Source organism: Salvia miltiorrhiza, chromosome 6, assembly GCF_028751815.1.
Source record: "Salvia miltiorrhiza cultivar Shanhuang (shh) chromosome 6, IMPLAD_Smil_shh, whole genome shotgun sequence".
NCBI classification, from domain to species: Eukaryota; Viridiplantae; Streptophyta; class Magnoliopsida; order Lamiales; family Lamiaceae; genus Salvia; species Salvia miltiorrhiza.
The window spans coordinates 8,616,974-8,761,152 of NC_080392.1; the positions used below are offsets into that span (position 1 = coordinate 8,616,974).

At 34.3% G+C, this 144,179-nt stretch overlaps 11 protein-coding genes and 1 long non-coding RNA gene across 31 annotated transcripts; 6 read left to right on the top strand and 6 right to left on the bottom strand.

Annotated features, from left to right (window-relative positions):
* Positions 1-16,773: 16,773 nt before the first annotated feature.
* Positions 16,774-17,586, bottom strand: LOC130990448 (pheromone-processing carboxypeptidase KEX1-like). The gene is made up of 2 exons (XM_057914682.1): positions 17,458-17,586; positions 16,774-17,372 (listed from the first exon to the last, which is right to left on the bottom strand). Exons 1-2 carry the CDS (start codon positions 17,584-17,586, stop codon positions 16,914-16,916), a joined length of 588 nt encoding a protein of 195 aa, XP_057770665.1. The 3' UTR covers positions 16,774-16,913.
* Positions 17,587-17,655: 69 nt separating this feature from the next.
* On the bottom strand, positions 17,656-18,465 carry LOC130990449 (uncharacterized). Its single transcript, XM_057914683.1, has one exon. The coding sequence runs from the start codon at positions 18,463-18,465 to the stop codon at positions 17,656-17,658; it is 810 nt and encodes a 269-aa protein (XP_057770666.1).
* Positions 18,466-47,862: 29,397 nt separating this feature from the next.
* Positions 47,863-50,033, top strand: LOC130988447 (putative GATA transcription factor 22). Its single transcript, XM_057912284.1, has 3 exons — positions 47,863-48,259; positions 48,339-48,704; positions 49,392-50,033. Exons 1-3 carry the CDS (start codon positions 48,068-48,070, stop codon positions 49,734-49,736), a joined length of 903 nt encoding a protein of 300 aa, XP_057768267.1. The 5' UTR covers positions 47,863-48,067; the 3' UTR covers positions 49,737-50,033.
* A 7,606-nt stretch (positions 50,034-57,639) lies between these two features.
* On the top strand, positions 57,640-61,488 carry LOC130988449 (uncharacterized). 19 transcript variants are annotated; one of them, XM_057912288.1, is made up of 12 exons: positions 57,640-58,026; positions 58,098-58,154; positions 58,233-58,284; positions 58,383-58,456; positions 58,531-58,661; positions 58,811-58,934; positions 59,072-59,223; positions 59,332-59,613; positions 59,692-60,447; positions 60,687-60,803; positions 60,920-60,987; positions 61,060-61,488. In XM_057912288.1, the coding sequence occupies exons 1-12, from the start codon at positions 58,002-58,004 to the stop codon at positions 61,163-61,165; spliced, it is 1,944 nt and encodes a 647-aa protein (XP_057768271.1). In that variant the 5' UTR covers positions 57,640-58,001; the 3' UTR covers positions 61,166-61,488. The 19 variants fall into 19 exon arrangements, with proteins under 19 accessions (XP_057768271.1, XP_057768273.1, XP_057768276.1 ...); XM_057912290.1 differs by having other exon boundaries at positions 59,716-60,447; XM_057912293.1 differs by having other exon boundaries at positions 59,099-59,223.
* On the bottom strand, positions 61,415-68,978 carry LOC130988448 (potassium channel AKT1). Of its 2 annotated transcripts, none has more exons than XM_057912285.1 (11): positions 68,659-68,978; positions 67,520-67,885; positions 67,372-67,429; positions 66,965-67,282; positions 66,615-66,860; positions 66,424-66,522; positions 64,526-64,558; positions 64,266-64,451; positions 63,947-64,141; positions 63,773-63,848; positions 61,415-62,449 (listed from the first exon to the last, which is right to left on the bottom strand). In XM_057912285.1, exons 1-11 carry the CDS (start codon positions 68,877-68,879, stop codon positions 61,566-61,568), a joined length of 2,682 nt encoding a protein of 893 aa, XP_057768268.1. In that variant the 5' UTR covers positions 68,880-68,978; the 3' UTR covers positions 61,415-61,565. The 2 variants fall into 2 exon arrangements, with proteins under 2 accessions (XP_057768268.1, XP_057768269.1); XM_057912286.1 differs by having other exon boundaries at positions 67,520-67,904; positions 68,659-68,793.
* A 30,416-nt stretch (positions 68,979-99,394) lies between these two features.
* LOC130988451 (uncharacterized) lies at positions 99,395-102,001 on the top strand. Its single transcript, XM_057912308.1, has 2 exons — positions 99,395-101,292; positions 101,403-102,001. The coding sequence occupies exon 1, from the start codon at positions 99,654-99,656 to the stop codon at positions 101,100-101,102; it is 1,449 nt and encodes a 482-aa protein (XP_057768291.1). The 5' UTR covers positions 99,395-99,653; the 3' UTR covers positions 101,103-101,292; positions 101,403-102,001.
* Positions 102,002-108,194: 6,193 nt separating this feature from the next.
* LOC130988452 (uncharacterized) lies at positions 108,195-109,970 on the top strand. Its single transcript, XM_057912309.1, has 4 exons — positions 108,195-108,599; positions 108,685-108,772; positions 109,328-109,480; positions 109,623-109,970. Exons 1-4 carry the CDS (start codon positions 108,467-108,469, stop codon positions 109,657-109,659), a joined length of 411 nt encoding a protein of 136 aa, XP_057768292.1. The 5' UTR covers positions 108,195-108,466; the 3' UTR covers positions 109,660-109,970.
* An 8,774-nt stretch (positions 109,971-118,744) lies between these two features.
* On the top strand, positions 118,745-122,895 carry LOC130988453 (thioredoxin-like 2, chloroplastic). The gene is made up of 4 exons (XM_057912310.1): positions 118,745-119,312; positions 120,910-121,092; positions 121,958-122,122; positions 122,563-122,895. Exons 1-4 carry the CDS (start codon positions 119,100-119,102, stop codon positions 122,698-122,700), a joined length of 699 nt encoding a protein of 232 aa, XP_057768293.1. The 5' UTR covers positions 118,745-119,099; the 3' UTR covers positions 122,701-122,895.
* Positions 122,896-126,798: 3,903 nt separating this feature from the next.
* LOC130988454 (PRA1 family protein F3-like) lies at positions 126,799-127,668 on the top strand. The gene has a single exon (XM_057912311.1). It carries the CDS (start codon positions 126,981-126,983, stop codon positions 127,536-127,538), a length of 558 nt encoding a protein of 185 aa, XP_057768294.1. The 5' UTR covers positions 126,799-126,980; the 3' UTR covers positions 127,539-127,668.
* A 1,298-nt stretch (positions 127,669-128,966) lies between these two features.
* On the bottom strand, positions 128,967-130,416 carry LOC130988456 (tetraspanin-2-like). The gene is made up of 2 exons (XM_057912312.1): positions 129,755-130,416; positions 128,967-129,368 (listed from the first exon to the last, which is right to left on the bottom strand). The coding sequence occupies exons 1-2, from the start codon at positions 130,253-130,255 to the stop codon at positions 129,057-129,059; spliced, it is 813 nt and encodes a 270-aa protein (XP_057768295.1). The 5' UTR covers positions 130,256-130,416; the 3' UTR covers positions 128,967-129,056.
* Positions 130,417-134,343: 3,927 nt separating this feature from the next.
* Positions 134,344-134,814, bottom strand: LOC130990451 (uncharacterized). The gene has a single exon (XM_057914684.1). It carries the CDS (start codon positions 134,812-134,814, stop codon positions 134,344-134,346), a length of 471 nt encoding a protein of 156 aa, XP_057770667.1.
* A 1,261-nt stretch (positions 134,815-136,075) lies between these two features.
* On the bottom strand, positions 136,076-138,659 carry LOC130988457 (uncharacterized). Its single transcript, XR_009090105.1, has 3 exons — positions 138,422-138,659; positions 136,824-136,886; positions 136,076-136,312 (listed from the first exon to the last, which is right to left on the bottom strand). It is a non-coding gene; the product is annotated as an uncharacterized LOC130988457 (long non-coding RNA).
* Positions 138,660-144,179: the final 5,520 nt, after the last annotated feature.

Sequence of the window (144,179 nt, forward strand, 5' to 3'; positions counted from 1 at the left end):
TTTAAGAGTCGATATTTATTTTGTGAACTGCTATACATGGTCGTGAGCGCTATACATAGTTGAACATTAGTATGAACGTCTGCAACGTTGACCTCAATCTGTATGAACGTTGTATTTTAAAACCTCGATCTTTAAAATGAACGTAAATACGAAACCAAAGCAAGATGAACACATGACGGAACATTGAAAATCATGTATTAAATTTACAGAACCTATGATTTAATGCGAAATCGACTTACATTGGCAAAAGAATTGGTTGGCTGAACATTGCACTGAACTTGCTTTTTTATTCTAATACTTACTGTTAAAGACACTATAGAATTAGATTTAGCGTCTGCCCATGAAGTTCTATTATATATTGATTCATGCGTTCATTGATTATTTGATAAAGTATGTCATCAACTGCAACATATAATCATCAATTCATGCAGAAGACAATGCAACATTTAAAGTTTTATCCTAGCGTTCATTTATAAGTTCTTTTTAAGTTGATTCATATGTTCATTCATTCTTGGTGGAGTCCGTCAACAATTGTGCCCATATAATCATCATATCATAATACCTTGGATTGTGCAACGTGGAACAAGTGTATAGATAATGCTGAAACAAACATATTTTGTATACGCATGTTGAATCAAATTATTGTATAAATATGTGAAACACCTCATTCGCAAGTTCAACAAATATATTGTATAACTATGTTGATCCATATATGATAGATAAAAGAATAGTATTAAATCTCTACCCTAAAAAGAAGCTTGAGATCCATGAAGTTTTTATTATTTTTAAGTAACTTTACCTTGAACATCTATGGCGTCGATTAAAAGCAGAATATTTTGCACGATGATGATAGCTGTAATTGAGTATTAGAATTTAATTATGATAATATTGAGTATAGGCGTTTTACTCGTAAGAAACCTACAGCATAACTGTATTTCCCATAAATGTGGGATTTGATTGAATCTAATTTGGGTAGTAACGGATTCTCTTCAGCCAAAATTACTATGCTAGCCTCCGTTCATACAATGTTCGTAGTTCATGATATCTTAATCAGCGAAATTTTGAACCATCAGATCGACATATATCAAGGGTCCAGATTTGGTCTTCGTTCTTTGATTATTTGATGGTCTCCATAGAACTCTTCCCTATATATATATATATATATATATATATATATGAGAGGTTCAAGAAAGAACCACTAAATAAAATAAGAACGGAGAACCATTTTCAGCCATTCATATATATATAGAGTAAAATTTTGAAGTAGTCAAAATAAAGCATAAAACACAATTTATGGCCACACATTGAAAAAACATAAAATTTGGACATTTTTACCCCTAATGAGACGGACCGGGTAGGATCAAGCACGCGGGTCGCGTGCCGGGTCGGGTTAGACACTTATGGCACTAATAGTGCCATAAGTGTCATACGTGCAACAGAAACAATAGTAATAGAATCAAGAAATCATAAATGGATCACCTAAACTCTAAATGGATAATCTAAACCCTAAATCGAACATATAAACCCTAAATGGAACATCTAAATCCTACGGGGAAGTGTTTAAAATGATGCGTATGGCACTTATGACACTATTAGTGCCATAAGTGTCATACGCGCAGCGGGCGCTGGCTTTTCCCCGTGAGCGCGCAACTCACCCATAAGCTTCCAGCGGCCGCGCAATCATCCAGCGGTCGCGCAATCACCCCAGCGGCCGAGTAAAAAGGGCAAATTAGGCATACCACCTAATTAATGGCCATATTTTGATGTTTTAAGATTAGAGGCCAAAAATTGATTTTCAATCTTCATTATGGTCATTTGACTACATTGTTTCATATATATATATATATATATATATATATATATATATATATATATATATATGGGCGCGCTCCAGTGAGACCCCTTATTTTTCGTGTAACATGAGGACAATAAATAAAACATATATTATACTAATGAACAAGACGTATATCTAACGAACAAGATGTATATACTGATAAAAAATAAAATTTTAAAAATTGGTAATGAATAAGACATATATACTGATGAACAAGGCCGTATATACTGATGAACAATACAGTATATACTGATGAATAACAAAATTTAAAAAATTATGTTCCCTCCAGGATTCGAACGCTGCAAAAAAAATCACCCTTCAGATACAATATCAACTGTAGGATTGATCAAATAAACGCACCAGGCCTTGCCCTAGACTATCACTAAAATTAGGGGGTCTCATTGGAGCGGCCCCCTATATATATAAGACTTGCATCAAATGAAAATATCTATTTTTCATGAGAATTAAGAATAATAAATAAGCTGCTTGCAATGTACGAATAGCCATATTCAGTTAATGTGGTGAAATTTTCGCCCCACCAAGTAAAATAATATCAGTTATAGAATTTGATTCATGTTACCGTTATATATTTTTAATTAGTTTCTTTGACCTTGTAATTATGATCATGATGATCAATAATCAAATTTATAAGCTACATTAAACTCAAAGCTTTTTCGACGATAAAGCACAGTCTGTTGGTAAGACGCTTCTCCTCCAACCAATAGGTCAGGGGTTCGAGTCACCTAGGGGTTAGAGTGTGAGTGAATTTTTTCCTTTATTTGATTGTAACAAATTTAAAAAAAAAAAAAAAAAAAAACTCAAAGCTTGATTTATTTCTTTTTCCCAATAACTTCAAATAAAGGAATAAAATTAACAAATTAGACTTTGATCATGATGTACTCCCATCTCTTCCACGAAATTAATCCTCTGTTTGATTTGAAATATTTCGAAATATAGTCCACTTTCTTAACTTGAATTGTATCAAAACTTTCTTTTACAAAAATAGCCTTATTTAATGTTAGTGAAAAAAACATGGAGCAACAAATAGGAAATAATAGAATAATCGCATATTAATGGACCAAGGGAGTGTTTACTTCGCATGATTGATAAAATAGAGGATTGAGTATTTTTATCGTCAAGAGTATGATTATTTCAATCCCACTCTTTTGATGAGATAAGAATCAAGTAAAACTAACTTAAATGATAAAAATAATCAAGGACTTTAAGATGTCCCAAAGTTTCAATCCAATAAAATAAACAAGGGATTAGCCTTACTATTTTTATCTATCAAGACTAATCGTTCAAAGTAAAAACCCCTAAATGAAAACGTGGACTACACTCCAGTGGTGCTCACGATATATATCCACAAATGGCGTGCAATATATAAGTCCTACATATAATGATATATTGAGATAAATCTTAACGAACATTTTTCTAAAATTCAAACTAAATTCGCAAAAGGTATTTAATACGATTGGGGTGTTTGGTTAAAGTTTATTTTACAACGTTGACAATATGTAATAATTTATAAGATATTTCAATAGTTTATAAGATGTAATTTCTCAAAAACTTATGCATTGTTGAGTGTTTGAATAATTGAACTTATAAGATAGAGAGAATTTTTTTTTTGAGTGTTTAAATAATTGAATTGATAAGCTGAAGAGAAAAAATTGTGGAGAGTTGAACTTTGATGGGTATATGATGGAAATAACTAATTAATCATCATAATTGAATATTTTTTATAAAATGATCATTTTATTAAGATTATGAAAAATAAGTGAGGGATAGAGAAACTTATTTTTTAGAAACTTATAAACTATTGAAGCACATTTTTACAGTTTATAAATTATTTATTTAGAAGTTTATTTTATAATAACTTTAAAATAAATTATAAATGATTTTAAAAATATTATAAGCTTAACCAAACACCCTCAAACCTAACCATTTCTAAACTTTATCAACCAAGCACTTGGTATTAGTACCCCCCTAGTGACAAGGTTGAAGCTTTCAAATAGAGCCCAATAAACCAGGCCCATCAATCGTAGAGGCCCATTTTGCTCTATGTGACAAATATAAGCTGGGCCAGTAATTTGTAGGAAGATTTATTTATTTTTATTCTTTTTTGGGTAATTCTATTATTAATACCCCCTATTTTATACTTATAGCCTCTTATTTAATAAATACTCAGTTCTAATTCTATAAGCCATATTTCCTTAATTTTATAAAAGTACTATTTTACCTTATTAATCCAAATTAAAATAGTAGTCTTATCTTCATAGCCCCAAAAATCTGGGAAAAAATTAAAAGTAAAACACGCTGCATGCATATTCCCATAAATTTCAAGAAGAAATCCCTACAAAACTACAAAAAGTAAAACACGCTGCATGCATATTCCCATAAATTTCGAATTCTCGTCGTATATATCCATCAAATTTTGATTTATTGATTAACCTGATTGAGTTGTCGCCAAATTCTTCCGCATTAGATTTCTTCTTCAGAATATTGGCATTCGATTTCAACAACCAACTTAAGTTTGACAAAATCACGCAAAAATTACAGTCAAGCATCAAATCTTCATAATTTTCAACATTAAGACACAAACACACATTCACAAATAAATAAGGAAGAAAAATGACAACAAATCTTGTGTAATTGAGGTATGAAAAAACTATGTTTGTCAGCTATCAATTGTAAGAAATGAGAATGAATCTGGAACGTCAAATATTTAAATCACATGATCGATATTCATTCAAATTAATCGTATAAAATGAGATTAACGAATAAGTCAATAAAATATACGAACATCTCAATGTAACGTACGAACAACTTCTCACTTGGATTCGAATCATAGAGAGGGCGAAAATTTCACCACATTAATTTAATACGATTGTCCGTACGTTATATTGATTTATTCGTTACAGTGTTTTCTTAAATAAATCTTAAATTTTAGGTGATTAATTAATTAATTAATTTTATGCGATTAAATGGGTATATTAGATAAATTAAAGAGTAAAATTTTGAAGTAGCCAAAATGAAGCATAAAACACAATTTATGGTCACACATTGAAAAAACACAAATTTTGGCCATTTTTATTGATTTGGACGTTCTTGCCCTTAATGAGGCGGACTGGGTAGGATCAGGCACGCGGGTCGCGTGCCGGGTCGGGTTAGGCACTTATGGCACTAATAGTGCCATAAGTGCCATCGGAAATCCAAAATAAAACCAAGTAAAATAGTCATTTTGGCACTTATGACACTATTAGTGCCATAAGTGCCAACGAAATTCAAAATAAAACTAAGTAAAATGGTCATCAGCACAAATACAGAAACAACAACATCATTTAAACCTAAATGGAACATCTAAACCCTAAATGGATAATCTAAACCCTAAATGGAACATCTAAACCCCAAATGAATAATCTAAACCCTAAATGGAATATCTAAACCCTAGGGGGAAGTGTGCACTTATGGCACTATTAGTGCCATACGTGCAGCACAGATCAGATCAGATCAGATCTGTCGATGGCTGAAATCGAAGGAGGTGAAGATCAGATCTGCCGATGGAGGAGGCGGCGCAACGATCAGATCAGATCCACCGCCGTCACCTCATCAGATCAGATCCACCGCCGCCTCATCAGATCATATTTGCCGCCGCCGCCTCATCCTCCGCCACCTGACCGACCTCCTCCACGCCGCCGATTTCAGAGGACCGGATCTCCTCCACCGCCGCCGCCTCATCCTCTACTCCGACGAAGTCTGCCCAAGCCGCGAGAGCTCCGGCGAATTCTCCAAGCTCGGCGCCGCTGGAGAGAGAGGGAGATGAGAAAGAGAGAGGAGAGAGAGAGAAGGGTAGAATAGTCATGACATACAAAAAATGGCCAAAATTTATGTTTTTTCAAATGGTGGACAAAATTTGATTTTCATTCTTTATTATGGCCATTTGGGTGGATTGTTTCTAAATTAAAAAGTTATTTTCTTAAAAATCATAATTTTAGGTGATTAATTTGCAAATACAACGAGACTTCAAACCACTTCAATTACAGCACAACATTTTCCCGATTTTACGACAGCAACAACTCTTTTCCAATGATATTTATATTATGCGACAATTCTATGTTCACAAACATAAGGCGACCGTTGTCCCAAGGGGACACCAAGCGGTGCGACCTCTTGTGTGTGAATAATGAGGTCCCAAGTTCAAACCCCCACAGCTCCCCCTCCCCAACTCCCCCAAGTTTGCAAAAAAAAAAAAAAAAAACATAAGGCGACAGCCTTCAATAGGGCATCTCCAACTGAGAACCCTTAAATTTTTTACGGGCTCTTTGCCAAGTCACCTGTCTATAGGGTCACCCCATAGTAATGCGATTTATAAAATGATTCTATAGATTTTTCATTTAATTTTAAAAAATCGAATATTAAAATTTAAAAAATTCATTAAATCCAAATTTGGGAATTACAATAATTAAAATAAAAAATTACATTAAAAATTGAAAATGACATAAATTGCATCTATTGCTTGATAGGATCGAATCGTGCTCAAATATGCTCGATCAAATCTAACTCAAATTTCAAGTGGACTCGTTTATCGCGCATACTTGTATTTTGAGCCAAATATGCTCAGAATTTGGGTGGAACTCTTTGCGTTGTCGCTTCATGTGTGTTGCGAGACGCTCCATTATTCTCCCTCCTCTGCCTATTCCGTAGCATCTCCCCCTTCATCATTGATTATCATATTGTGCAAAATAATGCACGCAAACATGAGATCGTTAAGTTGGTCTTTATGCCAGAGCCGAGCAGGGCCTTTGATAAATAGCTCAGTGTGATTGAAGAATGTCAAAAACTCGTTCTATGTCCTTCCTTACAATTTATTGCCTCACTTTAAACCTCTTCGTCAATCGGGAATGGAGGTAAATGGTTAGGTTAAGATCTTATAAGACAATTAATTCTAAATTAGAATATACTACTATCTATTTTTATCAAAATAAAGTATTACTGTAGTTAATTTTATTATTAAAGGTGAATTGTAAGTACCTTAGCTAATAGAATAGCTAAGTATGCAATAGCTAATCCTTGTAGCTCTTTCTTTTCTGGTCCTATTCGTGATGTACTTAATTAAGTTCCTGATTTCCCTAAAAAAAAAAAAGTTCGAAACACACTCGTATTGTGGCTCTCAACTTGAGTTAAAAAGCTACTCGAAGAGCTCCGTCTCGGACTCGCTTATGAGATTTCTCGAATCAATATTGATGGTTCAGAGAGTTGTCTCAACTTACTTACATCCACAATGTATCATTTATTAGGGAACTATATAATCCAACTCAACACATAATATACGCAATGGTGAAAGATATTTATTGATTTTTATTTGTCATTTTCTAATCATATATATATACTTCCTTCGTCCAACTGTATCTGAGACTCTTTCTATTTAAGGCGTCCCACTGTAAGTGAGACTCTTTCTCTTTTTTAGTAAAGATTTTACTCTTTAAACATATTTTCATTTTTTCACTTACAAAATAAAATACACTTTTCTTAATTTTCGTGTCCAAGAAAAAGGTCTTACATATGCTGGGACGGAAGGAGGGAGTAGTATGGAGTATTAGAATTTGAATCAGTCACATTTAATTAAATCTCGCATTTTTGCTCACATGTTTTGAGGCAAAATGCATAGTAGCCAATTCGTTATAATGAATGAAAGAAAACGACAAATCGTATAAGCCAAAATTTACATACTGGCGAAGTTAACTTTTGAGCTACTGATTTATTTGTTATGCCACATGCTAATGATGTGACATTTAATAAATGTTTTGCCATGCACTTTGAAATTTGAAAACAAATTATTAAAAGTACAATTAATTCAACTAATATAGAAGAAAATAAGGATTAAATGCTTATTTAATTTAACCATCATCTAAAGCCAACCACACAAATATTAATTAAGGACAAATAGCTTGTACTTTAATTTTGCCATGCTAAAACTAATTTTTACAAATGATATAGCCGCACAAATATTGACAAATCGGAATTATTTACTACCAATTTGAAAGACATCTTAACTAGATCTTTTAACACAAAATACAATTTTGTTGTTGTTTATTTGACCAAAACAACCCTTTATCCATAAGTATTGGAAAATTGTTTCTTAATTATGCAACAAAAAATACTCACTTCATCCCAATTGAATTGATCAACTTCTTGGGCGTCCCACTGTAAGTGAGACTCTTTCCTTATTGGATAATTTTTTTCTCTTTAAACACATTTTCACCTACACACAAAATACACATTTTTTAATTCCCGTGCCCAAAAAAAGGTCTCATTTACAATGGGACGGAGGGAATAGTGTTTTAAATATGTTTGATAATTATGTGAATAAGTGATTAAATGTTTTCTTGTTTATGTTTATATCATATAAGAAAATAGATCAATTTAATTGGGACGATTCAAAACAAAAAAAATTTGATCAAGTTAGTTGAGACAGAGAGATAGTAGATTAATATTTATCCCAATCTATAATTTAAATAACCTGATATTACTGAATCCTAATAATAATTGAATTGAAGACATATTCCAAAAAAAAATGAGTAATTGAATTGAAGATAGTTTGTAGAAAAAAGATGTTGTTTCAATGTATATTCCAATCATGTGATCCATCACACCATGTCAAGTGTCTCCTGGCGCTGTTTGTCTCACTGCCGTAACATTAATTTATCCACGTACAATATTGCTATCCATTTAGTTTAGACATAATCTCATTTATTTCATGCACGGATTTAGCGCTGAAAATAAATTAAACAATTTTGATTCGATTTGATATTTAATTCTAATTTTTTATGTTAAATACAAAATTTTATAATTTAAATATAAATACAATACTTTTTTTAATTCGATTAATATATAATCCAATACGATTCGAAAATCACGATATTCAATTCGGTATTCGAAAATATTAGATATATATTAAAAGTAAAGAATCAAATAAATATTAAGTAATAACAAAAAAGAATATTTCTTTAAAAATGAATAACAATAACAATAATCAAAGCTTAATTAAAAAGACAGTTGATTCCAAATATTTGGAACAGTAAAATATATTTTTAGCATGTATTATTGAGTTTTTTTAAGTAAATGTAATGTGTGTTCTCTCCATATTATTTGAAATATTATTTTAAATTTTTTCTTTATTAAAATCGCGAATTGAATATAATTAATTCAAATCAAACAGTAGAAAGTCAAATCAAATAGTTGAAATTTCCAAATCGAATATTGATTTATATTGTTTAAAATATATTAGTAAGAAAATAGAACGAATATTCGATTAAGTTCGAGTATTCGCGAATCAGTGTACGAATCGAATACGAATAGTAAATAATATTCAAAAGATATTCGAATACCAATTCGAATATGCAATTATTTTTACGAATATGAATCAAATCTAATGATATTCGATTCGATTCGTTTACATCCCCACTTTGAATGACAGATGTATATTGTTCATTCGAATATATTTCGTATTTATTTTAATTAAATTTTAATCATATTTTATAAGTTTTAAATTTATTTAATACTCATGCGCGAAACATCTTTCTAATTTTTCATTTTCGTTTGTCCACAAAAACATCTTCCTCTCGATCTTTTGGACGTAATCTTACTAATTATATATATTGTCAACAAGGACCCACATAAACCCAATAACTATGATCGCTATTTTTTTTAGCTAGTCGTGTAATTCATCAAAATTCGACGGTAATCGTTTTACATCATGATTTAAATTACTTTATATTATTTTTATGTAATGAAATTATCTGTATGTAAACTATTTTTTAATTAAATAATTTGATGTGATAGAATTACTTTCATCAATTAAATATTAATTTTTGGTTAATTAATAGAAGTATCCTTTTATAACAATTTCATTTGATAAAGTTTTATAAAAGGTCGATGTGGGATGAAGATTTTAGAAAAAAAAATTAAAAAGAAAAAATATATATGTAAATTTGATGGAGGGATTGATGCACCGCATTTGTTATTAATCGTACATAGATAATATTTTATTAATTTAGATTATTGACGCCTAATACACGAAATTTGGGCTCATTTTGATTTTTCCCACGAACTTTGGAAGTTGTCAAAAAATATATGAACTTTGACTCATTATATATGGTTTTTCCAACGAACTTTGAGAATTATAAAAAAATACATAAACTTTGGCTCATTTTATTTTTTCCCACGAAATATATTGTTATAATAAAATGATCCAAATAATTCTTTTATAATTAACAATAAATACCGCTTCACTTGAGATTAGGCATTGGAAAGTTTCTCAATCACATGATCATGTGATGAATATTTCACGTCGTTAATTGAATCGGGAAATGCAAATTAGAATTATACAAGAATTATCTGGATAATTTTGTATAACATATTCCATGGGGAAAAAATAAAATAACTAAAATATAGAATTTTCTCAATATTTTCCCCATTTTTGATGATGCCAAAACCTAAATCTTTTTCTAACTCTGTTTCTGACCTAAATCTATCTTGAGCAGCCAATTGCTTTTGAATAAGAAAACAAAAGGGTTAGTGTAGTAGAGACTAGACAAGGAGTTATTATCATCATAATGTATTGAGCAAAAGAAAGATTTTAATTTATCATTAATCTTTGCGGTGACTGATCTCCTCTAGGCATATCATTTTCTTTGAGAAAATGGCCTTCCCATTTCCCTCTTTTTGGCATTATCAAAATGGAGGGGTTCATATTTCAGACCTGAGGGGAGAGGAGACCGTGGCTGCTTTCACATATTGATCTATGATTCAATTTCTTAGTCTTGAAATTAGCCATGGACGATCAACATGGTTGGTGACCCCTTATGTTTATATCATCCAACGATCAACATGACTGATGATGCTGATATAAACTTGTTGGATAGATAAAGTCAATGTTGGGATGAATAGTTGTCATGCTAGAGTTTCGAAAAATGCTGGAAATATGTCAGACTCGAATAGGGTAGTCTTTTCAAGTGCAATCCACAATCCAAGCGATCATCAATCTCCACCCAAAGGCTGACTCGCCAAACGAAGCAAGAGGGGAGGTATTGTTTCAGCGTTCTTCTTGGTACGGGACATCCGGACCCATCGCCTTAGAGAGATGCATGCGAGAGTGTGGAGCTAATGCCTGTTCCACATTTGCTCGCTTCGGTGCGGTGCATCTCTTCGCCCATGCTGCATGGCGAATTTCTCACCTTCTGAGTATATACTCTGAGTCTAAGGAGAGGAATATTACATCTGAAAATAACCTTAAGGGTGCGTTCTCTTTGGTTGTAAAATTATCATGAGAAAATGATGAAAATGAAAAGGTGGGAAAATTTTATCATTTCACTCTTGTTATCTCATGTTCTCTTTGATGGATCTTTTTTTTTAATCCTATACACATGTTCTCTTTGTGGAAAAATGATGGATAAATTGTTAAATGACAATATTACCCTTATTATTGACTTACTTATTTTATAGCATACTTCCAATTTTATTTTATGACATACTTCATTTTTTTTTTTATAATTTTTCTCGCCACCTCCACCTCCACCCCAACCCCACTACCCCACGCCCCCACCCACCCTCTCCCCACCACCCCCCCCCCCACCCCAAAAAAAAAATTAAAAAAAAATTCTCGCCACCTCCACCCACCCCCTCCCAACCACCCTACCCGCCCCAAACCCCAATTTTTTTTTTTTAAATTTTTCTCGCCAACTTCACCCACCCTCCCCTACCCCAACGCCCCCACCCACCCCCTCCCCCCCAAAAAAAATCTTTATTTTTTCTCGCCACCTCCACCCCACCCCTTACCCCACGCCCCCACCCACCCTCCCCCCTAGCCAAGTTTTTTTTTTCACGCCACCCCCTACCCCGACGCCCCCCCCCCCCGTCCACCCTCCCAACCCCAATTTTTTTTTTAATTTTTATCGCCACTCCCGCCCCATCCAACTTTGGGGGGGGGGGGTGTGGGGAGGGTGGGTGGGGGCGTGGGGGTAGGGGAGGGTGGTGGAGGTGACGAGAAAAATTTTTAATTTTTTTTTGGGGTGGGGGGTGGTGGTGGGGAGGGGGTGGGTGGGGGGCGTGGGTTAGGGGAGGGTGGGTGAAGGTGGCGAGAAAAATTAAAAAAAAAAAAAATTGGGGGATGGGAGGTTGTGGGGAGGGGGTGGGTGGGTGAAGGTGGCGAGAAAAAAAAAATTTGGGGGGTGGGGGGGCGTTGGGGAGGGGGTGGGTGGGGGCGTGGGGTAGGGGAGGGTGGGTGAAGGTGGCGAGAAAAATTAAAAAAAAAAAATTGGGGTGGCTGGGTGGGGGCGTGGGGTAGGGGAGGGTGGGTGAAGTTGGCGAGAAAAATTAATTTTTTTTTGGGGTGTGGGGGGAGGGTGGGTGGAGGTGGCGAGAAATTTTTTTAAAAAAAAAAAAATTGGGGTGGGGGGAGGGGTGTGGTGGGGAGAGGGTGGGTGGGGCCGTGGGGTAGTGGGGTGGGTGGGGAGGTGGCGAGAAATTTTTTTTTAAAAAAAAAATTGGGTGGGGGGGGGGTGTGGGGGGAGGGTGGGTGGAGGTGTCGAGAAAAATTAAAAAAAAAATTGGGGGAGAGGGGGGGTGTGGGTGGGGGCATGGGGTAGGGGAGGGTGGGTGAAGGTGGCGAGAAAAATTAAAAAAAAAAAATTGGGGGTGGAGGGGAGGGTGGGGTTGGGGCGTGGGTAGGGGAGGGTGGGTGGAGGTGGCGAGAAAAATTAAAAAAAAAATTTGGGGTTGGGGGGGGGGGGGGGGGGGGGGGGGGGAGGGGTGGGTGGGGGCGTGGGGTAGGGAGTGGGATGGGGTGGGGAGTAAAATTAAAGAAAAAAAAAGTTAATGGTTTCGATCCGAATAAGACTGGACTCACTGACATTCTTAGTGTTAAGGGCAAAATTGGAAGATCATAAAAATATACATCATGGGAAAATTTTATCACACCTGCAGGTCATGATAATATTATCATGATTTGGGATGAAAATATGGGAAAAGGGGTTGCCCGGGAAAATTTTCCCTTCTACTCGGAGAAAATTTGCTAACAAAGAGAACACATGAAAAAGATGGAAAATGAGGAAAACTATTTGTTTTCCATCGTTTTCCCACAAAGATAACGCAGCCTAAACATTCTCACGTCGCCTAGGGTTGCCACCGGTTCACGAACCGCTGGTTCCGGGCCCGAACCGGCGGTTCAGGTTCGAAAATTTCATGAACCTGAACCGGCCCGCCTAAAATTTGAAGGGCCGGTTTTCGGACCCTGAACCGGTGGTTCCGGGCCGGGCCAAAAACCGGTGGTTCCCGGGCCAAAAACCGGCGGTTCCCGGGCCAAAAACCGGCGGTTCACGGGCTTTTCCTTTTTTTTTGTATTCTTTTTTATGAAATTAAATGATTTGTGATGAAATTTCAAAAAATTTTACTTTACAAGTGTTGAAATTTTTTGAAATTACTCAACTTAAATAATATTTTAATTTTAATCAAATGTAACTTCTCTATTTATAGTGTACTACACATTGTAGAGAATCCTACATTTTTCAATGTGGGATAATTTCAACTTAATGTAGCTTCACTATTTATAGTGTACTACACATTGTAAAGAATCCTACATTTTTCAATGTGGGATAATTGCAACTTATTGTAACTTGACTAGCTTCACTATTTATAGTGTACTATACATGGTACAGAATGTTACATTTTTTAATGTGGGATAATTTCAACTTAATGTAGCTTCACTATTTATAGTGTACTACACATTTCAAAGAATCCTATATTTTTCAATGTGTGATTACTCAACTTAAATAATATAATAACTTATAAATATATGTTGCGTTTTTCAACACTTGTAAGTTATTAAAATTTTAACACTTGTAGGTTATTATATTATTTAAGATTTTTAAGTTGAGTAATTTCAAAATTATTAAAGTTAAGTATATATATACGCAAAATTTAAAAAATACAACATATATTTATAAATTATTATATACGTTATATATTTATACGTTTTTTTTTTTTTGACATTTGGGAGAGGGGGAGCAATGGGGTTTGATCCCTAGACCTTATAAGTTATAAGTTATATATTTATAAATTATAAGTTATAAGTTATATGTTTATAAGTTATATATTACATGAATATAAGTTATATTTTTATAAGTTCAGTTGAATCCCACATTGAAAAATGTAGGATATGAATTTGATTTTAAAAAAAAATAAAAATTCGGCTGGAACCGGCGGTTCAGGGTCGAACCACCGGTTCGGACCGCCGGTTCAGGGTCGAAATATATGTGAACCTAAACCGGCCCTTAACGTTTGGCGGTTCGGCCCTGAACCGGCCCGGTGGTCAACGGTTCGGGCCAGAACCGTTGACCACCGGGCCGGTTCAGGGTCGAACCGCCGGTTCTGGTTGGCCCTTGGCACCACTAACGTCGCCTATTATGGTTGTTGGGATGCTGGTTGTCAGCTAGGCTATATTTTCTTTGTGAGGCCACGACATTGGTAGCCTGTCCATCCTCGTATGCAATTTATCGGGAGGAAAAATATGAGACAATAATTTCTACTTTACAGTAATGGTGCAACCTCTCTGTGAGTTTGCTCGCATCTGAGCTGAGCATCTACATCTCCAAGTTCTCTATCGGGTAATCAACAAACACCACTAGTTGTGGAAAGGTTTACTCTTATGCTTATATATAGAAGTTTCATTACGAGTTTAGGGATTCTCTTTCATTTTCTCTTAGCTCATAATGTAAAGTGTAAAAACTCTCAATCATAGTGAAAACCCTACCCATGGATGTAGATCTTCACGATCGAACCCCGTAAATCTTCGTCTCATTTACTGTTTTAGTTTAGGTGTTCATAACTGCCTAATCAGGGCCTATGTTTCCGTGTTTAGATCTTGCATTTAAAATAATTAGGCTCACAGTTGATGGGATTTGACTCTGCCAAGGCTGATATGATTCTTCTATGATAGTGTCTAATTGTGAATTCCAAGAAAATATTTAGTTTTTATTCATATATATTTAATGTGAAATATCAATATACAAATCTTGTATTTTTAACACGTAAACCATATAAACATATTTAATGCAAGATAATAGAGATATATGATTAACATGCTTATATATCTGAATTAAATGCAACTTACTTATCTACTAATACAATATTCAACATATACTATTTAATCGTTAGTTGTTGGACTTATCACCTGATGATACAATTAGCATATAGAGGTGGCTTATCAGCATGTGTTCCCCCTTGCTTCAGTACTCCTTGTAGTCTGACTAAAAATTAATCAGTCTTATTGATGGGAAAACTTATCAATTTTTCTAAATCGTCTTGAATCTTTCTTCATCTCTATAGCTTGATGTTTGGATCAACATGGTGACTGATGGAGTGAATTTTCTCAACAATCTTGTCATGCTTTTAGACATGGTTTTCTGATGAAGTGATAAATATCCTTTGTTTCGTGTTGAGTAATGCTAATTTTGAACCTTTCTTTCAATTTTTCAGCAGATTTAGCTTGAGCAAATAGTGATTGAGTCAACTTTGGAGCTGATGGCATTCCCCCTTGCTCTAAGGCATAAATTTCAAGAGAATTTGATGGGAATTCTCATCTCATTAGCAAGATCTAGTGGAGCTAGTTCTTCAGTTTCAACTTTTTCATCATTCGTGCTCCATACAAGGATTTCTTGACCACCAGTCTTCTCTTTGCGTTCTTCAAGGATTGTCAATAATAGGATGAGTGATCTTCATAGCTACTTGTCAATATGATGGTTGGCTAGTTGACATTGAATATCAAAGGCTGATTGTTGAAGATATTAATTGTTGATACTGATTGTTGTTGATGACTGTTGATCCTTGCTCCAATAGCAGAGATAATGAGGTGACAAATGGATCAGCCAGGGTATCAGCTGATATTTCAAAACGAGTATTTGAAATTTCAGTTGATGTTCCCCATTGGTTTATGATACTAATTGTTGGTACAATACCAATTGTCAGTATGATTTCTTTAGGGGAACTCTCAGTTAAATTGTGATCTTCAATCATTTCTCTAAGCCTCTTCAGCATCATTTTCTGACTCTTCAGCTCTTCCAGGCTAGATCTTCATTTGCTCCTTGAATTAAAGTTGATCTGGTTGATGAGTTGATCAAGGATTTGTGGTTGTGCGCTCTGATTCTTGTTGTGCTTGAGTGAGCTTGCATTAACTGATAGTTCCATCATTCGAAGGATTCTTTATCATGTATTGTTTCGACTAGCTTGCTGGTTGTGGTAACTGGAACTTTAGTCAAGTGACGTTTCTGGATTGATATCTTTCGGATACTCTAAGAGATAGCATTTGATTTTCTGTTGTGAACACTGATCGTCTGATATCCTGAATCTCGAGACCTTTCTCAGCTATCTTTCCTATCATCTTATACACTCCATTGAGGCTACCTGCAAAAATTATGCCCGTTGGTACCCATTTGAGATTGGGTCCTAACATTTTACTCGTTCCCTTTGGAATCCAAATCTTCTTGAGCAATCTGATTGAAGAATCAACGCAGATTTATCTTCCATATAAATCAATATAAACCATCCTGGACCGATTGGTCTTGGGTTGGAAAGCTGACATATGAGTAGTAGGTTACTTTGTGCATATATGAGGGTTGTGCATGCTTGTGCTTTTGTGAAGGTGTAAATTAAGCTTTGCAATTATAAGTTAGTCTATAAAGGAAGGGAACTTTTTTCACTATATTCCTAGCTTGAGATTCTTTGTGCACTAGCTTCCTGGGTTTTAAAAAGCCCGAGGCGCACAAGGCGCAAACTTTCCCCGGAGCCTAGGCGCAGGGCTTTAAGCTCAGGCGCGGGCTTTTCGTAGGCGAGGCGCACTAAAGCCTAAAAAATTCTAATATATTTACCTACAATATATTTTATACCAAAAACACAAATATTTAACACCACAAATACTTAAACACATAAATACTTAATTTAAAAACACATAAAAATTCAAGACACACAAATACTTAAGTTTTAAACTACGCAAGTCTAAAAGTACGATCAAATATCGAATAACTAATCAATAATCATCATCATTAAGTGCATCATCCCCATCTCCTTCATCATCTTTGTCTTCACCAATGTCCTCTTCCATCTCCTCCGCTTCCTCATCCCCATCCTCATCTTCATTCTCATCTAAGAGTCTTCTCGTCCTCGAACCCGAAGCAACTACACCCTTTCCTTTATCTACTCTAGATGCATGTCTAGTGCTATAAATAGGGTCATTAGCTCCCGAAGCCTTGCTAACGGCACTCCATGTCAAATTATCATCCTCAAACACAAGATCACTATCTTCATTAGAAGAGTCCCCATCCATATGTCCAAGCAACCATTCATTGCTATCATCAATCTCTTCTAATAAAATAGGATCTATCGTGTCTTTCCTCTTGTATCGCCTTTCCAAAGTGCGATTGTACTTCACATAAACCAAGTGATTGAGCTGATCTTGTGCCAATCGGTTTCTCTTCTTGGTATGAAGCTATAAAAATATAAAAGACAATAAGTTAAAATTATAGTTTATGTATTCTAGACTCTAGTGAAAGTAAAATAAAATAATGACTTACATGTTCAAAGACACTCCAATTTCTCTCGCACCCGGTAGCACTACAAGTGAGGCTAAGAACTTTTATTGCAAATGATTTGAGGTTGGGACTTGAAGATCCATAACAAGACCACCAATCCGCTATAGACATTTAAAAAATGAATTGTTGTTAGAATATGAAATGTTAATTATTTGAACACTTAATTAGAAATTTCAAATATTAAATCTTACCCGGTGATTTCATCTTTCTATGTCTAATCGCCAGTGCATTGCCAAATAGACCCGTTGCATTTTTGTAGGCATCTAGCTCAACCATGATCTTGTCTTGTGTTGAATTATCTCGAACTAGCCTTTGAATGCTTTCATACAAGCCATGCTCAATTTCTTGACAACTCACTCCCTCCGGATTATCATAATAGATTTCCGGATTTAGAAAGTATCCGGCCGCATGTAAAGGGCGATGAAGTTGGCAATCCCATCTTTTATCAATTATCCCAAAAGCTTCTTTGTAATGCTCCTCCTTGTGACCAAAACTCTTAGCAATAGCCTCCTTTGCTCTATCCATAGCTTCATAAATGTATCCCATAGCCGGTTTTTTATCCCCATCAACCATTCGAAGTACTTTCACAAGAGGACCTACCAACTTAAGAGCATACAACACATTCCTCCAAAATGTGTCTTGCAAAATAAAAGATGTCATCTTCTTCCCCCCCGCATCTTTTTGCCACTTTGAAGCAATCCACTCTTCCGAAATGACCATCTTCCTCAAATTATTTTTTTGCTTGTGATATTGTGCAAGAGTGATGAAGGAAGTTGCAAACCTTGTGACCGCCGGTCGATGCAAATTCCTTTGATTGGTGAATCTCCTCATCATGTTCACAACGCCGACATGGTTATATATATAACCATTCATGAAGATCGCCTTCTTAAGGGCATTCTTGATCTTTGGAAGCTTTCCAATATCCTCCAACATCAAGTCCACACAATGTGCGGCACATGGAGTCCAATAAAGATGTGGTCTTTTGGCCATAAGCAATTTCCCTATAAAAAAAGGATTAAGCTTTAATCATTAAGTAAAAACAACTTGGAAGTTGGAACTGAAAATTATAAAATTAAAGATGAATAGATGACTTAAACTTCTTACCCGCCTTAACATAGTTAGATGCATTGTCCGTCACCACTTGCACAACATTCATCTCTCCAACTTCCTCGACAATAGAATCAAGCATCACAAACAAAGTGGTTGAATCTTTCACAACTTCGGAAACTTCCACCGATTTGATGAACACGGACCCTTTTGGAGAGTTGACAAGAAAGTTCACAATATCCTTTTGCACCACCGAATCACGCCATCCATCGGATAAAATAGAACATCCCTTTATGGCCCATTCTTTCTTGAACTCCATCACTTTGGTGTTCGTGGCTTCCACTTCCTTTTGAAGAAAAAGAACTCTTAGCTCATACATGCTCGGTGGAACCAACCCCGGACCATATTGTCCAATAGCTTCAACCATTCCTTTGAAGCTATCACTAGTAGCCGGATGGAAGGGAATTGCATTGTCATAAAAGAACCTTGCAATAGCTTCACAAGCTTTGTCCCTACATACTTTGTCACTAGGACCAAAAATTCCCTTTCTATCTTTCCTACCCTTCAATACTTCTTGAGATTGAGAACTAGGTTGCTTAGATGCAAATAAAACATCTAAGGGACCTTTCATTCTTTTTGAAGCCGGTGGCACTTTACTCGTGATGGTGCGTGACGAGCTACCTTCAATTTCCACCTCTTTCTCTTCTTCACCATAATCACCAACATCTTGAGACGGATTTCTAGCAAATTGATTAAGCACTTTACTAGTTGCTTTCTTAATCATATAAGCATTCACTTCCGTCCTTACATGCTCGGGAGCCTTAAGACATTTCTTTGTATTCCTAAAACCTCCCACCAAATGTTGCTTCATTCGATAGGATCCTCCATTTGTGGCTTTCCCACAAAAATGACACGTCCATGCAATTTTATTCGAAGGATTAGGAGTCCCATATTTTTTAGTCGGATCATCATGATCATCCTCCGTTGATGATACACGTGACTTATCCGAAGCCAGTGAAAGTTAAAACTGAAATTAAAAAAATGAAATTTGTTAAACTATAATATCAAAACTGAAATTATAAAACTAAAATAAAAAAGAACTTAAAAATTTGAATTATAAACTGAATAGAACTTAAAAAATAAATTAGATAGACACTAAATCGAATAGAAATAAAAAACTGAATTAAAAAAATTACTTAAAGACTAAACTGAAGTATAAAAGAAATTTAAAAAAAGTTAAAAACTGAAAATATAAAAACTAAAAAGGAAAAACTGAATTAAAGATAGTTAAAACCTAAAAACTGAATTAAAAACTAAAAAGGATTTGAAATTTGAAATAAACTACAAAAAAGGAATGGAAGTACTTACCTGACTGGAGCAGACCGCCGACGGCGGCGGCGGCGGATGGCGGATGGCGGCGGCGCAGCGGCGTGCGGTGGGCAGGGGTCGAGCGGCGCAGAGGAGTGGAGTGAGGGAGATGCGTGTTTTGTTTTTAAGTTATAACTCAAAACCTAAAATTGAAATAAATACTCCTAACCCTAAATGCACAAGAGGCGCAGGCTATTGGGCTTTTGCGCCTAGGCGCGCTTTCGGCGCCTACATGCGCCTTGGCCGCGCCTCTCGTAGGTTTGTGCGCCTGGCACTGGAAAAAGCCCAAACCGTGCGCCCATACTAAAGCCCGCGCCTAGGCGCGCCTAGGCGCGCTTTTTAAAACACAGGTAGCTTCCTCGGCTGATGAGGCTTATGCTGATTGATTCTCAACTGAGTCACGTGAGGGAGTCTAATAGGATTAACACGTTTGAAATTTTAATCTCAGACCTTCCAAGTTTCTCAGCAGCCATTGTACATTTGGCATGTTGGAATGGAGAGTTGAGTCTGTCTGCAACTTTCACGAACACAGTCTTGACACCACTTTTTGATACACAGTTCACATTCTGAAATGAGTTGAACCTTATTCCAGATTTTATCATAGGACTTCTTTGGGCACTCTAAACTTAATTGATCTTGTTGGCAGCGATGTGAAAATCTTTGTTCTTCTTCTTTAGAGCTTATTCTCTGGCAAGGGTAGCTTTAGGTTGCACTTTGGTTGTAGCTTCGTGATAGATCATGCCAAATTTTTCTACGAGCTTCTTCTTGGCCTTTTCCTCATCGCTACTTATCTTGTAGCACAACTCGATCTTGTCTTTCAGCTTAGTGTTTTTTTCAATGGGCTCTTTGACAATCTCAGCATGTCTTTTAGCTTCTCGACAGAGCCAGTTGTTGTAGACTTCGTGCACATAAATTTATAGTTTCCTATCTTCACAACTAGGTTTCTCTAGCGGTAAGTACAGGATCGATCCCACAAGGAGTTGGTGTATTCCTCTCTCTTATCATACTGTCACTATCAATCACTTTGGGTTGCACTTTCATCAAAGCGCTGAGAACAAACAAATGAAAAAAATAGAAGAAAAAAAAAAGCAACTTAGCTTGGGCATAATCTCGTAAGGTACAACCATAGTCATCATTCTTATTATTGATTTTGTTCTTTGCCTAAAAAAATCTCTCAAACACCAAATCAGATGATGCTCAGAAGTCAAAGGTGGTATGTCAAACTCCATACAAGATAATACTAAGAAGACAGTTTTGGTCTTTCAATGTACAGATGAGATGATACATGTTTAGCCCTATTTTGTGATGAATTTGTTGGTGTTTACGTCTTATATTGACTTTTATTTTGGTCTATTTCACTCAAGAGTTGATTGATTTGAGCTTTTGTGCTAATTTTGTTGTCTCAGGATTTTATGCTCAAATTGATTGATATGTGGACAAAAATAAAGTCAGAATTTAGTTGATTGGTCTGAAGAAGAATCGAAGTTCATCTCGATACGAGTTCGTAGGCGAAAACGGATCCAAAATCCGACTTGAAACGAGGGAGAACGGGCCAAAACAAAATCTCTGCGCATTGCAGTGGACGGCGGCCGCCGTGCCCATTCTGCGAAGGGAGTCCACGGCGCCGCCGTCCGACGGCGGCCGCCGTCGCGGTACTGTCAGTTACGTTTTTTAGGGTTTAAAACCCATTTTTTGAGGGTTTTGGCCCCCATTCTCGACCCATCCAGCCTCCAACTCCATTTTACTGTATTTTCCTAGTATTTTGATAGGGAGAAACACATTAGAAACTCTCGGATTACGCTAGATCGTCGTTTCCTTTAACCAATTGTAAGTTCTATCTATTGAATTATCGAATTCTACAAGCTTTCTTGGTTGCTATTTTCCTAGATAATTGAATATGTTTTGATAATGATATTTAGCATTGATTTATGCTTGTTAATCTTATTGCCTAGTTAGTATAGTTAGATTGTTGGTTGATTGTTAGAGTAATACTCCGTTGAATTTGTGTCGCTTTTCATTTACATGTTCCTTAGGAAAAATTATGATTTATGTTTGCCATAGATTTGAATGATTGTGGAGGAATTCCTTGCTAACTTGCAGGATGAGGCTGACATTGAGCAGGAATTTCTGGAAAAACTGCAAGAGGAAGATGATAAAGAGCAAGGCCTTCTGTGTGCCTTGCTACTGGAAGAGAAGCTTGATGAGGTTGTGTCATTCGATCTCGTTGGATGTGTGGATAGAAGACCATCTCATGATATGAGCATGGAGCGCTCATTAGGAGGACCCGCAGCAGCAATTCAAGAAGATATGTTTACACAGGCACTTAAGCAGCTGACGCTTCAATCGGATTTTGGTTAAGGGATCCTCTTAGTCCGGCTGGCGACTTAAAAACTAGCGCTGCATGGGAGGCAACCCATGTTTTTCTTGCTTTCCTTTGTTTTCGTTTTTCTTTCGTTTTGTTTGGGTTTTTTCTGTTATTTGGTGCAGGTTGGTGCGTTGGTGATTGTTTGTTCTATGGATGAGAGATAGGCAGACATGAGGCATTTGCAAAAATGTCATTTTCTTATAAACACTTGTAAAAATGCCCTTTTTCACTTATGAAAAAGGGCATTTTTACAAGTGTTTATAAGAAAAGGGCATTTTTGCCTATTAACACGGCAGACATCGTGGGAAACTACGGGCTCGCCACTTGGATCGATATTCAGGGAAGTTTTTCTCTTTCCCCCCTCTTTTTGCGAGCACTGAGGACAGTGCAAGATTTTAAGTGTGGGAGGGGTGTTTGTTGATCCTATGGGTGGCTTTTTGTTGTGTTTTTGGGCTTTCTTGTGTGGGGCAAATGGTCTCCTTTATCTTGATTGTTGCTTGGCTTCAAGTAATAATGCTCACTTTGATGATTTGTTCACAAGTAAATTTCATGCTTTGTGTTGGCTTGGTTGCTATCTTTGTCTCTCAGGCTATGCATATTCCTCACTTGATGTAAGTTGTTTAATGTTTTGGATGCAACATCCTTATGAGCTATTCTTGACGTGATTTGTCCGGTAGATGCTAGAGGGAGTGTTTTCCTTGTGATAGCCTACGATCTTATCCCTTGAGTTTGAATGTTGGTTTATTGTGAAGTTTTCTATAGCTTTGGATCTCTGCTCCTCTGACGGTAGTGTTATGAGCATGGAAAACCACGTGAGAACATTTTGGATTACCTCCAAAAGTGTTGATCTCATGAAAATTGGCCCATCTATTGAAAATGGAATAACATCACCTTGAAAAGAAAGATGTATAAAATTAGATTTGGTTTGATTGTTTATCATCTTCAAGGAAAATGGGATTTGATTATAAAGGCAATCACATTAGGAAATTCACCTCTAGCGGAGAATCGGGTCCGATCGGATTGAATTGTATCATGTGGTTGTTGCTTCTTAAAATCTTAACAATGAACATCTCGTGAGGAATGTAATGGCTAAGAGACTTAGATTGGTTGGAGATGTGAATGGTGAGGAAGTTCTCTTGTGAACTATCATTTGGTGTCGTGACTTCGCTTGAGGACAAGCAAAGGATCAAGTGTGGGGGGTTGTTTAGCCCTATTTTGTGATGAATTTGTTGGTGTTTACGTCTTATATTGACTTTTATTTTGGTCTCTTTCACTCAAGAGTTGATTGATTTGAGCTTTTGTGCTAATTTTGTTGTCTCAGGATTTTATGCTCAAATTGATTGATATGTGGACAAAAATAAAGTCAGAATTTAGTTGATTGGTCTGAAGAAGAATCGAAGTTCGTCTCGATACGAGTTCGTAGGCGAAAACGGATCCAAAATCCGACTTGAAACGAGGGAGAACGGGCCAAAACAAAACCGCTGCGCATTGCAGTGGACGGCGGCCGCCGTGGGACGGCGGCCGCCGTGCCCATTCTGCGAAGGGAGTCCACGGCGCCGCCGTCCGACGGCGGCCGCCGTCGCGGTACTGTCAGTTACGTTTTTTAGGGTTTAAAACCCATTTTTTGAGGGTTTTGGCCACAATTCTCGACCCATCCAGCCTCCAACTCCATTTTACTGTATTTTCCTAGTATTTTGATAGGGAGAAACACATTAGAAACTCTCGGATTACGCTAGATCGTCGTTTCCTTTAATCAATTGTAAGTTCTATCTATTGAATTATCGAATTCTACAAGCTTTCTTGGTTGCTCTTTTCCTAGATAATTGAATATGTTTTGATAATGATATTTAGCATTGATTTATGCTTGTTAATCTTATTGCCTAGTTAGTATAGTTAGATTGTTGGTTGATTGTTAGAGTAATACTCCATTGAATTTGTGTCGCTTTTCATTTACATGTTCCTTAGAAAAAATTATGATTTATGTTTGTCATAGATTTGAATGCTTGTTTATTTTCCTTGCCTAGATAATTGTTGCTTTATGATTTTGGATTTAATTATTGATTTTTAGATTGTTAGATTAGAACCCTAGTTCTTTATGTTGTCTTATTGCTTTCTTCACCTGCTTCCTATCTTTCGCCTAGATAAATTTATATGCTTTATTTTAATTACGTATTAGTTAATCAGAGAGAGAGTGTCAGACCCAACCTTCTGATTAGAGTGTTTAGGTTTATTTCCCGTTTTCTGTGCGTAGCATGATCAGAGCCCTGTTTAGCCTTCCTTGAGAGACGACTTGGGTTAGCTTATTACACTAGGACGACCTCGTACGATTGCGAGTCAATCCCTTAGGTGTTTTGGGTTGAGTCAATACACAAAAGTCAATTATGATTTTTCAAGCTCTTGACGAGATGATACCCAATAGTCAATTCTAATTTTATAAGTTGTAGATGATAGGATTAACAATCATGTGACACACCAGTCCTCCATCATATCTTACGCCAAATTTACATATTTTCTTATTCATATTTTCTAAAATCTATAATCCCCCTCTACCTTTTATAAAGCTTCTTCAAATGAAAATTGATATAATTAACATGGTCTTTCTATTGTCCCAATCAAAAATTAAGATTTAATTAATGAAAATAATTGAGATTTATATAATTGGAAACGTACCACCAATTTAATTTGGTCAAATTAAATTAATTATAGAAATAATTTATATAAGTTGAGAGTTGGAAAAATTTTAGTTATAATAACCCGAAGAATAAAACTCATAGAACAATCAATTATTTGAGAAATGATCTGGATATATAGTGTGAAAAAAGAATTGACTACTGGAGCTATAAGGACAGGTACTTTCTATCTTTATATAGTCACACAGATCAAGTAAGCACCACATTTTTGACAATTGGAATAGATACCTAAATCAGATAATTGGGAATCCTATGTTTTTTCAGATACCACAACCAATAAGAGAATCATCTAGCTACTACCAATTAATTTAATTTTCACCAAAAATATTAGTGTTTGAACCCTTAATTTTCTATTAATTAGTAGGTACTTTTTCAAGTTGAATTTCTTGTATTATGAAAAAATAATCTGAAAAAATTAGAGATGTGGGGCCTAGTTGACATTGCAAAAGGTGTCTTGTAGCATGGAGGCCATGGCCCCAAAGATTTGAGGCAGGAATTCGAAAACAACCTGCATTTGGACGTACCTTAAATTTCTGACAGCGAACGTGATAATATTTTTGCCCCATGCATGTCGCCATCGCTGTCTCCACCCCATAACCATCTCAATTCGATCTCACACATTAATATACATATATCTATACCAGTTGTGTGTAGTGATTCTTAATCGCCATACGTAGCCCATCTCTTCATCGTTCATTTTTAATTATACCACTGCTCATGCTATTATGCTATTATCATCTTCAACATTAGTATTCATCACTTTTAATTCTATCTGCATCTCTTAATTTCTATCTCTTCAATAATTTCAGGATATTTTCGGTTCCATCACACAAATAATTCAATGCTAATTCTTGTGACCCCACCTCTTTCGTTGTAACGGTAAAATAGTGAGAATTGGATGATTAATTTCAAGATATATTAACGTCTTGTTTCTATCAATACTTCATGGTATATAGCTGGATGGGTTTACAACTACATGCAATACTATATTATTTTCTCTGTCCATAAAAATTGAAGTTAATATGGTTCGGATGGCACGGATTAAATGTAGTTAGAAGATATGCATAAAGTGTAGAATGAGTGGAGCAAGGGACTATATATCAAAATTAATGTATTAATGGTTGAATATTTTGTAGTTATTAAAGTAGTAATAATAAGATTATAATTTTTGTGAATGGATGAATTATTAAAAATACATACACACCATCATTAAAATTGTAGCAAAGTGATATTCATACCCTTTAAATGACGAGTGACTAGGACACCAATCGAAATCCCTTGTCCGTCAACAAACGCAAAGAAAAATATTGTAATTAATTTTTAAGAAAATAATAAAAAAAAATGTGTGTGTGCTTGGGGGGGGGGGGGGGGAATTTGGAGAAAATATAAATGAATGAAAGAAGCCAAATATCAGGCCACCAATTTATTTTGTGAATCTAGGAATATTTTGGAAAAATAATGATGGGATATTGACAGTACATGTCTTCGAAAACCTTTTAGTTTTAATTTAATCATGGAAGAGATCGATCTTTGCGGCCTTCTTAATTAAATAAAACAAAATTATAAATGTGATCGTAAATTGCTAGATTTCATAGTAAGATCAGAAATTATGATGTTAACTACTTTTTCTATTCAACAAGCTGTTAAATGACAAAAAGAATATATATAGAACTGATTTTGGGTACAATCGAATTATATTTTGATCCGTATTTTGATTTGCACTCTGATCCGAATACACATCTTGATTCAAACCATGTAAATGACACTATTTGATTATACTAATGAAACTGTCTGTAATTGACACTATTCGATTATACAAATGACACTGCGTATAAATGCCGATATAACATTGTAAATGACACTGTGTATAATTGACACTAATTATACAAATGACACTGTCTATAATTGACATTATTCGATTATACAAATTACACTATAAAATTTTAAAATATCATAGTGTCATTTGTATAATTGAATAGTGATGTTATAGTGTCATTTATATAATCGAATAGTGTCATTTATACGCAGTATCATTTGTATATATAATTGAATAGTATCAATTATAGACAATGTCATTTGTATAACGGAATAATGTCCATTATAAGCAGTGTCATTTGATAACTGAATAGTGTCATTTACATGGGTTGGGTCAAAATGTGAGTTCGGGTCAGGATGCAGGTCAGGGTGCAACCCGATTATACCCAAGTTTGTGTGCGTGTGTGTGTGTATATATATATATATATATATATATATATATATATATATATATGGGGAGGTTCTATAGAGACCACCAAATTTTCAAAGAACGAAGACCAAATCTGGTTCGTCGATTATGGGCAATCTAAGGGCTGGGAATTTCGTTGATCATCAATCTATGATATACGTCCGTTTTATGACTAAAGGACAACTTTGTAATTCTGATCTCATCATATACGTTTAATTCATAAATTAGATACAATCAATTAGTCTATTTGCGGTAGAGTATTACGTGGGATATGGTAGTTACCAAAATATCGGTTATTTCCTAACTTGCCGTGGTTATCTTTCATCACCATGAATTACTGCTCAACACTCCAGAAAGAAACCTCTGTTTCAAACCCACTGTCATGGAATCTCAAGGTAAGTTCTATTCTTCTGTTTGCCTATCTTCATACTCTTAACGTAATATTTGACAGAGAATCAGATTTCCGGCGATTTAATAGTAATGGAGTATTATTGTTTTGCTACGTCTGTCATGTCAATTCGTTGCATGTTTTTTTTTGCGTTGCTGATTATTCGTTAGAGATAACTTATTGTGAAACAGATTCGAAGAACTTAGTTTTCCCTCATTCCGTAAGAGACAATTTCAAAGAACTTAGTGTTTCCAGTTTCCACGAATGAGTTTGGTAAGAGCCGAAGAACATTTGAACGAACATGGAAGAACGAAGGAACATGGAACGTTCATTAAAGAATTGAAATAATTTTAACAGCAACTTTAAAAATGCAGCAATAGGATAAATCTTTGAGAGAATTTTTTAAGGAAAAAATCGACTGTTGGCGAGTTCATTCAGGAGATCAAAGCTAGAACTTGGGGTTGGAATCGAACTTTTGGGATTGTGGATGTTGCTTTGAATTTTGTCGAGTGGAGCTCTAATGAGCTTATTTCTCGACTTGTATGATGTTTTGGCACCGCTGGTGCCGGTTTGAATGAAATTACATTTTGTCTGATAAAAAAAAAAGCAATAGGATAAATCTTAAAAATTTATTGTTCATTAAAAAATTTATAATACCATGGAACGTTCCCGGAGTAAAATCTTTAAACTGAAATAATTATATCAACAACTTAAAATTCTGAACATCAATGAACTAATTGCATAAAAACTATAAAACAATTAAGATGGAAACAATATATGTGGAAGTGCTATAAATTTGTCTATGGAGATTCATGATATGCAGCAGCATGACTAGACTTTGAAACATATTAATTTCTATGTTGTTCTTAATTGTAGATAATTTGCAAACAAGAACAGCAGATGGACAATTGTGTTATCCTCGATGCTCAGATTCTATTAAACCGTATGTTGGCATGATATTTCAAACATTGCCCGAAGCTGTGAAGTTTTATAAGGACTATGCAGAAGCATGTGGTTTTGAGGCTCGCATGAGCACTAATAGGAAAGCAAAAGATGAAACAATAACCAGACAATATGTTGTGTGTAACAGAGAAGGAGTATGGGAAAAGCTTAAAGCACCAGTCTCCCGCATCAATTATTCAACGTCTAAGAAGAGGAAGACAACCTCTTGCAAGGTTGACTGTAAAGCCAAAGTGATATTTAAGCTTGCGATGGGAACATGTTACAAGATTATTGAATTTGTTGAGGGACATACACATTCCATGGTTCCTATACCAGCAAGAGATGTCATGCCAAGTAACAGGAATCTGGATGAATTCCAACAAAGATTCATACTTTCTGGTATAAAGGCTAACATTGGTCCAATGCGTTCGTTCAGAATGTTCAGAGAGATTATGGGCAGTTATGAAGGAATTGGATGCACGGGTACTGACTTCAAGAATTTTGTCAGGGACTTGAAGGTGCACTCCAAAGGATCTGATGCACATATGCTCTTGGAGACATTTACAAATAGGCAAGAACTTGGAAATGGATTTAAGTTCTTCCATGATGTCGATGAAGACAATAAATTGTGTAGAATTATTTGGGCTGATGAGACGTCGGTCAAGAACTTCAGTTTGTTTGGAGATACCGTGTCATTTGATGCTACCTATAATACAAACAGGTGTGTTACAAATTTCATGCAGCGATATATTTTGATTAATATTAAGGAACTGTTAGGTTTGTTGATATATGCATCTATTTTATTCAACAATGCTATTTGTTGTAGCAACTTCTCTTCGAACATGTCAGTGAACCACTTATTTGAAGAGAGCTCAAACTCCTAAATCATGTTATTCCATTTTTCCTCAAAAACATCCGGATCATCGTCGTCAGTCCAGACAATATTATCATATGTTGTTTTGAAAGCGGTATTTTCTCTCAATCTCGGTGGTAATTTCTCAGCAACTTTGATATTTATGTGCCACATACAAAACCTGTGGTGTGTTTCTTTCCAACAGGATGCAACCGCTTTTTTGAGACCTGGGTCTTGGTCCGTTATTAGAATCCTCGGTGCATTTTCCATGATTTGAACGAAACTATCCAACACCCAAGCGTACGACTCCGTGTCTTCATGAGATATTAGCGCAGCTCCAAATGAGACGCATTTCCCATGATTATCTTTGCCAGTGAATGGGGTGAAAATCAACTTGTATCTGCATATGTATTAAAATCAAAAGACCAGTATTACTAAGATCAATGTGGATTCCTGCGTATTTTAGACATGTATCCATGAGCGGCATATTTCGTACCACTTCATCATCTTAAAGCGAGAATAGTTTTTTCAAGAGATTCATCAACAAAACTTCTGATCTGGTATTACTTTATACCAATTATTACAGTGGTGTTGATGCGCAGAGGTATAACTACAAATTGTCAACTCACAACGACGAGACACGTAGCCCTATGATGGTCACTAATCTTCCCATCGAACGTAACGCATCAGTGGTCTACACTAATTATGTCTTTAAAGATGTTCAGGATGAAATAGATCATGCAAGCAAGGCGTGTGGAATGCGTAAGATGTACTCCGAAGGGAACATCACGATCTACGAGGTGGATGACAAGCTTGATGGTGTTTTCTTGGTGCGCCACATGAAGTCCGAGGGCGAAGTGATCTGCAGCTGTAATTTATTTGTTAGGAAAGGTATGCCGTGCAAGCATATGTTTTTCGTATTCCGGAATTTGAATCTTGACAATATTCCTCAAAAGTATCTTGTTGTGCGGTGGTGCAAATTTAGCATTTTATGCCCCAATGATTCATATGATTTACAGTGTAGTAGCTCCAAATAGCCGACATCAGGTTGGGAATTTCGTATTTTTAAGGCTGTTAGTGAGACAATTGCACATGTTAAAGGCAATGAGGAGTTGTCGGAGCAATTATACAACAATCTCATTGAACTTCGAGATAAGTTTGCGGAGAATGGCTCAAAGACTAGTTTGTTTAATGAATTTTATGGTTCAGCACCTACAGATTCACCTACCGTGCTGCCTCCTGACATAGCCAAGACCAAAGGAAGTGGCGTAGGTGGACGCAGAGATCGGAACAAGAGAAGGCCATGATTCTCGCACAGAAACCTAAGCGTCTTTGCAGAAAATGTAAAACTTGGGGACATCATGACTCCAGAAACTGTCCGACAAAAGTCGCAGACTCATGAAATCGTGATTCTAAGGGCTGGAAAGTGAAAGTATTCATTTTATTTAGAGACTCATGATTGATATAAATTTCTATTTCCTTTGCTGGACTATTTCGATTTCTATGTTTTCAGTTTTAATGAAACTTATTGGATGAAGCCAGAAAAGTATGAATTCTATCCAAACATCCATGAAAGAGCTCTAAATACTTCAATACAAATTTTATGGAATGAACTGTCACATGGAGTGTACATTTTCTCACTGCTACTTTTTTAGATGGGTCACATACATACTGATACTTTCCTATGCATATTTCTATCCAGCGTCATGCATATTTGTGTTTACTTTTATGCATATTGGTGTTTAATTATATGCATAATTTTGACGACGGCCGCGGAAAAAAATGAATATTCGGTTAAAAATAATAATAATAATATTTTTTTTTTCAAAATTTTTATTTCTATTTTATCGATGTGAGTATTTTGCCTTGGAAAGCATCCACCATGTGTCACTTTCCTAGCGCGTCACATACATATATAATGTGGTCTTTAGTTAAGATCTATATACTATTATAATTAATTAAGTGGTAAGATCTACATGATCCACTCCCCATGTATATTTATATATGGTGGCAGAGCTGCCATGTATGGAGGTTAGGGTGGGCTTAAATTTACATGTTTTTTATTTTTCAATTAAGAGAATAAAGAGGAAAGTATAACATGTTTAGCCTTGTATATTGAGAATATAATTTTTTAACAATGGACAATTCAAAAATTTTGCAATTCAATCGATGAATATACATAGAAATTAATCATCATTGATTTTTCAAATAGAAATAATTAATTCATTAAATATTTATTCTTAAATTATTTATAATAGGGTTATTAGAACCTAAATACGCCAACTTTGGGGGTCGTTTGATTTTGCACATGAACTTTAAAAGGTGTAAAAAAATACATGAACTTTAATGTTGTAGCAATTTTATCACAAATTCAAATATTAGATATTCAAACTCCATAAAAGTCTTACGATTTACGGGTTTAGAGATGTCTTATATGATATCTTTTAGAGATGTCTCATACGATGTCACAAATTCAATTTTTGCTCAAATTAAAGCTGACGTGGCAAGTCGAAATATCGATGTGTATTCATCGGACTTTAAAAAAAATGATATTATATAGGACATTTCTAAAAGATATCGTATAAGACATCTCTAAACCTATAAGTCGTAAGATTTTTATAGAGTTTGTGATAAAATTGCTACAACATTAAAGTTCATGTATTCTTTTACACCTTTCAAGGTTTATGTGCAAAATCAAACTAATAATATACTAGATCTATTTAATATATGAAAATATTAATTTAATTTTATTACTCATATGTTTTGTTTAATAACTATATAGACTGATAAAAAAAAAATTGATTCACGGATCTTCTCTCAAATCTCTATACAAATTCAATTTTCCCTAATAAAAATTTCTGGCCACACCACGCCACTATATATATTATAACCATATGGGTATATATATAGTATGGTGAAGATTGGTTTCATATACATATGGAAGGGGGGACAGATTAAACAAGAAAGTCCCATATATTAATTATTCTTGTTTTTATATCTGTCACGCTCCAAACAGAGTAACAGAAATCTCATCCACATGAGTTAGAGATTTAATCATTCGCCCTTCTTTTCGATTTCATTTGTACCATTTATTTATATATAGACATAGACTTATTGGTGTACGGGATTTGCTAAGGACGTTGAAGCACGAATTTAAGAAGATGTCACTTCCAAGTGCCACAAAAAATAATAATCTATAATAACATGAAGAAAAAAAAAAAAGAGCCGTTTGCTTGACAGTATGTGATGAGACTTAATTTTGTTTAATTAAAATGTCTTATACTCCTTCCGTCCCATTTCAATTGACATATTGCCTTTTTTGTTTGTCCCATTTCAATTGACACTTTTCAAAAATAGCATGTGGTCCCTATCTTCTCTATACACATTAAACAAATGGTCCCCACCCACTTTATACACCCAATCCTTTATTCTTAATCTTCGTGCCCAAAGTAAAAGTGTCAATTGAAGTGGGGGGGGAGTATTATACATCTTGACACACTTTTTTAAAGTGTCCCACTTATCTTGAGATATTTTCTTATTTGACAAAAATTTTACCCTTTATTTACATTTTTTTTTCACCTATACATAAAATACTATTTTTTTGATTTCTGTGCAAAAAAAAATACTATCAAGATAGTCGGGAGGAGTATTTTTTTTCCTCCCATAACAAATGTCTTGATTCAAGGAAGTGTGTTTAATGTATAAAATGCGTTGGCTCACATGATTTAAGGTATATTACCTATTTTACTTTCCTAATTAACTGCTACTAGTAAATTAATATTTTTTAAACTTACACAATTAATTTTTGAATTGAATTAAGCTAATTAAATTTTTTTTAAACTGCATAATTTGTGGACAACACAAATTACACGGGATTGAAGACCAAAGAGGCAACAACGTTTCATCATGGCGGCGTCGAGCAGTGAAAGAGTAAATGGAGCATCGAACATTTGAATCGACGATTTCGTCGAAGACACTTGTTATGGGCAGAGGATTGAAGTGTTTCATGGAACTGATTGGGATGGCAGACAGTAGACATAGGTAGAGAAGAAGGGAGAGAGTAGAAATGAGAAATTAAGTGTAAAACAGCTGTTAATTAAGCCTGATTTGAAGCCCTAATTATTTCTTTTTTAGGAAATACGACATTTGTTGTATATGGGACTTGAAAAGGAAATGAAGACACTTGTTATGGACCCAGAAAGTATAAGGTATCAATAAAGATTTGATTTATAAATAAATGATGGTTGCATAGTGAAATTTTGGTAGTTTAAATTAATTTATAATAGGAAGGTGAAATTAAGGTAGTTTAAATAGCAATACATCTATGATGATCAACAATTATCTAAATAAAGGTCATGTTATAATTGAAATTAAATTAAAACTTGGTCTATTTTTTGGTCAAATCATAAGGTCGTGTTATAATTACGATTAAATTGAAAATTGATATAATTTCTGGTCAAATTATAAGATTATGTTATAAATCAGAAAATTAAAAAATTACAGGTATTTTTCGGCAATAACCCCCTCTTTAAACAGCTTATAATCTCGTTCAAAGTGTTTGGCAAAATAACTCTTAAATAGCTTATAAGCTGTAAAAATAAGCTCTAAGAGCTTATAAGCTCCTAAAAAAAATAAGTTCATCCACCCCAACCTATTTTCTCATTATCTTATAACCGGCACTCATTTTACAAAAATAACTCAATTATGATTTTTTAAATTCATTATAAGCGGCATTCATATTATCATTTTCATTTCATCTCTCTTCAATTTTCTTTCTCTAACAAAGAAACTAGCTCTCTAATTTATAAAATTTTCTCTCTAACTTATAAGTTCAATTATCCAAACATTTTTACAACTTACTTTGACAACTTATAAGCTCTTAAGAAATTACATCCTATAAGCTCCAAGAGCTTATAAGCTCTTTAAAACAAGCTTAGTCAAACACCCTCTAAATCAGATCGCACAAATCACAGATGATTCTTTAAATGTCGTACGTTTACAAAATTAGACTCTTTTTTTCTCTCTTTTTTTAGTAAGGTTCATTTAATGGGCGACGGAACAAAAACGCTCATGAAAGTTCCAACTAAAATTAAATAAAATTTATTATTATGTTTTTTGCGATTAAATTTAATTTAGTCGACAACCTATCGATGGATTAGAGATCAAAGGATTGTAGAACTAAAACTTCATCGCCGTTCCGGAGCCATAACATATAAGCTCTAAATATATTGAGCGGTGACAAGTAATAATTGAGTTGCATTTCATTGTCATTCCATGATAAGAGTTAAGTTATATAACAATATTTGATTTTCGCTCAAACGTGCAAGAGTTGGCACTTGATCCAATAATAAACATATCTAGCCACCATACTATAAACTACAAAATCTTCTAATGTTCATAAATATGGAGTATATTGACGATGATCAAGCGCGGTCTGTTGGTAAAACGTTTTTCTTTCAATTAATAGATTGTGGGTTCGAATCATCTAAAAAGTTAAAATGTGAGAGTACTGTTTTTTTTTTCTTTGGGTAATAATAAATTTTAAATTTAAATAAATATTGAGTATATAATATTTAAATAATTAGTATCGCAGAAGCACCCCAGAAACAGATGATATATATTCCTAAAATTTGTCTTATATTCGTGACGCATCAACTATTATTGACGAGGTTCTATTTTGAGTGCATGCGGAAAGAGAGAGAGAAGAATAACTAATCACGAATAAAGTAAGGACAAATGTTATGGATTATTAAATATTTGTTCTCTTTTTCTTTGATTTAAAATGAGTCTTAATCAAGACGCAATTAACATGCAGCAACAGGATATATAAAATTTAAATGTACAACTAGATATTTAAATCCAACTCTATATATATGTAAAATAAATATATGTGGAAACAATTTAACCACACAATTTTCTCCATATAGTAACCATTAATTATAAGATTAATATTTGTCGTGATCATGTAGCACCCTGCCTTGCCTTTTCGTGGACCCATACTTCTTTCCACTTGAACTTTCCATAGCTTCACACGATCTTGAACAAAGATTCTAAGAGATTTTACGACTGAAAATTCGAAGACACCAAATTTTACGAGAACAACCTGCATAGGGTATTTCGAAGATCTTCAAGATGATCTTACATTTCAAATGTTATATATATATAAAGTGTGTATTGAAAATGCTCAAGCAGACAATCAATCTAGCAACAAAGAATTGAAATAACAATAATGAAACTAAAATAATAATGTTATCTTCAGGGCCGGTCCTGACAAAACTGAGGTCCTGGGCGAAATTAAAAAATGGGGCCCTAATATAATATCATACTACCACTACAAAAAAACGTATAATTTGCGACCAAAATTATCGGCGGCCCACCGACGATGGAGGGGACGACCGTGTTTTTCAAAATAGCGGCGGAAATACCAGTGGCAAGGATGCCTCCGATGATCACCGACGGCGCCGCCGCCGGTATTGTTAATATTAATTAATTTATATACTTAAATATATTACCGGCGGCAAAGTGCGACTAGCATTTGCATTTTAAATTGAACTTTAAGTTTTAAATGCAACTAGCATTTGCATCTCGTGCAATGCACTGAAAATATTTTTTGTTTTTACTATTTGTATAAAATTAATACTAATTTAATTATTATACTTATAAATATAATAGAAAATTAAATTTAATTAAATATATTTGAATTGAATATTAAAAATAATAAAAAAGAATTAACAATTATAAAATTTGATATTAAAAACAAAAATAAAAAATAAGTTAAAAAAATTAAAAATAAAATACTAATTTAAAAGAATTAAAAATATATTTATTTAAAAAGATGAGAGAGGAGAGAGAAATTTATAAAACTTTAATATTTAAACATGCATAAATTTTACATTTTAAATCAAATATTTTCATAAAATATAGTATCATATTAAAGCTCTTATCATGATCTTCAATTTGATATGCATATTAAATATTTTATAATTAATTGAATTTCACAATTTTGGAAACAAATGTAACAACAAATAAAAAGTTAAAGAAAATGAAAAATGAAAATAAAAAGAAATATATATAGTTTAAACATAAACCTTCAATTTTATTATAACTACAAAATTGTCACTCAATTTTAAAATTAATTTGAAATTGATTTCAAATTGAAAACTCTCTTTTTAATATAGGATAGATATAAATTTGACAATAAATTATGTTGGGCCCAAAATCAATAGATGAACTATTTTGTTAGTATACATAAGATCTATAATTAATAGGATATATTAAAAATTTTGGGCCCTCAAATTTTTGGGGCCCTGGGCCGTCGCTCATGCCCGCCCACCCTCAGGACCGGCCCTGGTTATCTTTATACGAGTCAAGACAAGAGTTGAACTCTTTATCCGTAAGATAATAATGCTCCATTACAGTTGCTTGCGGTCCACAACATTTATCCCCAAGGTAAAACAACTAAAATGAACTCGAGATGTTACACCATATGTCAATGTTCCAACAAATTACTAGATATTCGAGACTGAATATTTCTATATAACTAAAATTATCTGCAAAATATGATAGACGATAGAAATGATATGTTGAACGATGTGTTTTTGACCATTCTAGGGTGCTCTATTTATATGATCTGAACAGGTGTGAGCGGTTGGACCTGAACATATGTGAGCCCTGGCCCTGACTCGGACCGGCACATCCATGTATGCACCACACCACACTGTATTTGACGCGAGAGACACGATCGAACTACCGGACTATCACTAATCCATCTTCACGAGTCACTTTGCTAAAACTAAAGGTTCCTCGCGACAATGCGCACATGCAAAGTGCCCCTCAAAGCGCCAATTGTTGTACACAGATAGAACCATTTGAGTAGAAAATTGGGCTAGCCATAAAACAGGTAACACAAAAGTCCCACTAGAATGTACCATAGTGGTGCACACTTAATTATCTTCTTTTAAAGATATACTATCTTCGTCCTATTACAAATGTCTCATTACTTTTGGGCGCAGAGATTAAGAAATATATAGAATGTAGATAAAGTGAGTTGATGAAAATTATTTAAATATTAGGTATAGAGCGAGAATATGTTGCTAAAAAATGAATGAAACATTTGTAATGAGACATTTCATTATGGAAAGTGTGACATTTGTAATGGAACAAAGGGAGTAATACTTACAAATAACGTTCAAGAACTTTACTGTTCTAATGTGTGATACATTATCTTCCACATTTCTCAAGCATCAACTTTGTGCATTAATTGTTTCTCAAGCATCAAATTTGTGTATTAATTACTTGTTCATAATAATATGAAAATGAACAATTAAATACATTAAATTCATGTAGATTTGGAAAATGAACAATTAAATACATTAAATTCATGTAGATTTCAAATCTACAATAAAATCTCAATGAATTGGCCATAGTTAATTATGGTGTACCACCATTTATAAGTAAATTTTCCAACATCAAACCATACGTAAGGATAGATATCACGTAATGTCATAATGCTTGATCTTCTTATTTAATAATGTCAAGATTTTTTTTTTATATAAATTAGTATATAATGAGTTAACAATTTTAATTATGTCCTAGACCCAAACCAATGTTGCACACTAAATCTGAAGTGGCATGAAATTTTCGGCTCCATCCATCTCAATTCAATAGGCCACAAGACATAGGCACATATATTAAGAAACAAATAGTTTATAATAAAATAGGAGATATAAAATAAATTGTTTTGAAGATATATTTATCTAAAAAGTGGAAAAGAGAAATGAAGATATTATTTTTTAAATAAAATGAGAGATAATTATTTGTGGGCCAAAATGACATTTGGTGTAAATAATGAATTTTTGTAGAAATCTTTGTTATATATTGACTTTCTATTTTAGGAAGTGATCTATTGAAATGAGACATCTAAATAAGAAAACATTGCCTATTGAACTGGGACGGATGGAGTATAATACATCTGTATACATCATCGGCATTTCATGTGGATTTTTTTTTTATGTCGAATTTAAGCCTCGTAACATTATTCAAAAGATGGATGGAGTACAATTTACTAGAAGAAGAAAAAAAAAACAATATTATTTCAAAAAGAAGACAATGGATGATATTTTCCCTTTAGAAAGTATATACATATAACTACTGTAGAAATTATTGGGGTTTTTTTATTTTTGTATTTAACTATGTTTGTTGGCATGTTATATTATTAGTTTTATAAAGTATGTTTTTTGAAATTGTGGTTTACTATATGCATGGACAAATTTTGGAGAGTGGAGTTATATATAAAGGGGGTCCGACTAGGTGATTGGACATCAATGTTTGCTTCCTCGTGATCTTGTTGTAATCATTGAGGTTTCTATTCTAAGGCCTTTGGACAATATTAGTAAACTAATGGGATAATTGCGTGAAAATACACAAACTTTGCCAAAAATTCATATTTGACGCGAAGTTAGGATTTTACATTTTAACACATCAACTTTCGTTGTTGTCCAAATTTGACACGACTTAATTCTTAAAAATTCGAAAAACAACCCATTTTCGTAAATAATTATACAAAGACCCACATATGTTATTATTTGGGACATTTAAACCAAAACAAGATATTTCCTTATGATGTTTTCTTTTAATCTTTGTATAATTATTTACGAAAATGGTTGTTTTTCGAATTTTTAAGAATTAAGTCGTGTCAAATTTGGACAACAACGAAAGTTGGTGTATTAAAATGTAAAATCCTAACTTCGCGTCAAATATGGATTTTTGGCAAAGTTTATGTATTTAGGTGCAATTTTCCCTAAATTAATTATAATATGCTTCACGGTGAAGAAAAGTTATGTATATATTAATTGAAGTCGACAATCTGATCTATCCAAAAATCCAAATTCTTGTAGTGTTTAGATTTGTATTACTTTTTCTTTTTTCTTTTTTAGACGAAAGAACGAAAAGATTTTATTCAAGACAGATCTTCCTCAACAACTTCCCGCAGCCAAATTAATTAAGTGTGACCCTTTTCTTTTCCCTCGTTTTATGTTTCAGGAGGAAAATGTGATCGTTAATGCTTAAGTTAGGTAGAGCATGAAACTGTTAAATTATGATTATTAATATTAATATTATAAAGACTAAATAGCATTACAAGTTACCATTATATACTACTACAATTGGTCAATATTTGAATCTCGAATCTTGTTTATCGAATATTTTTAGTATGGAATTGAATCTCGAATCTTGTTTATCGAATATTTTAAGGTTCATGAACTTAATCCTATACGAACTTTCTAAATTTATATTTATAGTCAAAATATTAATTACTCCCTCCGTCCCCAAAATAAGTTCCTCTTTGGGGACGGCACGGGTTTTAAGGAAAATGGTAAATTGTATTGATAGTGGAGAAAAATATGTTATAATTAGTATTGGGAGTGGTGAAAAGGTGAAAAGGTGAAAAAGTGGTATAATTAGTATTGGGAGTGGTGAAAAAGTGAAAAGTAAGAATAAATAAAGTATTATTAGTGGTGGGGTAGTTGTCCAAAAATAGAAAGAAAGAAAGAGGAACTTATTTGGGGGACGTCCCAAAATGGAAAAAGAGGAACTTATTTCAGGGACGGAGGGAGTATTATTTTTTTTAAATATAATTCATTCAAAATACATACTACAATAATTTACATTTTCAAGTTGAATCATTTTACGAACGTGTTCACAAGCAAACGAGCCGAATACTACTAAGCTCAAGTTTGGTTTGTTTATTTATCGAATTTTTTAAACAAATTTAAACGATTTTTTTTGGAACCGAGCTCTTAATAATTTGCGAGCTGCTTAATTTGTTTACAGCCCTACATGGCGGCATCTTGTGGAATCAACAGTTCCAAATTTTGAAACACATACAATTCTATAAAATTTGAATAAAATAAACTTTAAAAAATTGATTATGGAACACAATTCTTTAAAATTCTATATATATAGGGGAAGACTACGGTATAAACACTTCTTAACATATAAACGAACTAATTAAAATATATGAATTCTATGTAAAACACATATGAATTTGCTGTTTAAATGTATAAATTGTGAAAAATAATTTTTTTCTACCTATAGGTTTCAAACTCGAGACCATGAATTCATTCAACAAGGTGATGAATTAACTGTAGATTTTGATGATCTAAGGACTGAAAATAGTTTCTATATTTTATATGCTAAAAGGTATTTTTACTTTAGCCTACCCCTATATATGGATACATGTCGGATGTAGGTCGCCTATATATATATAATATATATACATACATATATACATATACATACATATATATAGGCTACCTGTATCCGACATGTATCCATACAAAATAATTTTTTGTTGTTGTTCACACTAACCCATTAACTTCGTATGTATTAGTATCGCGCTATCACACCGTGTTAAAAGTTGTGTGCCTTAATTGGCTCAGGCTATTTTTGGTACAATCCAAGTGGATTGTACCTATTTTAGGTTCAAAATTTTTAACCCTAACTCTTCATCTTTAGTGTTTAAGCTAGCCCATCAGGCCAGAAAATTTACGAAAAAAATTTAATATGTAGTATAAATTTTTATGATAACTATATTCTTTTAATAAAAAAATAGGTCATGTTATCGAGATACTTAATATTGTATTATATGCAAAAATGAATATTATATCAACTTTAACTTACATAAATTTTGATAAGCATCTAAAATAACGTCTTATTATGAAATTAAGAAATAAAAAAGTAGTTTAATTGATAATTTTAAGATGAAGTTTTTCTCCGGGCTAGTTCTATCGGGCTCAGACTATTTTTAGTTTGATCTTATCATATTTAATGTTTTTCCGTCTTGAATTTTTTGATCGTAACCCTTATTTTTTTCTCAAATTATTTCGGCCTCCGTCAATTTTGAATTGGACTGGCATCTGTAAATTTCCACCTAATGATTTTCTCGAAGTATTGATTAAACTTACGAATTTCGGTTTGAACTGACATGCATCCCTAAATTTCCACTCCAAATTTCCACATAATACTCTATTCATTATGACACTTTTTGTGGGCATAACTTTTTATAAAATGGTTAATTACTTATAAATATATAAACTACAACCAAATTTTGGTTTAAACCAGATCTATTTTTCTGGTAAAAAAAATATTACTACCTCTGTCCCATAAAAATATGAATAATTTTCCTTTTTCACATGTCTCATAAAAATATGCATAGCCCATTATAGTAATATTAATTCTCTCACTAAATATCACAATTAATGTGAGACTATTTCTCCCCTCACAGTAGACTTTACAAGATTTCTTAAAACTCGTGTCGTCCCATACTATGCATATTTTTATGGAAAGGAAGAACTATAAACTTTAAATTATTTGGAATTTGGCCTGACTTCCAAAGTTTGCTGGTCAATAACTTGATTGTCTGGAATCTGATGGATTATTCGAAGGTACCGTTGAAAACCTTTTGATGATATATAATTCTCTAATGATACTCATATTGTTGGATTTTGATCACCGAAAGTAGTCGAAAAAAAAGAAAAAATATAGAGTTTCACAATATCAACTTTCATGCCATTTTTCGACCTCTTTAAGTGATTAAAATCCAACAATATTATAATTATCATTAGAAAGATAACGTCACGAACTTTCCAACGTTACATTCGAATTGTCCATCAAACTCCCGACAATCAAGTTATTAGCCAACAAACTTTGGGCTCATGTCAAATTTCAAAATTTGGTTAAAAATCAAAATTTGAATATAATTCGTGTATTTATAGGTAATTAACCCTTCATAAAATGAGTGGTGGTTTTTATGTAGTGGAGAAATGGTCTCATGCACCATACGAAATGAGTGGTTGAGATTGAATTAATGATGATTTTTTTAAAAAAAAATAAGGGATATTTGTGAGGATAAAAGATAAAAATATATATATAATCATATTTTAAAAATAAAAGTATCATATTTTTTATGGACAGAGGGAATAATAAGCAATTCTAATTTATTCAAAAAGCAACAGAGTAACTCCAAGTTTCCACATAATAATAAGCCATTGTGATTTATTTAAAAAGCACCAAGAGATATTGAGCAACTTCCACTACAATATTTTTTTTATTAGTGACATGAGGCTTGATAGCCAATTCATGTCATAAAAATTATTGGCGTTTGAAAATGTAACTATTAATTAGTAATTAGCTACATTATCAAATGCCATTAATTTTTATGACACACATATAATAGCTATCAAGTCTCATGTGACTAGTAGATTTTTTTTTTGCTAGTGTCCACAAAATTTGAAAAGCAATAAACAAAAAATAAGCTACGTACACTACAATATTGAACATGAATTGGCTGCTTCCTACCAAACGAGAGGGATATATAAAGATAGAGAGAGAGCCGTTACAGATAACATTGAGAAAAATTAACAACATACGAAAATATCTCATAATATAAATACAACAATCTATTTAAAATGATTAAAGAGTATTACAGTACCATTTGATTAGGATTATAATAAATGAATAATATCAATGTAAAATGACCAATCAATAATTTTCATATATTTCTATGAAAGTAGACAGTTTTAACTAAATTAGTTTTTAGTTAACTCATAAGAGCACCTCCAATGCATGGTGTCTTAGGGGGTGTATTAGATGGTGGTCTCCACTTAAGACACATCCCTCTTCAATGCATTGGTGCTTAGAGGGTGTCTTAGATCTCCATTTCCACAAAATTCATATTTCTACACTTTTATTTTTAAATTCTCAATTTCATTAAAAATAAAATTAAACATTACAATAATTAAAATAAAATTAAAAACATAATTAAAATAAGATAATAAAATAAAAAATAAAAATAATTTCCTAATTTAAATAAGCCCTCGACGCTTGAGCACTTCTTGGACTAGGTGGTTGTACAAAGTCAATTGTGCCTCTGTCATACCCGTCGTGTCCTTGTTCAAGAGCTTCATATTCATCTCCTCCCGTTTCATCTCGGCTTGCATTTTTTTGACCTCGGCGATTTCCCCCGTTTTGAGAGCATGCTCCCTCATGCTTTCGGCCACCTTCTCGAGGGCGTCGGAGAACGTTGAACCTCCTCCCGAAGACCCTTCTCCCTTCTTCGCCTTGCCCTTGTCTTGCTTTGCCGCTTTTTGGCGTTGGGGCCTCGTCGTGACACTCGGCTCCGAAGAAGTGGTGGTTGCTCCACCATCGGAGCCCTTCGACTTCTTTGCGGAGTGGACATCCCCAGCTTGCGACATGAATCTTTCGCATTCGCGAAGCACTTTTCTAGCTTTGATGTAGGAGAATTGCTTCTTGAAATTCGCCTCGAACATTGTCTGGGCTTGTTGGGTGATTTAATCGTCGCTCATACCACTCCCCCAATTCTCCTTGCAAGTGTTGTAGAAGCCCTCGAAGAATTTCGTCTCCTTTTGGACACGGGCGAAGTGGGACTTGAGATGTTCCGGCTTTCGCGGCGGCGCTCCCGACTCATTGAGCGCGTTGAACTTCTCCGCGATTGCTCCCCAATATTGGAGCAACCTTTGGGAGGTCCCCAAAATAGGATTGTGAGTTGCCTCCGCCCACAAGATTGCCACGAGCTCGGACTCCTCGCTAGAATATGAAGCGCGGGTGCCCTTGGCTTTCGGCCTAGCCGCCTCCGGCTCTTCTTGGACGTTGACGTGCGCCGCAGGCGTGGGAAGATTTCCCGTAGCCAAGACATTGGAAGCTTGCGAAAATGGAGCAAACCCCATCATCGGAAGCCTCGAACCACCGCCTTGTTGCTCGAGGTATTCATCGAATTCGCGATCCATTAAAAGACAAATATAGAAGAGAGAATTGTAGTTGAGATGAGAAAATTTTTGAAGAGAAATTTGTAGTTGAGAAAGTGGTGAATTTTATATTGTGAAAGAGTGGTATTTATAGAAGGGAAAAAAAGAAAAAAAAAACAAAACAAAACAAAAATAGTTGTTCAGCAACGGTCGAATTTAAAAAAAATCAAACGGCTAAATTTATTAAAAATCAGATTTTTGATTTTTTTTTTAAATGGGGCGCGTCCCCCTTCGCCCCGGGTTTCCACTTCGACACGCCCTCGCATCAGGTCGGCTCTCCAGCGCGGCCACCCTCCCAGCGCCCCGGATCGAACCCCCCGGTGGAGATGCTCTAAGAACTAGTAATTGGTGAGCAGTCAGGTCTCGCTTGCATCCCATGTGAGGGTTGTGTAGCGGTGGCAGCAGACTTATTAATTTCCCTCTTAATTAATTATCATTCTACAACATGGTGTGTGTGTGCGTGGGCGTGGAATATTTTTTAAATATGTAACAAAGATATTACGCTTAGTTGGAGTGTCAGAATATTGAGACCTCTCTCTCAACAAAAATGCACATGATTATTCTTTTATTTTGTTTTTCGTTTATTAAAATTCTGGAATGAACGAATTGATGTGATTTTACATAGATAACCATGTACGATAAAGACGATGAAGGTATTGAGCAGTAAATAAATAAGGATGGGTATATATGAATATGAATGAGAAAAAGTTTAACAACAAAATGATTGTGGGGAGAGAGGCGTCGCTGTCCTTTGCCTCACCCGGCCGGCTGCATATATAATACTAACACAATTGCAATATACTATATGCTGCCTCCATGCAACTATATATCTCAAGATGCACGTACAAATTCTCTCTCTCTCTCTCATATATATATGTGTGTAGGGCGATTCAAATAAAAATTTTGTGTATTTTAGTAACTAATTAACTAAAAACCAATATGTACCAATACCATTGATCATATGATCGATTGTCATAAAATGAAGTATTATGAGAAAAGTACAATATTTCGTGTGGAAACTAATTGTGAAAATATCCATTTAGGGTGTCTTTTCTTTAGTTGATAAATTTATCGTAAAAGAATGAGGGATAACAAAATTTTCTCCCTTTCAATCCCCTCTCATTTTCCCTCATTTTCTATAAATTAAGAGAATTTCGCTACTTCTCATTCCTTCTTTTCACTCCAAGAAGGAATAATATTATCCCTCCATTTTTAGTGTGATAATATTATCCATCATTCAAGTGAAAAAAAATGAATGCGAAATGAGAAATGCTATTATAAAGAAAATGAGGGAAAATAAATAGGGGATTTAAAGGAAGAATTTTTTGTTATCCCTCATTTTCTCTCATGATAATTTTATCAATCAAAGAGAACACACCTTTAGTCAATATCTAAGAACTTGATTGTTTTTAATATTAAGCAGCCGAAGAACAATAATTAAGCTCATGTTTGGTTGGATCTTTTTGGAGCTTGGAAATAGATTCAATTAATTGAATCTATTACTTAGTATTTGGTTTGGATATAATGAGTTAACTATATATTACTCTTATTTGGGGTTACCCCTCAAAATAGAGGAAAAACAAAATAAAGGTAATTCCTTACTAGTGATTCATTTCTATTGTTAAACCAAACACTTAATAAAAATAACAGTTATTGTTAGCATTCCTCCCCTTTAACAAGTTACGAGACTAAAAACATATTTATCCAGGGTTGAGCGTGAGCGACATCAACTTGTAGATAACAGTATGTATGTATAGATGGTTTATTTGATTATTAATTTGTTTATTGGAGTTTGTTAGATTTTAATCGTACAACTAGATACAACCATAATTTGTACTTGTAATTTTTCAGAAAGAACTAATTAAGAATTTTCATATATATATAATTACGAACCAACAAAAATGCATGAATTTTATGTATAACACGCATGAATAAACTGTATAAAGGTATGAATTGCGAAAAATAATTTTTTGCTACCTTTGGGATTCGAACTCAGGACCATGAATTTATCCAACAAGGTGATGAATCAACCGTAGATCTTGATGATCTAAGGGCTGAAAATGGTTCCTAATTTATATTTTAAGAAGCGTTTTTATTTTAGCCTTCCCATATATATATATATATATATATATATATATATATATACAGAGAGGTTCAAGAAATAACCACTAAATAAAAGAAGAACGGAGAACCATTTTCAGCCATTCGATCATCAAGATCTACGGTGGATGCATCATCTTGTTGGATGAATGCAGATCCTGGGTTCGAATCCTGAATGGAGCAATTTTTTATATTTTTTTGAGTGCATTAATTTTAACAGTGAATGTATTAATTTTTACAGTTGATGCATTAGATTTGATGGTTCTCACGTTCTCACAAATAATGTAGTTCTCTCTAGAACCACACCCTATATATATATATATATATATATATATATATATATAGGGATGGGCTAAAATAAGAGCATTTCTTAAGATATAAAATAAGAATCATTTTCAGCCATTAGATCATTAGGATCTACGGTTGATTTGTTGTCATGTTGGATGGATTTATGGTCCTGAGTTCGAATCCCAAAGGTAGCAAAAATTTATTTTTCACAATTCATACCTTTATACAGCGAATTCATATGTATTCTACATAAAATTCATACATTAAAAATTGCTCTTATTTCTTATTTTAAGATGTGCTCTCACGGTAGCCCACCCATATATATATATATATATATGTATATATATATATATATATATATATATAGGGGAGGACTAAAATAAGTACACTTCTTAAGATATAAAATAAGAATCATTTTCAGCCCTTAGATCATCAAGATCTACGGTTGATTCATCATCCTACTGGATGAATTCATGGTCCTGAGTTCGAATCTCAAAGGTAGCAAAAATTTATTTTTCGCAATTTACCTTTATACAACGAATTCATACGTGTTCTACATAAAATTCATACATTTTTCTTAGTTCTTAATTCTTATTTTAAGAGGCGCTCTCACGGTAGCCCTCCCATATATATATATATATATATATAGTATCCACTCCCCTCATAATATATAGGTCCAAATCTGGACCACACAATGGGGCCACGTGGCTCACTAGGAGTGCACCACGTGGCAACAGCCTCCCAAGACATTTCAAAATTGACACTATAAGATTGTAAATGATACTATAATATTTTAAATGACACTATAAGATTGAAAATGACACTATAACATTATAAATGTTATAATGTCATTTATATAATCGAATAGTGTCAATTATAGACAGTGTCATTTGTATAACCGAAATAGTGTCATATTTACACGATTTAAGTCAGGATGCGATAGTTAGTGATCCCTCACAAACTATAGGGCTCTGATCCAGATATGATAATAATTAAATTAAAGTAAGAATGAAAATTATAAACTAGGATGCAATAGTAAGTGATCCCTCACAAAATTGATGGAAAAGACATGACAAAAGGTGTAAAGGGGCTCTTAACCCTATGTGTGGCCATGAAATGTACTAATTATCGCATATATTTCAGATCATTCTTCACTAATCAATTGCATAATCATTTGATTTATGAGTAGTAAAATAGAATGACAATTTTAAAAGATAGGGTTGTGTGAAATGGTCGTGTGGTAGCATTCGACTCCCTTCCTTTGTCTTTTTACTACACTTGTTTGTTTGGTTGCCATGAAGTCACGTGAATGCCTGCAGCCTCAATTTCCCCCCTTCGCCTTCCCCTTCCCTTTATAACACCCTCTTACCTCACCTCATTAGCCCCTTTTACACACACATCACACACTACTTCCTCAACACCACTTCCATTTTCCTCGAATTGGATCAACAAAGGAAAACATTTGCCCTTTTCTTCACTCATCTTTTTTGTTTTCTTACTCACAAATGAACTTAAACTCTCCCCCTCCTTCACATTTTCCTATGCACCAAATTACTAGTCATGACAATGATCATGAGCACCCCTTCCTCCCAAATCGATCCTCTTCTGTCTCTTGTCATTTTTTCTTCGATCCCACTCGCGATCACGCCGGATTCTACGATCATCCCCAACTCTACCAACCTACTCATCATATCGCGGTACGTACACATATTTCTTCTTTCTTTCTTTTTTTCAAAAAAAAGTGAGAGTAATAATTGTAGTCTGTTTTGATCTTAGGGTGATCAGAACTACGGGTACCACGGCGGATCAGCATACGAGACGAAGAGCGTGGACGAGAGCAGCCTCAAGTTAACCTTATGGAAGAAAGAAGATGATGATGAGCTCCAAATTAGCAGTAATAATAATAGTAACCCTATGAGATGGATGTCTTCGAAGATGAGGGTGATGCAGAAGATGAAGAAGACGGATCATGATCGCGCTGCCGCGGTTAAGACGACGGCACAGCAGCCTTCGTCGTCATCTGCGGAGACCGACTTGAGCAGCAACAGTTCCTCTTACAACAATAACAGTCCAATTAGGGTTTGCTCCGACTGCAACACTACCAAGACCCCTCTCTGGAGAAGTGGTCCCAAAGGCCCTAAGGTAATTATAAAACCTTTTCTTATTTATTTAAGGGATTTTCACAAATAAAATCACAATCTATCTCAAATTTGCAATTTTAACGTAACTTTTGAAATAAGGTGAATTTAATCACCACATATTCAATTTTTGTAATCTCGTCCCCTTATTTTCTTTTTCTTTTTTCTGTCGCCGGAATACTGAGTTGGAGTACATACGTTTGTGTTTGGGTTTCTCACAGTGTCTTTTGGGATGTTCGTGTGTCACAGCAAAAAAAAATGAAAAGTTAAGTACGATGTTTGTGTATATGAATAAAACACGTTTTAATTTTATTCAGCAATTTTATTGCAAATGACGTTGTAAAATTGGGGGAACGGAATTGCAAAACTTGAAAAGGTGATAGATTCAATTCACCACACTTCAAAAATCACGTCAAACTTATAATTTCAAGATAATTTGTGATTTTATTTGCCGAAACCCCTTTATTTAATCAATTATATATCAATCTTTAAAACTTATCAAATTTATCCTAGTCATCATTTCAGTTTTTTTATCGATTTTACCATGAGAGCAAGCTCATATCAAGCTATTGAATCGTGACGTGAACGACTTGTTATGATTAACCCTAAACGGGATTATATGTTACTCAATAAATCGAGGAAAAATTAAAACGAAGATTATTTGTATAATTTTATTTTTATATATTTGCAGTCGCTATGCAATGCGTGTGGTATCAGGCAGAGGAAAGCGAGGCGAGCCATGGCCGCAGCGGCCAATGGCGCGGCTGCTAACGGCGGCGGTCAGCCACCGGCAATGAAAATCAAGCTGCAGCAGAAAGGGAAGAACGGGCAGGCCGCGTCGCAGCTGAAGAAACGGTGCAAGACATCGGCTGTGGCGGCGGCGGCAGCGGGTGGGAACGTGCAGAAACGGATTGGTTTCGAGGATTTCTTGATAAACTTGAGCAAGAATTTGGCGTTTCACAGAGTGTTTCCAGACGACGAGAAGGATGCTGCGATCTTGCTCATGGCTCTATCTTCTGGCCTCGTTAATGGTTGAATTTTTTTTCATTTTTATTTTGGTTTCTTGATCGAGATAATTAAGCAGATTAGGGTTAATGTGAGAAAATGTGTTTTTTGTGATGGATCGATATTAATTAGGAGATCAAGTGAGTGAGATTTTAATTATGTTTCTTTTTTTTTTTCTCCATATTTAATAAGAAATAAGGCATAATAAATTTGTGTGGTGATCTTTGTAAAACCTCTTGGGACAAGTTGATAACCTAATATGGATCTCTTGTTCACATATATATATATCTCAATTTAATTTATATATGTTTTAATCCGATTCAATCAACGTTGATGTGGTATTTTGTAGCCAGCTGCATCATTGTTTGGTCCGTTTGGTTCTTTTTTTCATTCTTTATTTAATATTATTATTTTTTATTTTTTGATCGTGTTAAATTATAACATTATCGTACGGAAACAAGAAGTGATAGAATGAAATTCTATTTGCAACCTTGACCGAGAAAGCTGTGATTGTTGATAAAAAAAAATTCCTTGTCTTGTCGAATATAGTTATATTGAGTTCATTGAGAACTGCAAAAATAATTAAAGCGCCCAAATATTCATAGGAATTAAAAAGAATTGAAAATTTTAATCTAACATTTACGTTTTGTGATATGTATAATGAAAACCAAAGTTAATCATTCGTTGATACTATCTTTTTCTTTCTTCTCTCTTTTGGCGATTTTCAAATTTAACTCACTATGTAAATTAAGAAAAATAATTGTACTAGCTAGCTGTTTCTTAATTTGTTGTATATGTAAGTTTCTGGACAATATTTGTATTGCATTGTGTGTGGACCATGATGATATGTATACTGTAATATATACATTTGTGTGTGTGTTTACTGTTTAGTGGTAACGGAAGAGAGAGAGAGAGAGGTCTGATTGCTGATTGTGATGATACGAAATGAATTTCAACTTTTACGCTTGTGAAAAGTCAGTACTTTTTTTGTTGCCCACCACTCTCAGTTTATCTTTCTCTTTTTGTATTTAGTCAAACATTTACAAATTTCAAATTCTATATTTTCTTTCCTTTTCCTTTTATATTTAGGTGATGGGGGGAAACAATAGATCCGGTCGGATAATATGAAATCAATGTACAACCTTAGCTTCATTATTGCACATTATAAATGCTAATTTATGATAGCAATCAATTATACAAGATCATACTACTTTGAAGCGTGTGAAGCAAATTCAACACCCCTTCACTATATCGTGATTATCATGTTAGTTCAGTTTTTAGTAAGGTCATTTTCCCTAATTGGAGCGTGAACTTGGAATCAAATAAAATTCAAAATTGATTCAGGACTTTTGAAATTTATTGTTTTAATTGTGTTGTCAATTTTATTATTGACGTTTTTGTGTCTGAGTATCATGATTTTGATCACTTGTGATTTAAATAATTAACTATATTTTGTGTCTCACTTTCAATTTTTTTCTTCAATTTCTATTTTATATGCTTTAATTTAATTTTATATATGATTATTAACTTGGGTTTAGTTTCAGTTTTAATTCATTATTAGTGTTGGTAATTAAATTTAAAATCAGCTAGGGTGTAATTCTTTTTTAATTTTAATTTTTTATAAATAAAAATTAAGTATAGTTCATGATATTATAATAAATTTTAATTATTTTTATAAAAAATATGATTAAAATAATAAATATAATAACGGGACACGCTGACATTTACTAAATTCTATAAAATGGTCAATCCAAGTGCTAAAATATTGTTGCAGAAAACAGTCAACAACTAGTGGGGTTCTATAAAATGGTCAGTCGTCCAACTATGATCAAGTCACTGCAGTTGATAAAATCACTATTGTCGTCAATTTTGTCATGGGATGTTACGCAACTAAGTAATTGAATTAGCGATCGAGGTGGACTTAAAGTTTTCTAACTTTTCGACGTGCAATTCCATACATCCAAAAATAAAATTTAAAACACAAATATAAATCTCAACTCCAAACTTGTGTAAAACAATTAGGAAGAACGAATTTACTAATGATATTATTGAAGCATTTTAAGGTTGTGTCTAAATTGCAACGAGGTCGAAAGATTGAGATTTAAATAACAATCAACTTTAAAATAACTAAAATTTCTTAGACCAAATTTTGCAAAGATAGGTATGATCTAAATTTGTTTTTAGAGTTCATTACACTTTTACGCTCATAGTTTGCCCCCATTCGTTTAGAAATATTACATGCTTTCGACTTTAATGTGTCAATATTCGATAAATTAATTTGAATTTCTTATTCAAATCTAGATCAGGTTAATATTTTTCGTATCAAAATAGTCGTGTTGACAATCTAAAGTCGTTTGATCGGAATTTGTACTAAATTTTTAAAAACCAATTATTTTATATCTATAAATTCCACATAGATTTTTGTTAATTGGAAATATTTTATATTTTTATTAGATACTAAAACCCTCTAATAATGATGGCCAATTGATGTTCTTGTAGATTACAATTCATTTATGATGGAGTTTGCTTCTTATGTTTATAGGTTTCAATAAAGAAAAATATGTAACAAAAGATTGAGAGTTGCCCAAAATTTCTAAGTATTCTTTCAGCTTTCAACTCTAGTCTATTGATGGTGCAAGAAGAAAAGTTTATTGATCAACAGACCAGCTCATAAAAGACCAGCAAAGGTTGCCTGAAGTTAGAAAATCAAGTAATTTGAATAATTACGTTAAAGACGAAGTCAGCCTACATGCATCAGTTGATGCTAATTAGATATCCAGGTCTACTGAAGAAATGTAGAGTCAACCTAAGGCCTAACTTGAATTAAAGCGAAATCTGACAACGTATCTGCGAAAAATTCTCACATGCAAAACAAAGTACCGGCTTTCCAGTGTGTCGGTGTATGTTGTAAGCACCAAACGCGATATACCAAGAGTCAAACGAGAAGAATATTTCAAGATAGATAGGATCATATTTGGAATAGGGTTCCTTCCAACGACACTATTCATCTTCTCTCCTACAAATACCTAACAACCCAACATTTCAAAGATTACTGAATTCTTGCGAACAAAATCTCTCAAGCAAATCAAAGCTTAAATCTTTCAACACCTTTAGCAACGAAAGTAACCTGAAGGGAAACTTAACGACTACGAACAATCAAACTTTGATATCAATTATCACTTGAAAATTCAATTGTTGTTTCCCTCTAGGTTGTACACTCAGTATAGGAGTGGGAATCAGGTCCAATTCGAATACCATATTCAAAAAAACCGGGCACTCGAACCCGAAATTGTCCTAAAACCCATATCCGACCTAGAACCGAAATATAAATTGGATACTCTAATACCCGAGTCGAGTATTTGAGTATCCTAAATTACTTGACTTTGTAATTTCGTAAACTTTTTTTTTTACTTCGATCTTAATCGAGTACCTAAAATACCCAATTCGCCGAGTTGGATATTCGGCTATCCGAAATACTTGATTTAATATTTAAATCAACGGTCATAGCGTGGACCATTCATGTAGTGATTTCAAAGCAAGTTAATATAGAACCAGCCTATATATACTCTAGCCTTAGATGAATAAAACTCCGTAAATTCATTTGCCAAAGTAGATTCTTTGTTGTATATTATCCACTAGTATGGTATAAATATATTACTTTACATAGAAAAATCAGTATATGCAAAGCTATGCTTAGTTAAGTTTCATACTCATCATTACATGCTCTTCATATAAAAGTGCACGCGTTCATCGTAAAACTATGTATCCATGTCACTACCAAAAAAATTGCAATTAACGATCGAAAATTTTATCATTGAATTAACATCATTTTTTGTGAAAAGTTTAATTAACGACGGAAATTTTCATCATTTATTCGACATTTTACCTTTTTATTTTTTTATTTGTAATTTTGTTTTATTAATTTCAAATAAAGGGATTTTATTTTTAATTTTTTCACGTATTTTGTACTTAATCGTATAAACTTTGATATGCTTCCCAGTGGGTCACCATTTTAGTAGTGCTCTTGGTCAAGCACGATTAGTCTTGAAATTTCTTTCAAGTAGTCACCAGTATAGACGAGGCAAATTATTATAGCACCTATCAATTCATTTAAAACTTACTTTTAATATACAATTTCATTTATGCTTACCCTTAAAATATGTCGAGATGTATAAATAAAACTTGTTAATTTTTAATAATGATCTATTTTAAAATAAAAATAATAATATTATTGTTAATTTATTTTATCAAAACAAATATTATCGTTAAAAAAAGTTTAAGAAATTATCATCGATTCTAAAATAAGAAAAAATATAAAAATATATAAAAAAAAATTAATTTTATATTAAATATTATTTAATGATGGATTAACAAAAATATAAAAAAGAAGATAAATTTATTTTTAAAATTATATAGAAAAATAAAAAAAATTCAAATAGAAATTTAAAAAATGACGAATTAAATGAAATTTATTTTTAAAATAAATACAATATTATTTCAAAACTAAAAAATACTAAAAAATAGTAATTAACGACGAAAATAATAAAAATATATATTTTTTAAATTAAAAATAAATATAAGAATAATTTTAAAATGAAAAAACTATAAAAAAATATTAATTAACGATGGATTAACGGCGGGAATATAAAAAAATTAATTATAAATTAAAATATTTATTAACGATGAGAATAATAAAAATAAAATTAATTTTCAATTAAAAGATTAGTTAACGACGGAAATATAAAAATAAAATTAATTATTAAATGAAAATATTTATTAATGATGAGAATTAAAAATTAAAATTAATTATATATTAAAATTTTAATTAACTACGGAACAATAAAGTTAATTATAAATTAAAATATTTATTAACGATGGGAATTAAAAAAACAAAATTAATTATAAATTAAAATATTTATTGACGATGGATTAACGACAGAAATAATAAAAATAAAATTAGTTATAAATTAAAATATTTATTAACGACGAATTAACTATGGGAGTAATAAAACTAAAATTACTTTTCATTTGGAATTATTTTCGTTGTTAATCCGTCATTAATTCGCTGTTAACGCCACAATTTTTAACAAAAAGCTAAAAGAACATGTGAAGATATCGAAAATAAGGAAACCTTCGTATTGAATATAGCGTAAAACTTTAAGTGATTGAGAGTATTTGAATAATGATTGTAGATGATTTTACAATAGGGTTTTACACGTATTTATAGACAAAATACTAAGAATTCTAGTAGGAATAGAACTCTATTTAAACTTATAATAGGACTATAATTTTTCATATTCATGATAATCTCTTTCTTTATCGAGTTTTTGATAGTTTTCAAGATAGCTCCAAATCCCGAAAAATCAGGGTTGCTAGGTCGTAAACAGTGTTGTTATCGTTGGATTGACCTTAATCTTCTGGTCTTCAAGGGATGCTTATTTTTGTCCTCATCAATCTACAATTATAAATTTTTTTGTAGTGTGTGTATAACATGGTAAATGAATCCACATCTCAAAGATTTGTATATACATGAAAATATAAATATAATTAAATCCGTCAGCAATCCGTCGTTAATCTATCATTAATTCATCGTTAACGCCGCATTTTTAGCTATGGCTCTATTTTCATCGTTAATTTCCGTCTTCAATTATAATTCAAATATATTCAACACCTGGCTATTTTTCGCCCCTAATACTTGATCCCAACTAGATACCCTAATTCTTTTGGTATTGGGTATCGGGTCGAGTATACACGATTTGAATTCCCACCCCTATCTCTGTATATCCAAGCCGTAGAGTCAAAAAATCTGATCTTTATTCACTTCATTGTAAAAGTTTTCTCTTAGTTGGAACTTACGTTAAACACTTATCCCTTACCAAGTAAGCAGCAAAGTGCTTAATTGTCTGAAAGCAAAGTAAGTTTCGAATCACAACCAATTAACTCGTGGATCAGTTCATGTAACAGAACTGATAATAAAACAAGAAATATAGAAATTAGGTGGATTCACATGTTTATCAAGTTCGTGAAGATAAGAGATTCTCTTAATCACGTTAAACTCTGTTTACTTTGAATTTGGCATTTCAATTATCTTTTATTAAATTTTCATCACTATCAGTACACTACCTCGTCAATTACCTCTCCAATTGATATGATAATCATCAGCATCCAGTTGGTCCATTCATCTAATCTACATTAAACTGATTAATCCACTAGTTGATTAACAAAAGAATAACCACCATTTCTACATAAATATCGATTGTGTGTTTAACTGATAGTTTCTTCAGTTGTCAATAATACTTTAGACAAAACTTCTTATTCAAACAAAATCAGCTCGCTCATAGTGTGTTGATAAGAGCATCTAAAAGCTAACAACTTTGGTTAACTAATCAGTCTTATCACCAATAAGTAACAAACAATACAAAAATTTATAATTGATTTATCCCTCATTACATCAGTATTTACTCGCCTAGGATCAATAGATTTCGTATTTCCAACAAAACTATTCAACATTGAAAATCTCGACTTAGAGGGTGTTTGGCTGAGCTTATAAGCTTCTCAAAACAGCTTATAAGTTATTTAAGAGCTTATAAGCTCTTTCAAAGTGTTTGACAAAATAAGCTCCTAAACAGCTTATAAGCTCCTAAAATAAGCTCTAAGAGCTTATAAGCTCCCCAAAAAATAAGTTCTTCTACCCCAACTTATTTTTTTATAATCTCATATGCAACAACCTTTTTACAAATTCTTTTTAATTATAATTTATTATTTTCATCATATATCATTCAAGTTCATTTTTCTTCGATTTTCTCTCTCTAGCCAAAAAAATTTCTCTTTAACTTATAAGCTCAATTATTCAAACATTTTGACAACTTATAAGCTCTTAAAAATTGCATCTTATAAGCTCTTGAAATATCTTATAAGCTCTAAGAGCTTATAAGATCTTTAAAATAAGCTTAGCCAAACACCCTCTTAATCTAGATTTGTAAACGAAAATAAATATTGATATGTTAAAAGTCGTAAGTATTATTCAAATTTTTAATATTGAGACAAACATTGAGAGCGAAACTCTAATTTCCAACTTAACATAATTGGGCTTATCCTTTGTAAAAGAGATGCCTCGGCCCATAAACTAGAAGTTCTTAAGCCCAATTGATAACACACTGCCAGCTTACATACAATTACAGTTATATTTCCTTTCTCTTTTGGTTGTTTTGTTTTTGATTAATTGGAGGGGTTCGCCTATTGCCTAATTAGAAAATATATTTACATTATAAAAATTAATACTAATATATGTTAAAAGTGTTTTATGAAAGTAACACAGTTTGATACCAACAAGAATACCACTAGATTAGTTATCATGTCATACAGTAATAAGGATCTAACACGAACGCGACAAAATATTATTTTGCATGTATGACAAAAACATGAATATGATGTACATTGATCCATTAATTTTCGTACACATTTTTTTCTATGTCAAAAATTAAAAGTCCTAATATTACTTTCTAAATATAATTAGTGTATTGGGTTCCAATACTTTTTTTGTGAAATACAACTCTTTTTCATTACAAATGAAATCCAAGGGTAAAACCTAAAACAACTTGACTTTATTTTGAACATTTCTATCTGAAGGCTAAAGGGTAGGACCACCTAGTTACTACCACACACTTGAATGCAGATACAGAAATCCTGATGCAGACATTTGTGGGTCTGTCTGTAACTGTATTAATTTTTTTTTCTTCTTCTTATTAGGAATTTATGTATAATACCAATCTATGTAGTTCTCGAATCCAATGGTGCAAAACCGCTGATTTTTTTTTTTCATTTTTTTATTTTTAAAATTGTCTTCTCATTCAAGGATATGCCTGCAGCTTCCCATGTCTTAAATCTTTTTTTTTTTTTTATGTTGATGTCAGGTTTGGACATAAACATGTATTGTTTTTTTGTTACTACTACACAAGTGAGAAATAATTTCCCATAACATTTGTTTTTTAGCAGAAAATAATTTCTCATAACATGCAAGTTCAAGAACTAGATTTTTCCTAGTTTACATTGAGCCTTCAGCCAAATCCAATAATACAATAGCTACAAGATATTTAGAGTTGAATAAATCCCTTTGAAGAGGTGAAGTGAGACAAAAGGAGAGATTTTGGCTCAACCCTTTTGAGGTGGTTAACAAATTTATGGACCCCATCATGTTTAAACCCATCCACCCATACCCTCTCAACCCATCCTATTTCGATTTCATCTCCCAATTTCTTGCTGATTTGGCTCAATTTCTTGAGCTTAATACTCTCCAATGCCAGGAACTATACATGTTACAGGTGTGTTGAACTGCATAATTCTGTGTTTTTGGCACCACCTCTGATTCTACACTGTTTGAATATTGTTGCAGTTGTTGAATTCAAGGGCGTCTCATCTTCACCAAAGCCTTCTGCAAAATCCCTCAAAGGTTATTGAGTAGAATAGTTTTCTTCTTTCTCTAATGCTCTCTTTTATTCATCACATTCGTCTCGAATTTTTTAACCAGTTTCGATGGGGAAGAGGCAGTATCAGACTTGGGACAAAGGGGACTTCTCATTGTAAAATGATTCTGATTTTTTTAACTTCATCTCAACAATCTTGTCAACTGTCAACTTCATGTAACATAGTAAATAGGAAATTGATGATATTTTGACAGCCCCATAACGAGAATCGGTGAAGACATAGTTGTTGCTCTTCTTGATGCTGGGGGGAATGAGATTGCTCATCAAGGTTTGTTCCAACAGCATTCTGCCCTTCGTATTTGTTGTATTTTTCTTTACTATTTTGGTCTACATTTGTGGTAGATATTGGGACAATGCAAGTCATTGAGAAGGGATCTTGGGATGAGGTTTTCTTCATCAATGGAGGTGGCCATGTCCACTTGAAGCTGCACTTCACTCTCAGTGAGGAGGATCGTAGCCGCATTCGTGTTATGGTATTATTATGATGATTTACTGATTTCATAGTTTCATACCTGATTTGGGGTTTAGGGTTTAAGGTTCAAATTAGCAATGTTCTTGCTTGTGAGAATCATGACATCTTTAAGGATTTGAATCTGCATTGAACTCCTGGTATGCTTTGCAGAGAGAATCTGCGATGAAAAAGAAACTCGAAACAAATCCAAACATCAAACTTCGATTTTTGGAATATTTTACCTCGACGGCTGAATCTGCAGAGACATCCATGAAAGATGGGCAGAAAGTCTCAGGTTAGAACTCACTGTTGCTCATAAGAGTAGTTTAAATAGGGAATTTATTGTATAGTTATGGCATTCTAGTTTTAGTGTTAGTCACCTTTCTCATAAGAGAGAACTTTAGTGATGGTATCATTGATGCACGTCTTAAGCTTCCACAAAAGGGTTTGTTGAAATAGATCTAACTAGCCCAGAAGTTGAAGCCTCTCGAGCTGGTTCGTCTCCGGCCTCTGCTGCTTCCTCTGCTGCCTCACTGTCTAGTCACCGGATGGGTGGAGGGGCCGTCGTTGATAGTGGAATCCCAGTTAAGGAGTTATAGTTGTGCACTGCTGATTCCCATTTTGTCATGAAAAATAATCATGCAGAAGATATTTCTTTGTTTGACCTAACAATCATAAGTTACCTGTTTTAGAATGCTACAGATGGAATTCAAGATGCTCCTCCATCTTCTCATGTTGAACATAAAATCGACGTAGAATCTGCTCGAGTAGCGGATGTGGGAATTCAAACTCCACGACTTGCTGGTGTAGGATCGGACAATGGGGATGGGCCCTCGTCGGAGATGAGCAGTCTCGTTGCCTCCACGTTGCAGGATGATCATCTTGTTCGGAAGCCTCAGAAACAAGGCCCTGTGGGGAAAACTCCCAGCAATGTGAGAAAAATGATTAGTGCCTTTGAAACTAGCCAAATTCAGGTAGTTTAATTTAGTTCAGTCAATTTGTGGTTTTCCAAATTGTTTACTTTTCTTTTTTTGTCTGGTTACCATAAAAAGGAATTTTTACCATTGGACTTCAAGCAGGGAGTGAAATCCATGAAGAGAGCAGCATCTGTGCCGTCTCACTTAAACAGATCTAGTAAGGAAGGGTTCTTAGAAGACCGGCCAACAAAGAGTGTCTCCTCCACTGCTGATAAAACTTCGACTGATTTTAAGGATCACCACCTGAAAAACTTGCACACACTGCCAACTGCGGTCAGTGAAAGAGCTAGTAAAGTTTCGAGCGAATGTGAACCACCTCAGGTGAAAAAGGAGTTGCCTTCAACTGTAACACCTACCTTGTCAGAGTCGAGTGATAATCCATATGCAGAGTACATGTCGAGAGCATCTTCAAGCATAGAAGTAGAGGAAGGTGAAAAATCATCACTTGATATAAGGAGGAAAATAGCTTCAGAAACAGCAACTAGTTCTGGAAGAATGAGTGAGGAACGATCTCAACCTGAGATTTCTTCAAGATTGCTGAAATCTTCCGAATCTTCAGCTGCAGAAGCAAGTGGGAGAGGAAGAGGAACCAGCTTGAAGAGCTCAACCGTGATTAACGCTCAAGTGGTTTCAAACCTGAAACAAAGAACACTAGAATACTATAAAGAAGAATACGATTCGGCTCAAGCCTCTGGTATGTGGATATTTCCAGATAACACGAGTCGTTTGTGTATCACAACTGCAGGTGAGCAGGACATGAAAATAGTAGGGCATTACAACAACGAAACCAAAACCCATCAAGCAAACATCATTTCTTCAGAGAATCAAAAGGTATAATTTCTGTAAGATTTTTGACTGAATGAGATGCTTCTGAGAACTGATTAGATAAATAGAATCTGGTATTAATATAATTGATCATTCAATTCAATTTAATAAGACTAAAAACATTAATCATCTAAGTTGCAGTTTTTGGTTACTCAAAACGGTATCTAGACAGTCTCAGCTGATGAGCTATGACAACATTTTTGTGTTTGAAACATAGGATTCGTTTATACATATTTTATCTGCAGAATTCAAGGCATGAAAAAGAACGTAAGATGGGAAAGAAACTGAAAAGACTTGATCACCAGCCAGAATCAGGATCTGCTGGCTCTCCAAATGACTCATCTAATGGACTAATTGGGCAGGTAAATTACAAACCTTGATTTTTGTTAAGCTTTTAAACTCCTAGGCAGCATATTTTCCTTCTGTCGTCATGAAACTTCAGCAGGGTGACATGTCAATCTGTTTGTTTACTTCTCAGGTAATAAAAGTTGCAGTGATTGTAGGCTTCGGAGTACTAGTTCTTCTCACCAGACAAAAGGAACCATGGTATGGGTTTAGTGAACTGCTATATTAGAACATACCCTAAACTAGGTTTGTGTTTAACTACATAATGCTCAGCAGGAACAAACAAAAAGAAGATAAAGATAAAGATAAAGACAATCTCTTCTACATACCAGATTATGTTGATGAAAGAGCACTGAAGCCGTGGACTGGGAAACCATAGAAGATCGACAAACTGGAGTTCTTCCCTCTTAGCTGATGGTTAAGATACGCCCCATTTGCCTTGGTGAGGCGTTCTTCATCTGCATAGGCTCCAAAGACAACATATATATGCAACTAAATCTGTGAGAATCCCCTATCCTTTTTTCTTGTAACGTTGATCTAGTTTGGAAGCATACATGCCTTGAGCATATGAGCATTTTCACTAGAATAGTCCAATGTTGTTTAAAGGGACAATTGTTACACACATGTCTTCATTTCAACTTGTGGACACTGAAAATTTTATTGATGGTATATATATAAGCTGGGGTCTAATTTACATTGCCAGTCAAAAGAAATGGTAGTGGATAACATGAGGGATTTAAGGAAACAAGTGACCACTTTGCAGTCAATGGAAGCAAACATCAATCAGTTTCATAGTTCCTATCATCACTCACAAACACTAATTGATCACCATCTCTGATCAGCTGTATATCATCAATTGTAGCACCATCTTTGCTCAAAATTTTTGCAGGAACGAATCCATACTTCTGTGCCCCAATTTCAAGTAGTTCTTGAAAGCTTTGCGGAAGTAGGACGAGCTTTCCTGCTAGATCCCCTTTCTCGGGGCAGCTCACAGTCACTCTGGCAGCATAAGTTCTTCTAACTGCCGGTGCAGCACCTGTAGCATTGTTGTCTACAGGCACATGTGAGCTGTCATCTCCCAGTTGTGCTGCCGACATTATTCCAAACAGAGAATTGTAGAAATTACTGGTCCTACGCCTAGGACGTGACCTTCCCCACGATGCATCGGGTGCTGGAAATGAGGAGTCCTGGTTAACAGGTGAAATAGTTGGTTCACTTCTAAATTTTTCCAAGAAACGAACTCCGTGGCGCCCCTCGGGGATTGTGACAGCAGGTTCTTCAGTCTTTGCCCCTTTGTAAGAATCAAAGAGCTCCTTAATCTCATCGTGGCCTTGCTGCTCAGCAAGATCCCGTGCTGTCCAGCCATTTTCATCCCCCTTGTATACATCAGCACCTTGGTCAAGGAGGAATCTGACCATTTCGATGTTGCCTTCACAAACTGCAACGTGAAGAGCCGTACACCCATTGCTCTTTGGTCGAGTGATATCCCCTCCACGACGAACAATTTCCTTGAGCAAATCCAGATTATTTTGTTCAGCACCAGTGCAAGCAAACAGACCAACATCGCCGGTGCTTATTGTAGCACCGTTATCCGATAATAGCTTTACAACTTGCTTGTGCATGCCAAGCATGGCCTCCCATAGTGGTATACTTCCCTCTGAATCTGCAAGTTCAGCCAAACAACTACTTTTTTAGGTACAGAAACCAGTAAAAAAGTACAATAAAAACTAAAGAATAATAATTAAAAAGAAAAATATTACTGAACATGCACTATCAGTCTGTCCCAGGGATTCGTGGGGCGAGTCAACTAATACACTTTTGACTTTCTAAAATATATCCAGCAAGAAAATAGTCCATTTAAAGTAAAGTCAGCTGATGATGATATCAATGCACCTAATGAGGCAAGATTACAGATAGTCATGTGGTTCTTTAATCATGAAGTTGACTTCTGAAAGTCAAATTATGTGAGATTAAATGGGGAATAAATAAGTATCTCTGACCATTACCGGCCATAACTGGTTTAGCATTATTCTATTCATATAAAAAGGAATTGTTTATTAAAAATAATAAATGTGCTTTATAAGTAAAGGGACCCAAGAGTGATCCAGATCTCTCAGACAACTATACCTCCATACTGCTGCCAACTATCCGATCGCTACAATTACTAAGAAACAGAAATGTGTCGGGATGTCATACCGTTAACAATTAAACAAAACATGTTTCTTATCAGATAAAGATATGAAAATTACAGTAAACATATAACTAGAAATCTAAGGCTAGACGGACCTAATATATTTCTGTGAATTTAGTTGAATGATGAAAATGATGGCAGTTTTAATTTTAGCAAGATGTTGATATCAATAAATCATTAAGAAAATAAACAAATGAAGATAAGATTTGAAAACAGCAAGTGAATTCATACAAAAGCATTATCATTGACATCATAGAGTCGGTCAATTCTTTTATTTTAAGCCCTATTGGCTATATGACAACTTGTATCACGCAAGAATACATGCCTTGATAAAGTGACATGAATGTCTAAATATAAACAATTTCTAGTGATCTACAGAAGTTGGTTATAGAACACATCATGGAGGATAGGAGAGTGAATCTTGAAGTCAACTCAACCTGATAATAGAATGGACCAGTTAATGCAACCCTAGCTCTTGAAGCAACCAATGGCCATATAGGAGTTATACATATGTCAAATTTTCATTAACCTATCATTATTTATCATTCCACATTAGTCATCAGATAGAAGTTATAGTCCCAGTACCCTAATAACAATGACACACACTAAATCACATCTGTCCGATGACTGTAGCTGAAATAGTCCGTATATGACAGCAAAGAAGAATTATGGGTTTAAATTTGGCCAGCATAAAAAGCTTTCAAGGCTAACCTACCACATGCAAAACAGAATTCTAACTTGAACCAAATTATAATGTAGCTTCGGGAAAAGTATTGTTATTTAAGTATAACGGACCTCTACTGTTGACATCTGCCCCAAAATCCAGCAAAAGAAGCACACAGTTCTCATTTCCTTGTGCTGCTGCTATATGCTGAATAAATATATCAACAAAGACAATTAAATTGAGAAAAAATATGAAGATTGACCTCTTTACTAAAAGTGTATTAGCATTAGCAGAGATGTACTCACCAGAGCTGTTCTCCCGTTATTATCGGATTCATTTGGATCAAGACCCCTCTTCAGCAGATGATGCAATAGCAAGTCGTCTCCCCTAAGTGCTGCAAAACACAGTGTGAGAGGTAGATCCAATCTTCCTCGAGCAAGCATGTTCTCAGTCTCTACAAGAACTCCCTCCATTATCGGGTCCTTCAATTGCTTCAAATGCTGACATCAGGAAAATCAATTTATCAGTGTTCTCCAAAACTTATTTGAGCCTTAATCAGTAATCTGGAAGTTAAAAATACAGTGAAAGAATCATAGGATTATTGTATAGGGCAACGAAATAGACCTGCAGAAGGTTATTCATGATTATTGTCCCATCTCCAACATTTGCCTGAATAATGTTCAGAAATGTGGTGCGGTTAAGACGCAATAGCTGGCATAATCTTTTTGTACGCACTGTGAACAGTTGAGGCCTATAACAAAGGACACCAATCTCTCCACATAGCTCACCATTTTTGGCCTCTCCAACCACCTGAAAAAATTGTTGAACTTTTAGTCCAGTTTTCTGCATAAAACATCTTTATGACCAATTCAAATCAGACTTGCCTGTTCTACTCCATTTTTAAGGACCAATAAATCCTGCAAGAAATTTATGCAATTTGACATCAGTACAAACAGAGGACAGTGATAGAGTAAAGGCGTATGAAGATGAAGAAATAAGAAAGAAAATAAAAATACAATATATAAAACTCCTCCTGCGAGGCCCTCAGAGAAAAATATCTCTGCCCTACAGCTATTGCTGTCCCTAAACAATGATCCCAAGATAATTAACCCTAAATCGTAAAGAACTATAATGACTTGAGGCCCAATTAATTAACTTGGAGCCCATGAGTCTTGACCTAAAAACTTAACCCTAAATAATTGAACTACTGCGAAAAAATAAAAGATAACTATGAACTAACAAAAACTAATATAATAAAGATAATCCTAAATCTGCAGACTGCAGCTGATCTAACGCTATCAATTGCCCGCCTGTCGAAACAGCCTTGTCCTCAAGGCGGTTGCTGATTCATATGGTCCCATGGGACTTCCTCCTTCAGCCCGGTATCCTCATAATTCTCTAGGTCCCTGCCCGGGTCATCTTCCATGTCACCGATTAAAACCTGTAGTGTTTTAGGTGGGCAGCGATGCAATGGCCCATATTTCAGGCCGCAGCGAAAACAAGTGCCAGCTGCACGGTGTTTCATGTACTCCTCATTGGAGATGTTGCGAAAATTGCGGGGAGGGGCAGACGAAGTGAGGGAGGCAGCCGGGGAAGCGGACGACGTGTGGGAGACAACCGACGATGTGTTCGTCGCTGGTGGGGCTGGCGATGTTGCATGGTCTATCTTTCGAGCAGCCTGTAAAGCGGCTGAATAGCTGAAAATTACACTATCTTGAATCTGGGCTCGCAGATGCTTCTTCAACCCACCCAAGAAAAATCCCAAGTAATGCGCATCCGAGAAATCAGGAATTTGTGAAACCCTATTCTCAAAAGCGGCGATATATTCCTCGAGAGAACCTGTTTGCTTGACTGCAAGCAAGGCTTCATAGCCGTTAATTGCGGACTCATCGCCATATCGAATCAGCAACTCCTGACGAAAAGTTACCCAATCGGGATTAGGTATTCTCCTTATCAGCAATTGATACCAAGACATCGATGACCCTGACAAGGCTATCACGGCGAACTCCACCTTCTTCGCCGCAGGTGTCTGGTGCACCAAGAAATACTGCTCTGCACGTGCAAGCCATGCACGAGCATCAGATCCGTCGAAACTGGGCATCTCCATCTTCTGCAACATCGGAGTGGGGGAACATTCTGACTCCGACAGCGAGGGATCGGGGCCCCGATCAAAGTGATCAAAGGATTTCAACTGGGCGAGAATGGCGTCAAGTTTAGAATCTGACGATGCTTGCTTCGCCGCCGCTGCAGACTGGGCAGCGCGAAGTTCCTCCAGTGCCTTCTCTATCTGCTCCATGCGTTGTTGGTCTCTCGTCATCGTCATCTTTCGATCCGGCAGCTCGGACCAATTTGATAGAGTAAAGGCGTATGAAGATGAAGAAATAAGAAAGAAAATAAAAATACAATATATAAAACTCCTCCTGCGAGGCCCTCAGAGAAAAATATCTCTGCCCTACAGCTATTGTTGTCCCTAAACAATGATCCCAAGATAATTAACCCTAAATCGTAAAGAACTATAATGACTTGAGGCCCAATTAATTAACTTGGAGCCCATGAGTCTTGACCTAAAAACTTAACCCTAAATAATTGAACTACTGCGAAAAAATAAAAGATAACTATGAACTAACAAAAACTAATATAATAAAGATAATCCTAAATCTGCAGACTGCAGCTGATCTAACGCTATCAGACAGTTGAGAAATTAGTCCTCATTGTAGCATAATTATACAGCACACAAATACATTAGAGGGGAATAAGTGAAGGTTTTAAGGTCAAACTTTACCACTGCCCCTGTGACAAGGATATAAAAGTCAGTTGGAGCTTCGTTCTGCAGGATCACGTCTTCTTTGGGAGGGAAATACTCGGCCTTCATCTCAGATACCTTTTCATACAAAAGGGTACAATAAATGAGAATGTGGAAAGTTTAGTGTATAGCAACAAGAAGAAAATTGCAATATAGTTGGAGGAAATTACCAGCTGGAAGAGTAAATCATTGGACACTCCACGAAACAAGTATGCCTTTTCTACTAGAGCGTAGAAAAGGAAGTGGGAAATACTTGATCGAATGGCTTTCGGAAGAGAATCAAGAGTCTCTTGCTGCTGAAGCCCCTCAGAGTCAGTTCGGAACTTTAAGCACAAATGTGAAAGCATCTGGTCTTGAAGGCGAGCAGGCAATTGATTCCTTTGTGCAAAACTTGAAGCTGCTTGAATTGTATCTCTCTAATGTTGGACACCACATAACAGATATACAACAAACCAATAAATTTGAGGCATGTCGGACCACACAATAATTTTTCAAACACACAGTATCAGAAGTTACTCACAAATTGTCGGGTTTTACTAGTCCCATGGACCACCAAATTTGTCATATTTCCGATCAAGTATGCCGTTAGCCCCAAGTTGAAAAGCATGTAAAAGATATCGAATATCATCTCCCTTGTGTTTTCAGCATGCAAATCTCCATAGCCAACAGTTGTCAGAGTTGTAATGGACCAATAAATTGAAGTCACGTAGCGCAGCCATATGCTTGTATCATGGAAATTCTCTATGGCTGCTCCAATCCAAGTCTTATCTGGATTAGGGTAATGGGCAGCAAGTAGATAATAGAAGCAACCAGCACAATGAACTGCAAACAGAGTTACCTACACGCAAGAAAAGCAAAATTCAATAGAATGAAAACAATATTTCACCACAGTTTTCGAAAGGCTTGACTGCTTGAGATTTAACTTACACAGACGAGCTTGGCACACCTAACCCAAAAGTAGTTGAAGTTCTTATCTTTCTCCAATCTGCTTTGAAGAAAGACATATGGGTAAAAAGAGCATATTGCTTCACTAAACTTGGGAATACAAACAATGTGCCTTATGAGAGAATGCTACCGTGCAAATAAGGCGCCAACTCTTCTAAGACGCCAGAGACGAAGCATATTGAATACTCCATAAGTTCGTAATGGTTTGGGCAGTATCTTCCGAGCAAGCTCAGATGGGATCGTAGATATGGCATCTAACAGGAACCACGAAAATATATATTTCTTAGCAATCCTCTTCCGGTTATCAACAAGAAGATATGTGCTTCTATCCAGATAAGCTACAAAGAATGTAAGGACAATGTCAATAAAGAAAAATCCGTTGACAATATTGTCCGTGACGGAGAGAGGCTTTGCCGGCGTATCAAGAAACCCGAATTCGAATGGAGACACCCAAGCAGTATAAACAACCAACACAACAAGAAAGTTTTGCCATGCTCTGCAAAATTCAATTCAACCTGAGGTGATTTTAGCAGCACACAAAAAAAAAAAAAAAAAAAGATTGCAGCAGTGACATATATAATTGCATTAACAATATGAACCAAATGAACACAAGAAAGCATAAAGCAAATGAAATTTCCATATTGAAAAGAGGCCATGTTCCCTACCAACCATGTCAAAAAGGGCAGAGGCCCTATTCCTGTCTTTAAAAAGCTATCAGAAAATATTTCGAAGCAAGGTAGTAACAACACCCAAAAAAGGGCATCCAAATTATATAGTTTTCTCATAGTCAATTCGAAAAGTTGAGAATATTTGAACCAACACAGATAGATCTAGTCAGCTTTTTTGACAAGAAATTTGAAAGTATTTTTATGGTTCTCCATAGATTTTTGTATTGCGGTGTAAAAGAGCTCACTGGTAAGGCTAAAAGGTGCCAACAATGCCGAAATGGTTGATCTTTAAGTACATTTTACCACCACCATTAATCAAGAGAGATAGAGAGGGGTGCAGAAAAGGCCAAAATAAAGAATGAACTAATAACTGCTGTATACAAAATTATGGCAATCTGCAAATCTAGCGCTCTTACCATCTTCTCAATTAGACAAACAAAAAAGCACGAACTTAAATTCATTAAAAGACCCTCAGCGCTCGAACAATGACACAGCAACGTGAGAGAGACATGCAAATCAGTACAAAACTCTCAAAAACACAAATTTAAAATTTAAAAAAAAAACAAATAAAACGATATTCCAATAAAAAAAATGAAGAAACCTGTAGCGGCGATCGTAAGGTGAGACGATGTAAGGACGAAGCCTAACTCTGCGATTACTTCTGGCGCCAAGTGAGGGAAGAATCCCAGTGGAGAGGCTGTATTGGCTGCCTTCGCGCGAGAGCTGTTCAATCTCACGTGCTTGAGCGTCGGCGTCGGCGCCGCCGCACATTGAAACCCTCAGCAGGCCACCGCCTCTAGTGTTGCCATATGCATCCGCCATTGTATGTCTGCAAGCAAATTTGGAAGGTTTTTATTTAATTTTTTTGGGGTTGGATGACGTGCCTCTGTGCCTGTGCTGTGCGCTCGTTGAATATTGGCTACTTATATATAGGTGAGGTTTATGCATAAATAAAACACAGGGGTTTTATAATTATTGTTGACAAAATATTTTTTGGGTTTTTGTGATTCGTGTCCCCACACACTTCACTCACAAGAAAGTCTCTCTTCGCTAGGGATGGCAACGGGCCGGATCTGGACCGGGTCTGGCCAATACCAGATCCAGATCCGTTTTCATAGACTAGATCCAGATCCAGATCCAGATCCGTGGATCTGAAAATTTTGGATCCAGATCCAGATCCGTCAGATCCGCGGGTCCACGGGTCCAGATCCATGGATCTACTATTTTTAAATTAAATTAAAAAAATTTCACAAAATCAACAACATTTAATTTTCATCATGAAAAATATAACACAAAATACTTTTATCTAATTACTTTTAGTTTTTATTCTTTTAAATGTAATTTATTTATTATTTTTAATTTAGTTAATATTATTAGTAAACTAAATATAAAATATAAAAAATATATATAAAATAAAACGGATCCACGGGTCGGATCTGGGCCGGATCCGGATCTAAATTTTCAAGATCCAGATCCAGATCCGTTTTCAAAACTGAGATCCAGATCCAGATCCAGATCCGTCGGGTCCAAAAAATTGAGATCCAGATCCGTAAAAACGGATCTGGATCCACGGATCTGGACCGGGTCCAAGATCCACTGCCATCCCTACTCTTCGCTGTTCCAAATTGTAAAAAATAGCAAGCCTCTCTTTGACGCCGCTGCCTCATGACACACACGACACGACCTCATTCCATGAGTTTTTAATAGGATGTATCTATTTTAATAAAAATGATTAATTTATTGTAATTGGAGAAAGGATTTCACTTGAAAAATAACGTTGATAGAAAGTTTATTGTAAATGAAAAAAAAGAGTACTACAACATGTAATAAAAAGTTTTTTTTTAAGATTAATTTTATTGAATGTTTCCTAATAACAAAAGAGGTGGTCTAGAGTACACTCAGGTTGACCCGTACCAAGATCCTGACCTGCATTCTGATTCAAATCTGCATCTTAACTCAAATCGTGTAAATGACACTATTCAATTATACAAATGACACTATCTATAATTAACACTATTTTATTATACAAATGACACTACGTATAAATGACATTATAACATTGTAAATGACACTATGTATAATTGACACTATTCAGAAATATAAATGATGCATAACTTGTAAATGACACTATGTATAATTGACACTATTCAGAAACATAAATGACACTTTATGTAATTGACACTATAAAATTGTAAATAACACTATAAGATTGATAATGACACTATAACATTTTAAAATGTTACGGTGTCATTTATAAATAGTGTCAATTATAAGCAGTGCCATTTGTATAACTGAATAGTGTCATTTACACGATTTGAGTCAGGATGCAGGTTTGGATTAGCATGCGGGTCAGAATATGGGTACGGGTTAATCCGGGTGTACAGGAGATTTTGTGATAACAAAAAATAACTATTTTTTTTGTGGACGGAAGGAGTATAAATATGTGAAACTTAATTTATCATAGATTTTTGCGATATTTATTTAAAAAGGTGATAAATTTATAATATTAATTTTTTCATGATTTAAACTTTAAATGAAATCTACTTTATATTTATAAATAATTTTTCATTTCATCATATAATTATATACTTTTTCCGTCCACAAAAAGAGGTCCCAAGGGAGGTTAGCATGGGTTTTAAGAAAACTTAGTTGTTTATTTAGTTAATGAAGAAAAGACTCCATAAAAAAAAGTTGGAAATATATCAATTTAGTTCGAAACATGTGAATTGATCCTAATAGACTGACAAACCTATAAATTAGGGTTGAATTTTTTTAATCTGAAACAGTTAATATGAGGATCCACGGTATTATGGGAGGCATGGGATCTATATATATATATATATAGGGAGCGGATCATGTAGATCCACCCCCTTATCATAGCATATAGATCCAAAATATGGATCACACAATGTATTTATGCGGCGCGCTAGAAACGTGACACGTGGTAGATGTCTTTCAAAGACTTACAAGGCAAAATACGCACAAGGGTAAAATAGAAATAAAAATTTCTATATATATATATATATATATATATATATATATAATTTTATTTTTATTTTTTTATATCAATTTTTTTTCTACGGCTGCCGTCAAAATTATACATATAATTGAAATGCATAAACATAAACAACAAATATGCACAATATTGGATAGAAATATGCACGTCTACTTAATTTAATTTAATGGTGTTATGGAAGTTCTAAAGTATAATTAAAATAAATGCTCGAAATCTACAATATAATAAATTATATTAGTATAAATTAAAATTTAAAAATTATTAAATATCATTACATTGATAAATATGAAACTATTTTAGGACAAAATCTATCTTCACTATTTTAAAAATTATTTTAGGACACAATACATCTTTAATTATTAAAGAAAGAGAATATATATAGGGGTAAAATTGTGAGATAATAAATCATTGATTAAAAATAATTAAATATATAATTATAACAGATACAAAATTACAAATCTAATTTATTATATATTACTCCCTCCGTCTCACTCCAATAGACTCATTTTCCTTTTTATGATGTCCCACTTCAATATGCTCATTTTTCTTTTTGGGGTTTAGGGTTTAGGGTTTAGGGTTTAGGATTGTACTTAATTGATGTGGACCACACCACTTTACTACCGCTTTTTTATTAAAAAGTAAGTTTTCTTAATTTTTGTGCTCAAAACTCTAATAAATATAATATTATGATTTATGAGGCCCAAGTGAAGATTTTAGTACATGTAATGGATCTATACGGTTGGAGATCTTTAAAATTAATATGTTTAAAAAGATCCTAAGCAGAGATATCTAAAGCCAATATGCAAAATTTGGAAAAGGATATAATTTTGATACCTTATTGAAAAAATATTATAGCCAAATATATTAGACCGTCTATATGGAAAGAGAGAGTAATTAATCCCCAAAATGAAAAAAATGAAAAAAAGGTAAATATCGCTTTAAATCTCAAACTATATTCGCATTATCAATTATATTTTAAACTAATGAAAATAATTTTTTTTTAACTCTGAACTATAATTTTTGTATCTATTGTACCATTTATTCATTTTTTATCGTTTGGATTTTTAATTAATAATGCATATAATAACCTAATTTTATATAATGTAGGTCAAAAAATGAATAATTTTAAATACATTGTGGCATCCGGTGATGAGTCACATCAAATTTTTTAAGCTAAAAAAATGGACGAATGGTACTACAATTGATATAAAATTGACAGTTTAAGTTTAAAAAATTATTTTTGATAATTCATGATATAATTAATAATGCAAAAATAATTTAAAGTTTAAAGTGATATTTACTCAAAAAATAATATGAAAAATAAACCGGGCCGCGGAAGTGGAAAGTTTAACTATGTGCTTTTTTTTATGAAATGACCAGCAAATTTTATAATGAAAATACTGAAGAAAATTAAAATTGCTAGGCATTGCCGCATTGTTACGGTCTTTGAAATCTCTATGCTAAGTTTGTCAACACTCAACAGTAATCTCGTAGTAATTATCTTCGATTCTCTGCTCCATTACATAAGATTATATTTTAAACCTTATAAAATTTATTTGAATTAATGAAGAATACCATCATTAATACTGAAATATTTCTACTTCATTTTTATCGATTTTGTATCTTTAGGTTTTATAATTTGAAGTGTAAAATTTTAAAACTCACAGCACGTAATTTATTAGTATTGATTCAAGGGCAAATAGCACTAAAATCCATATAGTTTCGCGAAATTCGCATTTTTCCCTTGATCTTTAAATTTCTTGTTAAAATCCTTAACCGTTGCTCTCATTCTCGTTTTTCCCTTAGTGATGTTTTCTGGCCAATAATTAGATGACGTGTCACCAACGTGGCACATTTATGCTGAATAGATTAATTAGAAGCTAAACGACGTCGTTTTGCGTCTAACCTAATAACGTCAAAATCCCTGAAGTTTGGCGCGATTCTCATTTTTCCCTTGACCTTAAAATGAAGCTAAACGACGTCGTTTTGCTGAGCTTCTTGTTGAGGGTGTCTGGTTTGGTTGAGGGAACAAGGCGGTCAATTGTTGTGTGTCGTCGTTTGACATAAAGGCAGAATTGAGAGAGATGAGGGAGGCTGGGGTCGACGGCGGCGGTGTCGCTGCTGCCCACTGCCCAGCCAAGGGCGGATGGGAGTGGACAGAGAGGGAGACTCAGAGGGTGCTTCAGTTTGAGGGAGTACAGACGAAGGACGAGGGGGCTCCTCGCCGGAGTTACAGCGGTGGCAGCCTTGTACTTGTGCGTCTGTGGCTGAAGTTCCAGCAGGATGACGAAGACGAAGATATGGATTGGGTGTTTTTTTTTATCTCAAGAACCCTAATTTGAGGTCAAGTGAAAATTGTGAATTCAGCGAAACTTCAAGGATTTTGGCGAAACTATGTAGTTTGCGTCCCCGGAAACTTAATCATACGTGGCTTTCCGACAGCCATGTCAACATTAGTTAAATTGTCGATCAATTTTATGGGAAAAACGAGAATCGAAATTAAGTTTAAAAAATTTAACAAGAAATTTAAAGGTCAAGGAAAAAATGCGAATTTGACGAAACTTTGAGGATTTTGGTGCTATTTGTCCTTGATTCAATACTATTGAATCACCTCATAATATTCTAAATTTTTCATTGAACAATTATTGAATCAACTTTAATAAAACTTTATAACTAAAACTAAAACAAAGATTCAAAAAAATGTTAAAAATAAAAAATAACATGATAAACAGTTGTGCTAAAAATGGCGCAACTTTAGTGAGTTAAATTGATGGTTGAGCGCGAATTTGGAGAAACACTCATGCTCATATTGTGATTAATTAGGAGGAGAGGACAAAAGTGTTACAGTCGGGCACACGATCGAAAATCCTTTTACAACTCAAAAGCAACTTTTACAACTTAAAAACTGGACTAAGAAAATTGAATTAGAGATAACAAGGAAAACAAGAAATGATTACAAGAAATAAAAACAAACGTGTAAAAACATCGAGTCGAGTTGAAACTCTTACCTCAAGAAGATTATCGCCTCGGTAGTGCTCACGGTTTGGTGAATCTTCCCCAAAAGTAAAACGGCGACGTCTCGTTGGATATAGCACCACAATCCGGCGAGCTCCGGCAAACGAAATAGGATCAAGAACTGAGCAAGAGTATGAGTAGTAGAAAGTGATGAGAGAGTGCAGATTTTCTATAGTTAAAACAATGCCATGCACTAGACCTATTTATAGGCATCTCAACACTCATGAGGGAGATTAAATCCTCCATCATGAGGATTAAAAGACTAAGACTATTATGGATGTTACAAATTCAAAAACATTTGAATTTGTAGTTACAGAATTGATTCTACATCAATTGCAGAAATCAAAAGTTTGTGCAGTTTCAAAACCATGCTACTGCTTAGGCGAAATTGTTCTGCTTCACTGCAGACTTGGGCTGATCGGATGGGCTCGGTGGTTGGGCTGAAACTTAGTACCAGTTGGACCGAGAATTATTAATCCAAAAGCCCAAAGTTATTTTGTCCAAAAATATATATAGTTTGGACCCAAACACCAATTGCCAAGATCCAAGTCCTTAGCCGCTGGCCGCGGCCCATACCCGACCCGACCTACCCGTCCAGCGGCGGTGCGCGCAAGGCCAAGACCTTCATCCAAGCCCACAAATTATTAGCTCCATGAGCGTTGCTATTCTTATACAAGAGTATACTTCTCTTGTTTTCCAATGTGGGATAAATAGCACTTCTCAAGTACTGTTATTTCCCATACACAACATCCAAACTTTAACATACAATATCTCACTCACCGGAAATCGGTTTTGAGACATCTAGTATACCATGTGCATCTACTTGAGACGTAGATTAACATCCAATAATCATTTCAATTAAATAATACCAATATTTTCAACAAAAAATGCGCACATTTTAGTCACGATTTAGTTGGTAAGACGTTTTCCCTCCAATCAACAGGTCAGGGTTTCGAGACATCAAGGAAAGAAATGGAAAATCCTTACTTCATGCTCAAAACTCTGAATTTTTTATTATGATAGAAAATTTTATTGGGTAAATAACATACACAAACATGGAGAGAGAGAGAGAGAGGATCTTATAGTTACTATCTCATCATTTGTGTGCGTGTATTGACTTAATGGTAGTAATATGGTTAAAATTTCGAATCTGTTATGAAATTTTTTTTTATTGTAGCATTTGAAAATTGGAGTTATATATGAAATTCTGTATTTAGGTTACTCGATTTACAACTTAAAATAGAAATATATATTTACCTTAGTATTATTATTATTATTGTAAACGATGTCATGGCGGTGTGTGAAAGGTTTCAAGGTTATGACTTTTTCTGGAACTTTATTGTTTCTTTTGGTTTTTCTCTTTTTTATCGCAATGTTATTTTTGGATTTGAAGGAGAATTATCGTTTGCCATTTAGACTACTGACATATTCCAATACTTGTCATTAACCTTATATATTTTTGTGTAATTAGGATACTTTGACAATAGAATTTTCCGTTTGTAACCATCCATATTTCGAGATCAATAATTTTATGTTCTTGCCATCTACTATAACACAACGTTTATGTCGGTAGATATGGGACCAAAATCAAAGATCTTGCTTTTTGGGGGGTTTTAAGTATGTAAGCCTAACAGCAAAAGAATAGAAACGTTTATGTGAAACTGTCGTTTTAGTCAACTTTTACCTATATTAATTTAGCCATTGATTATTAGATTTACAACTTTACTAAATTTGCTAATTTTTATTTTATATATAGGGAAGAGTTCAATTAAAAACCATTTTTACTGTAAGAATTAGAAGTAAATTAATTATTTTTCCATCTTAATGGATATGATTAAATCCTATTTCAAAGGTTGTTTTTTTTGTAGATTTAATAAAATACTTATCTAATTTTACATTTTGTGATCAACTTTGTTGTGATTTTTAAGGGATCTATAGTTTTTTTCAATAGTAATTTTTTTATTCCTAATATACAGTAGATATTAGAGGCAAATTAAAATATATTAAGTATTATTGATCAAAGGTATAGATTAGTTCTACATTCTTATCTTAAGGATGGTTTTTAATACTTTTTATTTTAACTCAATTGAAGTATTATATACGTTGAAACATGAATTGGTCTGCCCATGAGGTCGAAGATAATTTTTTAGGGAATATAAATAGAATTAATAACACCAATAAAGTCATATATATTAAAGTAAATCATGTAGGTTTTAAATTGAAATTGCAAAGTTGGATATCATAAAGTATAATATTACAATAATCAATACAACCTCAAAATTATAAATACTTATGTATTTTCTATAAATAAAATTTTATTGATTAGTGGAATATTAGTACAATGTTTTTTAGATATTCAATAGTTTTTAGATATATAATGAGTTTTAGATATTTAATAGTTTTTGGATATGAAAATTGATTAAAAATTAAAAAAAATAAGAATGAATGAGAATTGAGGAAAATTAGAATGGAGAGATTATACGACGCCACATAGGATAGAATTTATTTTGTTGAAATATTTATATAATGATTTTTTAGATATTTAGTTTTTAAATATATCATGACTTTTAGATTTTTAATGATTTTTAGATATAGAAATTGATTAAAATTAAAAAAAATAAGAATGAATGAGAATTGAGGAAAATTAGAATGGAGTGATTGTACGATGCCAACCATGCCACCTAGGATAAGATTTATTTTGCTTTAATATATATAGATATTTAATATATATAGATAGATAGATTGATTAGAATAATTTATAAATATGAAGGAAGTCAACGTCAATGAGCCTTGTTGCGACTCAATTATTTACTTAATGCATTATTGCTTATTCCTCAACACGTTCAAATTACTCAACTACATCATTTATATCCAAAAACTAATCTTTAATTCCCAATTGGCTTATCCTCCAAATTTAAAATTCTGAAAATGAGTAAAGAGAGGCTACCGCTTGCATCTCTCTTTCAACATTCTTCTCATATTTCTTAATCATGATTCCAATAATGGCAAAAACAGATCCATCACAAATCACTATTAGAAAATATAAATAAATAAAGAGATGCAACATGCTCCAATCTTGCGTATACAAAATTAATAAAGCATTAATAACACTCAATTTCAGATCATGTTTCATTTTTTATTTTCGTGGAGTTGCACCTCTCATGCGGATGTACGATGCGGCTCTATTAATTTTTTTATTTAATTAGTTATTTATTTTCATTCATTTTTAATGAAATATAATTAAATAAAATTACTAAACCATGATTGTGGATTACTAGCTAAAACCTAATAATGGATTATTAAATCCTAAATTAATATGAATTACTAAACCTTAATTATGTATTAGTAAACCCCATTAAGGAAGAATTAAAGAAGATTTAATAAATTCTAATTATAGATAGCTAAATCCTAATTCAAAACAATTAAAGAATTAATACTGAAAAAATAATTGATTTCTATGACCAATGTCAACACATTATTTGACAACTCCGTATATATACTAATAAAACTATTGAATTAAAAGATAGAACATCATTCGCATTTTGTATGATTTGTAAGCTATAACATAATAATGTGTATTTATCCAATGGTGAATACAAAATGTCAACACTATTTAATAATTTTCCCTTATTGTCTTATTCTCTCTTATTGTACGAAATAAGAAAGTTGGTAGCTTTTTTTAACGTGTGAATCACGTGGAATATCACAGTCTATTCCATGTTTTTCAAAATGTTCTTACATAAGAATACGTGTATATCTTGTGAGAGATCAGTTTTGCAACAAATATTGGAGAGAAGTTGCAAGGAGAACTTGGGTTATGCGTTTTATGATTAGTCATTTTGAGAACACATGGTAATGGTGAACTTCTTTTATTGGAACATGCACTTCTTTATTTTTGGCGTTTTATTGCATGCATAATAAAAAAAATTATATTATGAAAAGTAAAAAATAGGTTAAGAAAATAGAAATAAAAATTAAAAGAATTGAAAATTAATTTATTAAAAAAAGATGACAGAGGAGAGACAACTTTTTAAATTTTAATAGTTAATAAATTATAATTTTTACATTTTAAATTAAATATATACATAAAATATATCAAATTAAAGCTCTTATTGTGATCTTAATTTGATATGCATATTAAATATTTTACAATTAATTGAATTTTCACAATTTTAGAGAAAAAAATAAAAAATAAGAAGATAAAGAAAAAAGAAATAAAAAGAAAAATATAGTTTACAAATAAACTTTCAATTTTATTATAACTATAAAATTATCACTCAATTTTAAAATTGATTTTAAATTGAAAGTTGTCTTTTTAATATATTATATATAGACTATTTCACTAGATAAATCATGTTATTGTATAATAACTTGCAAATCATATAGTAAGAAAAATAAATACTCCCTCTGTCCCAATAAAACTGGCCACATTTCTATTTTGATTTGTCCCATTAAAGTGGCCACTTTCTAAAAATAGTAATATTAGTATTTAATTAATCCCTCTTGACCTAAAAAACTCTAACGAGACTCGCCTTTCATTTTTATTTTACCTCCATATCTATATAAAGAAGATAATAGATCTGCATGCATCTGCCTATTTGCAATAAGTTTCACATGCCTTTCAATTAATGATCGCTCTGTCCAGATACGAATTTTAATGCCTTGGAAATATCAAAATCATACCTTCGAAGTGGGAAACATACATGAATCACGTCGTTTGATTTTCAGTAAAGGATTATATAGGATAATTTATAATCAGAATATTTAGCGTAGATAATGATAGATTATTAATACTGAGTTGGTGTTTGCTATCATGGCTAAATACAGAATATCCCGGTTTAAGTTAATCTTAGGGGGAGATGGTATTATTAATCCTAAGAAATCTGAATTAATAATACTGGATCGTGGGATTAAACCGAGTCATCCGCATTATTACCAAATACTCCCTCCGTCCCGCTATTCAAGTCCCATTTTCCTTTTTGGGTTGTCCCACCGATAATGTCCCGTTTCCTTTTTAGGAAAGTTTTAGGAACTAATTAATTTCTAATTAAACACTATCCTAATTAATTCCCCCTCTAAACCCTAATTTATCTCTCTCTCTCTCCACACTCTCTTGCCTCCCCCTCTTCTCTACCCTTCGCCCCCCCCCCCCCCACCTCCGTCCTCTCGCCTTCCCCACCTGTAAATCGGCGTCCCCCTTCCCCCTCTGTTCCGCCGGCACTAGCGCCGGCGCCGCCTCCCCCCTTCCCTCTCTGTTTCGCCTGCGTCGCCTCCCCTCTCCCCCCTCTGTTTCGCCAGCGTCGCCTCCCCCCTTTCCCTCTGTTTCGCCGGCGTCGCCTCCCCTCTGTGTACCGGCGCCTTTGAGCTTGTCCGCCCTCTCACCTCCGCCCTCCCGCCTCCGCCCTCTTCGCCAAGGGCTCTGTTTTCTTTTTTTCTTCAGAAATTAGTGCTCGCCTCTGCCGCCCTCTCACCTCTTCGCCTTCGTCATCCCACCTTCGCCACACAGAGGCGCCGCCCAAGCCTCCCTGTGTTTTTCTCTCCCCTCAGACGGTGGCAACTCACCACCACCGCCCTTCGCCGACACAGAGCCGCCATCCGCCCCCTTTGGACCGCCTCTCTCTCTGGTTTTAGATTTTTGTTTCTTTTCTTTCAATTTTTGTTTCTATTTTCGTTTCTTTCAACTCACCACCACCGCCCTTCGTTTGCTCACCCCTACTGATGAACGACAATTTGTGTAGAAAATTTTGTTTCAAAAATTGGGCAGATCTTGTGTAGAAAATTGTTGTTCATTAAATGGTTTCTGATTCACTGTTCTTGTGTAGAAAATTGTAGAAAATCGTTTCTCTCTCTGGGTTTCAATTTTGGTTTCTGAAAATCACTGTTCCGGTGGCTCTCATAAATTCACTGTTCCGGCGGCTCCGGCGGCCCGCCACTGACGGCAGCAACAAATTGAAGAGGAGACTGTTAACCATTCTTAAACTTAATTAACATATGTGGCCCTACAACTTTTTTTCCTAATACAACTTTTCTTAATACCCGTGCCGAAAAGAAACGGGACAAGAATACCGGGACGGAGGGAGTAATACCAAACACTAAACTGATCTGTACTATACAGTGTATTAGCCAATATCAAACACGCTCTAAATGTACGAGGATCGAAAAGATCCAGATTATTATAATATCGAATTGATCCTAATTAATTGTGACATTTTTATAATGTCAGCAAAAATAAAGTGTACGTTTTGTCTATATGGGTGCGTTCTATTTGGTTGTAAATTTATCATGAAACAAAGAGGGATAAACAAAATTTAATCATTTAAATCATTCCTTTCTTTTTCCATATTTCCTACTTGACCCTTACTCATTCCTCATTTACACTACAAATGAGAGATAATATTATCCCTCCAAAAATTGTGTGATAATATTATCCCTCGTTTGTAGTGTAAATGAGGAATGAGTAAGGGTCAAGTAGGAAATGTGGAAAAAGAAAGAAAGGATTTAAAGGGTTAAATTTTGTTTATCCTTTATTTTCCCATGATAAATTTACAACCAAAGATAACACACCCTATGTGAACATTGTTCATATAATTAGAACAATTAAGGATTGTGTTTCAGACTGTCATACATAAATTTAGTGTCGTTCAGAGCTAACTAAAAACAAATAAATCGATCTGGAATCGGCTCACGAGGTTCAGGTCTTGAACCGTTAATCACATACTAAAATCGAAACCGTAGAGAAGGCGGTCTGGTGAAGGGTCTGATTTTTGGAACCACAAAACAACGGTTAACTGTCGAGTCGAACCAACGGTTCAAAAATAACCGATTAACTATCCAAAATTAACGATTTTCTAATTTTCAATTGATTATTTTTATTTTCTATTTTATATCAAATTCATATTCAATATTGTAATTTGAATTTTGAAGATTATAATTTATTTGTACATGCAAATTGTATTTTTTTTTCTTTGAATTTAATAAAAATGGATTTTTTTTTATTTCGGATATTAATGTGTTATAATTTTATTTCGTTTATAGTGTTTTCAATAATTTCCTTACATATAATGTATTAAATAATATAATTTCATAAGAAAAATATACACAATACATAAAAAAATATATATGAAAAATAATGAGGAAAATCGGCGGTTTTAGTCCTCGAACCAATGGTTTACGACCGGACCCAGAATAACTAATTCAAAGCATGGAACCGGCCCTTCTCCCCATATTTAATATGCATGTCTCATATAAATTAACATTGAAGAAAATTTTAAGACAAAGTTGTTTAGATTATTGAAAGTAGTGAAAAAGTGTTATAATTAGTATTGAGAATGCACTACAAGAAAAATGCTAATAGACAACATGCGAAGTGTGTCATCTATTTGAAAATCGCATGTCATATATGTGGGTGTAGTCTATTGAGGGCGCTAATAGACAACATGCGCATGCGCGTCGTCTATTAGCTAAGACAACATGTGCATGCGCGTTGTCTATCAGCTAATAGACAACATGCGCATGCACGTCGTCTATTACCTAGTAGACGACGTGCATGCGTCCATCATATGATGAAAATGTGAAAAATAAGAATAAATAGAATATTATTAGCGGTGTGGTAGTTTTCCGAAATGGATAGAAAGTTATTTGGGGGATAACCCAAAAAATAAACTTATGAAGTTATTTGAGGAAAGAATGAAATATAATAAATTAAAAGTAAGACATGATGATACACATTAAATTGCGGGACAGAGGATCTCATTTATAACTGTTATTTGATGACTACATAGATGAAGGACTTGGGAGCAAATATGATAAGTGCGAGGAGTTAACTGCAAAGAAAGTAAGAAAGAAAGGAATTATGTTGTAACAGAATTCAGTTCCAATCGAGCCAACTTCAGATATACTTCCCGATCAAGTCTCTTATTAGTTTTCTTTCAAATCTTGTATATATATTCTCTGAAGATTAGAGAATAAGTTTAGTGATTTCTCAGTTGAATAGAGAGTTAGGAAATGTATGTGCAGTAGCTTGAAATTAGCTTGTTAGGCTGCATCTTTTCCTGATCTTGTTGCTGTGTGTGGAGTCTGTAATTCTTTCTTCTTCTTGTTCATAGTGGAAATTCTTGGTTGTGTGTCCGTGGATGTAGATCTATATAGATCGAACCACGTAATTCCTGAGCCTTCTTTACATTCCTGTTTTTTCATAGTTTACAAATCGAGTGAGTTTTGTTCTTGAGAGTTTTGAGAGTTGATTCCACTGTTCCATTGCTGCAATCGGTTTCGTGTGTTTTGGAAGCTTTTGCGCAAAAGGTGGCGCCGTCTGTGGGAACCGTTCTTCACGACGAAGAGGAGCGGCTAAAATCAATCTCAGAATTCAGATCAAGGAGCTCGAAGCAGTCTTGAAATTAGTCTGTGAAATTTACCATAAATGGCGATGGCAAAATTTGAAACTGAAAAGTTTATTGGGAAAAAACGATTTTACTTTGTGGCGGCTCAAGATGAAGGCCATTCTGACTCAGCAGGGGTTGCTTGGGGCTTTAAAGCCAAGTAAAACTCCCAAGAATGAAGGTGAAGAAAGTGAAAAACACCAAGATCAGAAAGCTCACAGTGCAATTATACTTTGTCTTGGAGACAAGGTATTGAGAGAGGTTGCAAGGAAAGATACTGCAGAAGGAGTTTGGGAAAGATTGGAGAGTTTGTACATGACAAAATCTCTTGCAAATCGGCTGTACATGAAAAGGAGACTCTACTCCTACGAGATTAGAGGATAAAGGGATTCTTGACCAGCTAGATGAGTTTAATAAAACTCTTGATGATTTAGCTGATATAGATGTGAAGTTAGAAGACGAAGACAAGGCAATCTTACTATTGAATGCCTTACCTAAGTCCTAGACAATATGAAAGATGCTATGTTGTATGGCAGAGAAGCTTCAATCACTCTGGATGAGGTGATCAATGCTTTGAAGTCTAAAGAACTTCAAAGAGCTGCAGATTCAAAGTCAGAAGCACCAGATGAAAGCCTGAATGTTAAAGGCAAATCTCAGAAAGGAAAAACCAAGAAACCATGGAAAGAGAAAGCAAAGTCAGGCCCTCAATCAAAGTCCAAAGATGAAGATGGAAAAGAGACCAGAAAATGTCACTACTGTCAAAAGCCAGGCCATATTAGAAAAGATTGCTTCAGTTGGAAGAAGAAGCAAGCTCATAAATCATCCACTCCAGACACATCTAATGTTGCTGAGCAATATCAAGAAACGGAAGCTTTGAATATAATTTCAAATTCAAATGAAACTGAGTGGATACTTTATTCTAGCTGTTCATTTCATATGTGTCCAACTAAATTTACATGATTATTTAATTATAATTATTTTAAATTTAAATATTTTTATATTACAGTAGTTTTAATGGCGTTAAGGAGAAGGGAATTTGTATTAATTTTAATATGAATTTGTAAATAAAAAGTTAGTTATGTATCTTAATATTAGAATTAAAATATTATACTCCCTCCGTCCCTGAAATAAGTTCCTCTTTTTCCTTTTTGGGACGTCCCCCAAATAAGTTCCTATTTCTTTCTTTCCATTTTTGGACAACTACCCCACCACTAATAATACTTTATGTATTCTTACTTTTCACTTTTTCACAACTCTCAATACTAATTATAATATTTTTTCACCTTTTCACAACTCTCAATACTAATTATAACATATTTTCTCCACTATCAATACACTTTAATATTTTTCCTTAAAACCCGTGCCGTCCCCAAAGAGGAACTTATTTTGGGGACGGAGGGAGTATAGATTTATTTAATTATGTGTACAAATTATTTATTTATTTATTTATATAAACATATATGTTGTTATATTTTATTTTTTATATTATTCGCATTTTCCCTAAATTTTTAATTAATTTTGGGCTATTTAATAATAATAATAATAATAATAATAATAATAATAATAATAATAATAATAATAATAATAATAATAATAATACACTTTAGACTTTTAAGAGCCCAAAATTGTTATATTAAATTGTGGCGATTAATTTTGTTATATTAATGGTTTAGTGTTATTTGTTTAATCAATGAGATTGACTTAAATTATTTGCTTTGCAATCCATAAATTTAATAATTATTATACGTATTCAATTAGTATAAAATACCCACCCACTGAATTTAATATTATACTCATTAAATTGATAACATTGTTATTAATATTTATACTAACATAATTTTTGTTGTTACCAATTAATCTAACTAATAAATAATGAAAATTTAATACTATTACAAAATTTAAAATTTTAAAAATAAGTAAATATATTGTGGCCCGTGCATCGCGCGAAAGGGTGTACTAATTACCAATTACTATTATTTAGTATTTTTTTTTAAATCTGTACCGTCTACAGTATGAGAACGATATCGCGTACGAGAGAAGTATGAATTTTAATTATACAATAACTTTCATGACCAAATGGTCCAATTCAAATCATAAGGAGATTGTCTTTTTGAAATCTCAAATTTAAAATTTTAAAAGTGTAACCTCATTAGTAAGTTTTTCTACGTCCGTTCCTACTCATCAACCACCACATAATATGCCGACCCTGTATGCATCTTTCAGCATAAGGTAGACCATGCGCAACTTTGCACCCCACTCCACTATTTATTCATCAATGTATATATTAAGCTCTAGGGTTAATTGTCTGTAAATTCATAGCATTTACACGAAATTGATTTTTGCTTCTATTTTAAAAAATTCGCTTCTAAATACATAATCTTTCGTTTTTGTCCGATGACCGGAATTTTCTTACGTCGGTGCCGAAAATTACACGGTGGCAGCCGAAAATTGACACCCAAATAAATTTAGGACATGTGGAAAAAAAAATAATAAAAATAAAAAAAATATATCCATATCATCATCTTCTACAATCCCCCTCCCCCAAAACCCTAACTTCCCCTCCCCCACCCGTCGGCGCCGCTTGCCGCCACCAGACGCCGGCGCCGGCCGCACCTTCCCCCTCCCCAGATCCCGTCAGCCCCTCCCCCTCCCCAGATCCCGTCTGTCCCTCCCCCTCCCCCAAAATCCCGTCGACCTTCCCCCTTCCCCAAAATCCCGTCGGCCCCTCCACCATCCCCAGATCCCAGCTCCCCCCTGAAAAATCTGCACAAATTCGCCCATGGATCCCTCCTGAAAAATCCCGTCGGATGTATGTTTGCATTTTTCTTCCCCATGGATTCTTTTCTAAAAATTCGCCCATTTGGTAGTGGACGCCGAGATCTGGGGATTGGGGGGCGCCGAGATCTGTCTGCACAAATTCGCCCATAGATCCCTCCTGAAAAATCCCGTCGGATGAGTGTTTGTATTTTTCTTCCCCCATGGATTCTTCTCCACAAATTCGCCCATTTGGTGGTGGGCGCCGAGATTTGGGGAAAGGAGGGGCGCTAGGATTTGGGGATGGGGGAGGGGAAGGGGCAGACGGGATTCGGGTAGGGGGAGGGTGCGGCCGGCGTCGGCGTGTGGTGGCAGCAGGCGGCGCCGGCGGGTGGGGAGGGGAAGTTAGGATTTGGGAGGGGGGAGATTGAAGAAGATGATGATATGGATGTTATTTTTATTAATTTTATTATTTTTTTTCCACATGTCTTAAATTTGTCTAGGTGTCAATTTTCGGCTGCCACCGCATCGATTCCGGCTGCCACCTTGTAATTTTCGGCGCCGGTGTAAGAAAAATCCGGTCACCGGACAAAAACGAGACAAAAATGAAAGATTATGTATTATGAGGCGGATTTTTTAAAATATGAGCAAAAACCAATTTCGTGTAAACGTTATGGATTTATAGGCAATTAACCCTAAGCTTTATTGATGATTTATCCAAATAGACATTCAAACGCTGCGAATTTTTATTTGTAAACAAAATTTAAGGTTTAAACTTCACTGTTCCCCTCTCCTTCTACCCCCAAGTAAAAAAACCTCATTAGTTAGTTTTGATCTTTTCCATCTTAAAATCTGTGTTGCTTCGGACTCAATTTTAAATCAAAGAGCTTTAACTCATCACCAAATTATATGATAAATTCAAATGTTCTGTATTTTATCCAATTTAAAGTACTTCATTCGTTCCATTACAAATTTCGTTCCATTACAAATGTTTCATTACTTTTGGGCACATAAATTAAGAAATGTGTAGAAAGTAGATAAAGCGAATTGGTGAAAATTGTTTAAATATTATGTATAGAGAGAAAATATATTATCAAAAAAGGAATGAGACATTTGTAATTGGACATCTCATTATGAAAAGTGAAACATTTGTAATGAAACTGATGAAGTATAAAACTTACACTCCATTCGTCCCTAAAAATTATGGACCAAAAAAGATGGCACGAGTTTTAAACAAAATTGTGGTAATTGTATTTAAGTGAAAATTGGATTTTACGCTTTTTTATAAACAACGAAATAAAAAGTTTATAGGATTATTTTTAAATAAGATAAGATCATAATTTTAAAAAACGTCTCGATATAATAATAAAGTCACAAGGGACGGTGGGAGTACAATCAAATAAATATACATAGCCCCTACGAATAGAGGGGGTTCGTTAAACCTCCACATGGACCACATTTGAAGTCCAACTAAAATTGTTGATCATTGAAAGTTGTTTACTAACTAAGCAACATTTTTGATCCAGAATCAAATATCTTTTCAAAGTGTTATGTCACTGATGTCTAATATATCTAAATAAACTAGTACATAAAAAACAAGGAAATTAGAAATAAAACAATTTGATCGAGCGAAACAAAAAGACTTACTAATCATAAGCAGTTCCCAAGAAAAGGGAATAATTAAAGTGATTTTGATTGGTCTCCTCCATTTTAAAATGCTACTGAGAACTTTAAGTAAAGCAATCCCCAAAATTGAAACGCTCGCAGCCGAACACATAACCAAATGCTCTCAAAAACAAAGAAAAAAGAAAAGAAAAGAAGAGCAAGCAATGCCATCCACACTTTCAAGTCAACAATCAATTAAGAGATCTTATAAAAGAGAAAGACCAAAAAGAAAATAGAAAACAAGGAAATACGATAAATTTTGAGGATTCTTGGTATCATAAATGGTTTTACAAAAATCAGCTAACGAAGAAAAAATTTCAATTACAAGTTGGTTGCGTTCTACTTAAATAGAATACAACGGTTTTTGTTATTTTCATGCATGATTATGATTATGCTTTGTAGGAGTTAAATATCAAATACGCTCATAACATAAACTAGTGTATCTCCCGCGCTATGCGCGGTGATTATGATCCTAAAATAAGATGATATAAATTTTAATAAAAATAGTTAGTGTATTGTGAATTAATAAGGATCACACTTAGAAAGTAGTGTAATAATGATAATTAATTATATTGTGAGTGAAGAAAAAGATCCATCGGATCCATCATGTGATGCAAATTTTCCAAAACTATGATAAGACTAATATTTGTGAACGTCCTTAAATGGCAAAAATAGAACGTTTTTGTGGGCGTAGAGAGTAATTATTAGTATAACCTAAAAAAATTAATTTTAATATCAAATTTATTATTTGCAAATTGATTTAATATTTTAATATAACCAATGTCACTTATGCAAATATATAACAGTTGTTTATATATAGATATAGTATGACTTATATAATAAGTTGCTAATGATATAAACCGGATTAACAACTACTTTCAGATTCAAAATTATAGTCAAATCAAGTAATATATATATATATATAAGAAAAAAAATAAAAAATAAAAAGTTATTTCATTCAAATAATATGTTGAAACTTTAAATTATCATAACGAATTCAATTCATAAATATCATATATCTAATTAAATCTATTTTCATAAACTGTTACTATTATTTTATTTTTTTGAGCGTCATAAGTTGTTACTATTTAATATACATTTTGACATTCCATTCAAAACACATTTACATGCAAAAAAGAAAATAATCTCTGCCCAAAAAAAAAATCATAATTTATCACATCCTAACTGTTGATTTGATAAGTGAATTCATTTGTTCTTTTTCAATTTTGAAATAAACATGAATTTAGTTTGAGCATTGGATACTTAGAGTATTTATATTACGTGTTTGATGATATAAAATCGTTGATAATTTATATTTGATTAATTTAATTATAAACTTTCAATTATATTCTTCTAATTGAATTTATTTACGCAATCTTTGATTTTTATATCTATTAGTATACCACTCGTGTGATGCACGCAGATTATATATTTAAAATAATAATAATAAATAAAATAAGAACCATATATAGATACATAATTATAAAAAATTAAACTATATTTTGTAATTTGTTCTATTAGTAAATTTCATACATTAAATAAATCTAAATGCATAATATAATAATCAAAATATCATAATATAATCTATTTATTTATTTATTTTAGAGTCAGTACATATTAAATTAAATGATTTTCCACAATTTTTCATTTAAGATGCATATGTAATTCAAGATGAAACCACGCTATATATATATATATATATATATATATATATATATATATATACTCCATGTATATATATATATATACATGTAAATTGTATATATATACACTCCATGTATATATATATATAAATTGTATATATATATATATACACTCCATGTATATATATGTAAATTTTTCTTTTTCAAAAAAAAATTGATTCTAATTTGAATTTTTTATACTTTAAATTGTAACTTATGCTTAATATTCTCTATTCGACTATTAATTTCATTAAACTTCAACATATTTAGAACATTTTACGACATAATAACTAATCATTGTTTTTCTCTATTTTAGTTAGTTAATTAACTCCTCATAATTTATTTGTAGCTAGATTTTAATTTATAATTATGTTAATATTATTTAACTAAAATAAATTATCAATGAATTCAAAAAGATATATAGCTACATCATCATCATCATCATCCTTTAGTCTTTCATAGAATAAATTATAATAATTTGATGTATTTTGATAGTAATATTATTTTATTCTATCAATAATTTATTTTTTTGCAGAAATAAAAGAGTCAATTAAATTTTTATACATAAATAAAAGTTCAATTATTTAACATTATTTTTTTAAAAGAGTCAGTTATATTAAAATTGTTAATATCAAATTTGTTGAGTATGTTTAGAGATATAATAATCAATTTTGTAATTAAAACATTAAAAAAATGGCGGCCTTGAAGACAAAATTTGATTAAAAAAACTTATATATTTTAATTAAGTTATGTCATTAAGAACAATAATAAAGAAAAACAATAAGTTATACCATTAAGAAAGAAATAATAAAATAGTGATGCGAAATTTTTGGAAAGCTGAATCAAGTCACGTTGCTTTATAATTTCCTAAAAAAACGGTTGTATATAATTTTTCACTTCAATTCCAATTATGTCCTTCAAATTGAATGAAATTACATTTACTTTGCTTTTTTATATATACTAGTGTAACTCCCGTGCGATGCGCGTTGATTATGATTTTAGACTCGCATGAGCTATGCACATGCTTTACAATTATTAATTTAAACTAATAAAAATAAAATTTGATACAGCTAATGTAATTTATACAATAATATAAAATAAATTGACTATGAATTCGATATGTAACATTATAAATTGATTGTGAAAAATGATGAATTACAAAAAAGTAATAGTAAATTTTTGCAGCCTATGACCTTTGAATCCTCGACCAATAATTAGTTCAATAAAGCCATGAATTTACCTTATTTATCCCAGAACATATCTCAACACATATTTTGAAATTTTAATAAACACATAATAATATTGAACTTACTTTAATATTTTAATAGTATCTATCAAAGATAATTGTATGGATAAAAACACATTAATAGAAAATAAAAGAGTTGTCATTTTTAAAAATCAACAACAATTTTGAACAAAATCAATTATGAATTATTTTCTTTATCTCTTCTAACTTTTTATTCAATAAAAATTGGATTGTTTAATATTGAATTGAATTTTCATTCATGTAATGATGAAATAAATATTTAAAATTAAAATTAAAATTAAAATTAATAAAATAATAATATCTAATAACATATTTTTTACATATTAATTAGAGGTCATTTCACGAGCTTTCATTCAAGATGTACATTAAATATTTTATCTAACACATACTTACTTGAAAATGATAAAATGGATTCTATCTATAAATAAGAAAAGAAAGAAATAAAAGATTTAAATAATATATTCCACAAAAAATTAATTTGGTGGGTTTGTGTTCATAGTTAGTTATCGGCAGTTTTTATTTTTATTTGTAAGTGTAGTTAATATATTGAGATTGTTTTAGTTGTCGGCAGTTTTTCATTTTTATTTGTAAGCGTAATTAATATATTGAATTTGTTTTGTAACTGCTCATTTTTTCCAATTCCAATTATATCCTTGCAATTGAACTTATTTACATTTACTTTGCTTTATATACATATAAAGATGTTCTTATCACGTCTAGCACATCCTATGGTCGAGGTTGATTCAACTAAATCCCCAAAGTTTTTAATTTCATGCAATTAGTCCCTCCGACTTAACAACCATTTAACATCGTTAACTATTTAATTTTTTGTAATTGGTGGTGGAACCCACGCCTTCTTCTTCACCAAGCTTGTCGGAAACTCGTCGGAAACACGTCTCCACAACCGTCGCCGCCGCAGCATTGATGTCAGCAACATCGAGCTCTGACTCGTGCACCTCCTGACACTTCTCATGGCTTATGAAATCCTACTTCCCCAACCCCCAGTAGCCTCACCACCCTTCCGCCCTCTCCACCACCATTATCGGTGGCGCCGACACCATCATTTCGAGCCTCCCTGATGACCTTGTCCTAGAATGCCTATCTAAAGTCCCTCACTCCACCCTCCCTTCTCTCCCTTCTGTTTGCTTCCGCTGGGCCTACCTTCTCAACTCCCCCGCCTTCCACCTTCGCCACCACACCCTCTTCGACATCGTCCCTGTTTTTCTCTCTCTTCTTGCATTTTTGATTGGTCTCAATTGGCCGGGAAATATACATCATCGATCAGATGGCGATGTTGCGGTGCGACACGTGGACAGGGACGCTGGTGCCCAAGGTCGGGATGACCTTTTCGAGGAAGAAGTTCGTTGTTGTCGCGGTTGACGGGATGATACTCGTATCACGTATAGCACCCTATACTCGACTTGGGTTCAACTAAACCCCGAAGTTCTTAATTTGGTGCAATTAAACCCTCTGCCCTAACAGTGTTAAACGGCCGTAAAGTCGGAGGGGCTAATTGCACGAAAATAAGGACTTCGGGGGTTTAGTTGAACCGACCTTGACCATAGGGTGCTAGACGTGATAAGGGCATCTATGTTATGGACATGATTTATACTTAACCCTAGTTTGTAGGGATGTCAATTCAGCTTGAAACTCGTGGGCTGACCCGATTAATTCGTCAATCCAAGAGGACTAAGGCAGAAAATTTTCAACCAGATAAATATTACAATTCGAATAGCCAAACACTTGATAGGGTCAGCCCGAAATTAATCCAAAACTCTATATGGTTTACTTGAAATGTGTTCGCCTTGATTATATAAATATTTTCTCGTTATTTGATTTTCGACTCCATTACTTTACTTATGAAAATTAGTATAACAAGATATTTTTTCCAAAAGTTTGTGAAATGTATTTTAATTTAATATTAGAAAGTTATACTCATCATTTCACTTCTTTGTACTTTTTAACCAATACTTAATATAAAATATTTAGATGTAAAAATTTAAAATTGATACTTATTTAATAAAAGTGATGCATCTTTATATCTCTAAGACTTGCATATTAGTTATTATGTAAGTAGATATTGAAATATTACTTATTTATGCGTGTATTTATTTATTTATTTATTACAAATATAATATTATCAAGAAAATCATATTACAAATGGATTAAAAGTGACACGAGTTTTAATAAAAGTTGGTTGTGTATTTGAAGTGTAGAGAATGGATCCCACAAAAAGTGAAGATTGTAAGGGTAAAAAACAGTGGAATTATTTCCAAATTTTTTTTTTTGATCAGGAAAGCATGATATATTGCCGACAAGTCTTGGCACCAGAAGTGCCAAAAATCCAAACCAAAAGTACAGTCCAAAGGGGGAAGAATTCTCCCACCCTACGCAGACTGAAGAAGAAAGAAATTGAAACCAAAAAGAAACAACCAAAAATCAGTTCCTTCAATACAACAAGAGAGAACCCTGCTCCTAAAAACTCAAATTTGCATCCCAGAACCATCTGCGAAAATCTGTGCAGCTAATCTCCAGATTGAAAACGTCTTTCCATCCCCAAACTCTTGTCTTGATTTCTGCCACCATCTTCTCCACGTTCCAAACACCCTTATTGAATTTACATTCATTCCTTCCTTTCCACAAGCACCAAACAGCGCACAACCAAATGCAAGAAAGAAAAGCACGACCTTTTTTCCTTCCCATATTTGAAAACGCAAGCAGATGATCTTTTGCTTTAGATTGAAGTGCTGTCGAAAAACCAATCCAGGAAAGAAGAGCGTACCAGACTTCTACCGATCCGCTGCAGGAGAAAAGGAGATGTTCCGAGGTTTCCATTTCATTCTTGCACACAAGGCAATTCGCCTCCGAAGTTTGGTTAATGATATGTCTTCGAAGTAGATTGTCACAGGTCGGCAATCTCCCTTTGATGATTCTCCAGCCCGTGGTTTTGATTTTGAAGGGTACCGGTGCTTTCCAGATTGAACTAAACTCCTCCATTGCTTCACTTTGATTCCTGCTAACGTTTACTCCGTGACTCAAGCTTTTATATGCCGATTTTACTGAAAAAGCTCCTGATGCCTCAGCCTTCCAGCTCCATCCGTCTTTTGCACCTGCATTAAAAACAGTGTTCTGTAACACAGAGAGAAGATTATGAAAAGAGTCCACTTCTCTTCCCCTCAAGTCTCGCACCCACCCTAGCTTCCACTCCCAAACTCCTTCTTCCCAACCTCCCATGTTCTTGATAAGGCCTTCTTGATTGTCACTTAATCTAAACAGTCTAGGGAATCTGACTTTGAGACTACCACCCCCCTCCCAGCAGTGATGCCAAAACAAGAATCTATCCCCCTCGCCAATTTTGATGGCCAAATTTTCTCTAAGCCATCCCCCCATTTCTCCCCGGCTCAAATCCACGACTCTCTTCCACCACCCCGAGAAAGCTGCTCTTTTTCTCTTAACTTTAAAACCACTTTCATCCCATTCAAGATCCCCTCCGCACTTCCTAACCACTCGAACCCACAAGGAATCCGGCTCATTAAGAAATCGCCAAATCCATTTGCCCATCAGAGCCTTGTTGAACCACTCCAAATCCTTAATGCCAAGTCCACCTTGATCATGATCTCTACATAAATCCGTCCATTTAACCCAATGAATTTTCTGCTCCCCCCCCGCCCCACAGAAAGTTACTCATGATCGACCGAATCTTAGCAAGTACACATTTATTCATCACGGCAAAGGAAAGTTGATAAATCGGAGTCGAAGTAAGGACCGAGCGCAGGAGAGTCACCCTTCCGGCGAAGGAAAATTTGCGGTTTCTCCATTTTGCAATTTTCCCCTTGACTTTATCCACCAGAAAATCCCAATCTGCCGAGCGAGATGTGTGAGTCCCAATCTTCATTCCAAGATAAGAGATTGGGAAATTCCCGATTTTACAACCCAGGGTTGAGGCCATCTCCTCAGATCTCGATTCTTCCATTCCAATCCCAACCAACAAACTTTTATCAAAATTGACTTTCAAACCGGACAAAAGCTCAAAAAATTTCAGAATACACTTGAAAGCCCACGCATTCTCCCGTTTCTCTGAGGCCACAAATGTCGTGTCGTCTGCATATTGCAGATGAGAGATTTTCAGATTTCCACCCCCCACCGAAGCCGGTTCCAGGAGCCCCACTCCCACCGATTTATCCACTAACAGGTGCAACCCCTCTGCTACAATCAAAAACAGAAAAGGTGAAAGTGGATCACCTTGTCTAAGCCCCCGTTTCAACTGAAATTCTCCCGAAGGACTTCCATTAACGAGCACATTACAAGACGCCGAACTCAAGCATCCAGAAATCCATCTTCTGCATCTCACTCCAAAATTCATCTTCCGAAGCATAATATCAAGAAACTCCCAATCAACTGAGTCATAAGCCTTTGCAAAATCTATTTTGAACAATGAAAGACCTTTCTTTCTTCTTTTGTGTTCAGCGATGATTTCATTCAAAACAATCACTCCATCGAGAATGAAACGGCCTTCCACAAAGGCACTTTGGTTTTCCGAAATGACACAATCCATCACTTGCTTAAGTCTGGATGCTAGCACTTTTGCAATTACTTTGTAGAGGCAGGTAATAAGTGAGATTGGCCTAAAATCTTTCAATTCCGAAGCGCCTTCTTTTTTTGGAATTAAAGCTATGAAAGATGGATTACATCCTCGTGCAAGTTTGCCGTGAAAAAAGAAGTCCCTCATAACTGCCATAAGATCTTCTTTGATGACTCCCCAACTCCTCTTCATAAAGGTAAAATTAAAGCCGTCAGGACCGGGACTTTTCTCCCCATCACAGCTCCAAACTGCGTTCTTAACCTCTTCCTCATTAAAAGGAGTTTCCAACCACTCTCTCATCGAGTCCGAGACTTTATTTTGCACAAAATCTTCCGGCAATCGAATCTTGAGCCGAGGTCTTCCTTTAAACTGAATTTCAAAGTGCGCTTTAACAGTTTTTTTGACCTCGACAGGATCTTCAGTCCAGGTGCCATTCACCCACAAGCCTGCAATTTCGTTCTTAAGCCTCCTTCCCTTGATCACCTTGTGAAAGAATCCACTGTTAACATCCCCTTCTTTAAGCCAACGAATCCTTGCCTTTTGAGAGAGAAGACTGTCCCTGTTTTTCATGAGGGTGATTAGTTTTGCTCCGGCTTCGTTTCTCTTACAAACTTCATCGGCCTCCAAACCCATTGTGTCATCTAAAGCATCCCACAATTGTATTTCCTCTTTCGTTTCTCTAATATTGGTCTCAATCCTACCAAAAGTCGAGGCATTCCACGTCTTGAGATCTCTTTTGAGTCTCTTCATTTTCTCTTTAAACACAAAGCCATTCCACCCTGTGATACCACTTCTTTTCCATGATTCCTCCACCACCTTCTCAAAATCCTGGTGACTTGTCCACGCATTATTTCCAAAAATAGATTAGAAAGATGTTTTGGGACGGACCAAAATGGAAAAAGAGGAAGATGTTTGAGGAACAGATGAAGTAATTAATTTTTTTAAAATAAATTTTTGAGTCCAACTAGCTCGATGTGCTAGTTCGAAACCCGAACATTTGGGGTTAGGGTTGAAAAATAATATTTACCGATGGACTTTTTTCCGTTGATAATAATTTTAAAAATAATTTAAAATAAAATAAATAATAAAAAAATAATATTTATTGACGAAATCATTACCGACGGAAAGTTTCGTCGGTAAATTAAAAAAAAAAATCGCCTCGGAGTTTCGCTGTTGTTCCACTGACGAATTACTTTCCGTCGATTTTCGATAATTTTTTTTGTAGTGAAAGTCATAGATGCTTATGCAGCTTGATAAACATATATGTTGTATAGATTCTTTAGTAGCAACTCATAATTAATAGTCATACGTGCTTTTGAAGCACATAAAATAATGTATATACTCATAAACATTACTGTAGCAGATTAAAATGTTGAAAGCCATTGATGCTTCTGTAACAACTCTAAAATCTATTCAGTATGGATTCCACTAAATAAATGGCAAGGTTTGTTTCACTAAATACATGCTTTTACATGATTGGCATGATTCAATGGATTCAAAATTTTCTTTATGATTCAAGTAGGGCTAAGCAGCGGGTCGGGCTCAGATCGACTCGGATTGACCCGTCGAATTTGATGGATCAAATTTTTTAAAATATTGGACCGATCCGAACCGAATTCTAAGTATGGATCGATTCGGGACTGGACCGAACCTGAACAACCGGTCTGATTTGGTCCGGGTCCGACCCGTCAATAATGTAATTTTTTTTCTTCAATTTTTCACTTAATTTTATTACTATTATTATAAATATTAAGTATATAAATTTAATACATTACCGGTAGGGATGAAATTTCTAGGGAATAATAAGGATTAAGGTATTAAAATTTATTAATATTATTATAAATATTAAATATATAATTTAAATAATTATATTTTATAAATGTATGGGTTGGTCCGGGTTCGACGAGTTCGAGCGGGTCCAGACCCGGACCGACTCGAAATATTTCCGGTCCTATAAATTGGACCCGGACCGGACCGGACTGCCTAGGTATGCTGGGCCGGTTCGATCCGGACCGAACCCGTCGATTCGGATGAGTTCGGCGGGTTCGGTTTGGGTTTGCTCACCCCTAGATTCAAGGATTCAAAAATTTCTCACTTAAATACATGACATCTAGAATCGACGGCGAAGGAGATGACGGGGGAGGGAGGAATCAGAAAGAGAAGATGGCACCTTTGAGGGGGGGGGAAGGAGATGGTGGTGGGTTGAATGAGGGGGGAATGAGAGGAAGAAGAAGCGCTTTTTTGGGAGAAAGAAACTATTTTTCAGCTGAAATACGTGAATTTTTATAAGTTTTTTTTTCTTTTTTTATTTTAAATTTTGCGTGTACTATTCACATGGCACTTGGTCGGAACACGTCATATACTAGTTGTCGGATTTTTTTGTGGGCCATAAATAAGAAAAAAAACAAAACGATGGGTATTATTTTATAATTATGCTTTATGGTGAAATATTTTTAAAAAAATATCTAAACAATGGGTCAAAAATTGATATTTATCCAAAAGGGTTCTCCAAATTATGAAAACTATCTTTATTACAAGAGAGTAAATCACACAATTTCTTTTTCTTTTACCTTAAAAAAATATAAATAAAAGAATTACCTCTTGTTGCTAGTTATAAAGCTTAGTAATGTGGTCGTCTAGCTAATGTATGCATTGGTTGGATGGTGAATATAAATGGGTCGAGCTACTTTTATCGACTCATTGTAAACTAGTACAAATTGTTCGGCAAAACTTATATTTTCTGCCCCATTTTTAAAGGCACAATAAAACAAAAATAGACAATGAAATTAAAAATATAATGCATAGAGATCATATACTATTTTTAAAAAATGGCATTATGAATAAGATAAACTAAAGGGTTAATTGCACCAAAATACACAAACTTTAGTCACTTTTTTATTCTGCACGTGAACTTTGAAATCTACATATTTAATATAGAACTTTGCAAGTATTTCAATTTTTCCTTAAGATTGAACTTCTCCCAATTTGATGCTGATGTGGATTCTATGTGACAGCCGAAAGTGTGCCACTTATTTAATCGTCCGGTACATGAAACGACGACGTTATTTTTAGCTATAAATGACGTTGTTTAGTTTTAAATCACATGAAACGACGACGTTGTTTTTAGCTGTAAATGACGTTGTTTAATTTTAAATCAAGAAATTAAATTTTAATTTTCCAAATTTCACGAAACTCACGCCCACTTCTGAAATATTAACTTAGGCCCAAATTTTCCTTCAATTCCATAATAGCAAATGCAGCCTCTCCTCTCTCTCTTACCAGATACAGACTATGCGCACCCATTTAGCGGTGAATATTCGGCCCAATGCCAGAATGCAATTGATTTTTTCGGTTAAATCAAACAGAGTCGGATCCATCATCCATGCTTCAAATTCAACTGCAAGCAAATCGATTTTTTTTTCAATATATAATAGTTGAACTTAGAATTTGTAATTGTTTAGTCAACTTTACTTGTATATAAATATTGACATAGTATTAATTATTAATATATTATAAACAGTAAGAATATGATTGTATAATATTTAATTGAAAGTTTATTGGATAACTAGTACGACAATCCGTGCGATGCACGATGAAATCGAAATTAAATGATATGTTTAAATAAATAAATATAAATAATAAACAGAAACAAAATATAACAAATGTAAAATATGGTTTAAAAATAAAATACTAATTACTCAATAAAATTTCGAATTTAAAAACGGAATTTTCAATTATGTATAAAGTGTAATGATAATTATAGTTATTAAATTATTTTAAATTATTTGATAATGAAAATATTTTAAAATTTTAATAACCGAATCATTTTAAATTAATTTTTGATAATTTTTATACCATATTAAAGATCTTCTGACGAACTTAAACTTAAGATGCACATTGAATGTTTTTTTATAAATTAAATTTGACAATGTTTAGAAAAGAATTAAAATTATATAAAAAAAGAGAAAAACATAATAAAAAATTGATGGGAGAAGAGAGATAAAAAATGGAGAGAAAAAAAATGAAGGGAGAAAACTCCTCTTTTATATATTATATAGATTATAATGGGATATTTATTGGACAATTGTGAATGTCTTTTGGAGGGAAAATAACATTATTGAAAATTTGTCAATATTTAGCTTTTTCGTTTTTTTCACACTGAGTGCACATTAATATTTCAAAACCAAAAAATAAATTCAGGATACAATTTTGTAAGATACATAACTGTTAATTTAATATTAAAAACATATTTTCAATAATCTCAAATATAATTGATAGTGCTACTAACTAAGATTTGAAATTACATGTATCCTATAATCTATATTTCTATATATAATAATATAAAGAGGTTTCTCCCTCCATTTTTTCTCTATCTTCTTCAGTCATTTTTTTTCATTATTTTTTTCTCTCTCTCTTTTGTTATAATTTTAATTCTTTTCTCAAATTTGATTTATGAAGAAATATTCAATATGCATCTTAAGTTTAAGTTAATAACAAGATCTTTAATATGGTATAAAAATCATCAAAAATGCATTTCAAGACGAATATGTTGCTATTAAAATTTTAAAATATTTTATTTTCTTTCTCTTTGTTAAAATTTTACAACTTTTTTATTTATGCTTGTGTATGAAAATATATATTTATTTATTATAATGTGGAATACTCTATAATAATAATGTGTATATTAATTTTCATTATCAAATAATTTAAAATGATTTTATTTATTTTTTTTAGGGAAAGAGAGATAGTATTAATAATTTAAAATTATTTAATAACTGTAATTATCATAACATTTTATACATAGTTGAAAATTACGTTTTTAAGTTTGGAATTTTATTGAGTAATTGATATTTTATTTATTAAATCATATTTTGTATTTATTTATTTGAAATATGTATTTAGTTTTTCAATTTGAATGTGCATGGCCCCGATGGACGTAGTATTTAAGCATAAACTTCCATTAGAAATTGAATTTTGAGAGTAAGTAAGTGAAGAGGATGTATCAAACCCAAGTAACTGTGAAAAGATGGCCTTCTCGTCTCCAACAAACTTCCTTGGTTTGGACGTCAAGTTACCTCTCCACCTTCTTCTGTGACACCTTCATCTCAACCACCTTCATCTCATATCTCTCATCCTCCCCTCATTTCTGATTCACCATTTTTCTCCACTTTTCCATATCCTCAAATCCCAAATTTCGATCTCCAAAAAGCTTCCATTTCTGCAAATATCAATCCGAAATGGTACCGATACTCACTCCAAAACCCAACGATTCAGTGCCCATTCCCGCAAATGAAGAAGACGATCATCCCAGCGCCGCCACCGCCGCTCTTCTACCACCCTTCTTCTCAGACTCTTGCCCCTCAAATTCAAACCCTAAACCGGCTGCCATCACCCTCATCTTCATCTCCCTCCTCCTCTCCACCTGCATTGCCCTCGCCGCCGCAGCCGCCTTCGCCTTCCTCTTCTTCCGCTCCGCCTCTAATCCGCCGCGGGAGGTGGCGAGGCCGCTCGCGAAGCTCAAGAGCCCCGTCGTCTTACTGATTTCAATGGATGGATTCAGATTCGGATACCAATTCAAGACCGACACTCCCCACATCCGTAGATTGATCGAGAATGGGACTGAAGCTGACCTAGGTTTGATTCCCGTGTTTCCAACTCTTACTTTCCCCAATCATTACTCCATTGTCACAGGCTTGTACCCTGCTTATCACGGAATTGTGAACAATTTCTTCACCGATCCCGCCACCGGCGACTTCTTCACAATGGCTAGCCACGAGCCCAAGTGGTGGCTCGGTGAGCCGCTGTGGGAGACGCTGGCGAATCGCGGCTTGAAAGCCTCTACTTATTTCTGGCCTGGCTCTGAGGTAGTGAAGGGCTCTTGGAACTGCTCTACTGAATACTGCATGGTTTATAATAGCTCTGTGCCTTATGAAGAGAGAGTTGATACTGTTTTGAGATACTTTGATTTGAACAGTAATGAGATTCCTTCGTTTATGACATTGTATTTCGAGGATCCCGATCATCGAGGCCATAAGGTTGGCTCCGATGATCCAAAGATAACGGAGGCGATTGCGAGGGTTGATAGCATGATTGGGAGGTTGATTAGTGGTTTAGAAAAGAGGGGTGTTTTTGAGGATGTGAGTATCATTTTGGTTGGTGATCATGGGATGGTTGGGACTTGTGATAAGAAGCTGATATATCTAGATGATCTTGGGATACCCAAGGACTGGATTCAGTCGTATAGCCCGCTGCTTGCCATCCGCCCACCATCTGGCTATTCGCCTAAGGAAGTTGTGGCGAAGATGAATGAGGCTCTCAAGTCGGGGAGTGTAGTGAATGGTGAGTATTTGAGGGTTTATGTCAAGGAGGATCTGCCTAGGAGGCTGCATTATGCGGATAGTGATCGTATCCCTCCGGTTATAGGCTTGGTGGATGAGGGGTTTAAGGTGGAGCAGACGAGGTTAAAGAGGCAAGAATGTGGAGGATCACATGGATATGACAATGCAATCTTCTCCATGAGGAGTGTTTTCATTGCTCATGGACCTCGATTTGGTAGGGGGAGGAAGGTCCCTTCATTTGAGAATGTTCAGATATACAACTTGGTTACGAGCATTTTGAACATTGATGGAGCTCGAAATAATGGAACAGAGTCTTTTCCCTTGAAAGTTCTTCTACCTAGCCATTGAGATCATTAGTTGTTTCTCGTGCTCAATGAAGTGGTTAGGTTGTAATCCGGTGCCAGAGTGGCGAATTATGCCATGTACGCTGATGAGTAGTATTCTTGATGGGACATGGCTGGTGATTCAGATGATACAATGGAGTTTTGCCAAGAGAGAGATATGTGGCTTAGGTTATGCTTTAAGCTTATGAAATAAGGTGAATATTGTGCATAATGTGCTCTGCCTATATAGAAGATAATTCAAATTTTTTGGTGTCATCGTATCAATAATTCTCGAGTCTAACTTGATTATGTTCTTCAATCTAAGATGCTCGATTCATACGCTTGATGGCCCTCAGCCATGGCAACATTTTTCAAGTATAGTTTCTCATGCTGGGACAGTTTTATACTTGCTGAAGTGAATATATAGCAATCCGAAATGACACGAAGCTCTCTGCAGAAACCGGCATCCGTTGTGATGGTTGTGCTTTGCTTCGGTGGATGAGGAATGTGAAAGTGTTAACTAATTGAAGTGCATCTGCAAGTTAGAACTTTGAATCAAAGCATCTTGGTTTTACTGAATTTTCAACTGATCAGGGATTTTCTGGTTGAATCCTTAGGTTTGATATTAAACCTTACAAGTGATGATGCTTTTTGCAGTTACATTCATCTACTTGATCACTTGTTTCTAAATTGAATTGAATGTTGAGATCCTAGTAAAATGTATGAAAAACTTAAGTGAGTTTGCTATGTATATATGCAGTTGCTGCGAATCGTGCAGAAAGGTCTTCCAGCCTTTGGTTGTAGCCTCTCTATAACTCTAGAATATATCCATATATACATGTATCCATACATTATTGCAAGTCGGTATTAAAACTTTTTCAGAATATTAATGGATTTTGGATGCACTTATTGATTTAAGGTGAAGTGAGAGTTGATGCTGCCGTTATGATGAGATGTTTTTGTTTATGTTTTTCTTTTATTGTTTGTTTGCTTTTTTGTTTGTTTCTTTGTTTTTAGTAGAAATTGATACTTGTTTTTAGAAAATGATTGAAAGGATGATCTTTGCGGTATTAAATCAAGTATGAAAATTGAGATGGAGAACCAAGCCGCACACTCATACATAAACATTTATGAAAAAAAAAAAAGGGAACTTTTGCTCTCAGATATTACATTCATCCATTAAAATAATCAATTATTCATAAATCTTTATTATCAAATGGCTAAAAATAATTTTTTATTTTTATTTTAAATAAAAATTGTCATATAATATATATATATATATATATATATATATATATATATATATATATATATATATAGGGGTGGCTGGGATAATGTAGTATCCACTCCTCCCATAGTAAATAGGTCCAATTTTGGACCACACAATGGGGCCTCCCAAGGGCTTCCAAAGCCTTCCAAGGCCTAAAACACAGAGGGGTAAAATGGTTATTTCAATTTAATTTTTTTTTAATTTTGATTTTTTTTAAATCGAAAATCCATTTTTTTTTTCGCGGCCGTTGTCAAAATTATTGCATAAAGATAAACCCAGATATGCATGACGTTTGATAGAAATATGCATGAGAAAGTATCAGTATGCAAACCATCTGGTGTCTCTCGTTGTCTAAAAATGCTATACATATTTGTGTGTAATGTTATGCATATTTATGTTTTTCTTTATGCATATTCGTGTTGAACTATATGCATAATACTATGCGACACCGTCAGGTAGCTCTCACTGTTGGTTACTTGACGGGACACACACTGATACTTTCCATGCATATTTCTATCCAGCGTCATGCATATTTGTGTTTACAGTTATGTATATTGGTGTTCAATTATATGCATAATTTTGACAACGGCCCAGGGAAAAAAATGAATTTTCAGTATATAAATATATAATATATATTTAAAAAAAATAAATCGAAATGACCATTTTACCCATCCGCGTTGTTGGCCTGGAAGGCTGCTGCCACGTGAGCGCGCTACATGGCAGCAATATGTGGAAGACCGCTATATACTATATACTAGGATAAGGGGGTGGATCTACATGATCCACTCCCTATATATATGGTTATACTGACGATGAAGCGCAGTCTGTTGGTAAGACGCTTTTCCTCCAACAAATAGGCTGAGGGTTCGAGTCACTTAGAAGGCTAGAGTGTGAGTGCGTTTTTTCTTTCTTTAGGTGTAACAATTTTTTTTTTTAAATAGGGGTTGGTTATACCGAATACCGTAATTTAAATGAAAAATGAGAAAATTATATTGGCATGTAAAGTTACTGTATTAACTGTGCAATTAACTCCACTAAATAAATAAATAAAAAATCCGTTCCGTTTAAAATTCGAATCCAAATAATGCATTCATCCATCAAAATGATGCATCAACCGTAAATCTTCAAGATCCAATGATTACGAAACGATGATTATGTTAAATATTGTATTATCAATTAACATCTTGGTGAGAGAAATTATCAATCACATATAATGATGACTATTATCAATTAACATTTTGTGCATCAAAATAGATTTTTTTTTGAAAAATATGAAAATTACAAAAAATCAAATTATCTCTATTTTGTGCACAACAGACAAAGAGCATCTGCATCGGGGTACGGACGCTCGACTCAAACCGCCCCGCATTGCATCTCGCACCGCTATCGCACTCGGGGACACGAAGCCCGACCCTTTCATTCGCACTCGGCTTGAAGGCGAAGATGTATGGCACATTTTATGCACGGGCCTTAATTAAAAAAAAAATCAATTTCAAATGACACTTTTGGTAAAGAAATCATTTTTTTTTAAATAATGTGACTGTTGACGAGGAGTAATCCCAGCATCAGCGTTGAATACGTAATCTTGAATTAATTATTATTATTATTTCTCCGCTTCATTAGATGATATTATTGCTAAGACGACTAATCCAGTTTTGGAAACACCTAGAGCGTAGCATTATTACAGGTACTCTATGGAGAAAAACAGGAAGAGAATAAAATCACCAACACTGAACACTATCTCCCAGCACCGTCAAGGGAGAAGTAAGTGAAATCAACATCAATCATGTGGTAAAGCGGAACCGGCATTGTTAAAAGAAACAAGCATGTCCTAAATCGAAGGCAATCGAGGAGAACATTGTCAAACAACATTCCAAGCTAAAGATAAGATGGGAAGATTCAGCGCCGTACAAAGTGATTTAGAGGCCAGCACTGGAAAGCCAAATGATAGAACGCTCGACAAAAGCTACAAGTTAGTTACGGAAGAGAATATCCGATGATGGATTGGTGACTAAAACAGTCGTTCTTGCATGAGAAGTATATGTGAATTAGAATGAAATACCTCTTTTAGCCTTATTGTGTATCTCTTATAAATAGCGACTACTCGTCGTTTGTAAAGGGTAAGCTATCATCAATACACTTTTTCTTCCGGCAATTGTTCTCTGAATTGTTCTTCAAGTTTTCCTCAAGTGATTCCTGAGATCAGGAAATAAACCAGGAATATCGAATTCTTCATGATATAAATATCAGATTTCTGGGTTTTTCTAAATGAGTCGGTATTGTTTGGTATATTTGAGCACATCAATCTGTAATTTCTCTTATTAATTATTATTATTTTGAGGATTGCTGGGAAATTCTTGCCCCCACATATTTATAGGTTATTCTACTTATTTCCAGATATATAATTATTAGTTCTTTCTTGATGAGGCCAAGGTTGGAGCTAAGACAGTAATGATTTTTTAGTCCAATGAATGGATGAGGACAATGTTAATGGGGCAATCCTAGTTGACGCAGCAAAAATTAACCCTTTTTACCCAAAACATGATACATGAAGTATCCACAAAATTTCACTTATAAGTTTTCCATGTAAATGTCTGTTTGGTTCCGTTGTTCTTTAACACACACATATGTGCCATGTTTTGGATAAATATTGAAATACCAACCTGTCCGAATGTGCATATAAAACTCTCAGCTACCCAAGATGATACCAAGCGTGATACTGAAACACAACAGATAGCAGATACAACAATAAACGCGGACATACGAAATTGGTAACTTAGTTCGGTTAAACAACCTACGTCTGGGGGGCCTCGCCCAGGGAAAACGATTCACTATGAGAGATTAAATTACAGCAGGACCTACACAAGACTCAATCTTTCTATGCCTCTATAATTTTCCAAAATCTCAATACTAGTAAAACGTCAAAAGCTAGATAACACTAACCTTCTAAGTGTGAACCCCGACGAACACACTTACTCCCTTACAACTCGAAATTCAACTCTCAAATGAGATAAACAAAAATAATACTTTTGCACTCAACAAACGTAAAAGCAAAGAGCTAAATACCAGAACATTTGATCATAGCAATAATGTTCTCACGCTCAAAACCTCGCTGCACACCCCAACTGCTTGAATAAATGCTCAAACACGCCAACCCTAGCTGCTGGAGGAGATCAGCCTTACATAGAGGAGAAACCCTAATTTTCCTTCTTGAATAAGGACTCATACTTGATAGCTTGCAAGTCAATCCAATAGATATACAAAGATCTCTTCGAAGATCACTCAAAATAGGAAATAAAGATTCTCAAGATATAATCTTATTTGCAAGAGAATCTCTAAGTAAAAATCATCTGCATCGCGATATCACCTCTGGTATCTCGATTGGTATCAATGATCAAAACTATACAAATGACAACCAAATAATAGAGTATCATACTCTAACAAATATATTTGGTTTAGTTTTTATTGGTAGATGACATGCCTTTCACAGCTTCTTTGGGGATCCATAATGAATTGATTTTCATATCATTACAACTCTACAACATGATATTTTATGCCCCCCAATGAGGTTCAGAGGGTTGTGTATGCCTATACCAGGTTTCTAATATTGTAGTTGCTAAGTACTATGATTTGTGTTCAGCCATGTGTTTTATACATTCTTATTGGAAATTGTCCCAGGAACCAAAGACTCACAACTATACGTTTCTTATATCTTGTTTTTTATGCTTTGCTAGATTTTATCTGCTGCTGCTATGCATCTTTTCTTCGTTCCTTCATTTTTTCTCTTTGCTGAAATGCAAAATTGAAATGAAAGATAAAAAAAGCAAGACCAGAAGAAATGGAAGTATATTAATAATTTTTTCATAAGAAGTTTGAATAGGACTCCCCTGTATGGCAAATTGTACGATATTTTAGAACAGAGTCCCATAGGAGCAACCACAATTTATTATATAAATAATATAAGTGATATAATACAAATGAGCAAATATATCAATTTAGGCTTGTTTATTTCAAGTTTTGTAAAATGGTGGATCGATTGTTTTTATTGATAAGATGTTAGATACTTGGATATGACAAAATTATTGTGATAAACTTGAAGAAGAAGGAGATGAATAAATCGTATCCCAACTTTTTTCCACGGGTACGAAATACACTCAAATATAAGCAAGTTTACTGCTTTTGACTTAGATTTTTTGATATCTAAGCGTGAGAGATAATAAAAATGACATAATAAAGCCCATAAATCTATGAATTGAAAATTCCTCACACTTAAGTATCAAAAAATTTAAGTCAAAAGCTCTAAAATCAGCTTCCGTTTAGGTTATTTCATATCCGTGGGAAAAATCAGAAAATTTGAAAGATGGTATTTTTTTTTTCAAATTTCAAAGGTAATGAGAAAAACCAAAATTTGTTAAAAGTTGTGTATTTTACGGCAAATATCCCTATTAAAAATTAACCTTACAAAATATATTCTCATTTCTTCCCTAAACTAGGGGCATGACATATTTTATACTCCTTCCGTCCCACAAATAGCTTCCTCTTTGGGGACGACACGAGTTATAAAGTGTATTAATAATAGAGAAAAAGTGTTATAATTATTATTGGAAATTGTGAAAATGTGTTATAATTAGTATTGAGAGTGGTGAAAAGTGAAAAGTAAGAATAAATAAAGTATTATTATTGGTGAGGTAGTTGTCTAAAAATGAAAAGAAAAAAAGAGAAAATTATTTGGGGGACGCCCCAAAAAGCGAAAAAAGGAAGTTATTTATGGGACGGAGGGAGTAATTAAAAAATAATATATATATATATATATATATATATTAAACATCATTCTATTATTAAATATAATTAAGAAAAGATAAATAAATAATTTTTACACACACATCACTAAAAATTAAATAAATCAAATTCAATTTGTTGGAACGCTTTAACATGATCGTTACGGATATCTAACTAATTATTCATCTACACATTTATATTAAAATCAATACAAATTATTCCTTTTAAATTTTATTCTTTAAACTAATGAATCAAGATAATATTTTTCTCCTTATTTGCATTAAAGACTATTATTATATTAACAAGTGTGCAAAAAAATATACAAAGGTTGATGTCTAACAAAAACATAGAAAATTAAATAATTTATTAAAAACGGAAAGCGAAGAGAGATAAAAAAATGTACACAAAAACTTGGATGCAACCAGTTGCACCGTGCAATCGGGTTGACCCGCATCTAAAATAATATTATTTATACGATACGAATCATGATTTAAGTGAGGGTGCAACTCGGTTGCAAATAATATTATTTATACGGTTAGAATCATGATATGGATTCAAGTTAGAGTACGGATCATGATATAAGTGAGGGTGCAACTCGGTTGCACGGTGCAACCGATTGCACCCAAGACCACCTCAAAAATATATGTTAAAACTAGGATCATGATCGGGGATCATGATAAAAGAAAAAAAAAATGTATGAATTGTGTTAAAAAATGTATGTTAAATATAGGATTATGATAAAAAAAAAAAAATGTATGTTAAATTTAGGATCATGTTAAATCCTTCACAAACTCGGGGATCATCATCACAATGTGATACAAAACTAATACTACTATACTAGTACTACTTTTTTTTTCCCCCTCTCATATTTATTCTCTCCTCTTTTTATTTGTAAAGTTTTATCTTCCATTAATGTAATAATTGCAACAATGTCATTATATTGACGGAATTTTTTTTTTTGATAAAAAAAAATGTATTTTCATATATTTTATAAATTAATGATTAAATAATCATACATAAATTTATAACGAAATAATTTAACCAAATTTTTATTTTACTTTTTTGGCGGCTACCTAATTTTTGTTACAAATAGAGATATAGAGATATATAAGTTGAAGCTTAAGCCAGTTGTAAATTGATCAGTCACGGTTTAGAGTAACAACAAAGCAAAAGAAAGGACTTTTATCGACTCCATTATTAGTTGAATCAAAACCCTAGTTTCAGAAATCATCCAATTCATCATAGTTTGCCCCAATTCCGCGTAGTTTCGATTCCATCCGGCAATCGGCGGATCGAAACCGATCAGAATCATCTCGTTCGGAATCAGTAGTTGCACATAAATGGATTTGTCGGAGCTTTTGGCAATATTCGGACCCGGAATCTCCGGCGCGGTATTCGGCGCCGGCTGGTGGTTTTGGGTGGACGCCGTCGTGTGCAGCTCCGTTCAAGTCCCTTTCGTCCACTACCTGCCTGGTATTTGCTTTTGAATTATGCCTCAAATTCATGTTTTTTCTTTTGTTTAATTATGTGTGTTTTATTTTATTTTTGTGTTTTTTAGGGATTTTTGCTTCGCTGTCTGCTTTGATGTTCAATTGCGTGAGGAAAGAGGATATTGACTACTCACCATACGATGAGGGTGAATGGAGGTTAATATCAGTTTCTCATTTCCCCCCCTCTTGTTATGGATTTTGTGCGTGTAAAGAGTAGATTTTTATGTTGACCTATAAGAACGATTGCGATTCATGATGATCAAACATGCAATTTGCAACTTGGTAGAGTTGTTTGGTTAGTATTGGCTGAAGCTTTTATTGAAAAATGTAATAGAAACTTAGTTTTTAGCTTTTATGTTTTCTTAATGATAATTTTATGTATTCTTGATGAGTTCAATTGGCTTGACTTAGCGAGAGGAATTGAGGACATAATGTTTCGATGATAATAATGCGAGGGAGAATAAATTGAGGACATAACATGTTTTGACGATATTAAGATTCTTAGTAAGTCGACGATTTGATATTGGATTTCATTTGTCCAAGTAGTTTAGTATTGCTATTGTTGGAAAATTCATTGAAGTGGCTTTGGATATATGAAGAACCAAGTTGTGAAAACGAGGAAGAACTGAGTTGAAGAAAATATGTTATGATGTCTCTCATCTTACCTCTCTGGTTAATGAAACTTTGCTTCTTCACTTTTATTCTCAACAGGTTGAAGCTCTGGCTTTTCATTGCATATGTTGTGTCGTTTGTCTCGTTAGCTGCTTCAGTCGGACTCTTGATACAAGACGCACTGGTGGAGACTGGTCCTTCAGCGTGGACTGGAGTTGCAGGTGTTCTCCAATGCGTGTTTGTGTTAATCAGGTGAGTTTTTCTTGCCTTGTTTGACCTTCTGCACGTGATATAAAGGCATTAATCAACTGCTAGCTAGTGGGACTGCTGAAATGAAAACTCATTTATAGAACCAAATCTTGATTATCCTGATCTTAGAAAAATCTGATTGCAGTGGCCTGATATATTGGATATCTCATTCCTCTGAATAACCCGCTGTCGAGTTTCCACCGTTATTTAATCTGTGCTAGCTGGCCTTGTGCATAACTGTGCTGAAATCACCCGACTGAGAGAGCCTGGAATCTGGAGCTATTCATGTCGTCTGAGAGTCTTTAGCTGTTCGTTGATTTGTGCCATCTGGCCATGTGCATAAACCTTGCTGAGTTATCCTTGTGAAAAACTCGGGTTCATGTCATCGAAGAGTATTGTTTATTTACTATTTTGCTGGTGCCAAAAGTTACAGCTACCGTTCATATTTTGTCTATATATTATCTCGCCAGCACAGAGCAGCCCTTTGAACTCATTCTGCTCATTGTGTTTGTGTGTGAGAGAGAGAGAGAGAACGAGCTATGATCTAGTATTTGATTTCAGTGGTAATTTAACAGATTCATGTAAGCATGCCAAGTTTAATAGGTAAATAATGATTTTATGCATTAAAGATCGAATTATATCTGTTTATGGATTCTTGAGAAGGTAGTAGAGTAGCCTTATCTACATAGATTGCCTCATCTATCCTCCTAATAGTAATAGGTTTGGTTTTCAAACCCCAAGGGCATGTACGGTAGACCTCTTAGGATTAGCCAAAATAGATCAAATTCAAAATATATATATTATAGATTCATAGATAAAATAAGATTAGTATTGTATCCTAGTATTTGATAGATATGATTAAAACATACTCCCTTGTTGTGTAAAAATAGTCATAATTTTCCTTTTTGAAGTATTCACAAAAAATAGTCATATTTTATTTATGGATATTACTCCACAAATCACAATAGATACCCTTCATATATTAACTTATTTACATATTTTACATATTTTGTCATATGATGGGACCTTTTTTTCACTTACTTGCAATTAATTGTCATTATTAACACTATCTTTAAGGTGAGATTCTTTCTTCACTCATAATACATTTAATCATTTTTATTAAAATATGTGTCACATCTAGGACTATTTTTACATAATGGATAGAGTAGATATTATGAATTACTCCATCTGTCGCAACTTTTAGTATTCATCTTTCTTTTTTTGGTTCTATATTTTGGTATCCATATCTATTTTTAGTTAAAGTAGGTGACACTTTTGCTCCACTTTAATTATTTTAACACTCACATAAAAGGTGGGAGTGAGACCCTTATTCCACTTACAACACTCAATCACTTTATTAAAAATCGTGTCACTTTCAAATGGATACTAAAAATTGAGACGGAGGGAGTAGTTGTTTGGTAGCAAAGGTATTCACGGTAAAAACCGTGTCACTCTTGAGACGGAGAGAGTAGCTATTTGGTAGTAAAGGTATTCACGGTCATGGTTCCGGTTTGAACTGGAATTGGACTGTCGGTTCATGGTTCTAAAATATGGAATCGAAAACAAATTGTGTAAAGAATTCCACAGTTTCGGTCTGAACCGTGAACTACTGGTTTCTATTTCGAACCGTCGATTCATGGTTCGAATAGTCCGAACCTTTATTATTATCAATTCTTATTTCCTTCTTTTTCTCTATACTAGAATGTCTATTTGTGCAATGCATGAAAATGACATGACATGTTTAAATAATAATAAAATATTAAATAAAATTAAAATATAAACAAATAAAAAATATTTTTAATAATAAAATAATCCACATCAATTACTCAATAAAATCTTGAATTTGAAACGCATATTTTCAACTTTGTATAAAGTATAATAATATAATTATTAAATAAATTTAAATTATTTGATAATGAAAAATTGATATTACACGTTATTATTATTTTTATTATTATAGAGTATTAAGTGTCATAATGAATAAATTAATATTTTCATAAAGAAATATAAATAAAAAGTTGTAAAATGTTAAGGAGGAGAGAAAAAATAAAATATTTTTAATTTTAACTTTTTCATAATTTTTTCATTTTAAATTTATTTTTGATGATTTTTTATACCGTATTAAAGATCTTCTCACGAACTTAAATTTCAGATGTAGTATATTAAGTATTTTTTCATGTATTAAATTTGATGATAGTTAGAAAAAAATTAAAGAAAAAATAGTTAAACTTAGTGAAAGAAGAGAGAGAAAAATGGAAGGAAAAATTGGAGGGAAAAAATTTCTCTTTTATATATTATATAGATTTTTAAAATTGTTTTATGTATTATTGACTGGAATTTAATGAAAGTATACATCAAATTAAAAGAAACAAAGTGTTAAGTACGAATTTACAACGATTATACTAGTAATAATAACTTTGGTTCTTGTGCATTTAAGTATTATAGTACGTGATTCCGAACAAAACATCGAATTCGTTAATTCCGTTTTTATTTCTTTTCACAATGCATTTATACATTCTTATTCCTTATGTGTATGTATTTATAATATTAAGATTTAGAGTTGGACATAACAAAAAATGAAGAAAATTGTTGAGCAACTATGAATGATATAAATTTAATAAAATGCATAAAAAATATAAATATATTTGAATTTATAAATTTCACGCGATTTTTAAAATATCATACTTATTACATTATATTTTAAATATTTTATAGTTTGTTGGGACACAAAAAAATATATCCAACCTCTTGGTTTTGATGATACCAAAACCATATATCAGAAAGTTGTACTAGTTTGTTTCTCTCTTATGGACTTAAGTGTTTTAGTCCTCACTAGTTTAGACTTTAGAGTGAAGCGGCAAAGACTGAAGATCTTAACTGAAGGCACCAGACTGAAGAAAGAAGGATGCTTAACTGAAACAGAAGATCGAAGACACATGATCAGCATGGCTGACTAAAGAAACGATACTGAAGACTACATATAACATGACTGATATTTTGGAAAAGTATTAGTCCATTCCTCAAGAAGCTAAAGTAGTCAACCGTTGTACTTGGCACAATTAATGCTAAAAGACAAAAGCATTTAAATCCCGAAGATATGAGATCGTCCTTCTTGACACAAAGCCTCTCCTGCTGTGTCACATCGGTCTGCAGCACTATCTCCAAGAAAGAAGACTTTACGTCTATTAGACTCAAGGAGATCAGAAGATTGAAGACTTAAGCTCGAATTGAAAGATATCTCACAACGGCAAGATCCTGAAGACAATCTCCACCAACGGATCTATTTAAGACTTTGCCTATAAATAGGCTCAACGTCCAAGTTCAATCTTCACCGATTCAACCACATCCTGTTGAACCTTTGTCAAACTTGCTGTTCAGCCTACTCATTCCATTCCTTAGTTTGAATCGAAGAAGAGAATGCACAAAGCCAAAAATCAGTTACCTAATTACATATATTCTCTTGGAACCTCTAGGCATTCCCTTGTAAATCTTAAGTCTAGATGTAAATTACAGAGAGCCTGTTCTCTGCAATCTAGTTGGTAGTACAAACTCTCTTTTCAACCAAGTGAAAAAAGTGTTTGAGAATTGGAGTTTTAGACGGTTGTCTAAACTCAATAGTTCTCAGTCCCCACAAGCAAGACGAGCGAAGTCTTAGTGAGCTTATGAGATTGAGAAAATAGACGATAAGTCCAACCAGTGTGTTGACACTGAAACGGTTGTTTCAGTTGTAAGGTTTGTTGTGCACCCGTAAGCACAAACCTAGTGGTTGTCAGTCTAATTAGCTGACCGTGGATGTAGGATGTCTATCCGAACCATGTAAAATTCTTTGTGTTCTTTATTGCTTTCAGTTGTCACTTTTCTTTTGTGATTAATCTCTATTTCAACTGAAACTAATATAAGTAAAGAGAGAATTCTATAAACTGATAACCCAACCTTCAAAAAGGCTATTTTGCGAAAGATTGTTTTTTCGCTGTGTTTGTTACTGGTCGAACTGACTAATCCTTGATCTGTCAGTGAGATCTGTAATGCCTATCTACTTTAAATCACATTTGACTGAAGTTTAAAATAAGATCAATTGTGTATTGATCTCTATCTTGAACTGAACCTTCTTAATTTCAGTCTTGTGGTCATACTCAAACTTGAAACTCCTTAACTGAAATTTTGTGTCGTCTTTTGTTCACTATCAGTCAGGAATTCTTACATTTTCCGAGAGTGTGTTTTTCAAAGAAGCCTCAAATATTTTAAATCTGCAAAATTGGCCTTCTGGTGTATTTCTCCCCCCCTCCCATACACCAGTTTCTTAATCCACGTGGACCCAACATAGTTACAACCCGATTCCAATTTTCCTTAAAAATTTATATGTTGTGTACTACTAAAACAATGTATCTTACTGTCCCTGAAAACGATGTATCTTACTGGTCGAAAGTAATGTATAATTACAAAAATAGTGCTAAAATTATAACTGGGGTAAATATTTATTTGAGTAATAATTTAAAATGCCCAATTCTTTAAGTTAGTATATGAAAATTTCTCTTTTATAAACAGAAGCTTCATATGTCCTATTCTTTAAATACACTTGATGTTGATGAGTTTACTTGATTTTTTGTGAAAGTCTTACAAATTTGACCGATTTAACAGCTATCAGTAAACGATTTGACAGCTATCAGTCAAGAATACACGTGATCGGTGGGTGGCTAGATTATCTGACCGCTCGGGCGGTCACATAATTTTACCGACCGATCAGATGATCCGGCCGATAAAATCATGTGATTTTCCGGTGAAATGATCTAACCGCCCGGGCAATCAGATAATCTAGCCACCCACCGGTCACATGTACTCTTGACTGATAGTTGTCAAATAGGTCAACTGTGTAAGACTTTCACAAAAACCAACAAACCCATCAACATCAAAGGGTAAAATAGGTTCCTCATTTAATTTGACCATAAAATGCTTAAATTTATAAAGTATGACATTTTTAACATACAGCTTAAAGAATAAGATTTTTGCCTATTAACACTACTAGTGTATCTCCCGCGCTATGCGCGGTGATTATGATCATAAAATAAGATGATATAAATTTTAATAAAAATAGTTAGTGTATTGTGAATTAATAAGGATCACACTTAGAAAGTAGTGTAATAATGATAATTAATTATATTGTGAGTGAAGAAAAAGATCCATCGGATCCATCATGTGATGCAAATTTTCCAAAACTATAATAAGACTAATATTTGTGAACGTCCTTAAATGGCAAAAATAGAACGTTTTTGTGGGCGTAGAGAGTAATTATTAGTATAACCTAAAAAAATTAATTTTAATATCAAATTTATTATTTGCAAATTGATTTAATATTTTAATATAACCAATGTAACTTATGCAAATATATAACAGTTGTTTATATATAGATATAGTATCACTTATATAATAAGTTACTAATGATATAAACCGGATTAACAACTACTTTCAGATTCAAAATTATAATTAATAGTCAAATCAATTAATATATATATATATATATATATGAAAAAAATAAAAAATAAAAAGTTATTTCATTCAAATAATATGTTGAAACTTTAAATTATCATAACGAATTCAATTCATAAATATCGTATATCTAATTAAATCTATTTTCATAAACTGTTACTATTATTTTATTTTTTTGAGCGTCATAAGTTGTTACCATTTAATATACATTTTGACATTCCATTCAAAACACATTTACATGCAAAAAAAAAAAAAAAACAATCTCTGCAAAAAAAAAAATTAAAAAAAAAATCATAATTTATCACATCCTAACTGTTGATTTGATAAGTGAATTCATTTGTTCTTTTTCAATTTTGAAATAAACATGAATTTAGTTTGAGCATTGGATACTTAGAGTATTTATATTACGTGTTTGATGATATAAAATCGTTGATAATTTATATTTGATTAATTTAATTATAAACTTTCAATTATATTCTTCTAATTGAATTTATTTACGCAATCTTTCATTTTTATTTATTAGTATACCACTCGTGTGATGCACGCAGATTATATATTTAAAATAATAATACAAAATAAAATAAGAACCATATATAGATACATAATTATAAAAAATTAAACTATATTTTGTAATTTGTTCTATTAGTAAATTTCATACATTAAATAAATCTAAATGCATAATATAATAATTAAAATATCATAATATAATCTATTTATTTATTTATTTATTTATTTCAGAGTCAGTACATATTAAATTAAATGATTTTCCACAATTTTTCATTTAAGATGCATATGTAATTCAAGATGAAACCACGCTAAATATATATATATATAATTAAAAAATTACACACTCCATGTCTTTTTCGAAAAAAAATTGATTCTAATTTGAATTTTTTATACTTTAAATTGTAACTTATGCTTAATATTCTCTATTCGACTATTAATTTCATTAAACTTCAACATATTTAGAACATTTTACGACATAATAACTAATCATTGTTTTTCTCTATTTTAGTTAGTTAATTAACTCCTCATAATTTATCTGTAGCTAGATTTTAATTTATAATTATGTTAATATTATTTAACTAAAATAAATTATCAATGAATTCAAAAAGATATATAGCTACATCATCATCATCATCATCATCCTTTAGAATGTAATATTTTTCTTTCATAGAATGTAATATTTTGATAGTAATATTATTTTATTCTATCAATAATTTATTTTTTTGCAGAAATAAAAGTGTCAATTAAATTTTTATACATAAATAAAAGTTCAATTATTTAACATTATTTTTTTAAAAGAGTCAGTTATATTAAAATTGTTAATATCAAATTTGTTGAGTATGTTTAGAGATATAATAGTCAACTTTGTAATTAAAACATTAAAAAAATGGCGGCCTTGAAGACAAAATTTGATTAAAAAAACTTATATATTTTAATTAAGTTATGTCATTAAGAACAATAATAAAGAAAAACAATAAGTTATACCATTAAGGAAGAAAAAATAAAATAGTGATGCAAAATTTTTGGAAAGCGGAATCAAGTCACGTTGCTTTATAATTTCCTAAAAAAACGGTTGTATATAATTTTTCACTTCAATTCCAATTATGTCCTTCAAATTGAATGAAATTACATTTACTTTGCTCTTTATATATATAAAGATTTATTATATTTAGCAAGAAAGTCCATGAAATAATTACTAATATAATATTTGTAAAAAAATTTATGACGATTTATGTTCGAAATCGTGAATCGCCAGGTCGGTAAACCTGGAACTGGAACATGACTGTCTGAGACCATAAATAACACCAATCATTCCAACCATCCAACCTCCTTAATATTTAATTAATTTCTCTCTATTCCACATCATCAATTTTCATCCAACCCAACCACATATATTTTGAATGATTTATCCATGACCACTCGACCACAATGTTATCTATAATTATTTTTATTATAATTTTTAACCATTAAAAATTATTTTTGTTAAAAATAATATATAAAATTATGATTAAAACAAGAAATTATAAAAACTTTAAAACTAAAAATCTTGGGTTCATTGAGAAATTGAGAAAAATGGGAGAAGAGAGGATTTTGGAGTGTGCAAAAATATTGCAAATGTTATATGTATATAAATATCATAATATTTAAATTAAATTTATCACCAATAAAATGGTGACATGTGGACAAAAAAAAGTAGAGACACCACAAGGTCTCATCACCATCTCCTACATACTAGGGCTGTAAACAAACCAAGCCGCTCGCGAACTATTCAGAGCTTGACTCGAAAAAAGCTCGTTCAAATTCATTTAGAGAAGCTCGATAAATAAACAAATCAAACTTTAGCTTAGTAATATTCGGCTCATTAGCTCGTGAACATGTTCGTTAAGTGATTCAGCTTGAAAAATATAAATTATTAGTAGATACAACTTATATTTATTCACTAAAATTAATAATAATTGTATTAAATCTCTAGTTAATTTTGTTTGTTATAAGAAAATAATTAATATACTGTATTTAATATTTTGAATAAAGTAATTTATGTTTAAATAAAATAATTAATATTTTGAATATAAATATAAATTTAGAAAGTTCGTATAGGCTCGTGAGCCTCAAAGTATTCGGTAAGTAAAGTTCGAAATTTGATTTGATACTTAACAAATCAAATTTGAGCACACCACTTTTAGGTTCGGTTCTATTCTATTCGATTACACTCCTACTACAAACCATGGTCGGTCTCTTTCAAAAAATAAGCAAGATTAGTTCTTTTTTTTTAATTGCCAATTGTCTAGTTGGCGGTAGGGATGGCAATCGGGTACGACGGGTGCGGATAGTGACTATCCATAGATTTCATACCCATACCCACGAACTAAATGGATAGAGCTTTTTACCCACGAAACTATCCATGGATATCAAATGGTATCGAAACCCGCTACCCGCGGATACCCGCTACCCATCGGGTATCCACGAACCCGCTATCCGATGGGTATCCGTCACCCGCTATTCGCCGGATACCCGCCACCTACTATCCTTCGGATACTCACGAAACAAAATTTAAATATAAATTTTTACAACAAATTTAATAGAAAAAAAAAATCAACATAAATAACATAGTTCAAATCCATATGTTGAAATCTACAAAGAACAATGTTTAAATTCAAATTCATCAACTAAAATATAAAATCCAACAAAATTCTATAATTGCTCAACAAAATTCAAATTTAAATTAGACTATTAGAATTTGGGCCTTAGTTCAATTTCTGTTTGGGCCTATTTTAAGATATAATATGCTAGCCCATAATCTCAAAATATATATTCAAAGCCCATATTTTATGAATTTTTTTGTTGATATTTGACGGGTAATTCACGGATAATTGACGGGTAATTGGCGGGTATTTTTCGCGGGTAAACGGGTTTCGCGGGTATAGATAGTAAGTATCCAAACCCATACCCATGAACTAAATGAATAGTGAATTGCAAGCACGAAATTATCCGTGGATATCAAATGGTATCCAAATCCACCCTAATAGGTTCGGATTTTCGTTTCCCGCGGGTAGATTGCTATCCCTAGTTGGCGGTCGATCTAGAAGAGTAGTGGGCGCCGTTATTTGTGGTATGAATACGATTCTGGTTCCGGTTTGAAACCATCGACCACGACCACGATTCCAAAATCATTGATCGCGGTTCCAATTTATGGGTCGGTTGAACAGTTCCGATTTTTTTGGACACCGTGCGAGGCACCCACAGTGAAGTTTAGTTTCAATTTCAAACATCATTTAGTTTCAAACATCATTTTTAGTTTCTTCTTCCTTCCAGCATTCTCCTTCACACATTCTTTTTATCACATGTTTTCTAACTCTCTGCCTCTTCAATTTCACACACACAGTGCGTGAGGCACCCACAGATATCTAAGCCCTCTTCTTCTTGCCTTCCGTTTTTACTTTGTTTCCATTGATGTTACACCTTCCCCTTCCTATCTCTTTCTCTCTAAATTTTCGTATATATATTGGGACTGTTTAACATGGGAAAAATAATCAATTTCTGAAGCAAACCAATCATCAAAACCACACGCTCTCGAGGGTTTTGGGGAAGATAGCGATAATTCCTTGCAAACTCATCGTGCGTGTCTCGTGAAATGGCTGATGTTGTAAAATTATCTTGCAATTCTCAACGATTTTCTTATTCATTGTTGACTTCTCTCTCTTCCTCTTTGAATTCTTGTCCCCGGCCTCTTCCCCGCTATCAAGGAGGCCAGCAGAAAAGTGCAGTTTCTGTTTCTGATTTCTGTTCCATTGGTGGTGGCGCCCCGATTGCCTTCCGACCCCGCAAGCAATTTGGGAAATTCAAGGTAAAAGATAGCTAATTTCCATTGATTGTTTCACCTAGGCGTGGTTGGAATTAATATTGTGTCTGCTTATGTTATGGTGTTTTTATTCCAATATTGTGTCTGCTGTGATATGTATGTTATGATGTTTTTTAAATTTTGTGTGGTGGCTTCTTGTCATTTGCTGCACAAGCTGAGTTTGATGCTGGATGGAAGAAAGAAATGGAGTGATGTTTAGTTTCAATGTAGGGGTTTTCATCAACTATTTGTGAAAAACTTTTGGGATGTACTCCCTTGGTCCATGATAAAACTTCTTAGGATGGAGTGACGCAGATTTTAAGACGAGGTTGTTGACTGTATTGAGAGTGGTGAAAATGTGTCGTAATTAGTATTGGAAGTGATGAAAAAGTGAAAAGTAAGGCTGAATGAGGTAATTAATATGACTAGTAGTGATTTATGGTGCTTAATCTTGATTGCCTTTTCAACATATAAAAGTCTCGTGTATTTTTTGAGCTCTTTTAAATCATTCAACCTGCTCTATCTTTTCTATATTTTTTGATCATTTAAGTACATGTGACCCCAGAAAAGTTTGGGAATCTTGGCCAAATTATGGTAAATCTACTTTTATTTAAAAGGTTCTTCTAAAAAAGAGAAAAAAAAAAACATATGTACCTGATTTTCCATCTGCATACCAAACATATCATTCTAAAAGAACGGGCAGATTCTAGATTAAATTTGTAGGTTGTAAAAGAGTTGGCATGTATTTTGAATCCTCACATGGTTGAAGTTTCATTTTGAATGAAGTTCATGTCTTTCTCTGAACTTCCTTTGATTAATTGCTTTCTTTCATCTTTCTATACTTTGCTTGTGTTTGTGCCCCCCTCTCTCCTTTTTTTTGTTTCGAGATAGTTGTGTATCGTAAATTGCATTAGAAAATAAAGAAAGATTTATTTTTTGACGTCGTTCTTTGCTTGTGTAAGTTATGCATCAAGACCTTTTTTTAACTGGAAAGACTGGAATATCTAGCAATTTTAAGCATGTTTATTTTGCTCCTTATGAAGTTCTGATAGTTGATCTGCTTGATATTAGTTGATAACACATTTTCTATGTGTGTAAGATTCTATAATACTTAGGAATTGTTTTTATACATTGTATTAAACTTGATTGGGTTAGATTGAGCTTTCTCTCCAGCTATTTTCTGTTTAGATGAAAATGAAAGATTGGTTTACTGTATCTAATCCTTATAAACTGTCAAAATGGTATTCACCTTATGACTGGGTTATTATTACTCAGTTAGTTGTTCAATGCTAGAAATAGAGTGATTAAAAGATTGCAGTTGCTCTTTTTTGGCTTTACGGATATGAATTCCTAGAGTAGGATGGTGAACGTAATTAGTCATGTGGGAAATTCTCTGTGTAATCGTCCATGTAAAGTGGTTTTATGAATTTTTGAGTCTGATGTAGTCTTTTCAATCTGGTATAAAACATGTTTCCGTGAAGATTTTAGTCCTTCAAATTTGGTAAATGATCATGCTTCCATAAAGATACATGCTTTATTTGGTGACCTCCGATGGTTGTACTTTCTTCCTCAAGTTAATAATGTACTGGTTATATCATAACAGGTAAGTGCAACTGTTACTGAAACTGAGCAGCCCAAGTGGTGGGAAAGAAGTGCTGGCCCGAACATGATTGATATTCACTCCACACAAGAATTTTTGAGTGCCTTGAGTGAGGCTGGAGAAAGGCTGGTTATAGTTGAGTTCTATGGTACATGGTGTGCTTCTTGTAAAGCATTATTTCCCAAGGTATTCTTTATTTTCCTGGATTTTTATTCTACTATGCTGTATCATTATCGTAGAAATAAGCTTCTGAAAGGTCATTGTTCTACTGGGTAATATCATTGGTTCTTAATGCTTAAATATGATGGTCATGGAATATTCAGGATATTTGTAGTTTGTGGGAAACAAATACAAACCTTGTTTTGGTTCAAATTCAGTTGGATGAAATATAAGTGGAAATTTTACAAAATGTTCACTTCAACGCGGAGAAAAAAAATTATGCAAAAAGCAAGTTTTATGCCAAATTTAGTCATGGAAAATGGCTAGGATTCCCTTCAGTTCAAAATATTTCCCCATGAAACTGGGTGCTCCTCTTCTCCTTCTCTCTGTTCTGAGATAGATTTGAATTATTGCGCAAAGTGAAAATTCATACTTGTGATTCACGCAAAACTCAAATATCCTGCACTAAAACATTAATATTCAAGTTCAACAGCTAAATTGATCAGATCCCTTGTGAATTTAACCCAAAATTCATGAAGACTTTATTAGAAACTTCTTCCATCATTGTCAAAGCTTCTTCCCTACACCAATTCACTGGGCTGCTGCCTCTCTACACCATGGCATGATTGGGCGGACCATAACTCCAAAGCCATGGTGCGGTGGCGAAACATCATTCAGAAGTTATAGAGCGGTGGTGCAAACCATCATTCTGAAATTATTGCTGGGTGGCACAACTGTTCTGAATGGTGGCATGTGCTATCTTAATTTGAGTTAATCTATAGTAGTTTCTGGCTAATTCTGTACCACAATGAAATAGACTGTTGTATATATCGGATGCTCAGTAAGTCTTTGAATTACTGTAAGCTGATTGACAGTATTTTTTTTGTATCAGCTTTGCAGAACGGCACAGGAGCATCCTGAGATATTGTTCTTGAAAGTCAATTTTGATGAGAACAAGCCCATGTGCAAGAGTTTGAATGTCAAGGTTCTTCCATATTTCCACTTCTACCGTGGAGCAGATGGGCAGCTCGAGTCCTTCTCATGTTCTCTTGCAAAAGTAAATGAACTTAACACACTGTTACATTTTATTTCTCTCACTTGCTCAATAAATATGCTGCAAAAGTTGTTCACGATATCAGAGGATTTACGTTAAGGATAACTAAGGTCCGTTCATTTAGCGCTTTAGGTTGATGAATTTGCATTTGAACAACTTAGGGGTCATTTCATTCGGGCTATAACTTTGCTTCAAATTCTCTACTGCTGGGGAATAATTAATTAGCTGATGCATCCTTTTAAGTTGGTCTAGCACTTCATCATCCATTCTCTTCATTCCATTGGATAGGGAAGAACAAATTTAGTCCCACTTAATATACCGGAGTAAAATTGAACCACGTGGTGCATTGTGCTCGATATTTCACCTTGGCTGCCCAAGGTGAAAAACATTAACAATGTAGAACTATACTTATTGCCTGTGAATTGTTTCAAAAATTCTGGCAGTTTCAGAAGATTAAAGATGCCATCGCACTACATAACACAGATCGTTGCAGCATTGGTCCTCCTAGAGGTATTGGAGAGCTAAACCTTGAAGGCCCAACTTCTTCGAAAGAGAAGCTAGCAGAGTCATCTGCAACATAGTTCTTCAATTTACAAAGGAATTGTTTTATAGCAGTATTGCATTTGTATCCTATGTTACTATAGTAGATAATTTTATGTATTGTCTATAATAGCAATATTTTTAATTTTACTGAAGCAAAACTGGAAAATGTAAACGTTCCTTTGCTCATTGTTTAGAGTTGTGCCAAAGTTTTCCAATCATTTCTGAGAAATCAATTACTGCTGTCCCGTCCCTTACAGCTTCCACTAGATGTTTTGGCTGTTGAATTTAAAGATCCAAAATTTAAGTTAGTTCTTTTATCCTTTTTTTTTCCCCTTTAATCTATCCTATTAGATGCAGAATAATCATTGTGAAGTGTAAAGTATCAAATAGTGCATGCTCAGAGAGTAGATGTGAATAGTTTTAGGAATAATTCATAAGAGATTAGGTCCTTGAGTTTTTGATACATTGGATTTCCCAAAACTTGGTATTATGTTTTAATTGGGTTCTCAATTTTGTATTTAGTTCAATAGAATTCTTGAATCATTTATGTTATTATTATGTCTTCAATATGTTTACTAATAGTTGGGCTTAAATAAAAATAAAAGTTAATTGTAATTTATGGCCTAAATATTAGAATTATTTGTAAAAATGACCTAAACTTTAAAATATACAAACAATAGCCTATATTTTAAAGTCGTTTGTAAATATAACATTAACTTTAAAATATGAAAAAATGTGTGAACTTTGGAATTATTTGTAAAAATGGCATGAATTTTAAAAAGTACAAAAAAATGCTATGAAATTTGAAGTCATTAGTAAAAATGTCACGAACATTATTAAATACAAAAAATAGCCTCAACTTTCATACGAGTTATAAAAATGGCATGCGCTTACACTTTCGTATTTGAATTATGACAATGTGGAAAGTCTAAAGTTGACATGAAGATTATATGAAAACTCGCACAAAATATAATAATTATCTTCTCATACAAATTTTAATCTCGCACAATCAATTTTTCTCTTGTAAAATATTCCTCCACAAGGAAGATCAACCAGTATTTCATAAAAAAAAATCATTAGATTATCATGAACATGGCAACACAATTTTTCTACGTGAGAAAATAAAATTATTTATGTGAAGTTAGGGTTCATAAAAAAAGAGAATTCTTATATCCTGCTTGTATTTCCTAGGAATGCACAAAGTGAACTTAAAATTTTCATATCAATTTTGTGTCTTCTACGTTGTCATAATTTAAGTCATTTTTTGTATTTATAAAAGTTCTGACAATTTTAGATTTTGTGAAAATTGGGCTATTTTTACAACAAACTTCAAAATTCAAACTATTTTTTGTATATTTTAAAGTTCAGTCGATTTTTACAAATAACTTTAAAATTCAAGACAGTTTTATAAATGACTTCAAAATTTATGTTATTTTTTAATATTTTTTAAAATTTAGACCATTTTTAGAAAATCTCTCTTTTAAACATTAGGCTAGCAAAAACAGCCCATACTAGAAGAAATTACTTCATATTAGCATTGGAACTAGGGATGGCAATCTACCCGCGGGTAACGGATATCCGCGAAAACCCGAACCTATTAGGGTGGGTTTGGATACCATTTGATATCCACGGATAGTTTCGTGGTTGCAATTCACTATCCATTTAGTTCGTGGGTATGGGTTTGGATACTTACTATCCATACCCGCGAAACCCGTTTACCTGCAAAAAATACCCGCCAATTACCCGTCAATTATCCGTGAATTACCCGTCAAATATCCACAAAAAATTCCATAAAATATGGGCTTTGAATATATATTTTGAGATTATGGGCTAGCATATTATATCTTAAAATAAGCCCAAACAAAAACTGAACTAAGGCCCGAATTCTAATAGTCTAATTTAAATTTGAATTTTGTTGAGCAACTATAGAATTTTGTTGGATTTTATATTTTAGTTGATGAATTTGAATTTAAACATTGTTCTTTGTGGATTTCAACATATGGATTTGAACTATGTTATTTGTGTTGATTTTTTTTCTATTAAATTTGTTGTAAATTTATATTTAAATTTTGTTTCGTGAGTATCCAGCGGATAATAGGTGACGGGTCCGGCGAATAGCGGGTGACAGATACCCGCCGAATAGCGGGTTCGTGGATACCCGACGGGTATCGGGTATCCGTGGGTAGCGGGTTTGGATACCATTTGATATCCATGGATAGTTTCGTGGTTAAAAACCACTATCCATTTAGTTCGTGGGTATGGGTATGGATAGTCACTATCCGTACCCGTCATACCCGATTGCCATCCCTAATTGGAACTGTTTTGTTATAGTGGTATGATAGACAAAGTTAGTGTGTATAAGAGCATCCACAGTGGGTGACTCGATGGGGTTACTCGAGTCACCCCACTCCAGAGGCCTCTTACTCGAGTCTTACTTGAATTTTTGGGTAAGGCTCGTTAGCTTTTTTCCTCCATGCGTGTAGTACACGCGCAGAAAAAGAAAAATCTGAACATTACCTGGATTGCGGCGCCATTGAAGGAGGAAGAAATGAAGATAGAGCGCCAGCTAGGGCTGGTAAACCGGTTTCGGTTATCCGGTTAAAACCGTAACTGAACGGAAAAAATCGGTTATCGGTTAACCGATAACCGATTTTTACCGGTTCGGTTCGGTTTTCGGTTACTATATTTCCAGTTAACCGGTTAATCGGTTTAACCGGTCGGTTAACCGGTTAAACCGATTAACCGGTTTATTTATTAAATTAATTAATAAATTTATATTTTATTATATTAGAATTAAAAAATCAGCCCATCTCTATTAAAAAAATTTCTAAGAATGCGGCCCAACTTTTCCTAATCAAAAGCCCAATTCTCTCTCACTCAATTCACGCTCAAACCTTTTCCTCCCTCTTTTCTCTCCCACGTTTCAAAGCTCACGGACAGAACAATGTCTGCCCACCTATGTCTCTCTCACGCCACACCAAAATCGGCCGCGCCACCGGGCGCTGGGAATTCTGGTGACTGGTCCATGTTGTTAGGCGCCGCCCTCTTCTTCCGTTCTTCGTCTTCTTTCCTCTCAAGCTCCTTTCTCAATTTCCCAAACTGAGCCCTAGTTCCCCTTCATCGCAGATCGCCGCTGCCTTCACACAATCCGGCGAGGTTGATGCTCATCGGCCTGCACAGCGGCGAACTTGTTCTGTCGCGGCGAACACGCTTCCTCCTCTGAAGCGCCTCTCTCTTTGACTCTGGCTTGGACGCCAACGCGCCGACGACCGGCGGGATCCGTCAGGTGAGGCCGCGTGACGTCCTCGGCGTCGCGAACTCCGGCGACGGTGGCGGGTTGAAGGGAAAGAAGGCGGCAGCTGCTTTCTAAAACTTTAATTTGAAAACCGTAGATGCAGAGAGAGTTTGGGTTTGTGTACAGTTTGGGTTTGCAAGAGGTTTGTTGGAATTAACCGGTTAATTCGGTTAACCGGACCGGTTAATCGGTTGACCGAACTGTAATTCGGTTCGATTTTCGGTTATTAGTTCGACTGTAATTCGGTTCCGGTTAACCGGTTCGGTTATAACCGAACCAGACCGATTACCAGCCCTAGCGCCAGCTGCTCAGGAGTAGGATGATGAGTAATTTAGGGTTTTAAAATTATGATTGGGCTAAAAATATTTGGGCTTCTATTTTAAATGAGTAGTAAAGAAAAATTGAAAATATTTTGGGCTTGTATTTTTTATTGTAATTTTTTTCAATTTTTCAATTTTTAAATTTATATTTAAATTTTAGTAATTTAAATTAATGCAATTTTAATTTGAAGTAATTGTGTTATTTAAATTTGTGCAATCAAAGTTAAATAAAAAATATAAAAATCAAAACTAAAAAGATAGAATAAGAGAATGAGTCATCCCACTACGACCTCTTTACTCATAGTGGTTCTCCCCTTCTATTAAGTAAGTGTACTGTGGATGCTCTAATGATACGATATGCTTGAGTGTGTACTTGAAAAATTAGTAATATATATCTAAAAATAGAAAATGATTTTGAAGAGATGGCCAAAAACAGGGTGTCTCACGAAAATGTAACAATTTACAAATCTTGTAACCATATTTTGTTGTTTAAGTTTAATTTTCAACGTAACATCCCACGCACTCTTCTCGTGTGATATACTATCGTGATAATTATTTTATTTATGAATAAACAGTAGTTATAATTAAACATAATAAAAGGAATGAATTACATTTTCAAGAGCATGTAAAAGAGAGATCGAATGTGGAGTGCGAATTCCATACCACGAAATCTAACATCTCTCATCTTCTTGATCCACACAAAATGAGCACCATCTACGGCACAATATCCACCGCCGCACCACCGCCGGACTCGCCGTTCCTCTCCCGGATCCGATCGGGGATCGGGACGCGGCGGTCGTGGCGGGTGATGGTCACCTCCCTCTCCATGCCGGAGAGCGTGGGCGCCGCCGTCCAGCGCCTCCGCACGAACGCCTCCTATTTCCACGTGAACTACGCCATCGTGGTCCTCTTCACGCTCTTCGTGAGCCTCCTATGGCACCCGGGGGCCCTCATCGTCTTCACGGCCACCATGTTTGCGTGGTTGTTCCTCTATTTCCTCCGCGACACGCCCCTTGTCGTCTGGGGCTACGGCGTGGAGGAGCGCGTGGTGCTCGTGGTGCTCTCCATTTCCACGGTGGCGCTGCTGCTCCTCACGCAGGCCACCATCTTCCTCGGGGGGATCGCGGCCGGGCTCGCCGCGTCACTGGCGCACGGCGTGTTTAGGAGGACCAACGATTTGGATTTCGACGACGAGGACGGCGGAGGCGGGGCCGCCGTGGGCTTGAGAGAGACGGCGTCGGCCACTTATTCTGTTTTATAGGAAAACATATTAATCCATCAAATGTGAGTATCGTGTAACTTTAGCATCAATTAATCGTGAAGTTCATATATATATATATATGTTTTTATGATCTCATTAATACAGATTTTCTCACCATCTCTTGATAAAATTTTCCGAATTCATGTGAGTGATCGTTTCTTAATTTATCAAGAATCAATGTATAATAGGGGTTTAATTTGTTAAAATAATTCGGATATAATTCAATATTTGAGGTATTCGTGATGCAATGCAACGCAGCACTTGTATTTCATCTATTATCTTTCGATAAGAATTTGTTGAGGGGGTTCAATTAACAATTTTAAACCAAGCACATGAACAAGAACAAAATTGTCTCATATACTTATTTAATTATGTGTTTGCGTCTTGTTTATTAGCTATATATATGTATTGCACTTAAATTTAAAAGTGCATGGTTGTTTTATTGCGGTATTAATCCACAAACATTGTACTTGAGTAGTATTCTTCACTTTTAAAAGATTAAGTGATCAATTAATGTACGAATGTCATCAATCTCTTTTATCCCTAACTAAAGAAAATAGGGGACTGTATATATTTCTACTGGTTAAATAGGGTTGGTTAATTGGTCAACCTAAATAAAGTCCCAACTTCGGGACTTTTTTGTCATTTTGAGTAGATGCAGCTGCATAATAGATTTAATTAAATCATGTAGAGATTTGTGGAATATTGATATGATATGCGAGTCTCTAATTTGTGGCCAGCAAAAATGTGGCAGCATGAGTAAAGTTGTAGTTGGTGGCACATGAGATAAATTGGCTGAAAAACTGTTATGGAACCGTATGTATACAAAGATAAAATTGGTTCAATATTTATTTTGATCGAAATTGAAGGTTATCATGACCCAATTTGATACAAATGGTATAGTTTGCTGACCTCTTAATTTGTTATTTTTATTTTCCTCCATACAACATGGTTACGTAGTATATGATTGCTTGGAAGTACTAGACTTTTATTTTGTTGGAAATACGTACAATGCTTGCGGGTGAATCAGAAATGAAGAAGATCAAATTACGAATATTATAGCTAGTCAAAATGCTAAAAGTTTGAATGCAACCAACAAATAGGTGAAAACTTAGAAAGAAACAATACGTGTATGTATATATGTATATGCATGATGTGACATATAGTAGAACAATATTGTTAGACATGGAACTAGAATGTATAATGGAAATTCTTGGTTTCAAAGTTGAAGGTCGGGAGATTCAAAATTTAGGAATCAAAACTCTTCATAGTTCATATATGATTCCAACGTATTGGGCTTCCGCTACGTGGCAGAGCATGTTGTGAAAAAGGTGGCAAATCATTCAAATGACCCAAACTAAAAGATTCCCACATCAAAAAGAATTGAGATAAGATAAAGAGTGAGATAGATTCTCACTCTTTCTAAACTGATAAAGAAACATGCATGTGGCAGTCGCACCACCTTTATTAATTAATTGCTACTTAATTACGTACATATGATGATGATGATGATGATGATCAGACCCAACCTTGTTTGTATCTGCGGAAGAGTTGCTCGGTTTGAGCATTCCTGTATGCGCTGCAAGCGATGAGGTAAACCCAAATTAGGAGCACTACTGTGATGATGAGGATGACGTTGGTTTTCCTCCACTCCTCCCTTAGGTTTCCCAGCAGCCCAGCCTTGCATGAATCGCAGTTGTAGCATAGCTGCCTCGGATCGTTGCTCCACACGCCGCAGTCCGCACCCGCTGCTAGGTTAGGCTGCCCCAACCACGTCGTCGGGCTCGAGTATTCCAACCCACACATCAGTGGAGGCTTGCAGCATCCTGACTGTCATATAATCCTTATCAGATTAAAGCTTTTAGATAATACAGATATACACTAATACTCATAAACATAAACATAGACATAAACTTCAAGAATTAATCCTCTTTCAGGCCCACAGTTGAAGTTGTCATGAATTGGAATAAATCCAACTTCTCCCACATGTTCACACTTTCACTCATAAATGCACTACAAGACAAAAACCAAAACTCGAATGATGTAATTAATTAAATTAATGGAATATCAAATTCAACTTCAACATAATTAAAAGTAGCTAGCTAGAGAGAATAATATTTTAAATTCTTTGTAAGATCGATCGATCAACCTTAATTATTAATTAATTAACACATATATTGTTCGAATTAATTAAAATAGAATAAAGAATGAAGAACCTGCAGAGGAGAAAGATGAGCAGCAAAGAAGTCGGGCGCAGAAACAAACTTGTGAGTGAGCTTAGGACAAATCTGGGAAGCAGCCAAACACGCCCTTATCTTCCCCCAATTATCAGTGGCAGTAACATGATCTCTGAGCCACGACGAGAACCCATCCAGCCTGTACTCCTTGAACCCCACCCCGCCGCCCACGACGGCGCCGCCATCGGGGCGCGTCACGACGAAGGCGAGGACGAGGATGACGAGCAGCACCACGATGAGGATGAACATGGCGACGAGGTAGATGGCCAGGAGGCCCTCCTTCTTCCAGTAGGCGCCGACGAATCCGGCGGCGGAGACCAGCAGGAAGGCGAGGCCGAGGAAGACGAGCGGCCACCGGAGCCACAGGAGGCACTCGTTGTCCGCCCGCGACGCCAGCCAGACGCCGGCGGCGATGATGGGGAAGGAGCACATCATCGCCACGAAGTTGAGGATCGCCGTGATGCTGTTGCTCACCGCCATGATTGCTGGATCTGCTTTGGGAAATGGAAATAGAAACAGAACATTTACAGTTAGACTGACTACTATTTTAATACATTACACTGAAAAGAAGGGAGCAAAGTGATGGACATGAGTCAACGTCATCATAAAATTTTCTTTTCCTTTTTGTCATCATTAACAGCATCCGCAATGGGGTTACTTGATAGCCTACTTGATAGCCTACTTGATAGTGGTTGTAGTTATTGAGTAGGTAGTGCTGCATTGGGGTTCCTTGATAGCCTACTTGATAAAATTAGTTTTGATTTTTATGTTTTTCCTTTAAATTTAATTGCATAATTTAAATAACATATTTTTGTTAGTTAAATACGCCATTAAACATAAAATTTAAATTCACCTAAAACATAAAAAAAAAATTACATAAAAATTTTAAAACACCTAAAACATAAAAAAAAAATTACATAAAAATTAAAAACACCTAAAACATCATATTACGTCCTAGTCTAGACCACGACGCCTGAGCACATCGGCGACCATGGACGCGTGCAATGCCCTTTGTGCCTCCGTCATGTGCGTCGTATCTGTGTTCAGGAGCTGCATATCGAGCTCCCTCTCCTTGATATCGTTCATCCGCTGGTACTGGGCGGTGAATGCCCTCATCTGCTGGTCGGACCTGTCCAACATCTCCACTATTTCCGATGGAGGATCCGAGCTCGTATGCGACGCTGATGCCTTCCCTTTCCCCTTCGCCGCCGCCTTCGCCGCCTTGTTGCCAATGGGCCGGGCAGAAGAGATCTCCTCGCCCGACACCAAGGTGGTGAAGCCGCCCTCTTCTGTAGTCTTTGTCCTCTTGGAGGCATGCACGTCTCCAAGGAGGTACATCGACTTGAACTTGGGATTATTCCGGAGAACTTTCCACGCGTTCCAGAAATTGAAGGAGGCCCTGTGTGGGCTTCGAGCCCTGAAGAGGATTTGGGCCTTGTCACGAAGCATATCATCCGAATGACCGGAGGGCCAATTGTTGCGCGTCTCCACCCAAATAGCTTCCCAGAGACGCACATCCGCGCTCACCCGGACCAGTGGCCTTGAAGTTGCTTGATCTTAAGGTCGACGTCGAGGATGGGGTTCACACGTGCGCGGATCCGGCCCCAATACGCCTCTCCCTTCTGATCCGTCCCACGGATGGCGTCGTTGGTCTCCTCCGCCCAAATTTGGACGATGAAATCCGTATGCTTGGGAAGGTAAGTATGACGGTACCTTCCTTCCTTGTCATGCTTGATTTTGGTGGCCATTTCCTTCCTCCGGCCGCCTTTCTTCGGTGGGGAGACACTCTGCTGTGCACTGACCGGTTCCTCCTCGGGCGGGCTCTCCTCCAAGTTGATTCCTCCCATATCGGGATGATAATCGGAGGAGAGATCGGGGCACCAATTTGGATCGTAGAAAGGGTTGTGTGGATCCATGACGGAGAAAATTCTTGAAGAGAAATGGAGGAGATGAAAATTAGAAGAGAAGAAGAGGTGTGAAGATGGTGGGGAGAAGTTGGGGTTTTTTAAAGAGGAGAAGAAGAAGAAAAAAAAAATGAAAACGGTCGGTCAAAGGTGCGCAAATCGAGGAGGTGCAGTCAAAATTCGAATAAAATTCGAATTTATCAATTTTTCCTTCTTTTTTTTTATTAGGGCGCGTGCATTGCACGCGCCATCCCTCTCCCCCCCTTCGAGCATACTCGAAGACTCGAGTATGCCTCGAGTACCTCCCCCCCGCAACGGTTTACCCGAGTGCAACGCACTACTCGAGGAGGCCCTCGAGTAGCTGCGTTGCAGGTGCTCTAAGAGCATTTAGTTTTTAATGTTTGGGTAAATTTCCCATAAATACAATAAGTTTTATCAAATCTCTCAATTGCACATCACCTTTAAAATTCGTCTTAATAAAAAAAAAAAAAAACTTTTGTTTATTTTTTAATTTTTTCCCATGATCAAAACTCAAATGTGAAATGACGTGGAGGTCGTAAATGCCACATATACAAGCTGACCGATGCAATTCAATGTCGTGGCACTTAGCAAAGCAAAAGGACGTAGTTATGTTAAAATAAGCCCAAGTTTTACTTCTTTTTTCCCCTAATTCCGTCTGTCAATCCCTAAACAAATCACGCACAGGGGATGGGACTAGGGTTTCGTTGGGATTTGGCTCGCGACTCAAAGGGGACCAGATTTATCTTTGTTTTAAGTTGTGGAGTTCCTCGAGGCGACACTGAGGCAAAAATGGTGACACTCGGGCGAAAATCGCACGATGGAGGACATGTATGTACACCAAGAACATGATTTTAATTTATTCTCCTCGAATTACCAGTTGCCCTTACCTTGAGAATCTGGTCCATGCGCGTCGCAGCCAAATCCCCTCGAAACCCAGGTCGCCTATGCATCGCGATCCAAATCCCCCTCAAACCCAACTCTCTTACCTCTTCAATTTGGTACCTTGTGCGTGTGTTTAGGAGATTAGGGGATTTTGACGGCGAAGTTCTTGAATTGGGGATTTAGGGGAATTAGGGTGAAGATCATAAAATAATTGGATTTATTTTTTTAAAAATAACTTCGTTTGCCCTTTAGTCAGTGCCACGTCGTTTCATTGCACATGTCGGCGTGTATACGTGGCATTTTCGGCCTATCAGAAAATAAACAAATGAGATGTATTTAGGGGCAATTACCCCTTAATTTTTCACCATTTAATATAATATGGGTTTTCGACTTTATTTTACCGGGAGAAAGTCGACTTTATCATTTTAATTAATATATTTTTTGAACCAATTATTTTATAATTTTAAAAAATGGTTAAGTATCAAATCCACTCCTAACATATATGCCCTTATCACGTCTATCACCCTCTTGGGTCGGATTTAAAGTCAAGTGTGTTGATGTTAGTAGAGATGCTAATTATGTACTTCATATTATTGCCCTTTCTGTTAGGTCGTTTGTTAAATAACATTTATCCTTTGTTAAACTATCTTTATCAACAACCTACACCAACCCAACTTTTTAATAAAAAAATCATTTATCTCTCTTCCACATGCACAATCTATAATTCAACAACTTTTCTCTTTTATCAATGACCCCTTTCAACCTACACCAACCCAACTTTTTAATAAAAAAATTAAATTTTCTATCTTCCGCATACACAATCTAAAATATATTTACTAATATTATTATTTATTATTATATACTTTTTACATTTGATTTTTTATATTTAAAAATATATAATAATTATTTATATTTGTAATTAGCAATTAAATAATTTCTACACACTTAAATGAAGCTATAAACTCAATAACAAAATAAACTAAATTACAAATACATACGTGAAATACTAAAATGCAATACGAAAGATACATAGTAAAATTTAACTAACACTACCAAATTTTTGCCATATATGCTCAATCAAATCGTTTTTTAGAGTTGCATGAGCTTGTCTATTGCGGAGTTGTTCCCTATTAGTCATATATGTGGACAAGCTTGCCATGCGTTAAGTAGAGTATCGGAACTGTTGATCGCCACCTTCTTCTTGTACTCTTGTAGGATTATCCATAAAAAACTCCGTGGGATCATAATAATTTTGGTATGTCTCACGTTCATCTTCTAGACTTCTACTATCATATTGTGTATAATGACACAAGCCATCATAATTTTTTCCATCAAATCCTTGTCCCAAATAAGACATGGGCGTCGAAGAAATGCAAAACGAGCTTGTAGAACTCCAAATGCTCGCTCGACATCTTTTCTAGCAGCCTTTTGGTATTGAGCAAACAACATGCGCTTTCGAGTTTGTGGAGCAACAATTGACTTGACAAATGCGGCCCATGGAGGGTATATGCCGTCAGTGAGATAATATGCCATATTATTTTCGTGACCATTCACAACATAATTAACTTTTGGTACTCGACCTTCTAAGACATCACTAAAAATTGAAGATCGATGGAGTACATTAATATCATTGCACGAACCTGGAGTTCCAAATAAAGCATGCCATATCCATAAGTCATATGAAGCAACGGCTTCCAAAATGATTGTTGGTTTTCCGCTCCTCCCAGCATATTGCCCAGCCCATCCAGTTGGACAATTTTTTCATTCCCAATGCATGCAATCAATACTACCAATAATGCCCGGAAATCCACGTTCTTCCACAACATAGAGCAACCTTGCCAAATTAGGCCTTCTGAGATACTCATCACCGAAGCAGGAAATGACACCTTCTACGAATTTTATTAGAGATGTCCCTGTTACAGTTTCACTCATTCGCAAGAATTTATCAACAACATCAGTTGACGAACCATACGCCAACACCCGTATTGCTCCAGTACATTTCACCAACGGTGATAAACCTTGTCTACCTATGGCATCAGGTCTTTGTTGAAAATATTCGTCATTGGCAGTAATGGCCTCCACTATACGAAGAAACAATTTTTTTTGCATGCGAAATCTACGTCGAAAAATCTGAGGAGTATACGTCGGCCTTTCCACAAATCGAACGTTGCTCGCCAATCTCGCGTTCTCTGTTATAGTTCCTTCTTCTTGCTTGGGGAGCGGGATCTCCATCAATTAGATTGAGATTGGCTAGGAGCATACCCTCGATGATGCGATCGATTTGATGATTTTGTTCAGCGACTCGCTCTTCCCATTCATCAAAATCGTCAAAATTGCAAGAGTCGGAACCTGAATCTGAATCTACCATTTCAAGAGTGAAAATTTGTAAAATAAGAGAGAAAGAAATTATACTTGAGAAGAGAAAGAGTCTGGCGAAAGAAATATAGTGTATAGCTAAGTTGTACATGTGATTTTTGACTCATCAGAGTTGAATAGACAACACATCACATTATCTTATCAATGACCATAGCTTCTGATAAATTTTGGAAATACTATCCAACTAGCTTCTGATAAAGTTATGGTAAAGTTATGATAAAGCTTCTGCATCATGCGTGTAAATATAGCTTGTCATAACTTCTGCATCATAACTAGCTTCTAAATAAAGCTTGTACTCATTGATATTACATTAATTAGATAGAAACTAATTTAAAATTCCATAATCATATAATTAAAAACACATAAACTAAAATTACAACAAAAGAAACTACATTGACTGTCTAAACACAATTTCAATTAGGACGACGTTTCATCTCTTCATCTTCCGGGGACAAATTATCTTTTGCCAACAATGTGTTCAACATAACTTCCTTCATCTTAATAGCCTTTCTTTGTTCCTTCTTCAGCTCCAAGACGACTCTAGCCTCGTGTAGTTTGGTCATTGCTTCGACCTCATTGTCTTTAGTTAGTCTCAAAGCACGAATCTCTGCAACAACTTCATTATTAGATGAAGATTCTGATATCTTACCTTTTCCTTTTCTTTTGGCTTTATCTCTCCCTGTAGGACGAGGAATAGTTGAACAATCACTAGTTGGAGTTTCTGGGTTGGAAGGTGCAGAATAATCTCCATGTTCGGAAGTCCTTGATCTTTTGGAGTTGCCACCACTCTCTTCATTAGAAACTTCATCTTCAGGACGTAGTCATGTTGAGCCCTCAAATGAAACATTCCATTTAGGGTGTTTACACATGACTTCGTTGAATACAACTAAATCCTGAAACTTGCAACCACATGTTTCATTATAAATTGCATGAGCATCTTTTTCAACATCTATCTGGCTCATTCTGAAGGGTTGTATACTAAAAGCAAGACTTTATGCTTGTATACATTGTGTCACGACCGGACTTAATTAAGGATAATTAAGCCGGGAAACCATGACTAAGGGAGGGAGATTAGAAGCAGGGATAGAAAGGGGTAAAAATATAATGAAGGATCGAACTTAATCATTGACAGTGAAGGGGACATTTATAATATAACTTAAGTTTAGCCACAAAGATTCGAATAACTAGTAAGTTCGGATGAATCCGACTTAATTCAAAAGGCTTATTACTTAAGAATACGCAGCGGAAATAATAATCTGATTACATGTATGAAGACATGTATCCAAGAGTTTATTCAATCAACTTATGACAAAAGCTCCGCTCCTCACTTCATCTTCATCAACCATTGCTCAACCTGCACATTTAGGAATATATGCAGGGCTGAGTACAAAAATACTCAGTGGACACGTATGCCTAGGTAAACATATGATCATGCTTCGTGAAACTGTAAATTGTCATGCCATCATAAACAGTACAGCAAGGGAGTTTTAGCTAAATAGGCCCAAGCTTACTAAATTCATTTGTGATTCTTAAAGTTCGACTGCAGTCTAAGTTCTCATAATCTATCATATCTGAAGCTGCGTGCCGGAGAGGTGGCCACCTCTCACGGTCACTTGACCGGCCAACCCACTAGATGACTCACGGTCACTGGTGTACACTAGCCCTGGCAGGATAGCTATCAACTGCTCAGGACCCGAATTCGATTACATAACTGGCAAAGCCACATCAGATAGATATTATACTGAAATTGAAACATTTTATGGCAAGACAATACTTGAAATATTTTCAGTTCAAATATTTTAAAATGAAATAACTTGTTCAACGTAACATTTAATCTCATTTGATATATATGAAAGTAAACCCACCTGATAAGCAAACCTTTGCCATAGCTTAGTGACTCCTGACTAGCTTTTACTCGCCTACTTGACCTTTTAATGCGAGAATATAAAGTAATACATTTGTCTTAAGAAAAATTCTCAGTAAAGGAGAATGCGTAAAATAATTATGCATGTCTCGTGTTCCGTTAATAATAATCCAAACTATAGGATTAAAGCTCATCTTATGATATCGGATTATTAATTCTAATTTATCCATTGTCTTAGGGTTTGCTAACCCGCTTAGCAAATCTCATAATCTCGTTCTAAATTTATCCATATTTAGAATTAACTGAGTCTAATTAATCGATTAATAATTCTAGAATCAATCTCTACTTGGGCTCAATAAATGATAAGGCAATCTAATAAAATAAAAGAAACTGGGTTCAATCAATTAACCATGACAGCCCATACATAAATAGTAAGAAGTCTGGGCCCAAATAATTAAATGAGGGAATGTGGGCCTGGTTAAAAAGAATTCCAGCCCAATTCTCTAATAAATCGGCCCACTGGAAAAAATAAGGGCAGCCTTCTTAACTCTCCTCTTTCTTTTTTTTTTTTTTTTTTTCGGCCCAATGTAAATGAGAGCCCAACTCTTTTTCTTCCTTAACAATCATCCTCTCTCTCTCTCAGAATCGCTCAACAGCTCACTTCCATAAGGGCTTCTGCCGCCTCCGGCTCCGGCCGACGTCGGCCGTCGCCGCGCCTGAGTCCGGCGCTCTTCTCTCTCTTGTCCGCCTTCGATTCCCTCATGAAACCGAGCTTGCATCTCCCTCTCCTCTTTCGATTTGGGAGGCTCGGCCACCTCTCTAGAGATTCTGGCGGCGTCGCTAATGCTGAAGGCCGGCGGAGCTGTATGGCCATCCTTCTATTTCTCCTCCCAATTTCCGCCCTCAATCGACTGAAAATGAAAGAAAAGAAAGTCTTAATTTTCCTCCTGAATCGAAATCGCCGCCGCCTGAATCCAGAAGCCGGAGAACGGCCGGCGTCTTCTCCCGCGACGCCGCTTCTGTTCTGAAATCCGGCGATGATTGTCGCCCCATGGCTCTGCTTCCTCTTTTCTCCACCCAAGGCAGACGTACACATGTTCAATCGAGGTTTGGAATCGGAGCCCTAACTCCTGCCTGACGAATTGACATGGTAACCTCCGCTGCCGCTCTGTGAACTGGCGAGAGCCTCACCGTCGTCGTCGTCGTCGGATTCTCCCCTGATCTCGCCCGACGAGCAGCAGAGCTCTGCCTCCGCCGACGCTCTTCGGTTAGGCGGAACAGGGCAGCCTCCCCTCCTTAATGAAAGCTAAGTTCATTCTTAATACTCTATTGTGAACGAAACTCAAAGCTTGTTGTAAACCCAGTTCATGATTTTATTGAGCTCTAGTATTTCTATAATTCGATTATGCAGTGGGTAAAACTAGCCATAGTAGTTTGTTTCTATTTCGAAAGTCCTCACTGTCTGTCTCATGAATAACACATAAAAACTGATTATGTGATTTCCGAAAACTATGTATTCGTAAATCGTATTGTTTGTTTATCATGCTTAAGTGTAGAGCATGTATGATGGGAAAATAGTATATGGAGCTCAATGAATACCTTGAATGCTTTGCGAATGTTTGGTGCATGGTTGGCTGCTGCTGTTGTTGAATCCAGAGGATAGGAACTGAAATGAATTGTGGATTGTTTTCATACTGAATGCAGGCTGAAATTCAAGAAGGAAGTTGAGGAATTAGAGCCAAGGTTTACCTTGGAGTTTTGGCAGAAGTCTCATCCCTTCTCTCTTTCTTCGAATTCTGTTGCACTAAGGGAGCTTGAAAAAGTTGATGGCTGGGTTGTATAAGGCTACCAACATAAGTGACCTTTGTTAAAGGTCACCAGCTACACGACAAATCAACTTTTATTTAAAATAATGAGAAAAGGCATGGAATTGCTTGACCTAGGCGGATGCCCGCCTCGCAGGTCACCATTTTGATGTTAAGTAATATGCTGCCATGTGTCCCTTTATTTTAGCTTTATTTTAATGAAATTAAATTTATATATTTATAATAAAGAAAATACTATTAAAATTATATCAAAATTCTTATTAATTTGAACTCTATAAATAGAACTCAAATTTTCGTTCATTCACACACAAACTAAATTTCTCACTTCTCCTCAATTTCATTTCATTTTGAGTTATGGATCCAAATCATCCCAATTATTTCTATCCAAATTCCCAAAATTATCCTAACTCTCAGTTGTATTTTGCATTTTCTAGTTGTATTAAATATGTAATTTGCATTTTCTAGTTGTATTTTTAAGTTTCACGTATTGTACTTTGATTTATTTAATTTCAGTTGTGTGTTTAATTCTTGTAATCTTCATTTGTGATTGAGTTAAGTGTCTAATATATGACAATGTTTAGTTATAGTATGATTACAAATTTTGAAAAATAAAAATAAATATTTATTTTATTTTGTTAAATATAATAAATAAATATTTATTTTAATTTATATTGTATTTTAGATATTAAATAATTAAAAATAAAGTGAAAAGTGAAAATATGTAGGTTGGGTTGGTGTCACCATTGGGAGTAGAAATTATATTAGGTTGTGGGTTGTGTAGGTGGATGAGAGAGAAATGAATATTTTATTAAAAAGTTGGGTTGGGTTGGGTTGGATGAATGTCACGATTGTGGATAGCCTAAGGGTGGATGTTGGCTGATAGCTTTGAGGCTGCAGTGGGTTGATAGGATGTGGCAGTCATAGGGGTGGCTGAAAGACCCCTAGATGTACCTTGGCATGGCCGAACTGCTGCTACAGAGGGAATGGGAGGGTGAGCTGCTGACACAGCTATTCTGCACTCCCTCACGCATGCCCCTATTCTTTCTTCTTCTTCTTCTTGATGTAATAGGATAGTCTAGAGTAGCTAGGAGTGGGAGAGATGGTGTTTGTAAGTGTAAAGTGTGATGTGATTAATAAAATCCTTCAGTATCTTGATAAAGCAGTATCTGATATTTATCCCGGGTCTTGCTAATATAGCGTATCTGTAAAACTAATCTCGGGTTTTGCTAATAATACTAAATACTCTAATAATTCTCGTATTTCGATAGCTGACTTTTCGTCTATTAATATCGTGACTCATAGAATAAATCTAAATTAAATCCGTAGAGTTAATTCACTTCACAATTCGGAGTAAACTCACGACTCAAGTAATAATGTTAAATAAATAGAAATAACATTTCTATTACAAATAAAATAATAACTTGACTTTGCTAAGTCAATAATCATTCTGGAATAAATCATTAACTGCTCAATAATTCAATCGTGGTCACCTCAGGTAATGGCATCTAATTCAGAACTCTAAGCTGAATTAACTGAATATTAATCACTGGATTAAAACAACTGAAAGATGTAATAAATAAATATTGCATTTATTGCTCTTAATCATAAAATAAAAGAGCGGGCTACTACACATTGATTCCTTAGTTCACTATGATTCTTCTATCTGAAATATTGTTATTGCATAATCATATTATAGTCCAATTTATGTCATACTATAGATTATATGGTGTGTTGTAGATCACAGAAAATCATGTAATTGAAAAAAAGTTGAGATATAAATTGAGTTCACAATTGAGGCAACTATGGACGAGTTGCTGGTTTAGATTGTAGCATAAATGGATAAATATTTTGTCTTGGCTATTTATTTATGTCAGTACCTTCGTGTATTGAACAGGATCACAGTGAGATGGATTCTTATATTCTGACTAATTAAGAATCAAGATCTCAGCGACTTAAATAATCTTAACCTTAGTTGGATTAATCGGTGTGAATAATATATTGACTATTGCTTTGATTTATCATGGGTGAGAGTTCTCTTGAAGCTCAATATACTCGATACTTGGGTAATAGCAATTATTATTTGACATACGATTATATTGCAATAAGGATCTGTGTCCTGCTAATAACAGGATGATAATATCCTTTCGAGAAACTTAATAAGTTTATCGTATTAAACCCTGCAGATGGAATTAGTTCCGATACGATAATAAATTTAAGTGGTAGCACTCGAGATGTCGTTTATAATTAAACGACTGATTAATTAATTAATTGATCGTCAGATGAATTAATTAATTAATGGATATCAGATATCTTAAACACGGGGATTAATTAAGAATAATGCTAGCCCCGACTCACCTAAAGAATAAAGAGGTAATTCAGTATTAATTTTCTAGTGGAATAAATTAATACTTGTGTATCGATTTTATTCTGGGCTGAATAAGAAAATCGAGCACTGGGAGGCCAAACTTTATACGAGCTAGTAGATCCCCGCTTGGCCCAATAAAGGCGTGATTCTATAAGGGGACGTCCTTTCTCAATTATTCTATCTTGGGCTCTATTTAGTTTAATTAAGTTTATGGGCTTATTATTTACGTATGGCTAATACCTGGTATAAATAATAAGAAAGCCCTAAACCTAATTACTTGAGCATTAACGTGTGAGTAGAAAAAGAGAGAGTTCTGTGAGAGCAGAGGGAGACGCCATTCCTAAAAGGTGGAAATGACTTGAAGTTCGCAGCCACCCTACGTCAAGTCTTGCCGTGGGAAACAAGTCGGAAGATTCACTCTGGAGTCGCTCATCGCCGGATTTGCAAGTAAGATTGTTCTCTTGTAATAGGCACGTGATTTTTGTATGTATTCGTTTGGTATCCGAAATTGGTCACGGGCACGTGAATCATATATCAAAATATGGCCACTTGTTTCCGTTCTCATTTAGTCGTTTCCAACGACCTTTTTATCATATCGATATTTCTTTCGCTAAGTTCTTCTGGATTATCTGCTTGAGCTTGTTCATACAACTTGTGAATTCGTGTCCACAGAGACAAACCTTTTTGATTTTAGCCACGTACATTATCTTCACTAGCGAGACACCAAGATGACATTAGAGCTACATCTTCTTTTACACACCAAATATTTTTTTCTGACTTTTGACCTTCAGTAAACAAAGCCCGAGTAATATTTTGTGGTGACTGTACTTGTTCAAAGGTAGGAATTTGAGTGAGATTTGGAGAAAATTGAGAATTTTGATAATATGAAGAGTTTTGTTGATCTTGGGAATTTGAATAATACAGAGAGTTGAAAAAGATTGGAAGTTTGGAAAAGGATTTGGATTATTTGGATCCATGTATCCAGATGATGATTTTTTCAGAAATAGAAGTATGGAAGATATAGAAAATAGAAATAGGGAAGAAAGATTATGCATGAACTATATCGTTGTTGTCTGCTATATTTATAGTGCTATATTTATAGAGCAGAAGACATTTTCTGTATGGAAATATTTTTAACCACAAATATGGTGGTATAAAAATGGTTACAAAAATAATAAAATAAGAATATTTAAATGATGACACTTGCCACATGTCAAACCAACAATTAAGGTTGCTTCAGTTGGTCTGCAATCAAATTGATAATCGGTTGTGTATTTTTTTATTTATTATTTTAACATTTTTTATTGTTTTTTTCTTTGTCTTTTAGCTATGACCGGTTTTGATTGGTCATTGATAAAACCAGTCCTTAAATAACCTTCATTTGATTTTTTATTTTTTATTTTTATTTTGCTTTTGGTCTCTGCGTAAATTTCTTTTTGGTATATAATTTGGGAACCACATGATAAGAATTAATTTCGACTACTTCAAACTCTCAACCGAAACTCAATCCAAATACAAATTTACTTGTTCAATGAGTTCATTTCAAATACAAATTTACTTGTTTACTTCAACCACATATGTGCTTGTAATTAATCAAGATAGTAAATTTAAGGGTTATTAACGCATAAATACAAGAATTTTGGGCTCGTCTTGAATTACGAATTTTAAAAGTTGTTAAAAAATATATGAACTTTGACTATTTTTTTTCACGAACTTTGATAATTGTCAAAAAATACGCGAATTTTGGCTCTAGTGGAAAAAAAATTATTAGCAGCTCTAGTGACGCGTTGAATAGCCAATGAACTCTTTCTCTTTCAAGACATAGAAAATTTACATAACTTTTCTTTTAAAAAATACGAAATTTAACATGACTTAAAGTGCTAGAAGCAAATGATATACAAAGTCATGGTATATACTTTAAAAAAAAAACAACAAATTTTATGATATAAAAGTTAAATTAATTTGGTTTTTTTTATTTTTATTTTTTTGAATTTGTACATATGTTGGATGGGTTTATAAAAAGTATTGATAAATTTTGAATTTATGATATTTGGCTTCAAGAATTATCACTCAAATTGCTTGAATAATTTATTGTTTATCATATTGGAATGATATACCACGTTAGATACACATAATACCTATACACAATCAGATCCAAAAGTAGAAATACACCTTCATATTTTGTTATGAGCTTATAATTTCCAATAGATACCAAGTTTGTGCAAGATGCCATAGACCACTCCCCAGAATGTGATTTCAGCAAACAATACATACAACACAGTTCCCACTCTCTCTGATTTCCACACATCATTGAAAACATGCTCCTGAATCCACCCCGCCGAATCAACCCCGAAACAGCCCAGTGAACCGAGATAACCCCATCTCCAACACAGCCCTACCACCATACTGCGGATCCAAGCTCCAGAGGACAGAACCCCCTTATCCGCAAAAGCTGACCCCCAAAACCACACAGCAACAACTCGCATAACATATAGCAGTTAGAATATAACTGTTAGGAATCTTACTGTTGTAGTTAGTTAACCGCAATGATAATAATTATCATGCAGAATGTACTCCAAAGTAAGTCTATAAATACAGTGTTTTCATTTACAAACTTCACACATTTACAGTGCTTTCATTTCTATTTTTCACACAAAAACAATGGCGGCGGCGATAGCAATCAGAGCTCTGAGAAAGTTGTTGGAAATATAGATATTATATACTCCCTCCGTTTTTTATTAAGTGTCCTCATCCGTCAAAATAGACATACCAATAAAATAAGATATTTTACATTTGTAACCGTAGTAATTACTCATCCGTCAAAATAGACATACCAATAAAATAAGATATTTTACATTTGTAACCTTAGTAATTATCATAATAAATGCATATATACAACTAATTGTTACATTCATACAAGTATTAAATAATGATAAAATAGGAAAAATGTCATAAATATACTCTCAAATTTTGAAATGGGACACTTATTGAGAAACAAAAAAATGAGCTAAATAGTACACTTATAAAAAAAACAAAATGAATATGAGAGAATAATTAAAATTGGAGGATCTAAATGCTTTCATTTCTATTTTTCACACAAAAACAATGGCGGCGGCGAGAGCAATCAGAGCTCTGTGAAAGTTGTTGGAAATATAGATATTATATG

Excerpts from the sequence above, each read along its gene's own strand:
- LOC130988456 (XM_057912312.1), bottom strand. The coding sequence starts at position 130,255 with ATGGCGGTGAGCAACAGCATCACGGCGATCCTCAACTTCGTGGCGATG. Across the intron at positions 129,369-129,754 it reads CTCATCTTTCTCCTCTGCAG|TCAGGATGCTGCAAGCCTCC; the intron begins GTTCTTCATTCT and ends ATTATATGACAG.
- LOC130990449 (XM_057914683.1), bottom strand. The coding sequence starts at position 18,465 with ATGGCCAAAAGACCACATCTTTATTGGACTCCATGTGCCGCACATTGT.
- LOC130988451 (XM_057912308.1), top strand. The coding sequence starts at position 99,654 with ATGGTACCGATACTCACTCCAAAACCCAACGATTCAGTGCCCATTCCC.
- LOC130988447 (XM_057912284.1), top strand. The coding sequence starts at position 48,068 with ATGAACTTAAACTCTCCCCCTCCTTCACATTTTCCTATGCACCAAATT. Across the intron at positions 48,260-48,338 it reads AACCTACTCATCATATCGCG|GGTGATCAGAACTACGGGTA; the intron begins GTACGTACACAT and ends TTTTGATCTTAG. Across the intron at positions 48,705-49,391 it reads GTGGTCCCAAAGGCCCTAAG|TCGCTATGCAATGCGTGTGG; the intron begins GTAATTATAAAA and ends ATATATTTGCAG.
- LOC130990448 (XM_057914682.1), bottom strand. The coding sequence starts at position 17,586 with ATGTCTATAGCGGATTGGTGGTCTTGTTATGGATCTTCAAGTCCCAAC. Across the intron at positions 17,373-17,457 it reads ATTGGAGTGTCTTTGAACAT|CTTCATACCAAGAAGAGAAA; the intron begins GTAAGTCATTAT and ends ATATTTTTATAG.
- LOC130988448 (XM_057912285.1), bottom strand. The coding sequence starts at position 68,879 with ATGGCGGATGCATATGGCAACACTAGAGGCGGTGGCCTGCTGAGGGTT. Across the intron at positions 64,559-66,423 it reads TCCTTGTCACAGGGGCAGTG|GATTTATTGGTCCTTAAAAA; the intron begins GTAAAGTTTGAC and ends AATTTCTTGCAG. Across the intron at positions 64,452-64,525 it reads TTAAAAATGGAGTAGAACAG|GTGGTTGGAGAGGCCAAAAA; the intron begins GCAAGTCTGATT and ends CAATTTTTTCAG.
- LOC130988454 (XM_057912311.1), top strand. The coding sequence starts at position 126,981 with ATGAGCACCATCTACGGCACAATATCCACCGCCGCACCACCGCCGGAC.
- LOC130988449 (XM_057912288.1), top strand. The coding sequence starts at position 58,002 with ATGCCAGGAACTATACATGTTACAG. Across the intron at positions 58,027-58,097 it reads AGGAACTATACATGTTACAG|TTGTTGAATTCAAGGGCGTC; the intron begins GTGTGTTGAACT and ends ATATTGTTGCAG. Across the intron at positions 59,224-59,331 it reads TCGTTGATAGTGGAATCCCA|AATGCTACAGATGGAATTCA; the intron begins GTTAAGGAGTTA and ends TACCTGTTTTAG.
- LOC130988453 (XM_057912310.1), top strand. The coding sequence starts at position 119,100 with ATGGCTGATGTTGTAAAATTATCTTGCAATTCTCAACGATTTTCTTAT. Across the intron at positions 121,093-121,957 it reads GTAAAGCATTATTTCCCAAG|CTTTGCAGAACGGCACAGGA; the intron begins GTATTCTTTATT and ends TTTTTGTATCAG. Across the intron at positions 122,123-122,562 it reads TCTCATGTTCTCTTGCAAAA|TTTCAGAAGATTAAAGATGC; the intron begins GTAAATGAACTT and ends AAATTCTGGCAG.
- LOC130988452 (XM_057912309.1), top strand. The coding sequence starts at position 108,467 with ATGGATTTGTCGGAGCTTTTGGCAATATTCGGACCCGGAATCTCCGGC. Across the intron at positions 108,600-108,684 it reads TTTCGTCCACTACCTGCCTG|GGATTTTTGCTTCGCTGTCT; the intron begins GTATTTGCTTTT and ends TGTGTTTTTTAG. Across the intron at positions 108,773-109,327 it reads TACGATGAGGGTGAATGGAG|GTTGAAGCTCTGGCTTTTCA; the intron begins GTTAATATCAGT and ends TATTCTCAACAG.
- LOC130990451 (XM_057914684.1), bottom strand. The coding sequence starts at position 134,814 with ATGGAGATCCCGCTCCCCAAGCAAGAAGAAGGAACTATAACAGAGAAC.